The following is a 129,724-nucleotide window of genomic DNA, read 5'->3' on the forward strand; positions in this document are numbered from 1 at the left end:
TTAAATATGAAGAAACTAAAATTTAGTTAAAAATGACTCACGTGTCCATGTCAGCTCTAGCCGGCCACTAGGCAAGGTCCTCAGAGCTCCATCCTCCGGATCATACCCGAAATTTCCCTAAAAATGCAGTGGTATATTGGTGTTAATTTCCAATCAGGGACGAAACTTGAATAGAGGGTAAAACACGGACTAATTTGATGATTAATCCAAATCTTTGATTATTAGATAAACTTGAGGATTGAAAGATGTTATAAGGCCATTACTGTATTGTGTGTTGTGTGATTGTTTCTGCTTAGTCCTGCTTATGTGAAATATGTCAGTAGATAGATTCACAGAACAGGTCAGACGTCAAAAAGGTCATTTTCATATGAGGACTATAAATTATATATATTTCCCCGTGGGAGGAGTGTTTTGACAACTTTACTCCTTTGAGGAATGAATATCAAAACTCGCCCATTAGACCAGGAACAAAAACTTATTTAACCTTTTAAATAGAAACAGAGCTTTTAGTTTAGAGGATTCAAATGGTACATAAAATAAAGTTAGTGATTCCTTTTTTTTTTTCATTGGTCAAAAGCTACTGATTTTTCTTGTAGAAGCATTGTTGTTTCAGCCTTTTGGAAGTAGAAAAAAGTTAATTTACGAAAACAATTTTCAAGCATTATTTGATAAATTAATTACCGCAAGATGTATTCATTATCTGCAGTAATATTTTTATCTCAGTTGATTATCTTCTTAATTCTAAAACATCCATAAAAATCATAGCTGGGAAATGGAGTATCTCCTACACTTGCCCACAGAACAACCAATCGCCAATTCAATATCCGAGGCAAGATTGCTACAAATCAACAATGAAGTGAAAAACATTAACCACATCAATATTTAGGCAGACATAAAAGTAGGATAATCTTGTACCCCAAAAAAAAAATGAAGGGCAATCATCCTTGCAAACAGTCATAATATCACCACATTGTCATATTATTAGGTTCTTCAAAACTCAAGCAATTTATACAATGTTCATCTAAGTTCTATAGAGGGAGAAATGCAATATTTTAATCTTTTAATAAAAGAAAAGAAAGAAAAAAGTGCAGATAGGAAAGTCATTCTAAAAATTAACTGCAATATTCTGACTCAAACAAACACAAGATGGTTTTCAATTTTATTCTCCCTTCTGGTCTTCTGTTGGAATATGAAAGAAAATTATCAGCCACAATTCACATGGTATCTCTCCTGAAACTCCCCCAAAACTGTTTTAAAGAAATATGGCCATGATACTCGATGATGTACAACCAACCAGCTTAAGACACTGGTTCAGTTTCCACTATTCCATTTATAACTTAATGCAGGTCAGCACCATCTTCACTAGCGCCATATGAGCAGAAATCTGATAAAAAGAGATATTCCACAAAATGTTGTAAGAGGGCAAATTTTCATATGAAGGATAAAGAAAATATTCAAAGAAAAATATGTACATGATTCCAAACTCATTTCTTCCCTGCAATCTTTTTTAATTCAAACCGACAAAATTGAACCATCTTTAAACAGTTTTTTGGACATCAGGATATAGTTTTCAATAGGACAATTGTGAAATGATTGTGAAATACAATTTTCAATACTAAATGCTTACAGATAATGTTCGAATGCCTCATTGATACTGAAAAAGAACAGACAAAAACAGTATTCTTTTGTGTAGATAGATGCACTCACTTTAAGAAATGGTGCGGTTCGCACCAACTTTCTCTCTCAACTCGTCATTGGTGGTGGTAGAACTGTCTCCTCTCAAACCTCCATCCACCTCTTCAGGTTTGCTGGAAACCTTAGACACCAGATTGTCATACTTCTCTTTTATGCTAGATGAGTCAATGGCCTCTACAAGGCCCTGCTTAATTTGTTGCATCAAAGAAGTAATTCTTTTCTTTGATTCTGGATCAGGTGTCTCTCCAGCCTTGGCAACCTCCAGTTTCAATTGCTCTATTTTGCTCTTAACATCAGATGAGCTTGCCGAAATTTCAATCTCCTTTTCTATATCCTTCTTTAGTTCTTCTATCTCTGGAACATACTCTGACACTTCAGACTCCTTGCTGTCTCGTCCCTCTGCTTTTACCAACTGAACATCTAAGCCTACTGACTTCAGAGCATTAACCAGCTGTGAGTCTACCTCTTTATTAAACTCAATGATTTTGTTCTTCAACTCATCATCCAAATCGCTTGATGAGGATGCGCCTACACGTTGAATTTCAGCAGTCAATGCTTCATAGTTTTCTTTTATTCTAGGATTACTGATGACCTCAACAAATTTCTTTCTCACTTCTTGTTTCTGCTTTTTTGTTTCTGACAGATGCTTTACTTTAGACAATTCTTTCAACATATCAAGCTTATTCTGCAGCCTGCCATGATTGGGAGCTGCTGACAAACCCTGTTCAAACTCCACCTTTAGTTTTTCTATCTTATCCTTCAGCAATGGGTCAGAAAGTTGATTATCTGAATTTGCTGCTGAAACTTCCTCCTGTAATTTCGAGAACCTGTCTGTTAAGCCCAAGGCTTTAACTGCCTCAGAGTATTCTTGATCAACCTCCCTTTCTAGTTTCATTATCATCTCATCCAGATCTAGTTTTGGAGGCTTGGAAGAAGATTCATTAGCATTCAAAATTTGTTGCTTAAGTTTCTCAACTTCAACCTCTAACTCAGCATCGGGAATCTTTACAGCAACAGGTACATCCTTCTTCTTCATGTTGACTTTCCTCTTAGGATCTACAGGAATTCCTTCCTGGAACCCACCTATCTTTCGGAACTTAAGCATGCGATCTTTTAATAGATCTTCTGTGTTCAACTTGGTGAGCTCCTACACAATGAAAAAGCCGAATTCCAAATCAGCATATGCTTTAACAAAATTGATTTCAGTAGAACAGTTCCCGCCTGTAAAACTTACGCTCATGGCTTCATTGATTGCAATTTTTATCTGTTGAGAGGTCCAATTTGGATCTGCATGTGCTCCACCAATAGGTTCCTGTTCCAAAGACAAAATGAACTTCGATAAGAACATTTGGGAGAACCACACCACAAAAGGCATTATAGTTGGAGTTCCTAAGGCCTTAAAAACCCAATACCACAATTTATACCTTGGAATTAGATCCTAACAAAGTTCTACTTAGATTTGACTTCAAATATAGTTATCAATCTATGTAACTGAAGCTATCTATAATGTACAGAGGAAAAACAGGTGTTGCAAGGTGACAAAATTGCTTCAATACTAAAATACTTATTAACAATAGTTTTACATTTAAACCATTAAGATGGTATAAAAGTATTAAGAGAAGAATAATAGTATAAGATTATTACAGGTATAACACCATCAGCAATTTGCAATCTGCACAATTCATTCGCTGTAATCTTCAGTTTCTCAGCAGCCTGCAAAGGAGTAAATAAATAAATACATATAATACAAAATGAACGATTCAAGTACATGTAATATATATACCTTTGGAGAAGCTTTAGCAGTCTTCCATAAGATTGCTGCACATGCCTCTGGACTAAATCATGTAATGAATAAAGACCAAACCAGCAGAACAGATTAGAACTGACTTTTTCAATAGTAAAAACAAAATAACACAAGTAGTAACTAGCCAACCCTACGTATGCAAGTGTAGCTGCTTCCAAGATGCAGCTTGTATGATGGATTAAAGTTAACCAAATTTAAGTACAACTATAGAAAGGGGAAACCATTTTTAATGATTTCACCACTTCAGGTAAGAGGTTAATTCAAACAAAGTTATATGCAAGTAATTTTGCTACCTACTTCTAGACTTCTAGTGTATTTTTTTCTTTCTATTACCTACATATACATAGATAAAGGGGGGGGGGGGGAGGCATATTGTTGAGAACATTGATTATTACCAAAACCAAATTAAATCTAACAAATTTTCTTTTCGGTAGAAGAAAAGTATAAAAGAGGACAAGAAGGGGCACCGAGAGGAAAACAAAAGAAAAAAGTGATGAACCAACTATCCCAAAAGCTTGTGTTGTTGGGTTAAGACACATGAATGGTTTTATATTCTATTTCTAATACGCCCTCTCACACAATAATTTATTGGGTTTGAAGCATGGAGAATGCACGGACTCATCCTATCTTGTGCTGAAATTCAACTTGTTATCAGAATAATGGGTCTAACAAAGATCGAACTCTAGACCAAAAAAACCTTCAGCTACAAATAATTTGCAATGTAATATTATTACAAAGAAGCTCTGCATGATTCATCTAACATGCAGGAGGGGGAGGAGGTGGGGGAAAGGGGGGGTGGGGGGACACATAATTTAAATAATTATTGTAATATTATAAAATTTGCAATTAGTTGGGTTAAGAATTAAAGTTACCTGGCAACATAGAAAACTGCATTTTCAAGCATGAGTAATTTATTACCACATCCAATGGCTAGGGCACCACCAGAACCGCCTTCACCAATAACTATAGAGACAATTGGCACCTTCAAACCGAACATGGATCTCAAATTATGAGCAATTGCTTCACCCTGCATGCATAAATATTAGTCAAATGGATTAACCCTGTAACATAAGAGAGCCAAAGAATCTTAATACATAACTAGCAACATACTTGGCCTAGTTCCTCTGATTTAAGGTCAGCATATGCCCCAGGTGTGTCAATGAAAGTAACGATTGGGAACCCATGATGATCTGCATATTCCATTAAGCGAAGAGCCTTCCTGTAGCTGTATGATTTGAAAATTGACCATCAGTATTCAGTATCAAATGCAGTGAAAATTGATGGTTTGTAAACTTGCATACAAGTTAAATGAGTCTTAGTTCTGAGTTCATATACTATCATAAAATGTAGTGTTTTTTTTTCAAAATCAATTATAGTTATAGTGGACATACCCATGTGGGGTTGGCATCCCAAAGTTACGCTGAATGTTCTCTTTCGTATTTCTACCCTTTTGGTGACCAATGAACATGTATCTTCTACCATCTATAGTACCAATACCAGTCACAATAGCAGGATCATCATAACCAGCCCGGTCACCATGGAGCTCCACAAACTGCAACATGAGGAAACATAAGAACTTCGTTGAAGGCAGTGGTTCGACAGCAATAAAACAATTAAATTACTACTAAGATAATGCAATAAATAATATATAGAAGTGAAAAACAACAAAACAACAATAATATTTAGTATACCTTTTCAGTTATGTTAAAGATGTGATCAAGAAAAGTGGGCCTGTTAGGATGCCGCGCAATGCTGACCCGCTGTATAGGAGTCAGATGTGTATATAGATCCTTTAAAGCCTGAAATGCCAATAGGAGCAGTGAAAACATGTGACTTTTAACCAATTTTACCGGTAACGTTATAAGCCAACTAAAACTAATAATATAGATCAAGTACACATGCAGCACATACAAACCCAAGTCAATAACACTCAACATACCAACACAATATAAACACAATAATATTTCTTTAGCATAAGACATCTTCATATTCTAGTAGTTACTCAAATGTAAAGAGAAATGTCATCCAGCCAGATACAAGCAAAAGACATATCATATTGCTTAAACCGTTAAAACTGCATTTCAGAAACATAGATATATAAGAAACTAAGAAGCCAAAAAGGAAATATAGGATTTGTCACGTGGGAATTGCCAACATAAATACAGTCAAGCTTAAGTGCTTAACTAATTCCTTTATGACATAACTAGACCAGCGTGCGTTAAATTATTCTGTACATCATTCTTGCAGGCCGCAACTAGAGAGCAGCATGAAGACAGATTTCTCATAAGAACTCTTGAATGTATAGAGATTGAGCACATAATTCAATCTAGTAATCATCATCAGTTCAGTCATTCAAGTAGCCCAATTTTAAGAATAACACTTATTTTTATGAAAGCCGAACCTGCTGGTACTTGGCCTCCAATGAGAGAATCTGATCGCTGAAGTCCAGACCCGTTTCATTTGCCATCTTTCGCACCTTTTCTCAACCATGGAAAGCAATACTATTAGCATAGCCTCAAAAATTCAGACTCTTACAACCAAGTCATTCTCGCTTATGTGAAAAAAAGAACACAGCCACACACACACACACAGATATAGAGTGAAAGAGAGTAAATTAGAAGTTACATCGATGATCTTCTTTTGCAGATCAACAAGAGGCTTTTCGAAATCCAAAGTGACAGGCTTTGGCTTCACTTTTAATGGCTTAAAAGGGGACAGATGACTTAGCACCCCACCCTTCACATTGGGATCAGGGTTATCAGGCCAGGGATATTCATGCTTTTTAACCTTCCTGAGCTTAGCAACAACTGAAAAATCCCTTGTTTTTATGGCCAACCTTGACCTTCCCAAGGTTCTCAAAGGGACACCACTGAAACCACTAGTTGAACTCCTTAGAAGATCCGAAGCCGAAGCACCGGTAAGAGCTGCAGAAGAAGCCATATTTCCTCACCAGAGGCCTTCCCCAAAATTTGCAAATCTAAAAACAGAACAAAACCAAACCAAAAGAACACACAGAATAAGATCACCACTAACAGTGTTTAAATATATACATCATAATAAAGGAGACAAATTTAATAAAACCCAGAAAGCGAATCCAAAAAAGACAGAAACTTTATATCGATCCAACCCCAAAACAAATAAAAATGAATAATTCAATAAGCTCATCAGCTTCACTAAGCTCCATTTTCATAAAAACCCAACAACAACATTAAACAAGATATTCAAATTTCAAGACAAAACAGGAACCAATCACTAAGAGAAAACTACAAAAAGCAGGAAACATGGTCCGAAAATTAAGGAAATGAAACCCCATTTTGTGAATTACCAGGGCCAACGAAGTTGAAGATCCAGGTTAGGAGGAGAAGGGTGATTGAAGAGAAGGAGAATGGGGGTGATGGAGTGAGAATTTGAAGGAATGAATGAGAGAGAGAAAAAGAAGAAGAAGAGCTTCGTGGAGATCGTCAATGAAAGAGGGGGAGTTGTTGTTTGTTGTTGGGAGTAGTAAGGGAGATGAAGAATAGGTAGATTGGGGCTGACTGTGTTATGTTCAAAGAAAGAAAAGGCCAAATGAGGGGCGATACTTCTTATGTTCCAGCTTATGCGTGTGTGACAATAATAATGAATCAGCCAGCATTTTTCGGTTTGGCCGTTAAGGAAGACAGACACATATACACTACCATTCTAGACAGGGTTAAACATCATATTAGTCCCTGTCTTTGTGTCGTCGTCTGATCTAGGTCCCTCGCCGGAAAAATTATTGTGAATGGTCCTCATGTTTGAAATATTTTTGGAGCGGATCCTCGCCGGATGTCAGAGCTCCGGCGAGTGCTTAAATAGCATGCTGACTGGGTTTAATGAGGTGACGTGGATTATAAAAAAAATTAAAAAAAAAATTACATGTCAGTTTTATTAATCTAATTAACTAAAATTAAACATAATTAATTAACAAATTCATTTCCTTCCCAGATTAATTTCAATTCCACAAATTAACCCCAAATTCTCAATTATCCCTACCAATTTAGGGTTCATATCTAAGTTCTTCTCCATCCCCTAATTCAGAATCATTTTCCAGAATATCATCATCATCTTCTACCATCCACCTGCAACCTCACTCACGGCCTCACCCACCCTCACCCTCACCCTCACCCTCACCCACCTGCAACCTCACCCTCACCCTCACCCTCACCCTCACCCTCACCCTCAAACCTCACCCGCACCCACACCCCCTCAACCCCAACCCCCACCCACCTGCAATCGGAACCACCCCAACCCCACCTGCAATCGGAACCAAACCAAAACCCCAACCCCCAACCGAAATCCCCCCAATCTAAGTTTGGATCTGAGTTTATGAGAGAAGGAGAAGATGAAAAGCATGGAAGCAAAACCCAGAAGAACCCAGACCAAACAACCGCTTGGTGTTGCTGTGAAATGTGAATCGAAGGCCGAGAAAGAGGTTGAGGGCTCTGTCGTGCGAAGTGGAAGAGGAGAGGTTGAGGGCTCTCTCATTTTGATTCGTTTGGACTCACCAAGGTACCCGTTCGCACCCATGGTTTGCGATTTTCCCCATCTGCACAGGTTCTGCATATCTTGTTTGGATGCTGGGAAAGTGCAGAAGACAAATTTGATGGCTTTGATTGTGTCAGTGCAGGGAATTGCTATAACTGAATTAGATTCACCAAGGACCATGAAATAGATGAATCAATAACAAGTTTTAATTTGGGATTTCATTCACCAGCACAAATTGAATGGGGTTTAGCCTATCGGCAATTAGAAAGAATTTTTTTGTCCTTTTGTTCCATGTTTCACAATAGCAAGTATGAAGAAGAATGAAAGATGATGTTTTGACAGAATTAAAATAGGTATTAGGAGAATTGGGGTTTTTAATTTTTTACTTAATAAGTTTAATTTTAATTAATTAATTTGGGGTAATTTGGGTTTTTTAAATTTTTTAAATTTTATGATGTGTAATTTATTTTTTATTTTTTTTGTTTAAAAATCCACATAAGCATTTTGATCCCAGTCAGCATGTCATTTAAGCATTCACCGGAGCTCCGACCTCCGGCGAGGATCCGCTCCAAAAATATTTCAAACATGAGGACCATTTACAATAATTTTTCCGGCGAGGGACCTAGATCAGACGGCGACACAAAGACAGGGACTAATATGATGTTTAACCCTTCTAGACAACACTAGTACACAAACACTATTCTTATTCTTTGCATCCTTACCGGAAGGATAACATAAGTGGTAAGAGTTACGGACATAAGAGTTGAGTGAGATGAAGTGTGAAGGGTCCAAGTTTCGAACCTTGATGAAGACGAATTTACTAACAACTAACATTTGTCTACCAAAAAAAAATTATTCTTATTCTTTGCAAAAATGTTTTCTTTACCCCTCTTTTTGAGGTAAAGGAGGTGGAGGATGCAGAGATAGGAAAAAAATATATAAGATAGAAACAAATTGTGTGGAAATAAAGTGGAAAAGTTTTGGAGTGTGAATGTATCAAGACTTGTAACCCATAAAAATATAAACGAAAAATGATATACACACTCGTTTTCCACCTTACACCTAAAAAAGCTATATGAATAGAAGTGAGAAGTGAGAGATATGATAGTTGATGTGATAGAAAAAGAAGAGACATATAAGAAGAAAAGGCAGTGGAAAACCGATATAAGAAACATGACTCAACAAGTTACGCAACACTTACACATATTACATGGAGATATCTAATCTATAGTTACTAGCTTTCAAGTGACCCCCTTTTAGATCAATAAGTCTTATTCTCATTCTTTGTTCTTAGTTTTGATGATGACAAGAGACAAAGTTATAAGGGCTAATGATCTTACGTGTTCAAAGTTTAAATAGATAGAGGTACAAAGATCAAACAACAACAAAAATGAAAAAGCTCAACTTCAACACAAGTCTTGGAGACCATAAACAAACCTCTGCGCAAGCTCTAACGTCTGTTCAATATGCGCAAAGGTCTATCGTATGTTAAATGCGCAAAAAGTCAAAGCATCCATTGAAAACATCAAGAAGCAAAATTTAAAAAGCTACTTCGTCTAAAAGACATCAAACAAATGATGTCACTACATCACAAGTACATACAAGCTTGAAATGTCCATCAAACTATGGACAACATAAAATGTTCATCGTTTGAGAAAATCTAGAGCATAGTGTAGTGAAGATGTGCCACGCCAAATGTCTAGTACGTTGAATTTATAGTTCATTCAAGACACACTCCATTGAAAGCTTGGTTCACCATACGAGCAATACAATCAAAGACATAGTTGGACACACTCTACAATGTTCGAATGCAAAAGCATGCAAAAGAAAATCAACACATCACGTTGGAAGTCTTGTCAACATAGCTCTCTCCATCAAAGAAGAAACATAGACGGCAAACATCCCCTAGCCTACTGTTGACATCCTTTTATTGGAAATGCCCCATACCATAAGCTGTCAAACGTCAAATTCAATTAATGCACAGCATGAAGACAACGAAGAAAGATCCATTGAAGAAGCTCTTTTTCCCACTCAAGCCAAGTACTGCTCAAAATCTACAAAGTAAATTCTTGAAAAAAAAAGATTTGGAACTTAATGAGGAAGGTTGAAGCAAGACTAAACATCGAGTCCGTTGAAGATCTATGACACACCTCTTGAAAAGAAAGAGAGAAAAAGCTCAAAAGAAATGTTAAATTATGGAGCATTTCAGAGAAAATGAGTAAGTGGTTGAGATCAATTAATTGAGCTACAATGTTTATCTAGATTGATCAAAATCAGAAGTTAGGATGAGAGAGAATTGAATGTTGCAATCTAGTAAAATCAAATGCACCTTACTCAAGAGTATAAACTGAGCACCCATTCAATTATTGAAAGGAGAAGTCTCGCCAATACTTGTAAAGCCTAAAGAAGCCTAGAAAAGAATAGTTGTTGGGAGGAGTCATTGATAATACTCAACATCTTGAAGAAGTTGGATCAAAGAACTCTTAGGATGAGTCTTGGAAAATACTCAACAACTTGGAGAGGCTGGAGAAAATAGCTCTTGGGAGGAGTCCCTATAAAACTCGTTAAGCCTAGAGAGGCTTGTACAAGAATACTCATTAAGCCTAGAGATGCATGTACAATAATACTCGTTAGAAAGAGTCATGGATAATGCTCAATAGCTTTGAGATGCTAAATTACTCAACAACTTGGAGAGGTTGGACTAAAGAACACTTGGGTGAAGTCCCTTGAATACTTGTTAAATGAGGAGTCATGCTAACACTCTTTATAGTGGAAATCTTGGTGGAAAGCTAAGGACTGGATATAGCCCATGTTGGGTGAACCAGGATAAAATTTTGTGCTTCCACTCGATGTTTACTTTCTTTCAACTTGCTCATCAATCATCCGCTGCCATCAAACTCAAACAAATGCAAGAAGAATTTTTGCAAACAGAATTTTTAAGTTGTCAAACCATTAAGGTTTGCACATTCACAATTCAAAGTTCAAACTTCTTCTTGTGTCCTTGAAATTACCTCAATTAGTATTAGAGCTAGGCTCTAGGTTGACATCTTAAAAAATGTAGAGACGGTCCAATGACTAACAACTACTCTGTAAAGTTCAAACGTTATATACCTAATTCTTTAATCTCATATTTTGAGTAGTAACAACATTCTTAATTGTATTCCTATGAGATACAAAATTTCTCTAAAGATTTATGTCTCATCATTCCAAGGAAATCATTGTCCATCTTCTCCAACGTCCTTAGAGCATAAGCCTTGTCTGAAGGAAATATCGTCCACTGCTTTTTATCAGTAAACGAAAGGGCCAATGTCCATACCTTTTCTGCTGAAGAAGCTTTAGTTCAAAGCTGAAGAGGAAATAGCTAGAAGACCTAAAGTTCATCACGTGAGCTACAAATGACCATTTGAACAAAGTGAAAGTACAACGTTATCATACATGTCACATTAGATAACTATCTACCAACTCCAACTTTCACTCAAAGAGGAAAGATCCACTACACAAGTTTCTACCTACATTCTATATCACCCTTTTGGAAATCTTCTCTGAACCAAAGTACATCAACAAGCAAAATCATTAAATGCAAAGTAGATAGTCGTTTGTACTATGGATGCATTGGATGGTCAATTAACGGAAGACAATAGACGATGCAACGTCTCTTGACCTAAAGTGAGAAGTATAAAAGGAAGACTTGAAGAACTGAAGAACTAGCGAACACACTCAGATTTAAAAAGAAAAAAAAAAGCTCAAAGCCTTAAGAAATCTCTCGTTCAACAACTTTTGAGCCTTTACACGTTTAATCCTTCTCTGAAATACTCTTGATATTCATAAGTGCCAAATCTTGTACCCACACTTGAAAAGAGTAGTTAGATTTTGAACTTTTTACATCCCTCTTTGTGAAGAAATTTAAGTAGAAGAAAAATAATCTCTTGGATTTAGGAGACGTCTTGTATAATACTTGGTTAAGTAGAAGTCCTTGAGAATACTTGTGAGGAGAAGTTATGAAGAATATTTGTGAAGAAGATTCCTTAATACTTGCTTGACTTAGTGGAAAATCATGGTGGATGCCAAGACTTGGACATTGCAAACACAGGCATGACCACTCTATCATCCTGCAATACAAGCATGACCACTCTGTCGTCTTGCAAAATGCATGTATTCATGATATGAATTCATATTTCTAGAAGGAAAAAAAATATGAATAAAAAAATTTTAATCCAAAACATTTTAGGCTTAATACATCAGAAGGCCCCTGTAATTGTAAAGGGAATCAGTTCCAGGGCCTGAAAAATTTTCGCATCAAATTGGGTCCCTAAGAAATTTTTTTTAATTCAATTAAGGCCAAATCTCAATTTTGTCCTAGTCATCAGTGACACCTGGCTTTTATAAATTTTTTTAAATTAAAAAATATTAAAAAAATAATTTTTAATACCAAGTCATCAAAATAATCAGAAAAAAAATTAAAAATCTTAATAAAAACCTAATCTAATAATATAATCTAAACATAATCTAATTATTACCAAACCCAAATCTTTCCCCAAATTGAATTGACCTTGTGCAATTTTGTTTCATTACATGAAAAAGAAAACAGGGGAAAAGCAGGGGAAGAAAACTGCACAAAATTGCCCTCACCACCGTTGAAGAGCAGACCTTCACCACTCAAATCTGAGTAATCAACTCTTATTTGCTTCCAATCCTACCAAACCCCATCATCTTCATCACCATAACCTTCTTCACACATTGAAACATATACAAATTTACCAACAAATCAAAGATCACGACGAACCAGAACCCTAAAATTAAAAAATTTCCACCAGAACCACCATTTTTAATTTCCAAAACCTAGGTTTAGAACCTAAAATTTTCTCTTCAAAATCTTCATCCCCAACATCACCAACATCCAGGAACACTCAATCACCACCTTGATGATCGCCGTCGCAAGGAGAAGGAGATCCAGTGGCCCTTGCTGTCGCCGCCGCTACTCCGCCACTGACCGCCGTCTCCGGTCGTCATCTCCGGCGACCTCCTTTTTCATAAAGGAAGGTACTTTCTTGAAGATCTTCCTCTCCTCTCTTTGAATCCGAGATCAGAACAAAGAAAGGAGCCTGAGAGAAGCTTGATTCTAACTTGAGTTTGAGGTTTCTGTATTGAGATTTCTTAGTTTGGGTTTTGGGTTGGAGATCCTGATTATGGGATTATTGGGTTAAGATTTCTGGGTTTGGGTTAAGAAGAAGAAGGTTGAGGAGGAAAAGATGAGAAAAAGAAGGAGGAGGAAGAGATGAGAAAAAAAAACGATGGATGAAAGAAGATGAGAATATCAGTCAGAATTATATTATTGGATTAGTTTAGGGTTGGAGATCCTGATTCTGGGATTATTAGGTTAAGATTAGAGAGTATTAGTGATTAGTTTAAGGTTTGTATTAAGTTTTTATTTTAAATTTATGATTTGGAATTAAAAAATTAAGTTTTGGAAATTTTTAATTAAAAAATAAATTAAAATGCCATGTGGAAAAGCTAAGTAGGCTAAAATTGAAGTCACATCACCGTCTGACACACTTTGTCCTTAATTGAATTAAAAAGAGTAAAATACACTCACCCCCTCAAGGTTTGCAAGAATGACACTCCACCCCATTCCTTTTTAAAATCTACACTCTACCCCATTTTTTATAAAGGCAAAATTTAGTGACGAAAACAGATTCGTCACTAATAAAAAATAATTACTAATTAGTGAAAATTTAAATAAATTTAATGCATATACACTATCATACATTAATTTATGAAAATAATTTTACTGAATTAAATTTAAAAAAACCATCAACTCTGTCTGTTAAGTCCACGTCTCATCTATCTCCAAATCATATTTCTCACCACAAACGGTCACCACCAAGCCTTTGCTCTCTTTAACACGGCGACCACCGTCCCAGAATGTGAAACCCCATGGCACCACCATGCCTCAAAGTTTTGTTGCGACTTGAACCCCAGAACGTGAATCGCACATCCTCAATGCCACTTGTTCAACTACTTCTTGTGAACTTCACCCCTTTAAGTTGTGAGTGAACGCTCTGTTGGTTTAAGATGTTGTTGGATTTTGTTAAAAACGGTGCTCCACCGCATCGTTGGGTTCTAATAACCTCCGATCCACTTCATATTTCTTAATTTTGTTTCTCTATTTTCTTCACCTATTTGTGTTACTTTTTGGGTCTACAATCCAATTTTGAAAATTGGAGGTATAAATAGATTATTTTGATTAAAATTGAATTATTATCAAATATGAAAACACAAGCATGTTTCATTATGTTCGAGATATGGGTTGTAAACCGGTCAAGTGTGCTATTGTAAAATTTGCATTGTGAATTTAAGGAGGAAGAACGCGATTGAGAGAATGGGGAGGACTGTGATGTTTTCCATTTTAAATTTATTGGAATATATTGAAAATATTTTTTGAAATTATTGATTAACAATTTAAATAATAACTAATTATTAATGAATAATATTTTTCGTCACTAAATTTGCCTCTATATAAAATGGGGTGGAGTGTAGATTTAAGATAAGAATGGGGTGGAGTGTAATTCTAACAAACCTTGAGGGGGGTGAGTATACTTTACTCAATTAAAAAAAAATTCTTAGGGACCCAATTTGATGCGAAAATTTTTCAGGCCCTGAAACTGATTCCCTTTACAATTTTAGGGGCCGTATTAAGCCAAAATTTTATAATAGATAAAATCAGATCATATATTTATATTCAGTATGGATTAAATAAAGTCATTCAACAAAAATATAAATACAAAAGATGCATCTGATTTTTTTATCTTTAATCTAATTCAATTCGCAAACACCATAACTTCTCCCAAAAGAAAAAAAAGAAAAATATACACAAACTATGCTTACATCGAGTGGATTTGATAACATCAGATATTTTAAAGTTAACATGAGAGGCAGAAATTCCTGCTCAACCTAAAAGAACTCGGCTCATTCACATAAGAATTTCTTTAGAAGTTGTTGAAAGATAAATGAGAAGTTAGAAAAAAATGTCTGTTATTATGATGAATATTATCTTAATCCGTGTTACATTGGTGTGAAATTGAAGATATACGACGCAACAAATTCAAACAGTACCACACCAAATGGGGAAAAAATGCCTCAACACTTTTCCAGATAAAAAAAAGACTCTTATATCCATATACCCGCAGGGCTGCAGTGTTGGAGGAAAAAATATGGCCACTGAAGTCAACCTATTACAAAAAATTCCTTGCAATGAATAAAAGCACGAATGAAAATCAATTGATATCTCACTAGTTTCAGACAAGAACTACAGCTACTACAACTTCCACATAGTCCCTACATCTAAATTCTAAGGTAATGAGGTTTTGCTCAATAGATTTCAGATTAAGGCCTGTCAGCAAGTAGGTATCAGTATATCCCACAAGTTAGCACCATGTTTGTTTAACTATTATGTCCATCTATAGTCACCTTCAGAAGAGGAATGTACAAATGGCAAGCGGAGAACTTGCTGGTTATCTCTTGAATTCAAACTAAATTTGCTGGTTCTCTGTGTCTTCTACCCTTCGAGTTGTGCAATCTTTCGCTATGCCTGTATTCAGGGGGGAAATAGTATCGTCAGAGGAACCCATTGATCCAATTCATATAACAAGAAAATTGCTCAAAACTCAATACTTTATTACAAAACTATTAGAATTCTAGTATAAATAGGAAACTCATTGTAATATTTTACTATCAATTTTAATAATGAATGAATATTGGAATCAATTTTCCTATTCTCCCTTTTGCTATGTTTGGGATCCCATTGAAGAAATCCATGTGATTTCTAACAAACAAGACAGTGCTACAACCATTGTGGTTATTGACAATTTTCACTTCCGGTAAAATTTCTAACTGCATTATAGTTAATTAACATCATATAGTTCACTACCAGTGTAAAACTTTTTAGGCTGTGAGTAGATTAAAAAATTAAATCCTAATTTTTTGGGACAGAAAATGTAACTAATTTAAATGTATGTTTAGCTCATCTCAAGAAAATGGATAGGTTCCTTACAGGAAAATTTACTCCATATTTTCAAGTTCTTAGCAATGCATAGGTTCATGAAATATCAGAGAGAGATCCATCCGATGTTAATATCTCTTTCCAGCATAGGGTAAAATAAATATACAGCTGTAATTATAATCATATGTCACCACTGATACTTTCATGCTTGCTTTTAAGGTTTAACCGAAACAATGAAACAAAACAAAGAACTAATGATTTCAAGATACTCAAGATGATGATTTCGAATGCAAACATGACTTCTACTCAGCAAGAGGCAGTTATCAAGGAAGAACACCATGACGATATCTCCCTATATCACTTGAAAATCCAAGTCACTTATCCCCAAAGCTTACAAGTCTATTTTCTTTTTCTTGTTTGTAGGGGAAATGGATTTCTCAACAATTTTTCTATAATAACATAAGGCAGCTTATCACTTCACTGACTAGAAATCCCAGCTGGAAATAATTTTTCTCTTTGCCAGTTTGAGTCTTTGACCACTTGGAGCGGGATAAACTATCTTTATATTGCAATAAGTGAAATGAAAACAAAATGCCATTTTATGAAAAGACAAGACTTAGCGAATTTCTTTCAAGCCAAAGAAGCTTCACTAAACCTTGATAAGAGGAACACATACCACCCTCAGCTGCTGCAGCATCACTCTTCTGATCATGTCTTTCAAGTCTTGGAGCTTCATTGTTGGAAATTGGCACATTTGTTTGATCATCAGTTCGAACTTCTACTTCGGATCTTGTCATGTTGTCATTTGCTCCATCATTTTTTGATTTGTCATTTCTCTCATTATCATTTCGATTCAAAGAAGCAGCTGCTGGTTCGGGGTCAGCAGAAGCCTGCAGGATAGTCATAGATACATTAAATAGAAACCATACAAAACAGAAACCCAGCAATCTCTTATAAGGTAGTCACCCATGATTTTGGAGATATCAGAAACAAAATAGGACTCAATAACTCAAACTTGGGATGAAGTTCATGCATTTTCACAATGGACGGTATCTTTTATCCACATACACAAAAATACAGCCAAACAAATAATATGGGGAAGCATACAATTACCCATCTTCCAAACTTGCTACATACAAATCCGAGTCTAAGCTATCATATCAGCTTAGGCAGAAAGAAGGTGGCTCACTAATAGACGCTACAACCAGCAAGTCTGATTGGCAAATTTAGAAGCTCATGAGGAGGGTTTTAAAAGCCTTTGGGACACAGAATTACCAGAGAAAATCAACAAGGGGTTGCCTTTTAAGTTTTATCAATGACAAGAAATATTCCATGTCATATACGCAAGAACAAGCAATTCCATCTAACATTGATGGAAGAATATTCAGGGCAAGGAGGGGGGCGGCATCGGAACCCTTGTGACCTACCTTTCTGGAATCATGCTGCTGGGAGAGCGTCGTCTGAATCAAAGCCAAAAGGGAGGGACTCTTCGTGAGACACAAGCCCAGCAGGCCTGGTGGAAGACCAAGGGAATCATCGCTTGAATCACACTGTTTCAAAACAAACCAAGACAACAAGCAGATAAAATGAGAAAAAAAAATCTAATACTGATCAAGGCATTTAAAACCTACTTCGTTTCAATAACTTGCTCAACTGAACCCTTCTGCCAATTAAAATTTTACTGTAAAACAAAAATAAAAAAAGTACTTAACCTTTAAAGTCTCAGAAGCGCTAACATCTCCTTGTACTTCCCACCTATCTCCTGTTCCACTCTGCTTAAGCACTTTAGACATTGTTAAGTTGTCTCGATGCATATCATTTGAGAAAACACTAACAGTCTCATCAAAAGTCCTTTTCCTCCTGTTTAGAGGAAAATTTTACAAAAAAGGAGGGTGATTAAGTTTTATGGTAGTATAAATTGTAAAGAGAAACGAGAATCTGGGGTGAGGGTGTGGTACACGGCTGGTGGAGGAAGGCATACCTACTAGAAGTATTAGTTGCTGGGTTAAGAGGGTTTGGCTTGTCTCGAAACAGAATTCCATGAAAACGCTTTCCATCAATAATAGTTTCAATAGTATATCCATATGAGTTGCTTCCAGTAACTTTGACTTGACATGCTCTTTTTCCTGGATCGATATTTAGTCTACCTGTAGTCATCACTCATCACACAGGAAGTTTAGAAAATTGAAGAATACAATGGAAAATAGAACGGACAAGAAAGAATCTATTAATATTACATAAATATGAATAGAAAAGGAGAGAAATCTCTCCTTCTACAAAAAGCCACTACTCTGTTTACAATCTAAGTGTCTCTTTCTCTTATACTTTTACTATTATGTAATCTAAACCACCTCTGTCCTTCCAATTTCTCTAACTACTTAATCAACTATTCTAACTAGATATTGAATATTGATACTCCACTTAACTAACTAACTATTGATGTTTGAGGATCTCTAAAATGAATGGACTTCTTTTCCATAAAGGACATCATAACTTCAGTCAAGAGTTGAGACCAACACTTCTCACCACTACCATACAACTCAGTATTAAAACTAACTAAAGTAAAAGAACACCAGTTCTAACTGCCTCAAATGGCCAAATATTTAGGGAATCAAGAAAATGCATTTTCACAAGAGAACATGTAAATGCTACAATATACATTTGAAGAATTTTTCTAGATCCAATATACCGAGAATGACAGGAAAAAGTAATACCACTTCAAGGAAAAACTTGAGATTTTATTATATTCCTGAATATATGAGAAAGTGAGAAGTTCTCACTTGGTTGGCTACTATATCAACACCAACTCCATATCCAAACAGAACTTGGTTTTGGACAGGATAAGGAATTCGGAACTAAAAAACATGACTTTTGTAGTTTCTAAGGAAAAGGACTAAAAATGAATGATACAATTCTGATAAAACTTAAATAAAAGTTTAGCAATTTTACCGGGACAATTTTTTACACTCTAGAGATATACTAGAATCAAAATGTTCCTCAGTAAGTTCAGTAATAGGAAAAATAAAGACTCTTTGCTGAACCTGTATATAGGTAATACATATCATCCAGGGCATCTTTATTACATCCGCCAAAGAACACAAGAATACCACCCATGAAATCTAAACGGTCACCAGCTGCAGAATATCTAGCAGAAGGACCAATACATGTAGTTGCCACCTCCGTCCAAATACCAGTATCTGCTCTCAATTAGAAATAAAAGATGATAATGAAGGACATAAACTCAATGGATATTAATAAACATATCATGCCACATTGCCACTACTTAAAGAAGAACAAATAACAAATTATTTATTGTATTCAGTTCATCACTCTATGTACAGAAAGCTTGTAAAAAAAACTCTATGTACAGAAATAAAACATAACGAAACTTGCACACTAATGTATTGAAATCTATATTAGATTAAATTACCAATGTCGAGCATATACAGGTCATTGTATAGACTTTGGGCCGACGTAACCCCCCCGAAAACAAACAAGTTCTTGCCAAAAGAAACTGTAGAATGACCCGCTCGAGGTGGCAACACTTTGCCTGATGTATGCAGTTCTCTCCAAATTAAAGTATCTACATTTACAGAAATTCCAAAGCAACTTATTATATTCTGATAAATTGTACCATAAATATAATATTTCTGAACAAAGATAAAACAGATTAATACCAGTGTCCAGGATATGGACATCAGAGACATATTTATCAAGTTCATCTACACCACCACCTATTACAACAATATTTTTTTCCCAAGATGAGCAAGTATGGCCATGGCGAGGACATGGTGGAGTGCCCAATGTTGTAGGACGCGTCCAAACAAACGTCTCTGCAAGTGAAAAGGAATGATAAGCATCTTTCGTATCTGATCCATGAATCAAAAGCTGCAAATACAGTTCTAATGCAAATGAAAATATATGGAAGAGGAAATAGAAAACCAACTAAATAGCCCAAATTTTTATCACTCAGAACCCAACACCATTACTTCTGAGTATGAGATCAATATGTCTCTCATTTGATTCACAACTGAAATCATAATAAGCATCTACAATCAAGCCAGCTAGTGTGACACATTCCAAGATCTAACATGTGGTGGAATTGGAAAAATATAAGAAACCTAAGAACTTCTCATGTTGTTTACCACCCAGACCAAGTGATTTTTCTTATAGATATAAAGTGAACAAGCTTGATTAATAACTTTCAACAGGATAAAAGAAATCACCTGTATCCAATATGTAAAGATCATTGTAGCAGAAATCATTGATATTTTCAGGAGATTTTCCAAAACCACCAAATATGAATAGCCTTTTGCCAACAAATGCCGCACCATGGTCCTCGCGTCCCTGCGGCATTTCTCCACTTGCAATTGGATGAATCCACAAACGTGTAGCTACAAATATTTGAACAGCAGTGAGGACATTGTAGTGGTTAAACAATCAGTGAAGTGATGAATAAGGCATAAGTAGAATAGCATTGTGGTGGTACAGGGTTCCCTATACATTACATTTCATCAATCAAATTATGTTTCAGGTTTCAGGTTTCTGGGATATAATTGTGTATAAAAATTAGGCTAACATGACACAGTCCCATATCAGAATGATGGCTTACAAGTGTTTAGTATAAACAAATCGTTCCGCAGTAGTTTGGTCCTATCTAAACCCCCAAAGAAGTAAAGATTATCATCACCCTTAGCAGTGCAGCTATGGCCGTCCCTAGCAGTGGGTCGGACGCCATGGGTCGCCGGTTGGCTCCAAGTCCGCTCCCCTGCAAATCAACAATTAGGAATGATTTGAAAATAGCTCAAACTAACTTTGCCGGAAACTGATTGCATGTATTAATCAAACAGCATAACTCCCTATCACACATTACATGAATTTAATTCAAACAGTTTATCTTCAAATCTGATTTGAACTAATACTTCCGTTCTCTTACTCTAACTATTGATTGATTGTAGTTAAAAATAGCATAAATCATAATCTAATAAGACAGTAGCATTTTCATCATATAATCAAATTGCAACCAACCATAACATCAACACATTGCATCTTGCAAAGTAAAGAAAGTGAAAGCAAAACGGAGAACGAACGGGTGTCGAAGACGTGAAGTTGGTTGGTTGGGCGTTTGCGGTCGCGGTCGTAACCGCCGAAGAGGTAAAGAAACCTGCCATCTTTGACGGCGTTGCAAGTGTGGCCATACCTCTTCCCTGGTCGTTCTCCTACAGTCTCCACCTTTTCCCACTGCATTTTTCTTCGGAGAGAAAGAAAGTGAAGAAACAACTTGCAATCTTGGAGCGCAAGTAAGAAAATGAGAATTATTTTCAGCTTTCTTTCTTTATAGAAGCTCGCGCAGTGTGTATGAAATGAAAGAGCGAGGAGAGAAAGTGAATGTGTAATCGCTATTTCCGTTCATGCAAGCAAAATAAAATAGCAATAGTAAGAAGAGAATGGCATGAATGAGTGAACACATGCAGAAAACGAACCGTCAACTGGGAACACTGGAATGAGTGAGTCCTTTTGATTCTGGAATCAATCTGTTGAGTGTTGAGGAACGGGGCGGAGAGGAATCAATTGGGTTTGGGTTTGGGCCCCTATGGGCTCCGCGCCCCACTTAAAATGGGGAAATTACTGGAAAGCCCCCTTTAATAGAATACGGAAATTTATCTTCCGTATTTAATATGGAATTTAATTTTCCGTATTCTATTAGTATGTAAACGACAGAGTGTTTTTTCAAACCCATTTCAGCACTATCTTCCAACCTTCTCCTTTTTCCTTTTCAATCTTCGATCTCCGACGCTCTCCTCGCTTCAATCATCATCTGGAAAGGGTTCCATCATCTCCATCAAAGCTATTCATCAAACTCATTCTCTCCATTCATTGCATTGAAACCTAGAGGTAAGTAAGTTTGGATTTTCACCATTTAACTTGAAATTATGTGAATCTTTCAACCCTAGGGTAGTCGATTGATACTTGCGTAGAGGTTATGTTGGCTGAAATGATATAAATTGGCTTTGGGGCGAGTTCCGATTCAGCAATGCCGTTAATGGAGGTTCTGGTTCAATGCGGAAAATCCGTATTCGATATGGAACATCATTTTCCGTATTCGATATGGAATTTCATTTTCCGTATTTTGGGTCTGTTTAGTCTTTAAGCAAAAATCTAATTAGCTTGATTAATTTAGAAAATGTTTTTAAATTGATAATTAAGATAGTGAATTTATAGATAATTTATTTAGTGGATTTATTTAGAGATTTAATTGAGAGATTTAATAGTTGAGAGACTATAATTTATTTAGTGAATTTATTTAGAGATTTAATTGAGAGATTTAATAATTGAGAGACTATAGTTTATTTAGTGAATTTATTTAGAGATTTAATTGAGAGATCTAATAATTGAGAGACTATAAAATTAATTGATGTTAATGCTATTAAATTTGTTTGCTCTGAATATATAGTGAGAATGAAGAACAGAAAGAGGTATCGAGCTAGTGAGGATGTTGGGGATACTGAGGATAGACACCGGCGCTTACATGCTTCTAGCCGGCGCGGCGATCATGTTGCAACCACTCAGGCGGTGGAGGCTTCAGCTCCAGTTGATACTATGCAGTCGCTCATGGTAGAGTTTTCGGCTCCAGTTGCCACTGTGCAGTCTACCAGAGGAGAGTCTTCAGCTCCAACTATGGATGCGACTGTGTTGGATCCCGTGGTTGACCCTACTGATCCAGTTCCTACTCCGCCGTCTCCCATGGTTGAGTTATCTCCCCATGAGTCATCAGGCGAGGAGTCATCCGGCGAGGAGTCATCCGACGAGGATAGTATTTCTCCTCCTGATGTTATACGACCAGCTTGGTCGAGCGTCCAGGAGGGGGACGACACAGATTGGAGGTTTCAGCTCGCTCCTGCTATGATGGGCCTACGAGTACCTTTCTGACCACGACATTATCCGGAGGGCGGATCCGGACTACTCGTAGGACCAGCCTAGGGCGCGGCGGTGGGTTACGTCTCGGGTCGGGCATGCAGGCCTCGATGAGAGGCGAGTCATGCTCGATGAGCTGACGGTGGATGACATTATATGGACCCCATTTGAGGACCATCAGGCTCATCGACCACGGGATCCGAGGGCCATGTATTCTGGCTACATCCGGACGCCATTTGGTCGTGCTGTTCGACGACATCTACCAGAGAGGGTTCTGCGTCAGTTTGGCTACATACATGATGTCCCTCGACACCCCTCTGAGATCCAGACGATTGGGTCCCTTGCTGAGACCGCATATGCTGCCTATGCTGACTTTGTGCCGCACCTGCGCCCTCAGGGGATCCCTGCTACTTAATCGGGAGAGGCCGTGGAGGATTACATGAGGTGGTATAGCGGTGTGTCCCATCGGTTCATCATCCCTGATGTTAGGAGGGAGGAGCTCAGTGCTGTGGTAAGTTTGAATTTTATTTTTCCATTCAATTGTGATTTTTGTTCATGATATTTTATTTGTACCTAAACATGTATTGTACATTATTTTTGCAGACGGTTGTGCGTCAGGCCGTGGACTTGTTGGAGCAGTCACTGGAGGTGCCAGACGCTCTTGCAGTGGGCACGCATGCCCGATCCCTCACTGGAGGACTTCATTCTTATATGTTCAGCATCAATGAGTTGCAGGCATTTGTTTGACACAAATCTTCTAATATTTGTGTAAAATGGGCACATGAAAATGTGATCAATCTTGTGAATACTGCGCTCAAACGATGCTAATATTTCTGTATGTCGATTACAGGTCAAACTATGCGACGCATCCCAGGAAGTGGCCAGGTCACCCTTGCAGTCTCGCAGCATCTTCTTCAAACTGGCATGTGCACCCTCAGCCTGCAAACAACAGATAGATATCTTTTTAACTCTCCACCGTAAACAATCTATCAAATGAAAAACATATAACAAGGCATAAATTAAGCTCATATAATTTTTGTACCTGTTACTTGTTGTTGTTCCAAAGTGCATCACATGATTTGTCCAAGCCTTGGAAAATTTCTCCTTGTGGACCAACCATGTAGTAGAATAATAGGAGGTAAAGTTGCTGTATTTGTCCTTGCACATATTAAACAATTGCATCCATTTAACTTCAAATTCTTCAACTGTTGCAGCATCCACCACCTCTGCCCACTTCCCCATAACCAATTCAGCAAAATCATCTGTGCCAACATAGAGTTTGTACTTTGCCAAAACACACTTGTTGATGTGCCACAAGCATAATAAATGGGTAGTGTTGGGAAGGCTTTGCTTAACAGCACTCAATAAGGCAAGATCTCTGTCAGTAACAATCACCTTAGGTAACATGGCTTGATCAGCTAATAGAGACTTCATACATTCCAATTCCCAAACGTAGTCATATGTGCCCTCATTAACAATGTAGCAAAAGGCTATGGAGTATGTCTTATCTGTGGAAGTCAGTCCAACAATCTCAAGCAAGAGGATTTTATATTTTTTTGTCTTGTATGTGCAATCCATAATCACTACATACGGGAATGTGTTGAACAGTTTGATAGCATTTGGATGAGCCCAAAATATATCTCTAATGACTTCCGATCCAGGCTCATGTCTTTCAAAGTGGACGTACTTGTCACCGTCCAACTTCTTCAACAAGTGTTGCATTTCTGTCAATGACCCGCGGAGGGATTTTCTTAACCTCTAGCAAGCACCATAAATCTGAGATATGATAGTCAAGTTTAAAGGATTGTTTTCCTTCAAAGTCAACAACATCTTTCTCGGTGGAACCCAACTCTTTGTCATTTTTTCCACTTGCTCCTTCTCTTCGGAATTTAGACGACCAACAAAATTGTGGCCAAGTAGTGACCTAGCTGGTTCGTGGTTTTGTATATCTTCCATCACCCTTAGCCGCCAATCTCCATCTATGTCATTTTTCATAGGTCGTCCTTTTAGTCTAAAAGGACAACCTGTCTTTTGTGTTCCCGTTCCTTGAACAAGGTCAGGGTCTCTGTAGGGAACATACTTACCATGCTTCTCGCACCCCAACATGACATAAGCTTTTCTGCTTCCATTCCCACCTCTATCTGACTTTGTGATCAACGCGACATATCCATTTTCAATCGCAATTCCATGAACCCAATTGACAAGATCATCACGGGTAGGGAAAATCTGTTCAATGATGCATACCCAACACACAAACAAGGCATAAACAAGGGTGATCAAGACATAATAAGAATTGATATAGTACACTTTCAAAACAATGCAAAAATCTGTTCAAAGAATACCTGATCAGTTGCAAATAAATGTGAGACATCTATACTTATACACGGGGATACAAATGCTGGTGGTGGCACCTCTGTAGTGGCCTCTTCAGGTTGACCATTGTGCAATCCAACTTCAATCAATTGTGATTCACGAAAGAAAAATGATTCTGTCATCCCTGCAAGAGAATACAGAACTTTATTATCCATATTGAATACGGAACTTTATAATCCATATTGAATATGGAAATTGATAATCCGTATTGAATACGGAATATAAATGTCCGTATTCACTACAGAAATTTATATTCCGTATTTTATCGCGTCTCAGAACTTCAAAACATCATCCTTCTAACTAGTTAAACTACTTAACCTAACTACTTAAACTACTTAATCTAACCACTTCAACTACTTAAACTTACAACATAACAACAAACAACCAACAACACTTACCTCAAATGCTATCTTGTTGCATCCAATGGTGGAGAGCTTGGCCAATGAAGGAGTTGGTGGTGGTGGTAGGAAGAATGAAAGTGAGGTAGGAGAGGGTGAGAGAGAGGGTGGTCTGGAGGCATTGAGGGGGGTTAAGGGGCTGGTGAGGGGTTGGTGACGGAGGAGTAATGGTGAAAGGGTTGGTGGAGGGAGGAGTAATGGTGGAAAATGTGATGTCTGTCAGAGATAAAATACGGAATTTTAACTTCCATATTCTATTTTAGTGAATACGGAAATTAAAAATCCGTAGGGCAGTTTTGGGTTTAAAAAAAAAGGGTGGGACGGGGGCCCCAAACCCAATTCCCGGAGAAGAGCTTTATTATTATTTTTTATTTTAAAAAAAGAATTATTATTATTATTATCATCATTTAGTTTTTCTTTCTTCTTCTGATTAACGGTAATGCTTTTAACTTCCTAATTTAATTAAATTAAATTATAATATTCATATTTATATATTAAAATAATTATTAACTTAAAGTTAGTAATATTAATGCTTAAATTTATTTATTTTATTTGAACTAATTATTATATTTAAAAATAATGTAGTATACATTTTTTTAGACACTATTCAAATTTCAAAAGGTAAATTAGAGAGACAGAGGCTTTCTTCTTCTGTGTTGGAAGATAACAGAGTTACCTCCTTCCTTCGTTTCCTTTCTCTTTCGCTTTCTTCTCTGTATTTGACTGTTGCTCAAGAAAGCAACATGTTTCTGGTGAAACGCTTGCCGAGTATAGACGGTTCCGGATTGAGTTTTCCAGTGGGAATGCGTGTTCTTGCTGTTGACAACAACCAAACAAGTCTCAACCTACTGGAGGAAATGCTTCACGAATGCCATTACAAAGGTTAGTTTCTTTTCTTGTTTCAGTTCAGTCATTGATTCTTGCATGCATTTTATTGCTATACGCTTCCTCTGTGATGGAATTATTAACAGATAATGTGTAGAAGAATTCATGGTTTGATCGCTTTATTCAGTCAACAATTTTCTTGATTTTCAATTATAGTTTGTTTCTTTGCTACACTGGTGTGTGTTCTTTATTCTCTTCCTCTGTGATGGAAATCAACAGATGATTTGCAGAAACTTGATGTTTTAGACGCTTTATTCATATCATGGTTGCTTGGTTTGATCGGTTTCTTGATTTTCAATTGAGAGAAATTTGAGTTTTTTTTCTGTGGATTTTGTTTTAAATGGTTTTCTTGGGTTCCACGTTACAGTAAAGAGTAGAATTTAGTCCATTCTGATTATTGGGGTGCCTTATACTATTCTGTCCAAATCACTCATCTGGTTCATGTTTGTTGCAGTTACTACTACCACTCAGTCAACTCTGGCTCTAGAAATCTTGAGGAATCACAGAAATAACTTTGACCTTGTTATTTGTGAAGTAAATATGCCAGACATTGATGGATTTCAGCTCCTTCAGCAAGTGGTTGAGATGAATTTCCCTGTTGTCAGTAAGTTCCAACACTTATTTTTGCCTTATTCTGAGTTCATTGGTATTCAAGTGATAACAACATTCCAAATTCATTTTAAGTTAGTTTTTGTTCTGTTCTTCCTAAGCCAAAGAGAATCTAATGAGAAACTTGTGTTCTTACTATAATGTGACGAATTGACCGTTGTTTTTTGTTTTTATCGTGATATAGTGTTGTCAGAAAACAGTGATGAAGAGCTTGTGCGGAAGAGTATTGTCCATGGCGCATGTGCCTATCTATTGAAACCTGTTCGCATTGAAGAGTTGAGGAACATATGGCAACATGTAGTCCGGAGGAACATTAATTGCAGTGATCAGAATAAGACTATCAATAAGGAAAACATCTCTAATATGGCTGGGAAAGGAGCTCAAGTCACCATGGTACCAGAAAATTGGAAGAAAGTTGATTGCAATGATCGGAATAAGGCTCTAAATGATGAGGGGAAAATCTGTAATGTGGCTGGAGAAGTTACTAAAGGCATGGTACCAGAAAATAATGATGTTCAAAATAAAATTTTGGGTAAGAAAAGGAAAGAGCAAAGTGATAAGAATGAGGAACTTTCATCCGGAACCAAGCCTCGTCTAGTTTGGACTGCCGAGTTGCAAACACGTTTTCTTGCTGCAATTAGTCAATTGGGCCTTGACAGTGAGTTTATGTGACAATTATATTTACCTTTCCTACTTTATTTGACTTGAAAGCATGAAATTCAAATGTAAACACCTGATAACTCTATAATTCATATGACCTAATAGGAAGCTTTTTGAACTGTTTTTGCAGAGGCTAAACCTAAGAGAATACTTGAGTTGATGAATGTTGAAGGGCTTTTGATTACACATGTAACCAGTCATTTGCAGGTACAAATTCTAACATTTCTGTTTAATATGAATTAATGGGCTTGAGTTTGAGTTTGTTGTTGGACCAAGTAGTTAGGGGGATTGGGATTTTAATAAGTTGTTATTATGTTAACAGTTAGAAGGCCAGCTGCTAGTTTGTTAGGGAGTTTATAGCAGCTGAGAAGTTACTTCTCCTTATAAATAGGAGAGTTAATTAGGAGTGAGCTCATTCTGGAAAATAGAATCAGTGGAGTGCGAGAGTCCTAGCCTCTTGAATGATTGGGAGGTTGTAGAGTTTGTAACCAATTACAGTGTTCATCAATAATAAGAGTCAAATTTTATGTTTCATTCATCTTTACCTTCTACCTGATCCTTATCCTTATCCTGATCTTATCATTGCCCTGCATTCTTAATGACCACTAGTTGTGCAGGAGTAAGAATTTAAAACATTCAGGCAAATGCAGAACATAATAAAAACAGCAAAGTTGAAGGATTTGCTTCAGTCGTATCAAAGGATTACCCTTTATATAATAATGGGTCGATTACTCAATTGTATGGAAGTATTTGAATCTAAATTTCTTAAAATTACCTTTTCAGTCTGTGAGCTAATTCTAGTAGAAGTGGAAATACCAACTCCTGTTCTTCCCGGATAATTTGCATAGGCTGCATCAATGAAATGTTAAGCCTCTAAAACTTAACACTTAAATAATCAATTTTAATTCAATATATTAATTCGTTAGCAATAAACAAAACCTGGGTTAGGAAGATTAGACAATTTTCTATCCTTATGCAGTGCTTGGATTAATTCTTTCTTCTCTCCTTCTGAGAGTTTCTTTTCCTTCAGAGATATTTGCTAAATGGTTAATCCATGTTTATGATATTCACATCATATATGTGCTAGTTTTAAGTACCATTATCTCTACATTGTTTTTTTATAAGTGTGCATAATATGATGACCTCATCTTATATTGCAGAAGTACAAGCTCAATCTAGAAAAGGCAACAAAGCAAGCTAGAGCAAGTATGGCTCCTGCATCTGACTTGAGTGGTTCTTCTTCACTGGTTCAGCCTATTAAGTCTCTACAAAAACATGACAGTCCACCTTTCAAATGCGATGTGAATCAAACCACAGGTGAATCTCAATCATCCGAATTTCCAGCCATTTCTTCCACAAGTACTGTTGCTGGTCCCTTGCAGGATGCTGAGATGTAACACCAAGAGGACCTACTTTGGGAATCTATAGATTTTAACTTGGGAGAAGATATGGATCATTGGAGAATGATTTTTTTTCTATCAATATTAGATTGAAATGCTAACGTAGAAACTGTCCCAGAGAATGATTCTTTTGTTTCATTTTTTTTTTGTGAACATTTGTTTCATTATTAGTTTTTGAATGAAATCATTGTACAGTGCCGCTTTCCAAAAATTACTGGTTGCCATCCATATTTTATTTTGTTTCAGACCCTTAATCTAATTGTTGTTCGATCACATGAATTCATATTTTAATTTTAATCATTCATGATTAAATCTAATAGTTTGTCTCATATAAAACATTTTTATACATGTTTCTAGATATGAAATAAAAAATATAAAGTGACATACTAGGGAGACCATTAGAGGTCCACTCCTGGGTAGGAGCGTTGGGTTGGAAACGCGGGTGTGAGGAATGAGGATGGGTACTATAGTACCCTACCAGACTCTACTCATTGTCATCCTAGATCCTAGATGGTGGTGATGGGGTGGATGAAGTTTTGTACTAGGTGATGAAGATGGTAAATGAACATTCGAGATAAGCTATGATAGGGAGAAGGAGATAAGCTATGATAGGGAGAAGGTGGTGGCGGGGTTGAGTTAGATGATGGTGTCAAACCACAATATGGTGTGTTTGAGTTGGGGTAAGTGATCAAGGTGGATGCGGAGATGGGGGGGGGGGGGGGGGGAGGTGGGTGGGAAGTGACGAGGAGGAGGGTGGAGAGAGTGAGGACACGTGTAAACTGACATGTCAGCCTAGGTGTACAAAATTACCCAATGAAAAGAAAAATAAATGCCACGATGCAATACTTACATGCACTTCCATCTTTCTTAGGTGGAAAAAATAACGTCAAGGTTTAAACACAAAAATCAAAATTTTGGAGGGCTGAATTTTTTTTACAAGAACCAAATTGAAAAACGAGGTATTACAAAGACAAAAACTTATTTACACCTTAATTTTATTAAAAAAAATTACTCTTATGTAGTTTCAATCTATTAAAATTTTAACCACTTTTTAGTCTTGCAATAGTCACGAGGAAGTAAAACCATAATGCTTTTGTATTCAGTAATAATTTTGTTTAACTCTAGGAATTAAACAATTTTATAGGAATAAAAACATATTGAAACAAAACGATTATGCCATAAGTATTTCTTAATTAAATTCAAAGAGAAAACATTCAATAGTTTGAACCTTAGAAACTAGAAGTTTTTAGTATGCTTTGTTTTCATTATTAATCCTTCATTTTGTCCTAAAAAATGTTGATACATTCCAAATGAGAAAATGAAAAAGAGGAATTTATTTTGTTCATGCTTTTGGTTGCAACTCTGGTTGAATGCATTCTCCTCATGAAATTCCATTGGTGATGGTGAGCTCAGGCTGATTCTAAACTTTTGACAAACTTCTTGGTCTGCCACGAGGGTAAAAAAAAAATACAAATGAGCATTATAAATAGCTTATAAATAAGGCTTAAATACTCTAGGGGTCCCTGAAATTGTACCCCGTATCAAAATAAGTCCCTGAAATTTTTTTTTCCGATTCCGGATCCCTGGAATTGTTTTTTTAATCAGAATAAGTCCCTACACATGTTTTTAGCCTATCTGGCAGATTTTTTGCTGACTCAACATTTACACATGGCTTTTTCATTTATTTTAAATACACATGGAATAAAAATAAAAAAAATTAATTAAATTTAAATCTAATTAACCTATCTACCTAAATCTAATTAAACCTAATTCCCAAAATCCCTAAATTAAAACCACTAACCAAAATTCCCAAACCAAACCAAAATCCCTAAAATCAATCTTTTCACACAAAAATACTCTGGCCACCTGCACAGAGCAACAACCTCACCACGAAACTACCATAAAAGAGCATCTTTGCCAAGAGAAACACAGAATGTGAGATCGAGAGAGAAGAATGAAACAGAGATTGCGTGAGACACACAGTATGAGATCGAGAGAGAGTGAACAAAGACAAGCAGCGGCGGTGCGATTGGTCGCGTGGCTAAGACTGTAACAGCAAGGAGCGACGACACTCATAGATTCTCTCTCGCTCTCAATGGCTGAAAGTTGGTTGCCGCTCTCTCTTGCTCTCCCTCGTTCTCTCTCAGTCTCCCAATTCAAAGCCAAATCTCAACCATCCAAACAAATCTCTGTTTTGCCTCAACAGATCTGATAGGAATTGATTCGATTTCAGATTTCGTTCATGTTGAAGATTTAGGGTTTCAGAAATTGGGGAAGTGGGAAAGAAGAAGATGAAGGAGGAGGAAGAAGTTGTGTTGTGTTTGTAGTGGGAGGTGCGGTGGAAGATGAAAACTAGAAAAGAGAGGGGTTTGAGAAGAGAGTGGTGGGGGTGATGGGCATCTGGAGATGGAGATGGAGATGAAGAGTGGAGAGAGAATCAGAGAACCCAACGCTAGTTTGTTTGTCTTCTGGTTTTTCATTCTCAATTCAACTATACTTGTGCTTGCATATGTTTGGTCCTAGGATTGTGTGTGAAAAGATTGACTTTGTTTGAGAATTAATGATTTCTGGGATTTTTTCAGAATTCATGAAGAAGATGAAGTTCATAAGAGGAGGTGATGAACATGATTAATTTTTGGGGATTCTGGGAATTAGGTTAATTAGATTTAGGTAGATAGCTTAATTAGATTTAAATTTAATTTTTTTTTATTCCATGTGTATTTAAAATAAATGAAAAAGCCACGTGTAAATGTTGAGTCAGCAAAAAATCTGCCAGATAGGCTAAAAACATGTGTAGGGACTTATTCTGATTAAAAAAACAATTCCAGGGATCCGGAATCGGAATTTTTTTTTTCAGGGACTTATTTTGATACGGGGTACAATTTCAGGGACCCCTAGAGTATTTAAGCCTATAAATAAATACAAAATTAAGGCCCTAAACACAGCCCATTATAAAAAATCTAAAAAACTAATTTCAATAAAAACATTTTAGCTTGAGATAAAAATTAGATTGCTTATAAAGAAGATTTCACTTTTTTTAATGAATGTTTAAAGTATATTTTGAGTGTTCATATTAAACACTTACTTTTGCAGATTTTGGATTCTTAGACCCACCACAGCAAACAAGTACATTATAAAAGTATCTACAACTCCATGATATGGAACGTGACAAAAAGTAAAGGATGAATGGAAAGCTAGCACAAAGTTCTCAACTTATACCTGTTCTAGAGTTAAAAACATGATCACATTCCAAGATCCTAGCCGTCCAAAATTTGGTATGAACCCTTTATAAAAGGCAGAAGGTCCCTGCAAAGCAACCAGTTGTGACATGTGATAAACAATACCCATTGAAAACTTAGTTACTTCTCTAATGAAATTCAGAATAGACAAAGACAAGCTATGTGAACATGGGACCAAATCACCTGTCTCCATTTTAGGTCCCATTCCCTATTTCTCCAATCAAAACATAACACCTCACAGGAAAAACAGTAAAATACTAACAAATAAGAGAAATGATGTTATTATTTTAAGAGAGACAGAACCCGTTTGGATGCAAACCAAAAAGAATCTATTGGAGCTTATCTAGTGCTTTTACTAGTAGATAATCCAAGCGGGTTCTTAGTCTTTTAGTGATGTGTTGCTTTTCCATTAGAGAGACAAGGAAGAAGATAAAACAATAGGGACAGGGGATTTTAATCTATGTGAACACCTATATCGACAAGTACATTTTCAACAATATTGAGAGATTTTCTTGGATGATACCTGCTTCCTCCCCTCTCTCATTCCACAACACAGAAAGACAAATAAAGAAAACAGGCATATTATGCAACACTATAATGAAATTGATTAATTTTGCTTTGGCATATAAGAAAGGGTGAGAAATGAGAACGTATAAAGATGTCGTGAAAACTGAAATTCCACAAGGGAGTTTGTTCAGCTCGCTATGCTTGCAGATTATACACCGGTCAGTGTCACCCACCACTTACCATCAGATATGATCAAATTCCGTGAAGCATTTTATTCACACATAACAAAAGCTATATTCACATAAAGTTAATGCTGATTGGTAAAGAAATATGAGGAGGAAAGAAAAATAATAAGAGCAGAAAACAACCATACATCATTTTTCAATGTTTTGACGAAACAGTCAAGTGTGCTTTTGTAACTAGAATCTCCCATCATTCTTGACTTAACCTGCATATACACAAGAAGGAAGACAGGGAACAATTGAATAGGGGAATGGTAAAGACTACATATTTGAGAAGCTCACATAAACCGAATTGAAGATTGAAAAAGAAAAAATGTCAAACACACCCACCCTGATGGACCCTTAAAAGATAAGCTGCCAACAAGAATTTCTCATTAAGCATTAGATGCATTTATTATTGATCCTACTATTTTCTAATTATCCCTGGGTGAACAGAGAAGAAAGAGAGTGCAAAACTTATAGCAAATTGTAGAATATCGATACACAATATAAAATCACAAGACATTAAAATACGGCAAATCAAGTATGGATATTCAGAAGTAAAAACCAATGAAGTTACCACATCCACTGGGGAGCCAATACAGACTGCAAAAAAACCTGCCCCAAGACCAGCAAGTAGATGTGTTACGATATTATCAGTGAACCCTGGAATTTTCAAAATAGTCTGCAATATAAAAAACCAAAAATTAGGTGATAAATAAAGAGAAGAGGAAGAATAGAAAAAATTACTCCAAAATGCAGTCCAGTATCTTTTAAATAACCTGTTTCACTTGATCATAGCTGGCTAGTTCAGCAGCATTGATGATAGCATTTCTTGCGATATTGGGGCCTATCCCAGTCCAAAGAGCTGTAACTCCTTCCTGTGTGTTGGATGCAGGTTAAACAACAAAAGTTATGAGCTAAAAACGCTTAATACATCTTTCACCGTATCAAGTCACTACTACAGAAAAGGCATTTCACGACAGTTCTGCGTCACCAATTACCACGGTGTAGCACACATGTAGTAATAGAACAATTACTACGGCTGGGACACGGAACCGTGGTAATATGGCTCGCTTAGTCACCACAGCTGCAAAGGGAACTGTGGTAATACATGATGCCTAAATACTTTGGTTAGTCAACTAGTTAAATGCAAAGACCTGTTTCACAATTGTTGAATAAGCATTTAATGATCCAGAGTAGCGCCTGGGCACACCAGGAGGTAATTTTCCTTCAGCTTGAAGCCTAACTTTCACAAGATCAGTTGGATTTGCCACTGCTATTGCCACGGCACCTGTTGATAATCTCAACATTAGATTTTTGCATTATTTGTCAATTTTTTTAGAGCAGACAGAAATAACATATGCTTCTTTCAGCAAGTTCATAATACAAAGAGATTGGAAACATTTTCATATATTAGGATAACAGAAAAAAAAAAAAAAAAACATCCCAACAATTTCAGGCATTGGACTTTACCAGTTGTAAGTGCAGCAAGAATTTTCTTTGACAATGGAACATCTCCAACATGGTCACGCCCGACATACAAAGTCTTAACCTGTTGAAAACCCGGTGTTATTAGATCATCAGATTACATAAACAAACAGTAGATATGAACTGAAATAAATGCTCAATTTTGAGATAAGATCAAAACTCACAGGCTCATATAACCCAACTCTTAAGCCTCCATACACGCACTGACGATGAAGCCCTGGCACAATTCCCTTCCAGAGTGATGCAAGACCTTCTTCCCTGGCAATGGTTGCAACTGTTCCCAACATGCCCTTATATTTAGGTAAAGCCACTCCATCACCAGTTAGAGCTTGTTTTTGAAGCTGAAGCCTAACTTTGGCGGTGTCCAGAGGAATAGTACATACCTAATATCAAAGATAAACTTGATGCTATAATTTTAATCTATAACAAGATGAGTTCTTGTAAATGCACTATGACATGAAATCTAACAAGTGAACTGAACAAGCAAAACAGCACAACTAGTATTTATATATAATAAGCTGACCAATTTCCACAAGAGCAATCCAGGACAATAATCCACATATAAGGAAAATTTCCGAGTGCATGTTTGGATACACGGCAGAAAAACACAGTAAAACCAAAATCAGGATGACCAGAAGCAACTTTCCTTAGCTTTTGCGATTGCCCACGGTGATTTTGGTTTCACTGTGTTTTTCCATCGAAAAATAAAAAACATGCAATGAATAAATCTATGGATATTTCATATAGGAGATCATGTGAAAAATTATTCGATATCTTCTATGGAAGAGGTAATTATGACGCTCAAGAAGACAATCAATGTATCCCACCAATTTAACGCAAGATCTACGATTATGAATTATGAAACCATGGAAGAACCGTAATCAAAGTTTGAGAAATGCAACAAGCGAAAGGGCATTAATCAAAGTGACAGGGATAACAACATGTCATACCTCGGCGAGACATGCAGAGAAAGCACTGCTGGCGAAAATACCAGCAAATGAGATATCGGAATTGCCACCACCTGCCACCATGGCTCCAAAACAATGCTGCTACGGTTAGTGAGACAAATGAGTGAAGAGAGAAGCAGCGAAGTGGCAAAGAAACCGAAAGCTTTATATCATATCATCGTAGGTCACCAGGGTGACACATTTTTTTTTCGTTAGGGCGACACTTGATATTAGGTAGATTTTTTTTTTCTTCTAAACATGATCCATATGGGCTACTAACTCACAATTTGATGGGCCATTAGAATTTTTTATAAATAAATTAATAAATAGAATATATAAATTTTAACTCACTTATCTTTAATATGATTGGACGATGAGTCATTTAATATAAACTTTCTCATGGGTCATTTAAACAACCATTTTTTTACGTTAGGTCAGGGTAGGTTATTTATAGGGTTCAATAAGCTATTAGTTCGGCCTAATTTTAGTGTTTCATCGGAGTAATGTTTGGAAAGCGATTCTCTATTTTAAGAAATGCACCATGTTTAGTCCTTGTTGGATGAATGTTTTCCATACTTTATTCTGACGACGACAGCGAGAGACTAATATTAGGCTGAATTAATTTTATAGAGAACAAAAACTTAGTTAGTCCATATTTTATTTATAGGAATAAATAACTACTCTTTTTTTCCAATTAGTTTAGATCTTATATGGAGGCTTGTCTTATTAAAGTAGAATCAGTATTGATGCTATAGTCAACTTGCTTTATTCAAGGGAGCACACCTAACACACACATTTTAAAAAGCCTAAATACACTTACCAAGTGGATGATGAGTTCTTTATCTACAAAACTTGATGTCATTACTAAACAGTTGGAAACACAAGTTAATATGATGCATGAAACACCAACACCGGTGGCTGAGCTTACAATGAACAAGAGGAGGCCACTGCCCTTCCATTGTTTTTTTAAAAAGGTGTCCATTAGGGTGGACCATTTAGATTTTGGTCCACCGGTGCACCAAATGTTATTTTGGACAATTTAGATACCCTCCATCTCCATCTCTCTCAGTACCCCCCAATGTCATCCCAACCACCACCACCACTTCTCTTCCTCCTTCTCCTCTAGCAATGTCCTAGCTTCTGTGCTCGTCGTCATTGTCCATGATGCGCAAAGACGGTGGCCTGAGAAGCCCCAATTGGCGCTTTTACGATGACGCACCTTGCATTTGCGATTCTCGACCCTTGAAGCTCTGACTAATCTTCTTCCCTCCATGAACAATAAGGGATTGGACGAAGAATCTGGAAATTTTGCAGGAAATCGAAGAGGTGTGGGTTTAGGTCAGGTGGGAATTTGATGGTGATGATGGCATTGTTGTGGTTCGAGAAAGTAAAAAGGGAGAAAGTGAGAGTGGGGAATGGAAAAGGAGCAAATGGTGATGGTGGTGGGAGAGAAAGTGAAGAAGAGAAATCGATGTTGTGTTGCAAGTGTTGTTGCATGGCGATGGTCACGACCCTGTGATGGTTGTATGGCGAGGGTGGTTCTAGATCTATTGAGGGAAAGAGAAATTGGTCATGGTGGTATTAAAATCATACCCTTCTAACACTAATTCAATCATAGCCACTAAATTTAAGAATATTCTTAGATTCCTTCATCCAACGGTTCTAAGCAAGGGATCACTGCTGGACCAAAATATAAATGGTCCACCCTAGTGGACACCTAACTTATTAGTCTTCAAAAAGGTTTCTATTGTTATTCGTACTTTAAAATAAAGTAAGTGATTATTTTTCGGGGAAAAAAAGTATCAGGCATATTAAACTAGAAATATTATTACTTGTACTATAAAAAAATTTCTTGATTATTATTTGTAATATAAAAATATTACGCATTTTAGACTTTAAGAATTTAAATTCGATAACATATTAGATGAAAAAATACTTATTATCTACATAAAAGTGTATAAAAATTAAGGAATACTAGAGGTAATATATCAAGTACTACAATTATTTTAATATGATTTTTTTTTTTGGTCGAAATTATTTTAATATGATACATATAGACTTTGTTTCTGTTTCTCGTAAGATATTTGTTGTTGGTTGGTGGGAGTGTTTTTGCTCTATGCCTCTTAATTCAAAGTTTGGCTTTGGATCAAAGCAAGTGGCATTGCTTGTGGAGTCTCCGTCTCTGATTGGATTGGAAATTCACAAGGAGCTGATTTTTGTGGACTTTATTTTGTAGTGAAAATATTTAATCTAGGCTTGTGCCATGCCATATGTTTGTATCATTGTGTTTTGCAGGGTCTGATATGGCAATTGGAGGGGGGCTGTAATTGCTGATGATGGATCTCTTTTGGTTCTTAAATCAAACTTGATTTATTTGGTGGCATGCCACTCATAAAAATTCTCATGATGGAGGAATAATTAGTCATCAGAGTTAATGAGGAAGAACTTTTATGCTACTCATTATCTTTGAGAAGGAATTTGAAGGAATTATTTTCTGCTTACTTCATTGTCTTGAAGGCTATTGTCTGGACTGCAAGAGTTGTGCTGTATTAGTCCTATGATATTCTTTATTAGAAGGAGGATCTTTACTTTGATGTTAACTGTAATGCTACTACTATTAATTTTCTTTCCTCCTCTTACCTTATTTGTATTGAGTTGAAGTACTCATTGTACTTCATTCAATATTATTCATATTGCTTATAAAAAAACCATATAAACTATATATAGTATATAATAGAAAAATTGCATTAAACAAAATAAAAAGAAAAGAATGCGAGGGGGTCATAGTCAGTGACGGATCCAGAAATTTTATGTCGTGGGGGCAATGTGCGCATAAAAATTTCAAGCAGTAAAAATATAACATATAACTATTAAAAAGTTTGAAGGTTGTCAAAAAAAAAACTATTAAAAAGTTTGATAGAATAAAAGATAAACGCCCCAATAACATTTTAAATATTCACTATTCAATTAGTTTCAGAATATTATAAATATAAATATGTGAATATTATTAATTTATCTTATTATATGTTTACAAACCTTCTTCGCATGAGGTAATTTTTAAGCACGTATCACTTTAACTAACCACCTATTGATATTATCAATTTATAAAACACTATAGCACCTAAGAAAATCACAAAAAGACAATAAAAAACAAACTAGAAACCAGTACCCATTTTTAAAGTGTAACCAAACAAAAAAACTCAGGACCCATTGACCATTGTCACGGTTTATTCACATTATTAATTGGCAATCTCTGCCTCTTCTATACAGTGGACACAGTGGCGGACCTACCACAGGGCTTGGTAGGTCCAATGCCCTGGCTCAAAGAAAAAAAATAAAAATCTCTTTGGACTAGGTAGGTTTTTTGGCCAAAAAAATAATTAGAGAAAAGGCAAAATTTAAAGGAAGGCAAAGTTTAGGGACTTAATAAAAAATTTTGCCTAGGCTTCCTAAAATTTCTAGTTCCGCCACTGAGTGGACAAGTAAAATGTAGTGGATCAACACAACAAAAGTTGATCTTTCAATGGCACTAGAGGTAAAATTGACAAAGTATGGGGGCATTCATTAAATATGTGGGGGCATTGTAATGTTTTATTCCTATTTTATGATATAGTATGAAGTACCAGTAAAAAAGACGTGGGGTCATTTGCCCCATATGCTAGCAACGTGGGTTCGTCCCTGGTCATAGTAACATAGTAGTTCAAGAATTTAATGTGAGTAATTAATACAAATATTAGTATAGTGATATTAAAAAGAAAAATGTAAAAATACTTTTTTTAAATATAATCCAAAATTCAAGCGATTAATTTGTTTTTCATCGTCCCTCGAATGATAGCTCAAGCAGTAAGAGTTAGTCAATTAGATGACATATGAGTTAGGTTGGGAGGTTCAGAGATCAAATCTTGATGGTGCAATTTATGTTTTCGATATACAATTTTTTTTCTTTTATCCCATTAGCTAAAAGACAAAACAATAATTTTCCAAATCCGTACACTGCCCTTTTAATCATGCTTATTCTTCACGCAACACTCCTAGATCAAAACCCACAAATCTCTCTCTATGCAACTCTTCACTCCCACAATGCCCATTTTCTTATCGGAACCACACTACGACCCCAATGTGACGGTGGTAGACTACAGAATAACCAACGACAACTACAACATCTACGACATCTACTTCCACCACCACCGTATCCACACCGACGTCACCTTCGAACCTTCCTATGTCGACTCATGGATCTCCAAAACCCTCCGCGACCACCCCCACCGCCCCCTCACCATCGGCCTCGACGTCGAGTGGCGCGCCACCTTCGGACGTCCCATCGACAACCGCATCGCCACCCTCCAGCTCAGCGTCAGCGACACCTGTCTCGTGTTCCAGATTCTCCACGTGCCTTCCATCCCCAACTCCCTCACCTCCTTCCTCGCAAATCCTAACCACACCTTCGTCGGCGCAGGAATCGGCGACGACAGAGACGGACCCACGTTGCTAGCATATGGGGCAAATGACCCCACGTCTTTTTTACTGGTACTACATACTATATCATAAAATAGGAATAAAACATTACAATGCCCCCACATATTTAATGAATGCCCCCATACTTTGTCAATTTTACCTCTAGTGCCATTGAAAGATCAACTTTTATTGTGTTGATCCACTACATTTTACTTGTCCACTGTATAGAAGAGGCAGAGATTGCCAATTAATAATGTCAATAAACCATGACAATGGTCAATGGGTCCTGAGTTTTTTTGTTTGGTTACACTTTAAAAATGGGTACTGGTTTCTAGTTTGTTTTTTATTGTCTTTTTGTGATTTTCTTAGGTGCTATAGTGTTTTATAAATTGATAATATCAATAGGTGGTTAGTTAAAGTGATACGTGCTTAAAAATTACCTCATGCGAAGAAGGTTTGTAAACATATAATAAGATAAATTAATAATATTCACATATTTATATTTATAATATTCTGAAACTAATTGAATAGTGAATATTTAAAATGTTATTGGAGCGTTTATCTTTTATTCTATCAAACTTTTTAATAGTTTTTTTTTTGACAACCTTCAAACTTTTTAATAGTTATATGTTATATTTTTACTGCTTGAAATTTTTATGCGCATATTGCCTCCACGACATAAAATTTCTGGATCCGTCACTGAGCGGCGACGTCGACAAGCTTCGCGACCACTATTCCCTCCACGTGGCCAGCTTCGTCGACCTCCGTGACCTCGCCGCCGACGTGATGGGCGACAGGGAGATGAGGAGTGCGAGCCTGAAGACGCTGGCCATGCGCGTGATGGGGAAGGAGCTTGTGAAGCCGCGGCGGATCACGCTTGGCGCGTGGGATAGACGCTGGCTTGACGTTGAGCAGGTTCAATACGCCGCCGTTGATGCCTACGTCTCCTTCGAGATTGGACGCCGTCTCTACTCTGATGACCTTTGATTGGTTTCTCGTGTGTCGTTTTGCTTAGTTGGGTGTCGTTTCGAAGGTTCATATTTTAGGTTGATCATTTTTGTTTGTTTGTTTTAATTGCTTTTGTAAATAATGCGTAGATGACGGTTAATCTGCATTGAAGTATGATGATTATGGTTTCTTTGAAATGGCACTGGAAATGTAACAAAAATTTCAAAATCAAGTTTTAAAGTCAATTTAGCTTTTGGTTAGCATTATGGTGAATTGGTGATGTATACACCAGCTGTTGGGTTATTCTAATCTGTGGTTGATGGGGTTACTTTAATTTGTTTCTTGAAAATGTGATGCAATTAGAGGGCATGGACTATTTGGTTTTACAAAGTTTACACTGACTGTATACATGCACTCATTTAATGTTAGGAATAATGCAAATCTATTAGGGATTAGTAGCTATAAATAGCTATTAGTGTATTCAATGTATTCTATTGACAATTAATAAGAAATTCATTCCCTCACTTTCTTTCTCTCTCTGTGTGTTAATGTTCTCTCTCTCAGTTCCTGTGTTCATGCTCTAACAAACTGGTATCAAGAGCATTTTTTTTTCCTTGCCTGTGGAGAGTTCCCTTCGTCTGTTTCGTTTCCTCATCTCCGCTGCGGTGGTGGCTGTGCCTTCGTCGGTGGCCGTTGTCCCTGATTTTGCAATTCTATTTTTGACCCGTTTCCGATTTGGTTCTTGAATCCGACTCAGTTCTTGTTTTCTACTCAGACCCACTCCGACCCGGTTCCCTTCTCCTCCTGACTTAGTTCGAACTCGTTCGTTTCCCTTTCTGCCATGGGTTCTACTGGTGCGAGTGTGAGTGCGACTGTACCAGCGAATCTCCCTGTTCTCAATGGCAAAAATTGGAATCGGTGGAGTGTGCAGATCAAGGCAATCATGGGGTTTCAAGAAGTTCTTGACATCGTTGAAGCCGATTTTCCTGCCATTGATGCAACATCCTCATAAGAAGCTCGAGCTACCCACAAGGAAAACAAGAAGAAGGATTTCAAGGCAATTTGCATCTTGCATCAATGTGTTGATGATGCCCATTTTGAGAAGATTTCATCTGCAAAATCGGCACATCAAGCATGGCAAATTCTTGAGACTTGCAATGAAGGTGCAGAACAGGTCAAGAAGGTACGATTGAACACTCTGAAACGATAATTTGAGCTGTTGCAAATGGAGACCAATGAGAGGATTGCTACATATTTCAATCGCTTTGTGGTACTCACAAACTCCATGAAGGCTAATGGAGAAACCTTGACAGATCAGTCAATCTGTGAGAAGGTATTACGCACTCTTACTCCTAGTTTTGATTATGTTGTGGCTGCCATTGAGGAAGCCAGGAAGCTAGACACCTTGAAAGTGGAGGACCTACAAGGTTCCCTCGAAGCACATGAACAAAGAATCATGGAGAGGTCCACACAAAGACCTGCAGATCAGGCCTTGAAAGCTGAAACCTTCAAGAGAGGAGGTTCGTCATCAAGAGGTGGATACAAGGGTTCTGGCAAGAATAAGGAGTACAAGGGTGGTAATTCAAAAGGTTCTCAGGAAAATGCACAAGATAAATCAGATCATGAACAATCAGAGGGTTCCTGGAAGAGAAGAGGAAACAAGAATTGGCGCGGTGGGAAGAGAAAGTTTGACAGAAAGAAGCTTAAGTGCTTCAATTGTGGAAAGATTGGTCATTTCTCTACTGAGTGCAAGGCTCCACCAAACCAGAATGATGATCGAGGGAAACAACAGGATGAAGTCAACCTGGCTAATACAGACAAAAAGGTATATTCTGAGATTCCACTCTCTCTAATGATGCTCACTAACCTAGACTCACATGCTAAGGATAAATGGTATATGGATTCTGGCTGCTCCAATCACATGACTGGACACAGAAATTGGTTAGTCAATTTTGATCCCAACAAAAAGAGTAGTGTCAAATTTGCTGATGATAGAATTCTGAAAGCTGAAGGAACTGGTGATGTGATAGTTAGGGGTAAACAAGGTCAGCAGAGTAGAATTTCTGAGGTTCTTTATGTTCCCAGCTTGACCACTAATCTGATTAGCTTAGGTCAATTGATAGAAAAGAAATTTTCGATAGTCATGGAAGATGGTTATATGGATGTCTTTGATCCATTAAAAAGAAAGCTGCCCAGAACTCCTCTTACAAAGAATAGAACCTTCCGAGTTGATCTTGAAGCTGTAGAATCCCAGTGTTTTAGTGCTAAAACTCTAACTGATGATTCATGGCTTTGGCATTGGAGATTAGGCCATCTGAATTTTAGAGATTTAAGCATGTTAAGAACTCAAGGACTTGTCACTGGTTTACCTCAAATTCAAGTTCCACTTAAACTTTGTGATAGTTGCTTGATCAGCAAGCAGCCGAGGAAGTCATTTAGCAAATTCACACCATCAAAATCTAAGAATCAGCTGCATGTGGTCTACTCTGATGTATGTGGTCCATTTGAGGTTCCATCCTTGGGAGGCAACAAGTACTTTGTTACTTTTGTTGATGACTTCACAAGAAAGATTTGGCTGTACCTGATCAAACTCAAGAGTGAAGTCTTTGGCATCTTCAAGGAGTTCAAAAGTCTGGTGGAAAAGCAATCAGGCAAGCACATTAGAGTGTTAAGGACTGATGGGGGAGGAGAATTTACCTCTAGAGAGTTTGATAACTTCTGCAAAGATCAAGGTATATTGCATGAAGTTACTGCTCCATACACCCCTCAGCATAATGGAATCGCTGAGAGAAGGAATAGAACTCTCTTGAACATGATTAGAAGTATGTTGAGAAGTAAGGAACTTCCACATAGCTTTTGGGGAGAGGCAGCAGCTACTGCAACTTACTTGTTAAACAGATGTCCTACAAAAAGCCTACAAGGTCAAGTTCCAGAAGAAGCTTGGTCTGGAATTAAACCTTCTGTGAAGCATTTCAGGATCTTTGGCTCTTTGTGTTTTAGACACATTCCTGATCAAAGAAGACATAAGCTAGATGACAAAGGTGAAGCCATGATCTTTGTTGGGTATGACTCCACTGGATCATATAAATTGTATAATCCTTTGACAAAACAGATGATGTTTAGTAGGGATGTACATTTTGATGAATCAAGCTCCTGGAAAGAGTACAAAGCTACTGCTCCTTCCTCATTAACTCAGGTCTTGCTTGACTGGGAAACTAGTGAGTTTCCAACTGCTGTAACTGATGTTGCACCTCAACAACCTCCAGCACCTCAAAATAACATGCCTAGGACACCTCCATCTCTGAACAACAGACCTTCCAGATTGAAGAACTTACCTACTCATCTCAGAGATTTTCAGATATTCTCCGATGATGCAATTAATGAAGCTGGAGACATTGTTCAACATATGGTCCTACTGGCAGAATCTGAACCAGTTAGTTTTGAGGAGGCTATTTCAAGTAAAACTTGGAGAGATGCAATGACTGAAGAATTGCATTCCATTGAGAAGAATGACACTTGGCAATTGGTGTCATTGCCGTTGAATAAAGCTTCAATTGTTGTCAAATGGGTCTTTAAGACTAAGCTTAAACCTGATGGTACTATCTCTAAGTACAAAGCCAGGTTAGTGGCTAAGGGGTTCATGCAGAGAGAGGGTCTTGATTACTCTGAAGTTTTTGCCCCAGTAGCCAGGTTGGAGACAGTTAGACTTCTTATTGCTTTAGCTAGCTGGAATCATTGGACATTGAGTCAACTTGATGTCAAATCAGCTTTCCTCAATGGTCCATTGGAAGAAGAGGTATTTGTTGATCAACCTCCTGGTTTTGTCATCAAAGGCAGTGAGGAGAAGGTATACAAACTGAATAAGGCTCTCTATGGCCTGAAACAAGCTCCCCGAGCTTGGAACAAGAGGATTGATTCCTTTCTCACTCACTCAGGTTTCCAGAAGTGTTCAGTGGAACATGGTCTTTATGTGAAGTGTTTAAGTACCACTGAAGTTCTATACATTTGCCTCTATGTTGATGATCTTCTAATTACTGGAAGCAGTTTGCAAGGCATTGAAGATTTGAAGAAATTACTCAAGAGTGAGTTTGAGATGTCTGATTTGGGTTTGCTGGCCTATTTCCTTGGTTTGGAGTTTCAACAAACTAAGAAAGATGTCTTTATGAATCAAAGGAAATATGTTTCTGAGGTATTGAAGAAGTTCAATATGTGGAACTGCAATGAGTCTGAAGTTCCAGCTGAAGCTAATCTGAAGTTAGATAAATGTGAGCAAGAGTCTTCAGTAGATGCCACTGAATTTAGACAGCTGGTAGGAAGTCTGAGATTCATTTGTCACTCTAGGCCTGAAATCTCATGGATAGTTGGATTAATTAGCAGATTCATGAATGCACCTAAGCATTCACATCTGATTTCTGCCAAAAGAGTGTTAAGGTATCTCAAGGGTACACTTGATTTTGGTATTCTATTTCCACATCATGAAGAGAGATCCAAACTACAGCTTGTGGCTTATTCAGATTCTTATTGGTGTGGTGACTTAGTAGACAGGAAGAGCACCATGGGATATGTGTTCACTTTTGCAGGAGCACCAATATCATGGTCCTCTAAGAAGCAATCAGTAGTTGCTCTATCCACTTGTGAGGCTGAATATATTTCAGCTTGTGCTGCTGCTTGTCAAGCACTTTGGTTGCATTCTCTGCTTCAGGAATTGCATGTTGATGTTGGAAATGCAATTGAGTTGTTTGTGGATAATAGATCAGCTATTGATCTTTCTAAGAATCCAGTAGCACACGGGCGCAGTAAACACATAGAAACTAAGTTTCACTTCCTAAGAGATCAAGTTTCAAAGGGGAAAATCCTGATAAAGCATTGTAGTACTGAGCTGCAGCTTGCGGATATTTTGACTAAACCACTGAAAGCTGTGAGATTTAAGGAGTTAAGGAAGTTGGTTGGAGTGTTATCTGCTGCTGAGCTAGTTTGAAGCTACTTAAGAAATGATACAAGGAAGTTGAAGATGCAAAGAACTGAGACAGTAGTAGACAAGTTGTTTTTCTGCACTGTATAATGTTGTTTAGGCTAAGTATAGTGCTGTTTTTTTCTTGATTGAATCTGTGAACAGTGTTTGCATTATGGGGGAGTGTTAGGAATAATGCAAATCTGTTAGGGATTAGTAGCTATAAATAGCTATTAGTGTATTCAATGTATTCTATTGACAATTAATAAGAAATTCATTCCCTCACTTTCTTTCTCTCTCTGTGTGTTAATGTTCTCTCTCAGTTCCTGTGTTCATACTCTAACATTTAATTCCTTTGAAATTTGTTTGTTTGTTGCTATTCAAGCCCACTTCTACCTATGATCTTCGTTGGAGTATGAACCATCTCAAGGCAATACTGGAGGCTGGATGCCAAGAGCAAGAGTGTTCGGTGGAGGACTAGCATGCTTTGGATGATTTGTCATTAAGGACCTCGCACACATTATTTCTAGAAAAATTGTGTTAAAGTGAATGATTAAAATCTCTCAAATGAATGAGATACTTTTTTTTCGATGAGTTGGGCGGGCTTAGCAGCCCGAACTACAAGCCTGTAAAACAGACCGTTAAGGCATTATCAGACAAAAAAGAAATTGAACAAAAACTAGGAAGAGAATCAAAACTACTGAATGATGGTGTCAATTGAAACATTATTTCTATCTTTCCTTAAAGTGAATGATGATGTTAGCTTATAAACATCACGCATTGCTGCTATGTTGTGTGTGTATATATATATATATATATATGAGAAAGGTAATCTTATGTGAGAAAATGAGAATAAATCACGACCGTTAGATCTAACCATCAACGGTTAAGATTAAAAGAATTTAATGGTCATGTGATTGTCACATGATCACTTAAAAATGCCATGTGATTTTTTAAAAAAGTCACATGACTTAATGTTTTAATCTTGACCTTTGATGATTAGATCTAACGGTCGTGATTTATTCTCATTTTCTCACATAAGAAAACCTTTCTCATAAGATACATCCTCTATATATATATATATATATATATATATGTGGAACTTTCAAGCTTTATACTTACTGCGGAAAGAAAATGAATTTGAAAAAGACAAAAAGGATTGAGTCTAATTTTGATGCACCGTTGTTGTTATAAAAGAATAGTTCAATGTTTCGACACACTAGTGAAATCCAAGATCATGAATCCCCTTTAGTCTAAGGAGCATGCGCAAAATAGAATCCAATGCTGGTAAATTATACCTTGAGAGATCGATCTAAAAGCACACCTCGCATCACAACAACGCTAAACATGAAATTCATAACTCGCAAAGTTCTAAAAAATGGTGAAAACACATGTCTGGCAACCGGGACGGAGGGAGTATTGTTTTAAAAATACTCCTCTGAAAATATTAAAAACAACAATAATCCTCTATAAGAAGCAACAAATTTTGTTATCATTACAATGAAAAACTGGCACATCATTATTGTTGTTGACTTGTTGTGCAAGCAAAATAGACACCATTATAGACTTACAAGGTAACATGTCACGTATTTCCTCTATTTGATAACTTGCGCAAATTGTCCTCAATAAAGTAGTAGCTATTCGTGCTAACCAATTCTACATAGTAAAACCAAGCTCCCCTCCAATAAGGATTAATGTATAAAATCGCCCCAATCACCAACAATACTAATGTGTATGACACACCAAAGCTCACAAAGAAATCATACATGTCCATCAAACCACCACTGTCCCTATCAGAGTATGAACCATTTGGTAAAATTACTGGCGTTGTTCTTTCAGGATGGCAACTTTTTGATAGTGGTGGTCCACAAAGAAAAGGATTGCCCTCATAGCTGCTTTCATCAAAAGTTATAAACTGGCCTTTCCTTTCAGGTGTTTCACCTGATAAGTTGTTGTGTGCCACACTGAACACAGCAAGGGAATTTAACTCATTGAGTTGAGAAGGGATTTTGGAACTCAACTTGTTAAATGAGAGATCCAAACTCTCCACCTGTACCAAACCAGAGAACGTAGCTGGGATTTTCCCTGTCAAAGAGTTGTGAGATAAGTTCAATGCTCGAATTTTCGTCAAGTTTCCTAGCTCTGATGGGATATTACCAGTTAATTTGTTGTGGGACAAGTCAATTCCAGACATATAAGCAAGGATGTTCCCTGTGTAAGTGTAGGATCTTTTCTTTGTAGTGAAGTTAGCTTTTTCTTGTACATATGGTAATGAATCTTTGCTTCTGCTGTAGAAGCCACCATATATCATTTGTGATTGCAAAGGATAATCATTCTTAAAAGGTATTGTGCCCAAGCAGGTTGGTATTGAACCAGAAAAATTGTTATGAGAAAGATCTAAGATTGTTAAACCCACTAGTTGGCATATTTGCTTTGGAATCTGCCCTGAAAAGTGATTACCTTTCAAAAGAAGAAAGTTTAACACTGTAAAACTGAGGTCTTGTACCAAGCTATGAATATTGGATGTTATTTGATTGTATCTAAGGTCTAGGATCCATATGGAAGAACTTTCTGAGAACATTCTTTTTGACAAGCCACTTAACCTGTTGTTGCTCAAATGGATGGATCTCACAGAAGAATTGACAAAAGACGGTACTAAACCAGTGAAATCATTTTGTGAAATGTCGAGATAAACTAGAGATTCAAGTTCCACAAGTCCTGCAGGCATAGAACCTTCAAGATGATTGTTGGACATAGAAAGTGCCACCAAGTTTGTTAAATTTCCTACCACATTTGGTAGCTTCCCCACGAAATGATTATTGCTTATGTCCAAAGCCAACAATGATGTGTTAGAAAAACCACTCGGGATGCTACCGGAAAAGCTATTTCCATCCAAATACAACTGCTCCAAGTGTTTCAAAGCTGACAATGTAGGGAACACTGGTCCATTTAATTTATTGTTTGAAAGTCTCAAGAATCTGAGCGAAGACCTATCCCAAGATATGTTCTTTGGTATTTCTCCAGATAAATAATTGTCAGAGAGATCCAATGTATCCAACAACTTCATTTGGCCAAACTCATGAGAAATTGAACCTTGGATTTCATTTATAGACATGTTCAGAAATCGCAGATTTGGAAAGATTGAACTGATATTTTTGCTAGGGATCTGACCAGTGATGACGTTATCAGATACATCAATTCTCCTCATGCTGGGAAGAGGATGCAATGGTGGCTTGAAAGTACCAGTGAAAGAGCAATTTCTAACAATAAATTCAGACATTTTTGTGTTGTTTTTGAACAACCAATTTGGAAACTCTCCGTCCAACTTGCAACTGGTGAAGTCCAGAGTAGTCAAATTGTATTGATAAAGAAGAAACTTTGGAAGTGGAAGAGAATCAGTGATGGTTGTTGATGACAAACTAAGCACTTGTAACTGAAATTTTGGAATCCAAGTTTGGAAAGTAGGTTTTGAGTCAAGTATAACTCTGTTTCCCTCACCATAGATGAATTTGAGGTTGGAATGATTGGCAAATGGTGTGAATGAAATAGGAACTTCAAACTGGTTTTCTGTAAAACCAAAATATTCAAGTGAAGTAAGACTTGCAAGGTTAGAACTGAAATTTCCAGTGAAGTGATTATGAGAAAGGTCCAACTTCAGAAGAGAGGTCATATTAAAGAAAGATAAGGGAAGCGGCCCCACGAATTTATTGAAGGTTATATCTAACTCTTCCAACTTCTTAAGCTTAGACCAATCTGGAAATGAAATATTGAAAAAATTTCATTCTTAAAAGGGATACAATGAAAAGGATATAAGCATTTCAACAAAATGAAAGGAAAATACCTGCAGCCGGAAGAGTGCCATTTATCCCACATTCCGAAAGAGACAAAACTTTCAAAGAAGTCAATTCCCCAACACTTTTGAAAAACTCATTTTCCAGGTTAGAACTATGGTCCAATGCCAAGTGTTCTAGCTTACTTAAATCACTAAAGTCTGCATATTAAAAAAGATTATATGGACCTTAACTAAAGGAAATAGAATTACCAAAAGTAAGTTAAGGAGTCTAATTATTACCTTCAGCAACCATTGTTCCTTCAAATTCATTGTTTGTCAAAGAAAGCACCCTAATAGATGAGAAAGCCCATAATGACTTCCGCAACATGCTTCCATTTATCATATTGTTATCTAAAGCAAGAACATCCAATCTGCTCAGACTTTTTGAGCCTGAAAGTGTAAGGTCGGTTAACTAAGAACTTCAGCAAAGTTTTAATTTGACAGAGTCCCAATAAAATGTTTCTGAAAATAAGAAGATCTAGTTACAAATGAAAATACATGAACATTCAGTTTAATATTGGGACTGAGAAGCAAGTATCATAAACAATTGTAACATGTTACATTTATACAGTAAAGTTGGCTAAGTACCTTGATGAACAACGAAATGGCTGATTTGATTACCACTTAGATCGAGAATTTGCAAGTTGATTAATGCTGATAATCCTGCCAGAGTTAAATAGAGGAATGGTTATTATATTGTCATCCGTGTAGTCTCTAATAAATTTGAGCCATCATTCTTGAATTTCACATGAAACCGTTATCTCTCATTAAGCCATGAGTCATAATAGAATAACAGCTCATAATTGTGATAAAATATAGAAAACTACTCACAAGAAACTTTTTGAATATTATAACTTGTTTTAAAAAAATTGTCAATGTTCAAACATAATCCACAGCAGTACTAACCACTAATATTTAGAGATCCTTCCAAGTTGTTGCTGCTTAAATCAAGAGATTCGAGACTTCCAATCCCCCATAATGATGAAAGAAAATTGTTACTGAAACTGTTTGAACTCAACCCCAGGACTTTTAAACCGGTTGGCCATGCAAATCCATCATTCTCTGATAATAGTTTTAAAAACATCCAATTACGAACTAAGAATAGGGAGCATGTTCTCAGAGTATTTCTCTAATATAACAAATTATCAGATGAAGACAACGAACCTAGAGACCATAGAATACTCTCATCCAGCTCATTCAGACCCAAGTCAAGGACCTCCAAAGACCTCAATTTTGATATATCTAGGCATAAACTGATTAGAGTTATATATGTTAATTTGTCAAAGAAAAACAGAAAACATATTACAATATGTAAAGTAGGGCATTACTAAGAATTGATCTTGGAGTCATTTGACTATATTTTAGATTTACTGAACTGAGGGATAAAAATCCACTAAGAGCAGTTCCAATATCAGAGTCATTGAAGTTGTTGTTGGACATGTCAAGAACCTCAAGATTCATCAACTTGGACCACAAACCTGCATGGTAAGTACCTTGGAAGTAGTCAAGGTTATTACAATAAAAAACCCTGCATATTAATAAAATGAAATTAAGTTTTAGCCTACCTTGAATATGAAGATCTGAGTTCAATCCAATTTGAGACAAATCCAATTTTTTCAACGATGTGAATCCCCCGAGAGATGGCAGGATTTCATTGGTCAGATAGTTGGCACTTATGTCAAGAACCTCCAGGTTTAGCAACTTTGATGACAATGTCTCAAAAACTGTATGTATGTATTAATTAGTGCATATTTGTGGAAAGAGACATTTAAAAAAAATAGTACCAAAAATATTATTATAATAAATGCTAGTACTTTTTATTTTCTTAATTAATAAATTTCTAAAAAGAAAGTCATATCCAGCCTCACCGTGGAATGAAGTTGCATTGAACCCGTTAAAACTTAAATATAGAGACTTGATCGATGAAAGCCCATCCAAACAAGATTGAACACTTGCAGCATTATTCAGAATATTATAACTCAAATCAAGGACTTGAAGATTTTCCAACCCTGCGCAAATGATGGTCATGTTATTACTCATTACAGATTCATTATATATTTTCACAAAGTAATTAAGAGATAATAATGATAAAGGATTACAGTAATTTGTATAAGAATAGTTAATTGTACCTTCACTTTTTGCACAACCAGCTGTGTTGGTGAATGACAAGTTGAGAGTCTTTAAGTCATTGAAGACTGTAAAATCCGAGTAATTAAGGTACCACTGTCCATGGGGATAATAATCCCTCCTGCCATTAAGATTGAGGCTCGCCACTCTCCTTGTTGTTTTGTTGCACTCAACTCCTTCCCAATGACAACAATCAGTGCCGTCAATCCAAAACAAAGGGTATCCTAGACGGGAATTTAGACCCAGAAGTGCTTCACTTTCTTGCTTCCAACACCCTTCACAACAAAGCACTTTGAATGAAAAGAAAATCAGCAAAACGCTCTTCACCTTCACCATCATATTTTCCTAAGAAATGGACAAGAAAGCAATAACTGGGCTCTGGGCTTTAATACTGAGTTATGGTTCACATATCCAATAGTGAGTGTGCAGTGAATCAATAGCACAAACACAAGTTTAAACACGGTGGCTGACGCGGTTTAATAATCTTATTATTGTTGTTCTGACACTTCCAAAAAGCAGCACCTGTGCTGTAATTTCCATTGAGAGTGAACTTGTCAAAGCTTTGCTATGCCGGCTTGCACTTGAATGCAATATGGTCCATTATATATGTACTTATTTGGCCACATCATAGTCTATATTACATTAAAAATGATAGAATCTAATACTATATAGCTTAAGACTCATAACAATCTTACGTGTCAGTCATACAGAGCTTCTGAAATAATTGACACGTGTCAATCAAATAAAATTCAACAAATAAATAATCAATATGAAACTTTGATTAAACATACACTAAAAATATTCTTTTTGAAAATTTGAAAAAGAAACTTAAAATTGAGAAATAAACTACGTAATAACCATCGAGAATGATGGTTTTAACTTAAAAACTTTGAATTTTGAATACAAAATCTGATAATATTGAAAAAGAAACTTAAAAGTGAAAAATAAACTACTTAACAACCATCGAGAATGATGGTTTTAACTTAAAAAATTTGAATTTTGAATACAAAATCTGAAAATATAATATCCTATACTTCCGTAGTCAAAAGAAAAGAAATTCAAAATAAACCTATATACTAACCTGAACAACAAAAACGTGCAAAACATCATCTCATTTTGATTTTAACTAACTCTTGAATTTATGGATTAGTTTTGATTTAGTCAAGTTGAAGTATTTGAGGTTTACAATAATGCACCTGATCTTATATTCATTCATCTTTAACTCATAAAAAAGGAGGTAAATTTAAAATACAAAATTTTAAATATTTTAAAAATAAAAAATTCATTATAAAAAAACCTGAATCACACATTTCAGAATTCACGTTCCCCATCTCAAAAATCCTCACACAACTCTCTCTCTCTACTTTTCCCTCCTTCCTCTCAACCATGACAGACCTCATATCAGATGTTTGTCTCTCAAAAGCATCAAGTTCCTTCGCTGCTAGGATATTACGTCTATAGACTCTGCCTTCCTTTGACAATCCATCAGACATCGGAAAGTATAAATCAACACGACACTCCTATCGTCTGAATTTCCAAGAAAAAACTACAGCTGTCGTGATCAAGGAAACAAACATCCCAATGTTTGGATTCTCATTCATTCCATATTCTGAATTAATCAACCTAAGTATTGATACATCTTTTCTGGCTGGTGAGTGCATCTTTTCTATTTGATATTTTCTTCTGTTTTGATTTTTTAATATTAATTTTTTAAATTGAAAACACTATTTTAAAATTTTAAAAAATTAACAAGATTTTATCTGGAAAAAAAAATGACTCTTTCATTTACGGTAAATTAATATTTTTTCATTTATATAATTATTTTTTCAAAATGTAAATTTAAAATTAACAAAAAATATGAAAAAAAAAATGACGCCTTTTTATAAAAATAGACATACAGTAAAAAAACTCTTTTATTAGCTATTTTCTTCTGTTTAGATATTTACTTATCTTTCTAAATTGAAAACACTATTTTTAAATTAAGAAAAAATTAATTGAAAAAAAAGAATCAACTCCTTATTTTACAGTAATTTAATATTATTTGCCCATTTACATAACCAATTTTTCAAATTTTGAATTAAAAAATCTATTTTTATAAAAAAAAAATGTACATACGGTTGTTAAGAAAAACAATTTTTTGAAGGCTAATAATTAGAAAAGTTAAAAATGAAATAAAACAAAGTTAATATTAACTACTTTATCTTTTCCATCTTTTACATATATAATTGGATTGTTATCTGGTCAACCTCGGCTCACTTATTATGGAAAGGGTAAGACGAAGATTCTCAATATAGATCTATTAATTGATGGGTAAGTATTTGATTTACCAATCAATAATTTATGTTTCTAATTCCATCATAATGACTTTAAATTAATGATATATTTATTTAATGCAGGCATAAAATGGAGTGTGCATTGTTTGGTGAATACACTGATGAGTTTAACACATTGCTTCATAATGACACTTCTCCCAGCCAAGTTGTCGTTATTAATATGACAAGAGTTAAATTTTATAAGGGTAATAACTCTAAATTTATTTAACATCTTAATTTTATGCAACACGTAAATAATGTGTTTTTTATGGTGATTTTATACAAAGGTAAAAACGTATTGCAAAACTCAATGTATGGAACAAAGATATTTTTCAACCCTGATATTCCTGAGGTCCTTGCTATCAAGCAAAGGTATGTACATTGCAATATTCTCTTCCTAATAGTACCCACCATGCCTATTCCTTTTATGCTAACTCAATTCATTCTTATTTTAAGCATAATGGTCAATCAAAGTCTCACACCATTCAACAATCAACTCAATGATCCTAGCCAATTGAAACCAAAAGATGACTTCTTACGCTTGACGCCGAGGATGGATATTGAGCAAATGAAGGAGTGTAGAACGGTAATAAAATTAAATGCGCATTGATTGCCTATGTTTAAATATTAAAATTTCATATTTTTTACCTTTGATTTCTTTGATATAACTGTGTTGGTAATAATAGTTTTACTTAAAGCTGTTAGATGATTTATATTATTGATTCTGATAATGTATTTGAAGTACACATTGCATTCATCTTATTTTGGAATAATCATATTAGTCAAATGTTATGATATTATATGTTCCTATGATGCTTAAGCTATTACATGCTGGGAATACAATTGTCTATCACTACATACTTGAAATTGAAAGCTACTTAAATATGCACTAATCTGTCATCTGACTACAAATATGTTATTATTTTAGTAATATATATTTTTTCTCTCTTGAATAAATAGTTTTAGTCCTAACCAGTTAGTGATGTAATTTTTATGGTGTCTCATTCTTTGCAGGTGGAGACTTGTGAAAAAGAAAAAGAAAAAATGTCACTTCATACGAAAATAAATCAAAGGCATTTTTACATTGCTATTATTTATTTTATAAAGAATTTTCCAGTTCAAGTGGTTTTCACATTTTAAGGATCTTTTTGAATCTATTTGTTATGTAATTTGGTTCATTGTACCTCTAAGTAAAATACTATTTAAGATGTGGGTTATTTCAGTTTTCTACATTACGTCAATTTGGATGAAATTTATCTTATATTTAATTACTTTGTTTTTAATGCATGGTGATCAACATATGCAAGATTATACCTATGAATATAATACACACATGATTCTGTGTATGATAGTGTCTTCTCTAAAACCAAAGTAAAAATTAAACATAACCAAAACATACCTAAATGTATCTCGACTCAGTTAAAACAAAAGGCCATATAAAAAACATTATTTATTGCTTTTAACTTCATTTTTATTTCTTTTACCATATTATTTCATCCGTGCGACGCACGGGCTCGAATACTAGTAATGCATGGTTGACACTCTAAACACACTTACCATGTGTGAGGTAAAGAGAGAAAAACAAGAGATATCATAGATGATGTGATAGTAATAGAAGAAAATGTGAGTGAAAATGAGATGAAAGATGCAATGAAGTGTAAGTTAATGAATACTCGTCATATCATGTTCACGCCTATTGCCGACCTCCGCCCCAATTCCACCAGGTCCATTTCAGCAAAAATCCTCACTCCACTATTATATTTATCAAAGTCAATTATCATACAAAATAACGCAAGGGAATAAGGCAATTGAATTGCAAGAAGAACAAGAAAAAAACATGGAATTTGGAAACAACAGCACCTGATGGTAGTGATGATGATATGCTGACGGTGAAGATTGAATGTGTCACGGTGGGTGAGGTAGTGATACACCACAGCTTGGGCAAGGTGCGACGCTGGAGGGGAGGTCTGTGGTGCGATGGCGCAGTGAGGGGTTGGCCTGATTAGAAAGAGAGAGGTTCGGTCGAAGTTGCACAGTGGCGGTGTACCGCGATGGTGGAAGCTGGTGGCGATGACAACACAACCCAGTGGTGGTTTTGCGATGAAATCCCTAATATCTTATTTGTTTTCACTTTTCAGTGTGAAAGTTGACTAGATTTCCTTCCATTTCCATTTTAGTTCTCTCTCAACGGCTCAACCAGTGTGAAAGTTGACTAGATTTTTGCTGACATAGTGACATGGAAAGGGTGAAATTGAAGTGGAGGCCAGCAACCGGTGTGAACATATCATTTTTTAAGTAGCTTTAAAATATGTATGAAAACATGTAAAATATTTGACATGATAGGTTCTGAAGCTGTTACGTTAGATGAAACAACAAGATGATACTCAGAGAGAAGAATGGAACAAACTGCAATTGTATTAACAGAAAAGGAATTGCAGAGATAACAGAGAATAGAAAAGTGTTGATAAAGGCTATTATCAAATGAAACAACAAGATGATACTCAGAGAGAAGAATGGAACAAACTGCAATTGTATTAACAGAAAAGGAATTGCAGAGATAACAGAGAATAGAAAAGTGTTGATAAAGGCTATTATCAACCCCAAAAAGCACTACGGCTTCCCTCTCACTAGTGAGTCTAGTTCTCTCTTTATAACAGAAAATAAAGATCAATCATGATAATTCCTCACTCTACTCTCTCCCCCTTATATCATAACTAACTTAATATTCTCTTCCTCAAATATCTGCCACCTCAGTCTCTTGTAGAACCTTCCCACGCTTCCTCTTGTAAACTCTCCAAACCTTGGGCTTCTTATTGTTCACATCAAGGCCCACATCCTTGCTATCATCAAGGCCTGCTTCATCACTTAGGTTTCTAACAATTCCACCCTCCTTAGTTACAGCCTTGTCCTCAAGGCTAAAATCTGGAAATTGGCCTCGAATAAAGGCATTATCTTCCCAAGTAACATCATCAGCAGACTTGTTTTTCCACTGAATTAGACTTTGGGGCACTGAGACCCCTCCTTGAGTGATAGTCCTGGTACCAATAACCTGCTCTGGGTAAACTTCATCCTCAGGGTTGAGCTCCAGCTCCTTGGGGAGTTCCCCTTGCACTGAATAGTTCCCAATAGCTTTCTTCAGCAAAGATACATGAAATACAAGATGTATCCTTGACTGAGCAGGTAGCTGAAGCTTGTAAGCAACCTCCCCTACTTGTTCGATGATCTGGAAAGGTCCATAAAAACGTGCAGCTAACTTAGGATTAATCCTCCTTGCCACTGAATGTTGCCTATGGGGTCGTAGCTTGAGAAAAACCCATTCTCCAACCTCAAAGTGAACCTCCCTTCTTTTCTTGCATGCATACTTTTTCATCTGCTGTTGTGCCCTCAACAAATGAGCCTTCAACTGATTTAGGGCCTCATCCCGGTCACACAACTCCATAGCCACAGCAGCAACCTTAGTCTCTGTTGGAAAATATATCAGTATTTATTGTTTTCCAGTCAATTCTAGAGATTCTATTATTGACTTTTGAGTAAAATACACTTACCCCCTTCAAGGTTTGCTAGAAAAACACTCCACCCCATTCTTATTCAAAATATACACTCCACCCCACTCATTTTATCATGTTAACTCCATCCAAAAGATGCTAACGGAATATTCCATTCAAATCAAAATTATTTAATGTAAACTTATTTTTCCATTTCTTTTTTTTTCTGGTTATTTTTTATTTTATTTTATTCAAAAAAAAAACTTCACTTTCAAATAAAAATCGTTTAGCGTCAGTTCCATTTAAAAAAAACGTTCGTTTCAACAAAAAATAATATAACATCACAATTACTAGTAATACCCAGTTTATAAAGGATTTTTATAAATAGTGAATTATATAAAAATATTTCGAAATTAATTTCATACTAATTAAAATTTCACCAAATAAATACTAATTAAATTTCTTTTTCCTAGATTTATAAAAAAAGTTGCTTATGAATTCATTGAGTAGTGTATGGATATTATTTAATAAAATTCTCTTATCATATATCAATAACATCCCTCATTTTCAATTACTAAAAGTAATATATACTTTAACATTTAACATGTTATAACCAACGCGATCATATTATCCAAATTAATTAATTAATTAAAATAATAATATAACTTTATATTCTTTTATGGAGTGGAAGTTTAACGTACTTTTACCATAAGTTTTAATTTAAAACTATTTCATACATATTTATTCTTGAATTATTTTATAAAATGGTTACTTTATATACCAGCTCCAACAGTATGTAAGCATTGAGAATATTTGTTTGGTCAAATATTAGAAAGTGACGTTTTTTTCTGAAAAAAAAATAACCAGAAAAAAAAAGGAAAAATAAGTTTACATTAAATAATTTTGATTTGAATGGAATATTCCGTTAGCATCTTTTTGAATGAGGTTAATTTGATAAAATGAATGGGGTGGAGTGTATATTTTGAATAAGAATGGGGTGGAGTGTTTTTCTAGCAAACCTTGAGGGGGGTAAGTGTATTTTACTCTTGACTTTTTTATAGGTAATAATTTTCTCCTTAATTCAAGGAGTAGTAATTCTCTCCTTAATTCAAGGAGTAATAATTGTATCCTCTCTATAAATACCAGCCTTTGGCTGAGGAATAAAACATAACAGCATTTACCTATTATTTTCCAATATGGTATCAAGAGCCCTAGGTTGGGACTTCTACTATAGAGCTTTCCACAGCTAGTCTGATCAACCTATTTCCTTCCCCGACCCGTTTCACATACCCATTTAGCCTCCTATGGCAGGTCACAATAGGTGGCCCTCCATAGCAGAGGCCTACACCGGATCCACAGCCAACCACGGCGAACAATCACTTGACTCGGGCGTCAACAGCGGTGATGGCGGTGACAAAGGAGACGACGGTGGCCGCGGTAATGGTGGTGGTCGTGGAGATGGCACACCAAAGTTCGTCGCAAACAGTGGCGGTAATGGCGGCAACAATGAAAACAGGAACAACAGTGTTTATGGTGACAGTAATGTCAATATAGGTTGCAATGACCAAGAGGGTTCCTCATACTCCCTCAAGGTCAATATTCCTAAGATGAATAGGAAGAACTATAATGAATGGGCCCAAACCGTTCGCTTGGTATTGGATAGCAAAGGGAAGCTTGGTTTTTTAACAGGAGCAGTAGCTGAACCAACAAGCGGAGACCCTCGTTACAAACAATGGAAATCTGAAAACTCCTTGATTATTGCTTGGTTGGTAAGCTCTATGGAAATTGGAATAGGTAAGCCTTACATGTTTTTGCCTTCTGCAAAGGATGTGTGGGAAGCTGTTAAGGAAACATACTTTGATATTCAAAACTCCTCCCAAATTTTTGGTTTAAAATCAAAGTTATGGCAGGCTAAACAAGGTGACAGGAGTGTAACTGCTTATTACAATGAGCTGTTGACCCTGTGGCAAGAATTAGATCTCTGTTATGATGACAATTGGAGGTGTACAGAAGATAGTGTTATGTTTCTCAAGAGGCAAGAAAATGATCGTGTCTTCATGTTTCTTGCTGGGCTAAATACAGACCTTGATGAGGTAAGGGGTCGAGTTTTAGGAAAAATACCATTGCCAACTCTTCGTGAAACTTTTGCAGAAATCAGAAGGGAGGAGGCACGACAAGGAATTATGATGGGCAAGACACCACGAAGTTCTGAATTTGAAGGCTCTGATCTGGCTACTAGGAACCTCGGCGAGGGAAAAAGGTCAGACAAAGTTCCTTGGTGCGATCACAGCAAGCGCGAATGGCACACGCGTGAAAATTGTTGGAAGCTCATAGGAAAACCTCCTAACTGGAAGAAGAAAGGTGGCCGTGCATTTCAAGCAAGTAATTCTGATCAAGGGCAGCAATCCTCTTCGACTCAGCTTCCACTCACTACGGAACAACTAGACAAATTGCTCAAACTCCTCGAGTCTTCAACCCCTTCTTGCTCTATAGCAACAAAAGGTAATTCTGCATGTCTTAGTGTCAGTCCCAGTCATACTTGGATATTAGATTCAGGTGCCTCGGATCACATGACAGGTGAATCCACCTTGTTTTCTTCATATAGTCCATGTGCAGGTAATCAAAAAATAAAAATTGCAGATGGCTCTTTTTCAGCCATTGCAGGTAAAGGGTCAGTTGTGTTGTCTCCAGTGTTAACTCTTAACGATGTCCTTCATGTTCCAAACTTATCCTGTAATTTAATGTCTGTTAGTAAATTAACCCGAGATATAAATTGTCAAACCAATTTTTTCCGTTCTCACTGTGTCTTTCAGGATTTGAACTCGGGGAAGATGATTGGCAGTGCTAAGGAGAGTGGAGGACTCTACTACCTTGACATTGGATATGCATCACAACTACCTCCAAAAACAATAAATTCCTGCTTTGAATATTTTTTTGTTTTGAATAATAATGATGACAACGTTATGTTATGGCATTTACGATTAGGTCATCCTAGTTTTCATTACTTAAAACACTTGTTTCCTAAGTTATTTTATAATAAGAACCTTGCTTTGCTTAAATGTGAAGCATGTGAGTTTGCAAAGCATCATCGTTCCCAATTTCCAATACAACCATATAAACCATCAAAACCTTTTTCTATTGTTCACAGTGATGTTTGGGGCCCTAACCGTACAAGTACACTTTCTCTTAAAAAATGGTTCATCACATTTATAGATGACCATTCAAGAGTATGTTGGGTGTACTTGTTAAAGGGGAAATCAGATGTTTGTCAGGCTGTAAAGGATTTTTGTACAATGGTGCAGAACCAATATCAAACAAATATTCAAGTCTTTAGAAGTGATAATGGCAAAGAATATTTTAACACTATTTTGGATGATTTTTTCCTAAAAAATGGGATTGTACATCAAAGTTCATGTCCTAATACTCCTCAACAAAATGAAGTTGCTGAAAGAAAAAATAGACATTTATTGGAGGTTGCTAGAGCATTACTTTTCTCAAGTAAAGTACCAAACTATTTGTGGGGCGAAGCTGTTTTAACAGCGACATATTTAATTAATAGAATGCCCTCCAAAGTTCTCAATTTCCAAACTCCAATTAATACTTTCAAAGAATGTTTTCCTAGTACTCGTGTTTCACCTGATTTGACATTAAAAATCTTTGGTTGCATAGCCTTTGTTCATGAACATAAAAATGTTGGAAAACTTGAACCACGTGCTATAAAATGTGTTTTTGTTGGATACTCCCCAACCCAAAAGGGGTATAAATGTTTTGATCCAAAAAACAAGAAAATGTTTGTCACTATGGACGTTACATTTTTTGAAAATAAACCTTTTTTTAATGACACTCATCTTCAAGGGGGGGGGGGGATATAAAGGAAGACTCGTTTCAAATTGAGGACATGAGTTTTTTAAATAAATTATCTTTGCATGTACCACAAAGCTCTAAGACTTATAGTTCTGCACCAACAGAAAATGACCAAGATACTCTATCTGATCCTACTCCTGTTATGAGTAAGGAACTTGGGGAATCAGAGCCTACATTTTCTCATGAAGAAACCAATGAGAATCTTGACAATAGGGATGATGATGATCTAATTAAAATGCCACAAAATAATGAGCCACTTAAAGAGAACATATTTGAAGTAGGAAACAAGACTTGGAAAGGGAAGGTTTATGTGAAAAATCACCACAAAGAAAGGAATGAGTCCACATCTCAACACTGTCAGGAATCTGAACCGGGGAATGATCAACCTCCTAAGAAAATGAAAGGTAAGTCTATCTCTGTTTCTGAGAGTCGTATTTTGTATCTTGATATAGATGATCCTGTTGCCATTAGAAAACCTGTTAGATCTTGCACTAAACACCCTATTTCCAATTTTATATCATATTCAAATTTGTCTTCATCTCTGTCTGCCTTCACCTCAAAATTGTCTAGTGTAGAAATTCCAAAAAATGTCCAGGTTGCTCTAGAAATTCCAAAGTGGAGGGAAGCTGTACTCGAGGAGATGACAGCTCTTGAAAAGAACAAAACTTGGAGTGTTATGACACTACCAGATGGTAAGAAGACAGTTGGATGCAAATGGGTGTTTACTGTGAAGTATAATTTAGATGGGTCAATTGAAAGGTACAAGGCTCGCTTGGTGGCGAAGGGCTTTACTCAGACCTATGGTATAGACTACTCAGAGACATTTGCTCCTGTTGCAAAATTGAACACTGTCTGAATTCTCTTATCTCTTGCTGCCAACCTGGATTGGCCCCTACATCAATTGGATGTTAAGAATGCGTTTCTTAATGGTGATCTAGAAGAAGAAGTATATATGGAGATTCCTCCTGGCTTTGAAAGAAAATTTGGACCAAATGTATGCAAACTAAATAGGTCTTTGTATGGACTAAAGCAGTCCCCTAGAGCTTGGTTTGAAAAATTCACTCAGTCCATGAAGAAACAAGGGTACACTCAAGGACAGGCTGACCACACCTTATTCACAAAATTCTCCCACGATGGGAAAATTGCTGCCCTGATTGTTTATGTTAATGATATTGTTCTTACTAGAGATGATACAGTTGAAATGGCAAGAGTAAAAGAGAAATTAGCAGTAGACTTTGAAATCAAGGACTTAGGACCCATGAGATATTTTCTTGGAATGAAGTTTGCTCGATCAAAGAATGGTATTGTGGTTTCACAGCAGAAATACATTCTAGACTTATTGAAAGAAACATGAATGAGTGGATGTCGTCCAGCAGATACCCCTATGGATCCTAATGCTAAACTTTGGGAAGAAGGTAGTGTTCCCGTTGATACTGGAAGATACCAAAGATTGGTTGGGAAACTGATTTATTTGTCACACACTCGACCTGATATTGCTTTCTCAGTTAGTGTAGTGAGTCAGTTCATGCATTCTCCTTTTGAGGAACATCTTGAGGCAGTCTATAGGATACTGAGATATTTGAAGGGAAATCCCGGAAAAGGCTTATTTTTTAAGAAGACTAGTGAAAGAAATGTGTCTATCTTCACCGATGCTGATTGGGCAGGCTCAGTCAGTGATAGAAGATCAACCTCTGGATATTGTACCTATGTTTGGGGTAATCTTGTGACATGGAGGAGCAAGAAACAAGGAGTTGTGGCAAGAAGTAGTGCAGAAGCTGAGTTTAGAGCTATGACTCAAGGTATTTGTGAAGGATTATGGATTCATAGAGTCCTAGAAGAACTTAAGATGAAAATTGAGCTTCCATTGAAATTATTCTCCGATAGTAAAGCTGCTATTAGCATAGCTCATAACCCAGTTCAACATGACAGAACCAAGCATGTTGAGATTGATCGACATTTCATAAAGGAGAAGTTAGATGCTGGAATCATATGTCTACCTTTTGTGACTTCGAGTCAGCAAACTGCGAATATCCTGACCAAGAGCTTGGCAAGACCTACCTTTGAGCATTTGATAGGCAAGTTGGGCATGATAGATATCTATGCACCAACTTGAGAGGGGGTGTTGGAAAATATATCAGTATTTATTGTTTTCCAGTCAATTCTAGAGATTTTATTATTGACTTTTTTATATGTAATAATTTTCTCCTTAATTCAATGAGTAGTAATTCTCTCCTTAATTCAAGGAGTAATAATTGTATCATCTCTATAAATACCAGCCTTTGGCTGAGGAATAAAACAGAACAACATTTACCTATTATTTTCCAATAGTCTCATTGCTCAGAAAACGATGGATACTTGGTGGCTGCCTACCATAAACCACCTCAAAAGGGGTCTTCCCAATGGACACATGATAAGTAGTATTGTACCAGAATTCAGCCCATGGTATCCAATGAGACCATGTCTTAGGCTGTTCAGAAGCAAAACAACGCAAATAACTCTCTAAGCATCGGTTAGTGACTTCAGTTTGTCCATCCGTTTCTGGATGGTAGGCTGAGCTCATCCTCAATTGAGTAACCCTGCAGCTTGAACAGTTCCATCCAAAAGTGACTTACAAATAGAGGGTCCCTCTCACTAATGAGAGACAAAGGAACCCCATGCAGTCGGGCAACCTCTCGCACAAATAACTCAGCCACTGATTTGACAGTGTAAGGATGCTTCAGCAATAGAAAATGACTGTACTTGGATAGTCTGTCCACTACTACAAGCACTGCCTCAAACCCCTTAGACTTAGGTAATCCAGTGATAAAGTCTAATGACAGATCCTCCTAAATTGCATTTGGGATTGGCAAAGGTTGAAGGAGTCCTCCGTGAGAAGTGGCTGCATACTTCTGCCTTTGGCAGATGTCACAAGCTCTAACAAAATCTCTTACCCTTTTTTGCATTCCTGGCCAATATAGATTAGCCGCCAGCCTCTTGTAGGTTCTAAGAAACCCAGAATGCCCTCCCGTAGGTGTTTCATGAAATTCCTGCAGCAGTAAAGGTATGGACGGTGAATTAGAAGACAACACCAATCGTCCTTGGTAAAATAAGATGCCTTGTTGGATGGTGAACCCTGGCTTAGCTTCAGGATCCTTCGTGACTGCCTCCACTGTTTTCTGCAGATTAGTATCTTGTCTAACTTCCTGTAGCAGCCTCTCCCCATCCAACCAAGAGGGGTAAGATAACATAGTAGCCAATTCCACATCACCATGGCATCGTGACAAAGCATCAGCAGCCTTGTTCTCCATACTTGGTTTATATTTTACTTCAAATTGATAACCCAAAAGTTTGGCCAACCAACACTGTTGATCAGGAGAAGTCACCCTTTGCTGCAGAAAATGTTTCAAGCTCTTATGATCAGTATAGACCACAAAAGGTTTTCCTAAGAGGTAATGTCTCCAGTGTTGAATTGCAAGCACCAAAGCCATCAATTCTTTTTCATACACAAATTTGGACAGATTCCCATCAGATAAAGCTTTGCTGAAATAGGCTATTGGATGCCTCTTCTGCATCAGAACAACACCAATACCTCTCCCTGCAGCATCACATTCTACCTCAAAAGCCACAGCAAAATTAGGTAACACTAGCACAGGAGGAGTTGTCATAATCTGCTTGAGTAGATTAAATGCATCCAAGGCTTCTTTTCCCCATACAAAGTTGTTTTTCTTGGTCAATTCCGTAAGAGGTTTAGCAATCTTCCCATAATCCTTCACAAACTTACTATAATACCCTGTAAGCCCCAAGAAACCACGAACTCCTTTAACAGTCTTAGGCTCGGGCCACTCCAAAACACATTGGATTTTGCCAGGGTCTACTGCCACACCTTCCCCAGATATGATATGGCCAAGATAATCAATCTGATGACAGCCAAACTTGCATTTTGCCTTGTTAGCCACAAAGCAATGTTGTTCCAGAACTGATAACACTATCTTCAAATGCCCCAAATGCTCAGTTTCAGTTTTGCTGTAAATTAGAATATCGTCAAAGAATACCAACACAAAACTTCTGAGAAAAGGCATGAAAATGTCATTCATCGTGGCTTGGAAAGTGGTAGGTGCGTTCATTAATCCAAAAGGCATCACAAGATACTCATAATGTCCATTATGAGTTCTAAAAGCGGTTTTCTGGATATCATCTTCATGAACACGAATTTGATGGTAACCAGCCTTCAAGTCTAGTTTAGAAAAAACTGTAGCTCCATACAATTCATCCAACAATTCATCTACAATGGGAATTGGGTACTTATCTGGGATTGTAGCTTTATTCAGCGCCCTATAGTCCACACACATCCTCCATGAGCCATCTTTGTTTTTAACTAAGTCGACAGGGCTTGAGAAAGCACTCATGCTAGGCCTGATTATCCCTGCGGCTAACAACTCTGTCACTTGCCTTTCAATCTCTTCTTTTTGATGGTGAGGGTATCTATATGGCCTCACATTTACAGGACCATGTTCTGGAAGTAACTTGATCTGATGCACCTGGCTTCTTTCAGGAGGTAGAGAGATTGTTTCTTGAAACACTTGTGAAAACTGGCTGAGTAAATTTGCCAATTCCTCATGTCCTGTAGTTGCTTGGGCAGACTTCTCAATTCCATGATGAATCCACCTCCAGTCTTCATCTCCTATTCTATGCTTGTCCTCGAGGAAAGAGTGTAGACAACTTTGCATCACTTGGTTTCTACCCTGGCCCTGCAGATTGATCAATCTCCCTTCATACAAAAATTGCATCGAAAGGTCTTTCCAATCTGACAACACCTTCCCCAGAGTTTTCAACCAAGATACTCCCAACACAACATCTAACCCTCCTAAATCCAACACCAGAGCATCCACCACAAAGAGTTGAGGTCCCAAATCAATTCTGACCCCTTCACAAATTCCTTGAGAAAAGACCTTATGACCATCACCCAACTTGATTTTCTTCGCTGCACGAGCCACCGGCAGTCCTAGAGCTGTGGTGACCTCTGGCGAAATGAAGTTGTGGCTAGCCCCACTGTCGATTAGAACCACCACATCGATGCTGTCAATTTTCCCAGAAATCTTCATCGTGTGGCAATCTCCCATCGTTCCCAACACTCCCATCATAGTTAGCTTGCACTCAGTCTCAATCTTCACTTCATCCCCCTCAATTTCAGTGGCCTCGAGAGCTATGATTTCTCCCTCTTCGTTCAATCCCTCATCGTCACCCAAAATCAGAACCCGCATCGAGCGTTCGGGACACTTGTGGAGAGTGGGATGATACTTTCCTCCACACTTGAAGCACAACCCCTTTGCTCTCCGATCTGCGATTACATCGCTCTGGATGCTTCGAACCCCTTTCCAGCGATCAGGCGACGAGGTTTGGGTGGTGTTTTCTCCCTTTCTACCTGTAGAGCTCAGCGCTGGCGTCGAAATTGAGTTCGACCCAGTAGAACCCGAGAAACCCATTTTCTGGGTCGGGTTGCTCCAACTCGTGGTAGATCGGGTAAAAGGTTTGGGCTGCAACCCGCTGGACTCGACTCGGCCCATGCGATTCTTCCCATAGCTTCGAGTTCCGTCGTCCTCCTCCTCCTTCAACTCATCTTCAACATCCTTAGCCATCCTCATCAGCTGCATCCGATTCTGGGTATTCAAGGTTCTTACCCGCCGTCGGATTTTTTGCTTCAATCCACTCATGAAGTAACCTAAATACTGTTCCTCGGGTAAACGACCCACTTGGGATGAAAGCAGCTCAAATGTTTCCACAAAAGCCTCCACCGATCCGGTTTGACGGAGTGTAGATAACTCCTCAAACGGATTCTCCAGTCGCCTTCCTTCATACCTCGCAATCAAAGCCTTCTTCAATTTCTCCTAGGAAAGGTCATCCTCTGTTTCCAGCAACAAATTGAACCAGTGGATTGTGGAACCTTCCATGCTCAATCAAGACAGCTTCACTCGCATCTCATCAGGAGTGTTTTGCACGTCAAAATAGATTTCTGCGCGCGTAATCCACGCCACGGGGTCCTCACCTTCAAACACCGGAAGTTTTACCTTCTTACCAGCAAGACGAGACTCGCTCTGCGATGATTCATCAACAGAGGTCTCACCTTCCTGAGTCGCTCCCTTCTGGCTTATATGCTTGCTGAGTTCGGTTAAAACCAAACTCTGTTGTTTCATCTGCATAGCAAGTTCTTGCAACGTGGTGGTCACGTTCCCCATCTGTGTCTCCAATGCATCAATTCGATCTCCCATTCTGAGCCTCGTTAGCATCTACGTTCACTGGTTACCGCAACGTATTGATCCAGCAGGTCGGACCAATTATTAGGTTAGATGAAACAACAAGATGATACTCAGAGAGAAGAATGGAACAAACTGCAATTGTATTAACAGAAAAGGAATTGTAGAGATAACAGAGAATAGAAAAGTGTTGATAAAGGCTATTATCAACCCCAAAAAGCACTACGGCTTCCCTCTCACTAGTGAGTCTAGTTCTCTCTCTATAACAGAAAATAAAGATCAATCATGATAATTCCTCATTCTACTCTCTCCCCCTTATATCATAACTAACTTAATATTCTCTTCCTCAAATATCTGCCAGCTCAGTCTCTTGTAGAACCTTCCCACGCTTCCTCTTGTAAACTCTCCAAACCTTGGGCTTCTTATTGTGTTCATCAAGGCCCACATCCTTGCTATCATCAAGGCCTGCTTCATCACTTAGGTTTCTAACAGAAGCTTGAACACACTGCTGCTTAAACAAAGTTCTCAGTTCTGTAGCTTGAACACGCTGCTTAAACTCCATAATTGCATGTCCAAGGAAGAGTGGTAATACCAAAATTCGAACCCATGCCCATATAGTCTCTTGACAGAAACTCCATGTCTCCATCAGTTGTGCCAAAGCTCCTCCATCTAATCTGCATGTTCTTAAGTGATGCTTTGTTTTTTTGTTCTTTCACTTAAAAAGACAATATATTTATAAGATCGTTTAAAAATAGAAAAAACCTACCATACATCAAGACAATCTCAATTGAGTTATCATATTTTTCACACTATCTGCCTCTAGGGAGCATTATAGGTTTTGGGTCAATTGATTCAACATACACCAGATTGGCTGTTGTTGTGTCCACAGTAAATTCACCCCCAAAAACTACAACAATCTCTACTTTATCTCCAGGGTTTAGATCAGACATTATGAACTTCCATTCTTTGACTTTAGGGGAGGTTAATACCTCTCGTATGTGGAGCTGAATTGTAGCTTTTGTATGATTGATGATCAAGACATTCCTCAGATATTTATATGCCATGTTTGCATGGGAAGATGAGTAAACAATGCAGAGAGCAATTCCTTTAAATTTATGTCCAACATCTTCAGGCATTTGGAATAATACTGAGGATCCTTCACCCTTGAAGGTTCTCCAATTAGAATATTGACCACCAAAACACGCACTACTTTGTCTCTGTACACAATGAACACAAGGATATGTACCAAGTTAATATTTCTACATAACAGTATCTCATTTCCAATTTCATTATAACCAATGAGCAGTTCAGGATATTTTAGTGTTAATCAGTGATAATTAAATTTATATATATTTGAAAATTAAATATATTTTTTAATATTATAAAAAATATATCAGCTAATACACTAACATAAAATGTTAAGAAATTAAGTTAAGTCAAATTTGAAATCGAGAAAAAGTGATAATATTATATAAGATGCAAAACCAATACAATAAAATAATAATAATCCACATCTACGTGGAATTTTCTAAATTGCTATTTTTTTTTAATCGGCAAATGTTAGTGGTTAAATGTTAGTAAATTAGTTCCTTCGCCATGATTCAAACCTTGGCCCTTCCCCCAAATCCCTTCATTTCCCTTAGCTCACTTGGTGAGCTACCCTTCCCCCTTCTAACTTGCTATTTGACCTGTATTCAAAAGGAAAGGAGTTGTTTATTTTTAAATTTTTAATAAAATGAAATAAATTCAAATATGACCAATTCAAATCAGGTCAATAACATGGATTTTAACCCAGTTGACCAGTTTTGAGATCAACTATTGTTTCCACTGTATTCAATGGGATTATGCGAAATTCTCGTGACTAGTTTTGTACAAAATAGTTCCACAGGAGCTTCAAACTTTATTTTCAAGTGATATGATAATATGATTTTCATCCACAACTTAGAAACTTCTTGTACCCTAACTCAAAATTAATCTTTGTTAACAGCTACATTCTGTTTCTCGTTCTTCTGCATTACTAGATTTCCAACTAGTAACATACAATAGCATGATGTTGACATCATATTAGGATATATCTTGTTGAGGTAGATTTGTTAGGATATGGTTTTTAGGATTAGATCTTATATTGTTATGATGAGGTTGTCTAAATGACCCATGATAAAGTTTGGGTTAAATAACCCAACATCTAATTATATTGGAGATAAGTGAGTTGGAAATAAATTAATAAATAAAATATATAAATTCTAACTCACTTATCTTCAATGTGATTGGATGATGAGCTATTTAACCCAAACTTTATCATGAGTCATTTAGACAACCCCTGTTATGATAGATTAGGATAAGATAAGATTTTATTAGATTTTATTGTTTGAGTTAGTAGTTGACTAGGAAACCTCTAAAAATCTAGTCTTTAAGTATTGTACTTCTGAATCAAGTATTATCAATGAAGTATCAACTCAACAGATACTTAGAATCCTAATAGATATCTGAACATAATCCATAAGAAAACCAGGGGCAATAAGCAGCTGGTCCAGGGCCATGTAAGCCTTAAGGCAATTGAGGCAATTGCCTAAGGCCTCAATTGCCTAATTAGGCCCCAGGAAAAAAAATGGTATTTATATATAATATATATACTACGGAGATAGAGATGTAATAGAATAGTAAAAAATTAAATCATATTAACTGCAATGTTGGTAATGCAGTGTGGGAACTGAGAAATGCAACATAAAAAGTGCAATTTTATCCGTTATTAGTAGTGGTGTTTTGTCCCTGTAAATTTACATTTTTTACAAAATTAATAAATAAATATTCATTATTGTTAGATTTTCAAAATTGAAAAATTAATTTGCGTTTACTATTAATCATTATTTTTTTTATGATTTATATATGTATAGTATTGTAAAAGTGTGCTCTTTACTCCTTGTTTCTTCTCTAGAAAAAGAAAATACTCATTGTTTCTACCTTGAAGTGAATTATAAAATGAAATCGTTGATATCAAGGTGTTAGAAAATCTCTTATTGTTTCATTCATTGCGTTTTAGGTTCTATTGTTCATCATTTGTTTTATTGTTAAATTATATCTAAGTTGAATGTCAAAAAATAGGTCGAATGAGTTGACTATCTTATCTATTGAAAGTGAAATGTTAGAAATGTTTGATTATAAAACTATAATAAATGATTTCACAGCTCAAAAAACTAGAAGTTTAATATAAAAACTTGAAAATTTATCTCATATATTAAGTCTTTTTAAGATTTTTGTCAAAAGAAAATCATTTTAGCATTTCCGCCTTAGGCCCCAAAATTCCTATACACAAGCCTTGAGCAGGAGAAGATAAAGGAAATTGTCCAAATCCAAATGGTCCAAATTGCAATAGATTCCCAAAGGGGTACAAATTGAGAAGAACCAACCATGTGACCATTTGAATTTCTGTAATAACAGTTTGCAACGTCATATCCCCATGTGGCAACCACAACTCCCGAACCCACCATAACCTCCGCGAGGACAAAACTCACTTCCTCCACGATCAGTATTTCTCGAGGCGAAATTCACTGGAGCAGACAACCTGATTAGGATTCGCAGGAGCTTGAGCAAGAAGCACTGAAGCTGAAGCCTCTACATTCTGCCACTTCTTTGTGCGTTCAAGTCAGGCTTCATGAGCTATGATCATAGATTCAATTTCTGGAATAGAACAGAGAGAAGTTCGACGGTAAACAACCGTCATCAAGGAATTGAATTCCTTTGATAAACCATCAAACATTGTTAGAGACAGGGCTAAGCCTATCATTAGGAATGTGTATGTGAGAAGGAATAAACAATCAACTACAACTAAAGTTTGACTAAGAGTGGTAGTGGTTAGTAATTAGCTTTTGGGAATTAACTAGGGGAGAGATCTGAATTCATTGGGAATTCAATTGTAAATGATTCGAAGGATTCAGTTACAGGTTCCAGTTTCTGTTGGTTGCTCAGAAGCTTGTATTCATTCTTCTTGAATCAATAACAGTCTCATCCAGAATCTTTGGGTTCCAAGAGTGTTCTTCCCTGTTCTTGAGTTCTTACTCTGTTCTGAGATTCCAATTCTAACACTGGTATCAGAGCACTCGATCTGGTGCCCTGAGGAATCACGCTTCGAGTCTGGGTTCGGCGTATGGTAGCAACAAGAAGCATGGCCAGAAATTCTGATGACTGGGTTCGAGAAAGAGGGGAGGTGCAGAGAACCCGATTGGAGATGTATGAGGCTTGCACGAAAAGGTTGGAGGAATCACTAGTGGTTCTGATGGAGAGATCTAGCGCTCGTAATCTGAAGTTCTGAACGGAGATAGCAGCGAGGTGGAAGGAATTTGCGAATTCCAGGGGGAGCGAGGTCGCGAGCGCTGGCGGAAATTGGAAATCCAAATTTTCTCGGGAGATGATGCGTTTGGTTGGACTCATAGGCTTGAGCAGTAATTTCAATTGAAGGAAGTCACTGATGAAGAGAGGATGCAAGCTACCATGGTTGCCCTTAAGGGAAAAGCTCTGAGTTGGTATCAATGGTGGAAATGAAGTGTATAAAAAAAGAGGTGTGTATATATCATTACCCTAGTAGATCATCTCTACACAATCTTACTTATCTTCTCTCTCTTCCTTTTCCATCTCTACACCTCCATAAAATAATCGACCCCCATGTAACTCTAACCCAAAATGACATCTAACTTCGCAATCAATTGATAACAATTTGTAACTAACTCCAACTAATTTCAAGAGGTTATTATCCTCTGGATTTCTCCTATTCCTTCTATGGTAGACCCTAGTAATAAGGGTCTCGACCTGTCAAGCTAGCCCACGCTACTATTGGACACACTTACCCATGCTCCTGAATCAACATAAATGTGGGCATTCTTTTTTTCCTTTTGATACATTAAAGAAATAAGAGTTAAGGAATAAGTCTTGCAATAGTATACTGCTAGTGTATGTGTTACACCAACGTTTGACAAATTTCCAAATAGTAAGATTTTTAAATATTAGAAAACTGAATAAATATTAAGACCGGAAAAATAGAGAACTTTAAGTGGTTATAACGATTAAGAAATAAACTAGTATATAAGCATTTAGAAATGACAAAAGCCTTTTCTCATAAAATCAAATATGCTCAAAACCAAGCTAAGATTAGGATAAACTTACATAAACCAAGTTCAAACAATCTAACCTAGGTTTATTTTAAACTAATAAATGCTGAAAACCAGTACTAGACTAGAATTAATCAAATCAATTTGAAATATAAGCTAGTTGTTTGAACCAAGTTCCGCAAAACTACTGTACATTGAGATAGAGGTCGGGGAGTGGTAAGAAGAGAAAATTAGATGGCAGTAATGGATACATTAGTTAAATATGACAAAAACAAAGAAAATGGTCGAGAAAGAACCTGCAAAATGATATCTCTATGACTGTGCTCTCCCATATATATCCAAAGACTACCTGACGAAGTCTTTAACCCTGAAATGTGAACATGATTGTCTTGGTTTCTTAATATAGAAGTTCCCATTTCTAAAGTTCTCGATGCACTTGGAAATGTTTCCAATTCAGTACAATCTGCAACAGACAACGCATCCAAAACTCTTCTCTTCTCTTGTTGTATATGATTAATTGATTTGCATTGCAACTGAAGACTTCGAAGATTTGGATGGCTGCTAAGAATAGATAATATACCATGACATGTATTATCCATTATGTCTGAGGAAATAAAAGATGGCATGGCTCCAGATGCTTGGGTAAGGGACTGGAGATTGTTCACTGGTGACATCCATGACCAAATGAGATAGGGAAATACATCACATGGTAATCCTTCGTGGCCACATAGAGAAATGTATCCTATGTTTTTCAGTCTCAACAATGAGGAGGGGACTTGTGATATGGCCGTGTCAATTGCCATTAGAGTTGTCAATGATTCCATCTGCTCTATGTCCTCTTCCAACTTATCAATCATTGAACAGCCAGAAAGAATGAGGGTTTTCAAAGATTTCAACTTATAGATACTTCTTGGTAGACTGTTAAGTTTTTTACAATCCTTTAAATTAACCAAAAGAAGTTTGCCTAGACTTCCAATGGTTTCATGAATCATAGACAAACTTGGACAATCTTTGAGTATAAGCCTTTCAAGATTTGGAAGGTTTGAGAAGTCAGGAGTTTGTGTCAAGCATCGAGAATGACCAAGATTGAGGATTTTCAACTTCTCTAGCAGCTGCAGGAAAAAAAAACAGGGTATCAATCTTAAGATTCCAGGTCAAGACAGGTATTTCATCTATATTCTGGAAATATAAAGAAGCATTAGTATTAATAACAGTTCACAATGTTACTTCGAATGGGAGTTAGAGAGAAAATATGAACATAATAGCTAAAATCACTTTAATAATGAAGTAAAGCAAACATTCATATGGAAGAACAAAATATTAAGTACCCGGGTTTTCTGTATATAACCATGTGAAAGCATACAGATACTTTGGTATTGAGGAAAAATAAAATACAGAAGATTCACTACCGGTCATGCTCATGAATATTTGAATATAACATTTCAATTTTGTATGTGAGTTCTCCTTACTATAAAGTAAAAAGCGATGAAGTGTATCAAAAAAAAACTAATACTATTTTGGCTTAATTGCACTTTTGGTCCCCTAACTTTATCCTTTCTGCGAAAATCATCCCCCAACTAAGAAATTAGCAAAAAGCATCCCCGAAGTTACCCTCCGTTAACACATTTGGTCCCTTTAGTATTTTCCATCCAAAATCTAACGGTTTGAGGGATCAAAAGTGCAATTAAGTGGATGAAATGGAAAATTGGGGGCCCAAAAGTGCAGGTCACGATGGTGAGGAAGCTGACTTAATTGCACTTTTGGTCCCTCAAACGTTAGATTTTGGATGAAAAATACTAAAGGGACCAAATGTGTTAACGGAGGGTAACTTTGGGGATGCTTTTTGCTAATTTCTTAGTTGGGGGACGGTTTTCGCAGAAAGGGCAAAGTTGGGGGACCAAAAGTGCAATTAAGCCTACTATTTTTTATTTGACACTTGTTCTCCTAGTAATGTTTGTACGAACTTGTTGAGGACTCCCTTTAATTCTACTTATCTAGACAGCAGCAAATAATATAAAACTTGACCGAAGCATCTCTCAATTTACTAGTAAAATCATTGGTGCTAAAAGTCTTCAATGTAAAAAACATTACGATTAATCTGAATTGTAGAAAAAACCATAGCAAACCTGGGGCTTCTTCCAAACTTGTATGAGTTTGCTGTACTTTAAGTCAATAGCAACTAAATTTCTCTGTTCAAAGTCATCAGGTATGTCTCCTAAAGGAAACCCATGCCAACAAAGCCACTTTAGATCTTTCGGAAGATACTTATAATCTCCGTCGAGTTCCACATGATCAAGTTGAAGCAACCTGAGTCTCCTCATCTTCTCAAATGCTTCAGTGTTGATAGGAATTTTATTAGTATTTGGAAACTTCAAAGCGAGTCCCTCAATAGCTTTTGTTCCCTGTAAAATGGAGAGTAATGCACATTGCTAAAGAGCTGCCTTTGACAACATTTAGTACCAAAAAAAAGAAGAAAGAAAAAGGCCTGCACCCATTGGCCATGCAACCCATACATAATTCAAGGTGTGTTGAAGTTATAGGGTTTTACATAAGGAAGAAGGGAAGAGAAAGAATAAAGAATTTGAATAGTAATTATGGTTTAGACACAAAAGACTAAGCACTAACCCTTATTTATGCTGATACTAGACTAATTAAATAAGGAAGCTAATATTATAATTACTGAACTCGTAGGCAAAATTAAATAAGGAAACAAATAATGAAATATTAAGAGATATGAAAACCAATCCTAATTAAGAGATAATCTAAGATATTCTTAATAACTCTATGGTACAACCCAAATATTATGAGATATTTTCCATGTTATTCTAATACTCCCCACTAGCTAAAGCTTAATAAGCTTTAAGCTTATTTCAAATAACCCCTTAAAAAGAAAAAATATAATATAGGCTCCGGAAAAAATGGCTAGAAAGTCAACTCATGCATTTAGGAGACATCAAAGAGAATGAACATTGCTAGAAAGACAATATTCAGCAAGATTGTTGGCATGATCATCAACTTGAAGAGCTAGTTGGAATATTGCATAACCAAGGAAGAAGAGACTCTCAGGAATATCATATGTGAAACTTTCTTAGCAAGCAATTATAGACAATAAGAACTAAATTTTCTCTCGATACACCAAGAACATAAATGGGAAGTTTTAAACCTCAAGAAACTTATTACACCTAATGACTAATTAAATAAATAGAGAAAAGCTGAAATTGACACTAAGGCTAATGTGCACCACAACCGTGGATAAAGTCAGGACATGACTCATTAGTGAGATAGGAGAAAACACCACTTGTATGATTCACAATGGGAGGTGGGTGTGAACAAGCTTGTTAATAGCGCGCTATAGCAGCGCAACAGCCTATAGCGTAGCGCCCTAGGGGCTCACCGCTACTTCACTATTCACCGCTATAGCACCGCAATAGCGCTCGAAATAGCGTTTTTTGGGCTTTCCGCTACACTACGCTATCCGCCATTAACAACCCTGGGTGTGAATCACAACTACATTCATCAGTAACCTAGAATAGCAAGGGCCAAATTGCATAACTGAATCAGTGATAGCCGGTGTCAAAAAAATTCTATGCAGCCGGGGCTAAAATTCATTTGGAATAGCCGAGATTGCATCTGGGAGCTCAGGTCAAATTTTATCTGGGAAAATGTAGTTCCAGATTTTTGTGTTAGGTTTAATGTTTTTTAGATGTTTCATAGCATTCTTTTTTACACTCTTGTGTGGCTCTTTCCAAATGCTAACATGGCATTAGGGGAAGAAAGTTGGAAGGTATTTGGCACAACCTTTATCCAAAATATTAATGTAGCCTTGGTCCTAAATGAATTCTACTATTCTAGCCCTGATTTATCCAAGACATACTCTGGCCCCAACCCTTCTCCCGAACGTGGTCTGACTCCAAATTTATAGTCTCAGGCACTTGTAATCTACCTGTCTCAGTAATGCAACATCTTTTTACTAAATGCCGTTTAGTCCCATCTTTTGTCTCAAATGCAATCCACCCCTGACACTGTCCAAGATGCAATCTAGCCCTAGTTTATATCAGACATAGTCTTACGTGATTTTTCCCAAACACAATTTGGCCTCAATCCTTGTCCTAGACATAGTCTAACTTCACCATCTATAGGCCCAAACACTCTTGTCTATGTCCTAGATGCCTTTACCCGTTGCAAGCTCACACCATATTTTGTAACACATGAAATTTCTAGCCCCACTCTTACTTCTCGTTTTGTCCCAGACGCAGTATAAGTCTTGACGGTTTCTGCCCCAGATGTGATCTTACCTGCCAGTCCCCAATCCCAAATTTTTTTTGTTTGGTTATTTTTCTTTTTCTACTAGTGACAACCAAAAGCTTAATAAGCTTTAGCTTGAGGGAAAGGGTTAGAATATATGAAAAAGATCTTCAAAATCAAGATTGACTTATAATATCTGGGAGTATCTCAGGTCATCTCTTATAATTAGGTTTAAAATATTTTTACAATTATTGCTTTGTTTCCTTATTTAATTATAACTAAGATTCCAGTAAAACTTAAATAAGCATACTTATTTTATCTTTTTATCACATTTCACATCAATATAATTGTGCTATCATAAGTACTTTTCCTCCCAGCTTACCTAAAAGACTAAAACATAATTTAGCAAATATATAATAGATGGTTCAATAAACTAATAATTTTTTGATTTTCTAAACATGTGAATTTGTTAAACAAAATCAAGTATTGAGAAAGTTCTTACAATTTGCTTCCTTAGAAGATCCACCACATCCCCATGAAACCATAATCTACTACGTTTTTCAGGATATTTCGGTGATTCTTCACGAATGACTTCTCGTCCCATGTCTCGTATCAAGTTATGCATTTGAAGCTTGTTTTTGTTATCAACAGTAATGAGACTCCGTTCTATGAGGGTGCTTATTCCAATTTCTGCATCAAGTCCACAGCCATTTAATATTTCTGTAACATAGTGTCTGTCCTTCCCAATAAAGAAACAGCATATGTCAAGGAATATGTCCTTCTCCATATCATCATTCAAACCATCAAAGCATAGTTTAAGCTTCTTTTGTATTTGATCATTGGGAAGTTTTTGAAGTTTTCGTAATACACTTTTCCAATCAGACTTTGGCCTGTCAAACAAATAAGAACCCAGAACTTCAAGAGCTAATGGGAGTCCCCCAGAATAATAAACTAAATGGTCTGAGAGATCAGTGTACTCTTCTGGAGGAATTGCTTGCTTAAAAGCATGCCAACTGAACAACTCAAGAGATTCACTTTTACCCAATATTTTTATTCTATAAACAGCATCCACTTTAAGAACATTGAGTAGATGTTCATCTTGAGTTGTGATGATTATTGAACTCCCCGGACCAAACCATTCACTACTTCCACACAAAGCATGTAGCTGCTCCAACTTATTCACGTCATCAAGCACAACAAGTGTCTTTTTCTGGTGAAAGCTCTCCTTTATTACTGTTTTCCCCAGTTCAATACTATGCAGATTAAGCCTTCTTCTTTTCAAAACATCCGAAAGAAGCTGTTCTTGCAAATAGACCTGGCCATAGTTATGCTCCCAAACCTCCTTGATGTTTGCCAAAAAACTTTTACCCTCAAATTGGCAGCCAAGTTTATTGTAAATGGCTTTGGCTAAGGTTGTTTTACCAACTCCACTCATTCCCCAGATCCCTACTATGAGAGCATCATCTGAATTGCTTTTTAAGGATGAGAGCATGTCTATTACATCTTGAACACGAGACATTACCCCCACAGGATGGTTAGCAATGAATAAGTAAGTGTTGCCGTCTACTTTCTTGGCAATAGTCTCAATAATACAATCAATCAACTCAACTTCAGTTCTGGAAACACAGTTTACAGATACAAAAAAAAAAAAAAAAATCAATTAAGAAATCATATCAAGAAGCAATTAATCCTTAAATTACCGTTCAATTAACCAAAACAATGACGATGAATTTGATTGATCCACACCGAGAAGAAGTTAACAACTCAGAACTGACAAAACTTACCTAGTTATATATTTATGGAACATGAGGTTACAATTGTAGTTAAGATTCATTGTTTTAACACTTGACTGTATATGCAGAGTCAGATATAACATACTACTTTATAAACAGAACAGAGTAAATAGTTGCATGTACCCACGTGATTTGATGGGAACCAATGAAACAGAGAAAGGAGCAGGGAAAAATGGCAGATAATTGCTTAATGGAATTATGTGAAAAGAAGAAACCAACACAGTAGTATCACTACTACTCCAGAGCTAAGCTCCTATAGAGAAAGCATTTCTCTATTCACTCTTACAATAACAATACTCTCAGATACCTCTCCCCTACTAACAGAATTCCCTTTATCCACAAATTCCCCTAATTCCCGTAACTAACTCTTCCTAGCACCCTTTCTCACACTGCCAGCTCACTCTTCTTCTGGATGCTTCCTTCCTTTCCTCTCCTCACATACACGTGCCTTGGGCCTTGGATTAATGGTCTCAGCCCATTCTCTATTTGGGGTCCTATCATGATTCAACAGTTTTGATAGTGTTAAGTGTATTTATTAGAGTAATGTAAATTTTAACAGCTATCTTATTGAATAATGTATTGTCATTTATTAGAACTCAAAATATTAAATACTAACTTGAATTAAATCAATTGTTTATTTTCGTTACTTTTTAATCATGCATCTAAGTAATGGCCAAAAGAAAATTTAAACAAAAAATACATGAGTAAGAAACATTTAACTTCTGAATGTGTGAAGTGAGTAATTCTTGCAAACAATTAAAATTTTGATTACCCATAATTTCTCGAATCCCATCCAGAAAAATTTGCAGCTCTTGTGAGTGCTGTCCGCCAACTAGAAACCTTCTGTTTGCTAACTGAGATCCCGCTTATAAGTTTTCTGAATGCTTCTCCCACAGTTCCCCTTTGCTTGCGTATGTCGGATGGGTCCACATTATAGAATACTGGCATTACTTCTTGACCAATAGTTCTTTGGCACTCAATGATTTTCTCCAGTTCATCCAGACACCACTTAGAACCCGTGTAATTTGTTGAGAAAATAATAATAGCAATTCTAGAATCTTCAATTGCTTTTAATAGTGAGGATGAAATATCTTCTCCCCTTTGAAGCTCGTTGTCCATGAAAACCTTGATACCAGCATTTTTCAATGCTGTATAGAGATGAGAAGTGAAAGATCTACGAGATTCCTCTCCTCTGAAACTCAAGAATACATCATAGCTCCATTTGCTTTTTGGCTTTTTAACAATAATTCCTCTTCCCATTTCTTTCAACAAATCATGCATCTGAAGCTTGTTATTCTCATCGACAGTCACAAGTTTCCGCTCTATGAGGACATTTATTACAGTTTCAGCAAAAATGCCAGAGTCATTTAATGTTTGTGTAACGAAGTTTCTATCTTTACCAATAAAGAAACAAGAAATATCAAAGAACACATCTTTCTCCAATGCATCTAAATCATCATAGCTTATTTTGAGAAGTTCCAATGTAGTGATGTTAGGACCGGCTTGTTTCAATCTTGATACTACATTTTCCCATATTGGTTCTGCCCTTCTGTACAAATAAGAGCCAAGAACTTCAACAACAAGTGGCAACCCTTTTGACATATTGACAATACTTACTGGCAAATTTTCCATCTTTGATACAAATCTTACTTTTTTAAATGCATGCCATGAGAAAAGCCGATAGGCTTCAAGAATATCCAATGGCCTCACTTCATATATTCGGTCTGCTACTTTAGAAACTGGATGCCGGGCTCTGGTTGTAATCATTATTCTACTTCCTGGACCTAACCAGTTACCATTTCCACACAAAACATTTGTTTGATCCAAATCACTAACATCATCAAGGACAAGAAGTATCCTCCTATTCTTAAGCATTTCCTTCATTATGGATTCTCTCTCTTCAATGCTCTGCATTTTCAAATTTTTTGTCTCAAAGATGTCTGAAAGAAACTGTTCTTGTAAATAAACTTGACCAACATCTTGCTCCCAGACTTCCTTGATATTTGCAAGGAAACTTTTTCCCTCAAAAAGATCACCAATTTCCTTATAAACAGTTTTTGCTATAGTTGTTTTACCAATTCCACCCTCTCCGCAGATTTCAACAATGAGTGGACAATTTGACCCGTCATTTAACAATTTAATCACATCTTGCACAGATTTTTCTCTGACGAGATTGGCTGAAACATACCCATGCCCAAATGGGATTAAAACTTTGAAAATGTAGTCCTTGATATCCTCAATCACCTTTGCTTCACTTCTGGCAATTAGTAATAAAAAATGGTATGAGCATAGATCCAAGCAATCCAGTGTGCTTTTTATAGCACCAAATATAAAAATCAACATGAATTTCAAGTGAACCAACAAAATCTAAAACAACTTTGATAGTAAACTAGAATAATGATACTAATTATCCCTACATAATCATATACAACAAGCATGAGTACAATTATACATAACAATAGGATTTATGATATGAGATTTCTAAATTGATACTTTTGTGATGATTAAAAATTAATCCAATCACTCCTCTCTGACAATGTGTGAGATATTACTGAGATGACTATTGTATATCAAATTTAACATAAATCTAGTAACAGGCAGTGTTTTAAATTGCGGTCACAATGTAACAGGCTTTGGAGTCGCACACATCAACCTGCATTTGTCTGCAATGCAATTCCGTGAGGCAGCGGCAACCGCAATTTAAAACCCTGGTAACAGTCCTATGCATATTCTTAAAATGGAAAATTTAGATTACCGTGAAGTCAAAGCTGAGAAATTCCAGCCAAGAATTTGTGCAGCTTCAGCAAGGTTTCTACTCAATACTGAATCCTCAGGAATGACTTTAGGCAGTGGAGACACATATCCAAAACCTTCCCCATGCACATCAATATCATAGAACAGAGGCAGTATCTTACTTTGCGCAGTTTCCTGAATCAACAGCATGATCTTCTCCAGCATTTGGACACATCTTACACATTTTAGGTAGCTTTTTGTGAGAACAACGACACAGATCCTTGAGTTCTGGATTGCAAGCAAAGTTGAGGGTGTGAAGATTCCCTCCTGACCTAAACACCCGCCGTGCTCGAAAACTTCGAAGCCATCTCTGGTCAGAGAGACGCTGAGCGCGTCGACGAAAGAGGTGGCTTCATCATCAAATTCCAACTTGAAACTCAAGAACACATTAAACGATGGAGATTTGGAATATGATGAAGAACAAGCAGATGAAGAAGCCATGGAACTAGAAAGTAAAGTCAGTCAACACTCAAAAATCCATTTTACAATAGCTGTCATCTTTCTCTCTATTCACCCGTGGATTTGTACCGTATATATATATATATATATATATATATATATATATATATATATATATATATATTTTTGGTAACATGGTGGGGCCCAGCCCCACCATATATATATTTTTATACATCGGATTAATGGATTTGTACCATATTAGTCAAACTGGTTTATTTTCAAACTTGTTCGGTTCACTATAAAAAAGTAAAAGCATGTTTTTTTTTTCTTAATTTACGGGTTAGTGTATAGAAATTAAACTCAAACCAAAATCACTTTTAAGAATAAAATAATTAAAACTCGCAAATGGTCAAAAACATACTTAAAATCCGCGTTGAGAGAGTTAATTCCACCATGATATTGATGTTTCTGACTCGAGAATTGCCTCTAAAAGATGAGACATGTCTTAGACCATATACAATGGTTAAACAAAAAATGTTTTGTTTAACCTTTTTCTACCCCACTTTTTCTCTTCCCAACACTCCACATCATCTTTTCTCTCCAATTCAACAAACTCTCAACAATTACCCACTCCAATGGTTTTACTTAACTCTCAACACCCTATCCCACCACTCACCACTCACCCTACCCCACCACTTTTTTATTTCACATTTTTATTTAATTTTATATTTTTGTTTTTATAATTACATAAAATTACAATTATCGATTTAAATTAAATTAAAACAATAAACACTTAACAATTTATTTATTTTTTAAATATAGACTATAATTTTTTTTTCTTAACTTAAAATGCAAGACAACAAACTAAGCATACAAGAATTTATTTTATTTTCTTAAAATAAAATGCAAGACAACAAACTAAGCACACCATATCTTAAAATGCAAGACAAGGAAAAACTAAGCACACAACACACAAATAACGTAATTAGTACGATACAAATCATCTTCAATCCTGAGACATTCCAAACTTTGCCCAGATGTGCTTCACTAGATCTGCTTGCAGTTCATGATGAACATTTGAATCACGCAACTCGGATCTAGCACGCACATGATTTGCAAAAGCGGGTAAAACCTCGATCGAGTATGGCTGCTGTGTACTAGATCCACCTTCCCCAGATTGCTCAAAATCGGTCCAACGTTGAGCATATGAATCTCGTTCATCCTCGACAATCATATTATGTAATATGATGCATGACCTCATAATGATACTCAAGTCATCTATGTCCCACAAGCGAGCTGGTTCACGGATGATTTTAAAACGAGCTTGAAGAACTCCAAATGCACGTTCGATGTCCTTCCGACATCCCTCCTGAACTTTTGCAAATAACTTATCGGGTTCATTTTGAGGAAGTTTAATCGTTTTGACGAAAGTTGGATAAGAAGGATAGATACCATCGGCTAGATAGTATGCCATATTATAGGGACGACCATTCACAAAGAAATTCACAGCTGGAGCCTTTCCCTGTTCCACGTCATCAAACACCGGTGACCGATCTAGAACGTTTATGTCGTTCAACGTTCCAGGACATCCAAAAAAGGCATGCCAGATCCATAGGTAATAAGTTGCAACTGCTTCAAAAATAACTGTTGTGGTTCCCTTATCCCCTCTAATAAATTGACCTTCCCATGCTTTAGGAAAATTTTTCCACTCCCAGTGCATGCAGTCAATACTCCCGATCATGCCTGGGAACCCCCGCATGTCATTAGCATGTAGTATTCTTTGCAGGTCTTCTTGGGTTGGTGCTCTCAGGTACTGTTGCTCATACAATCGTATGATTCCTTTACAGAATCTACGTAAACACTCCAATGCTGTAGTACCTCCAATTTTGATGTACTCATCGACCGCATCTGCTGTCACACCATATGCTAACATTCGCATTACTGTGGTACATTTTGCTAAGGGTGATATACCTTTTTTATTGGCTGCATCAACGCGTTGGGTGAAGTAGTCATCACTACTTGAAAGGTCATCAACGATTCGAAGGAAAAGATGTTTTTGCATCCGGTACCGACGACGAAACATTGCATCGTCATATGTAGGCTCATTGGCAAAGTAGTCGCCAATTAGCCTCTGGTTTGCCACTGTATGATCTCTACCGAGATATTTTCTACTACGAGGTGTAGTATCTTCTCGAATTTTTCTTCGACGCTCTCTAAATCGGTTGAGTACATAAGCTTCTTCAATTTGACTATTTTGAATGTATGCTGCAAGATCAAAAGGACAATCAGATGGATCCATTTTTTGTGAAATTTGAAGTAGATTGGAAGAGATTTGGGATATTGGTACATCAATGGATCTATGAGTCCATATAAGTAGGTACATTGAATGGTGGTTGAGTGCCGGATCTGAAATAAGTTATCAACCAGAGTTAATTATCGGAAAAGGACAAGATTCGAATTGAGTGGTACATATTCAAACACAGTTACCCGAGAATTATTAAAGTCAAACACTACTGACTTGACACCACGGGCAAATTATTAAAGCAAACACTACAGACTTGACACCACTGGTGGATCTGAAATAAGTTATCAACCAGAGTTAATTATCGGAAAAGGACAAGATTCGAATTGAGTGGTACATATTCAAACACAGTTACCCGAGAATTATTAAAGCCAAACACTACTGACTTGACACCACGGACAAATTATTAAAGCAAACACTACAGACTTGACACCACTGGTGGATCTGAAATAAGTTATCAACCAGAGTTAATTATCGGAAAAGGACAAGATTCGAATTAAGTGGTACATATTCAAACACAGTTACCCGAGAATTATTAAAGCCAAACACTACTGACTTGACACCACGGGCAAATTATTAAAGCAAACACTACAGACTTGACACCACTGGTGGATTTGAAATAAGTTATCAACCAGAGTTAATTATCGGAAAAGGACAAGATTCGAATTGAGTGGTACATATTCAAACACAGTTACCCATACATTAAAGCAAACATTACATAGCTGTCACCACTTGAAAATTATTAAAGCGAACATTAAAGCAAACATTACATAGCTGTCACCACTTGAAAATTATTAAAGCGAACATTAAAGCAAACATTAAAGCAAACACTACAGACTTCACACCACTGACAAGTTTGACCGAATACAGACAAAGACTCGCTTGAAATTAATTTCCAAATAGCTCTTTGGACAACTGCTCTAACAACTCTTTCTTACGATCACTGAGATGCTCTTCCGAAGTTAGCTTTAGATACATACTAACTTTCTTAGCATTAGTCTTCTCTTTCATCGCATTAATCTTCTCTTTAATCAATTCGTTAGTCTCTGCTTGCACCGATGCTATCTTGTCCAATCGTTCAAGCTCTTTCTCCTTGAATTGGATATAAGAATCCCACTCTTTGTCCACCACCTCGTCGACATCTTCTCTAATTTTCTTTTTACTCTTTTTTTTAGCTGCCTCCCTACCCATTGGACGAGGAATTGATCCTATAGAGTTTGAGCTACTTGCATCACTGTCGTGTGATCTCTTAGATCCACTACTTCTCGAGCCACTATTTCCTCCTACCTGACTACAAAAACGTGGTTGATCACGGAGAACGCGCCATTCTTCCATCAAAGTAAATTGATCAATCTTCCCACTTGCGTATAATTCCTGCGCTCTTGCGATAACATCATCCTCCGACCAACCGCTTCGGTGCTCACGCTTAGCGCTATCATAAGCGCCAGTCCATTTACCCAGTCTTGTGTTCATATAATTCCAACGGTTTCGGCAGGCAACCCAATCGCGCGGAGGATCGAATGAGCAATGCTCATTACAATACTCAGCAATATCTCTCCAAAATGTTTCTCCTTTCTGGTTTCTTCCGACAACACTGTTTGTTCCACAATTAATCCACCCACTAATTAGCACTAGATTTTGTGCAGTGTTCCATGCGGGTGAATGGGCTTTTTTGCTCTTAGGAGTGATTTCATTGACTTCATTATCAGCTGACCCGCCACCAAGATTGACTTGTGTTGAAAATTCCGGAAATTCCGATACATCAACACTCGGAAAATTTTCAGGAACCACTGGCATATAACCACTAGACTGGGGTGTTTGAGATGAATATCTCATAGATCCATAAGATGGATGAGAGTTTGGAACAATTGATGACTGGTTAAAATTTTGTATGTTTTGAGGAGGTTGGTACGAATATTGATTTGGATCTGGATAATAGTTTGGATTTCGAGGACGTTGGTTGGAGATTTGATGTGGGACTTGATAATAGTTTGGATTTTGAGGACGTTGGTAAGAAATTTGATTTGGATCTTCATAGTTGTTGTGATTTTGGTTGTAAAATGGGTTGTTTGAAGAATTCTGGGTGTTGAAATGGTGATTGTTAGGATCCATTTCAATACAAATGCTAATAGATAGATAAATAAGATGGTGAGAGAGATAATAAGAGAGTGAAAAAATTTGGTTTTTTTTTTATGTGTCCAAATCAAACGAACCAAATCTCTATTTATAGAGAGAGAAAAAATCATGAATTTTGGTATAATTTTTTTTTTCAGAAAATATTTTTTTTGATGAAATAATTGAGTTCAAAAGATAAGGAAAAACGAAATCCGGACCAACCAACCAGAGGAAGCCACGTGGCAGGGGTTGAAAATTTTTTTTTATCTCTCCTGCAGACAGTGCGTGTAGCACACGCGCCTGCGGTGGCCACTGGCCTCGCGCCACGTGGCACACCGCAGGCTCTTTAAACTTGTTGAAAATTTTCAACAATTTCACACTCTCTCTCCCCTTTCAACCAATTTCAACAACCATTAAACCTCTTCAACAAAATTCAACAACATTAAACAACACATTCAACCATCCATTGTGGATGGTCTTACACAAAAAAAAGTCATACTTAAAATGTAATACAATCGATATCAAATTGTATTTAATTTTTTTTTTTACATAGAAGCTTAAAGAAGAAAAACACCAACTTTTTTTATAGGTATGTAAAAAGATGTGTGTAAGTAATATTTTCCAATCCAAAATTGAGGACCAGAGTAGAAGAGATGTGCATATCGTGTATCAAACAAAAGGTGACTAAAATATATAACAGGCACGGACAATAGCCAAATTAAATAATCCATAAAACTTAGTTAGCATTACATAAGCAAAATTCATAGACAAAAGTTTAATAAAATTAAAACATCAAAGAAATCTATAAACCCCAATGTTCCAGAATTGTTCAAATTGTATCAACTTAGAATTGTAACAAAGCTAGCTAGCTAGTGCGACCACTTCTCCTTCTTCACAATCATCGGGCCAAGAAATGGACCGAGACCATTTGTCAGTGCTGATGATGAGACCAAAGAAGCTCTAAGAAGGCTGAGACCCTGCACCACCACGATATATACAAAATAAAGAATTAGAAAATCATTTTATTGATTAATAAACAAATAATTGTTTTCGTTTTACCTCTTCTTTGCCTATGCTGATAACTCTTTCCTCCAAGTCAGAAGAAGGAATCCTCAGTTTGGAAAGAAAGGAAATGATGGAGGTCGATGAGCATGGTGTAACGGCCAATTCATCTGTAACCATGTACCGTGATAGCTTTTTGACAAGCCCTCTTCCGCCGTATCTGTCACTATATGCGCCACCAATTGATGACTGTGGCGCTAAATATCTCAAAGCAACACATGACTTTTGATTAATCGAAACATCATTTGAAGCAGTTAGATAGCCGCTTAATAATTTCCCATTGTGGTCATATTTACTGACAAAAGTGTAATCAAGAGCTGGAGCTTCATCAATAGGCAATATCTGGTTGCGGAGTTTAAATTGGTAGGCAAGTTGAGATTTCAGGAGCTGATCCCGTAGGTCAAAGGATCTTAAATATCTATATAAATCAAGAACGCTCATGTATAGATTGTCTATGCTTCCCAAGCAGCATTTACCATCTAACATGTACACCACTCCTCCCAAGGGGAAGGTCAAAAAACTAAGAAGGAAGTCCACAAAATCGTTCTCACATAATGCAAACAATATTGTGTTATCAGATTTTCTTAGCATTACCTTTATTTGAATTGGATTTTCTCGACCCAGTTTCAAATCAAAATCGAAAAGTATAAAGTCATAGTCGCTCTTCATGAACTCTTCCTGTTTTTTCAACACGAGTACGTCTTCTCTTTTTGCTTCTCTCGTGTTTGGCTTCTCTTTGCACCCTGTCAAGAATATGTCTGTGAAAGGAGTCGGGGAGAATAAGGAGCACTTAAGCAAGTCCAAAACCTGGAAAAATAAACAATTGAACACTGCATTAAAAAAATTGGGCAAATAATCATTTTGCTACCTGTAGATATGATAAATTATTATTTTCATTTTCCAGAAATAAAAAACATCAATTTAAAAATGAAAAAGGGTATCAGGTTGAATATCTAACCGGACACATAATTCTTCTATTTTTATTATCTATCGAAAACTTTTTCCATGCTAATATATATATATATCTCTTTGAAAGCAATTTAGTAGAAAATTTTCACTTTTCCAGATAACTTTTTCTTTCAAAGAATTTTTTATAAAAAAATATGATGGGCTTTACCAGGAAAGAAAGCCATAATTTTACACCAAGGTTGGACGTTGTGAGTATAGAAAATAACTTGTTTACATCAAACCAGAAAAAAATTGAGATGTAAACATGTGATAGGAAAAGAGAAAATACAGTTAATAAAAGAAAAAATAACCGAAAATGATGAAATAAAAGTGCAACAAGTGCAAAATTATTATTGTGGATATATAGATATAGATAAAGATTGATGTTTTTTTCACACTTCGTTGAAATGGAAAAGAGGTAGAAAGAGAGATAGGAAAGAGAGAAAAAAAGAGTAACAGAGAAAGTATAAAATATGATAAAGATCGAAAAAGATTAAGGAGAAAGATAGAAATAAAATGAATGGAAATGAAGTCGAAAAATAATGCAGTGTGAATGTATCAAATTCAGAGAAATACCTCTTTCTCAGTCACATGGACGGTTACCAGTTTCATTTCATTGAAGTCTTCACATCCAAGATCCGTGGGCAAGCTATTTGAAACAAGAAGACTATCCGGCATCACATTTAGGTCATCAGAAATAATAAAAACTGTATCCAAAACGAACCCCTTATCATCAACCACCTTTTTATGATCTGCATCTGCATTCTTTTCATCTTGAGGAAAAACCTCCTGTTTCATTAGTTTCCCGCACTTGCATCTTTGATTCTTAAACGTGCTCAACAAGCAACAACCATCCGGCCCGTTGCAGTCACGGTTCTCACATATGAAGTACTTTGTCTTCTCTGTATCATCATTAATGTTGAGCTTTAGATTTTTGCAATAGCGTTCCATTGAGTTCCTTGGCCGAAGCAGCATTTCTTTACAGGTTGCAGTCCAAAATTGCTTTTCGTCGAGTTTGGCCACACTTTCATATAATGAGCTTAGGCTCCCAACCGTAACATTCTTCACATTTGATTCATCATTACGAACAAGCCTAGCAATCGTGCCCAACGGCAAGGTTAAGAAGCTTAGAAGGACATCCACAAAGTCCTTCCCTGCTTCCACGAACAAAACTCTATTTTTCTTTTCATTTACCAATAATTTCAGGCTGACTTGTTCCATAGTTTCCGATGCAGCAATGGTGAAACAATCTGTATAGGCGCTTAACCTAACATATGCTGATAGCTATAGAATATGAAACAATTTAAGAGGGTGAATTGGACGGAATATATAGAACCTATGATAAGCCATATAAGCACCAAAAAAGAGGTAAGCTGATTGGTATAAAATTTATTTAGCAGTGTGATTTATTAATTACTACTCCCTCCGTTCCTAATCTTTTGTTGTTTTAACTTTTGGCCTAAATTCCAAAACTTTTGTTGTTTTAGAAATCCAATGCATTTTTTCTCAATTTATTTCATATATACCCTCATTTAATACTATACCTCTCACCTACCACCTCTTATTTTCACCAATCAAAATCATAACAAATTTCTTAACCAATAACTATTATTCTCTCTCTTCACTATAAGAGAACATATAGGGGTGTTTATGTCAACAAATATATCAATGATTGCACTCTTAAACAATGTGCATAACCTTAAACAACAAAAGATCAGGAACGGAGGGAGTACTATAATACTATCCTTGAATAATGAAAAATGTAATCAATGAGAGGGTGAATTGGAAGAGTCCCACCCTTCTTTAGTTCCCAAAAATTTCAATCTCCGAAAATAAAACGGTGCCCTGCTTTTTTGAATGACTCTTGGTTTCTCTGGCATTAATATAAAGTCACTCGCTTGCCTTTATTCCCAAAATGTTTACACGCTCAAACCTTTTACCATCCGGATTCAATTAGGTAAAAATTATGTTCTTTGTTGATGTGTTAACGGCTGGGTTGGTTCAGGTTGAGATAAATAGAATTTGAACTTATAAAATATAATTTTTCAGTAAATCCAAGCGAAACCGAATTTGTTCGGACCTGAGAGTCCAGTGTGAATCATTCACAATGTAAAGGTGTGTTAGTCATCGTAGAAGACACGGTAGCGCTCAGTTTCTACGACGAGGGCTACTTGTAGAAGAAACTCTAACACTCAAATAAGCGTGTTTGACGTTGTACCTTGACCTGTTGGTCTCGGCCTTTTGTGATCAAGAGGACACTCCTGGGTGGGATGTCGAGTCAATCAGCTCGATCTTATGGCAAATACTTCGGTGCAGGCCTATTGGTCGGCTAAGATGTCCTCAAGCCGTGGTTGAAAAGCCAGTCGGAACATAAGCTCCCAGCTTCGTGTGTCAAAAATTGACATTTCAAGCTTTGTTGATGTTGATGAGATGCTCTTTTCTCCTTTGATCCTTCTCGTCTCTTGATTCAAGACCTTCCAATTGTTGAATGACATTCCGCCAGATGACCGATTTGCTTACTGATGTTGATGTTGGTGATTTTAGTATCATCAATGGATTTTAGTAGTAATGAGATTTATTGTAGGCCGATGCGATTACGCGTTAAGCTCGGAAACGAGTTAGGGTAGTGCGGAGTGCACGCTTGTTGAGCCAACGCATAATTGACTGCGATTAGATTGCGGGGTTCCAAGGGGCGGAGAACAAACTCCTATATAAGAAGTCATTTGGCCTCAGATGTTTACACAGAAAACAGAAACCATTTTTTCTCTCTAAATTCCTGATCTGTTCTCTATTGCCAGAAGTAGATTGTTCTTCAAGAATTATCCCAACAAGGATTTCGTGAACCCAGGCAAAAATAGGGTCGAAATACTTTGTTCGGAAAGTGTACGAACACGATTCTTTGAAGTTATCCAGGATTATCATACCCAAATTTTCTAACAAACGAACAAAGTAATTCTGATAATCATGGCTGGAGGAAGCACTGTCAAGGAGATGACTACTAATTTCGGAAAATTGGACAAGTTTCAAGGACAAGACTTCAGGCATTGGCAGAAGAAGATGCATTTCATGTTGACAGCGTTGAAGGTGGTGTATGTCCTGTCTACACCAATTCCAGAACTTCTGGAGGATGACACGGTTGAAAATATAAGGCGCAGATCAAAGTGGGAGAACGACGACTACATATGCAGAGGGCACATTCTTAACAGTATGTCTGATCCCTTATTTGATGTTTATCAAAACGTGGAATCTGCAAAGGAATTGTGGGATTGTCTCGAATTCAAAAGTACATGGCAGAGGACTCATCTAGTAAAAAGTTTCTTGTAACTGATTTCAACAGTTACAAGATGGTTGAATCAAGGTCTGTCATGGAACAATTAAATGAACTCCGCTGAATCCTTGGACAGTTCACACAACACGGATTGAAGATGGATGAAACAATATATGTCTCAAGTAACATAGACAAGTTGCCTCCTTCGTGGAAGGATTTCAAACACAATTTGAAACATGGAAAAGACGACTTGTCTTTGATTCAACTTGGAAGCCACTTGCGCATAGAAGAATCTCTAAGGGTGCAGGAGGGTGACAAGGGAAAAGGAAAAGAAGTTGCTGGACCCTCGGTTAATATGATCGAAGAGGGTGGTAAGAACGATAACAATAGAAACAAAGCAAAGAAGCGTGCTTTCAAGAACAACAAAGGCAGTTTCGGTTCTAACAAGAAACCGAAACTAGAATGTTGGAAGTGTGAAAAAACAGGCCACTTCAAGAGGGATTGCCGTTCAGGCAAAAAGCACGACAACGCGAATGCAAGTGGTTCGGGAAAAGGGTCTAAGGACCAATCCCAAAACCAAGGTCAGAAATCAATTTGTGATTTGAATAGTTTTATTAAACATTCGGTTTCACTAATTTCTGAAGCATTTTATGTGCAGGATGATGCTATCGCGTGGTGGATTGATTCTGGCGCCACAACACATGTTTGCAAGGATCGTTTCTGGTTCAAGACTTTTGTTCCAGTGGAAGATGGATCTGTCCTCTACATGGGAGATCATCACTTTGATCCTGTTGAAGGCAAAGGAAGCGTGGTGTTAGAATTCAGTTCTGGAAAGACTATTACTTTGTTTAATGTTTTATATGTTCCTAAACTACGTAAGAACTTAATTTCTGGTCTTGTATTGAATAAGCTTGGATACAAGCAAGTGTATGAATCCGATAAATATGTTTTATCGAAATCTGGTGTGTTTGTAGGATTTGGATATTATAATAATGGTATGTTCATGATGAATTTGAATGAAGTTCCTAATGATTCTGTTTCTGTATTTATGTCCAATTCGAATGTTATTAAATCATCTTTATGGCATGCTCGTCTAGGACATGTACATTATAAAAGAATGCTTGAAATGTCTAAAGATGATTTAATTCCTGTTTTTGATGGAAATGTAGAAAAGTGTAAAACTTGCATGTTAACAAAGATCACTAGGCAACCTTTTAAAAGTATAACAAGGAAATCTGTCATACTTGAATTGATACATAGTGATTTATGTGATTTGCATGCTACTTCATCATTAGGGCATAAAAAGTATCTTGTCACTTTCATAGATGATGCATCCAGATTCTGCTATGTTTATTTGTTGCATGCTAAGGACGAAGCCTTAGCTAAATTCAGAATTTATAAAACTGAAGTTGAACTGCAACAGAATGTGTTGATTAAAACATTACGTACGGATAGAGGTGGTGAATATTATGATCCTGTATTTTTTCAATCAGTAGGAATCATTCATGAGACTACGACACCTTATACACCTCAACAAAATGGTGTGGCTGAAAGGAAAAATAGAGTTCTTAAAGAAATGGTGAATGCCTTGTTATCTTACTCTGGTTTGAGTGAAGGGTTTTGGGGAGAAGCCATGTTAACGGCTTGCTATTTGTTAAATAGGGTTCCTAATAAAAGGAACAAGACTACCCCATATGAACTTTGGTATAAGAAACGACCCAATTTAACATTTCTACGTGTTTGGGGTTGCAGGGCCGTGGTTAGACTCCCGGACCCTAAAAGGAAAACTTTGGGTGAAAAGGGTGTAGCTTGCATCTTTGTTGGATATGCTGAGCATTCCAAGGCTTATAGGTTTTATGTTATAGAACCTAATGACTCGATTTCTATTAACACTATTATAGAATCGAGAGATGTCATATTTTATGAGAATTGTTTCTCTTCTACGCCTAGAGCAAAGTACTCTATACCAAATTCGAATGAATATCTAAAGGATGATCATTCAAATGATGTACTAAGTGAGACATTCGAACCTCGTAAAAGCAAAAGAGCTAGAAAACCTAAATCTTATGGGTCTGATTTTCAATTATATCTAGTTGAAGGATCAAAGGATCAGATTGATAATCAATACTATTATTGCTATAGTATAGAGGAGGATCCAAGAACGTATGATGAAGCTGTGAAATCTCGAGATTCTGCTTTTTGGAAAGAAGCAATTGATAAAGAGATTGGTTCTATCATGGAAAATAATACTTGGGTATTATCTGTTTTACCACCAGGTTGCAAACCATTGGGTTGCAAATGGATCTTCAAAAGGAAGATGAAAGTCGATGGTACCATTGATAAGTTTAAAGCTAGATTGGTTATCCAAGGCTTTAGACAAAAGGAAGGGATTGATTACTTTGATACCTATGCTCCAGTTGCTCGTATCACCACTATTAGATTGTTGATTGCTTTAGCGGCTATTCACAATCTAGTGATTCATCAAATGGATGTCAAAACTGCATTCCTGAATGATGATTTGGAAGAAGAAGTGTATATGAAGCAACCTGAAGGATTTGTAATGCTTGGTAATGAGCATAAGGTGTGTAAGCTAGTTAAGTCGTTGTATGGGCTGAAACAAGCTCCGAAGCAATGGCATCAAAAGTTTGATGAGGTTGTTTTGTCTAGTGGTTTCATTCTAAACCAAGCTGACAAATGTGTATATAACAAATTTGATACATCTGGTAAAGGAGTTATCATTTGTCTATATGTTGATGACATGTTGATCTTTGGCACCGACCAAAATCAAGTTGATAAAACGAAGAATTTTTTGTCATCAAAGTTCTCCATGAAGGATATGGGAGAAACGGACGTTATTCTTGGTATTAAGATTAAACGGGAGAATAAGGGGATTGTAATTACGCAATCTCATTACATTGAGAAAATACTCAAGAAGTTTAATCATGAATGTTGTTCTCCGGTTAGTACTCCCATGGATCCGGGAGAAAAGCTTATGCCAAATACAGGTAAACCTGTGGAACAGCTCGAATATTCAAGAGCTATAGGCTCTTTGATGTATGCTATGATTAGCACTAGACCAGATATTTCTTATGCGGTTGGAAAGTTGAGCATATTTACTAGTAATCCTAGTAGACATCATTGGCATGCGATAACTAGGGTATTCAAGTACTTGAAGGGTACTATGAATTATGGATTGTCATATGTGGGATTTCCTTCGGTGTTAGAGGGTTATTCGGATGCTAGTTGGATAAATAATGTTGAAGATTCATCTTCTACAAGTGGTTGGGTGTTTTTGCTTGGGGGAGGTACCATCTCATGGGCTTCCAAGAAGCAAACATGTATAACTAGTTCTACAATGGAATCTGAATTTGTAGCATTAGCTGGTGCTGGTAAAGAAGCGGAATGGCTAAGAAACTTGGTATATGAGATTCCAATATGGCCTAAACCGATATCACCAATTACTATCCGTTGTGATAGTGCTGCCACATTGGCTAAAGCTTATAGTCAAATATACAATGGAAAGTCTAGACACTTGGGTGTTAGACATAGTATGATTAGGGATTTAATCATGAATGGGGTGATATCCATTGAGTTTGTTCGGTCGCAACAAAACTTAGCTGATCACTTGACGAAGGGGTTAGCTAGAGACTTAGTGAAAAAGTCGGTAATTGGGATGTGATTAAAGTCCATCTAAATCTACTAGCTATGGTATACCCAATTCCCTTCTAATACAACGTTAGAAGCAGAATTCAATGTGGAAAGATCATAGTTAGAGATTGGAGCAATTGTGTTTATCTTCCCAAGGTATGTGCTCAGACCTGCAAGTGATGGCTAGGTTGAAGTATATCTTCTTAATGGTTCTTTGAAAAATTGCAAATGCAGGTGCAAGATTAAAAGGATCACCTATGTGAGCATGAAGTTTTGCCGCTTCAAGAAGCTTGGACTTGGCTTCCTATATGCTTATTAATGGATAAGGACACATGGCTTGTAAAGTGTCAAGTATGAATAGTAGAGTGTTGTAGAAACATATGTGTATGATATCTTCAGATATTCAAATGGGTTGACGGGTTCAATCGTTATGACACCCCGATTCTCGAGTATTTGGAATGTGTATTTGTACTAAGATGAAAATTCAATCCCAACACATTTTCATTTATGCATTTGTTTGATTGTTATATCTGTGTGTTATACACTTGTATATATTATTATATATACTGAGTAGATCAAGGATTACAGTAAAATGGAGGGGATTTGTTGGTGATTTTAGTATCATCAATGGATTTTAGTAGTAATGTGATTTATTGTAGGCCGATGCGATTACGCGTTAAGCTCGGAAACGAGTTAGGGTAGTGCGGAGTGCACGCTTGTTGAGCCAACGCATAATTGACCGCGATTAGATTGTGGGGTTCCATCAGCGGGCGAGGTTCCCCGTTCGAAAATTTTCGAAAAGTAGTTTTGTTTTGTTAACCGTTTTTCGGTTTCTGGAACAAACTCCTATATAAGGAGTCATTTGGCCTCAGATGTTTACACAGAAAACAGAAACCATTTTTTCTCTCTATATTCCTGATCTGTTCTCTATTGCCAGAAGCAGATTGTTCTTCAAGAATTATCCCAACAAGGATTTCGTGAACCCAGGCAAAAATAGGGTCGAAATACTTTGTTCGGAAAGTGTACGAACACGATTCTTCGAAGTTATCCAGGATTATCATACCCAAATTTTCTAACAGTTGATGAAGGTATCCTATACCTAGAGTGTCTTTCTTCAATTCCTCCTTGCAAGTAGTTAATGCATAGTCATATTGATCATGCTCGTCTCTTCAATTCGTGTTAGTTTGTCGATTTGAGAAGTGATCCGCCCTTTATCTACTATTTTGGGACCCTCCCTCCGACGCAGCCTAAGCTTTCAAACTAAAATCCTTGCAAGTCTATAATCCTTGAGAAATGAATTAAATTATATAATTATTATGAACGAGCATGCGGATTTTTTCTTTAAGTAGGGATCAAGGAGAGATCCACAAATTTCTATAACCGCGCGTGCTTGTTCTTTCTTTTTCCCGCACGCTCCAAAATAAATCAAATACCTCTTCTTTCCCCATGTTTAACTCAAACCACTACAATTTTTAATATTACTCGAATTGGTTTTTTTTTCCTTTTAATTTCCATTTTCCATCTCCCTGGCCTTTCCATTATCAAAAGAGGAGTGCTCAAATAGATTATAAAATGTCAAGTTTGAGAAATTAAAATCACAACAACAAACTACACTAGCTGATCATCAATCAAAACCCATCATCAACATGCAGCAAAACTACAACCCCAATGGCTACATGGAGCACGCCGTCACCTTCAACACCCACACCATCCAAACCCTCTTCACCTCAGATCCCTCCCACGTCGACTCCTGGCTCTCCGAAACCACCCGCCACCGCAACAACAAACTCCCCTTCATCGTCGGTCTCGACATCGAGTGGCGCCCCAACACCCAAGCCTTCAAGAACAACCCCGTCGCCCTCCTCCAACTCTGCGTCGACCACCGCTGCCTCGTCTTCCAAATCATCCACGCACCCTCCATCCCTGACTCTCTGTCTTCCTTCCTCTCCAACCCCCAACACACGTTTGTAGGCGTTGGGATCCAGGGTGACGTCGATAAGCTTCTCAAGGACCGGTCCTTCACGGTGGCCAATGCCGTCGACCTCCGCACGCTCGCCGCTGAGGTGTACGGTGATCCGGAGATGATGAAGGCTGGGTTGAAGGCGTTGACGCAGCGTGTGCTTGGTATGAATGTTGAGAAGCCGAAGAAGATATCGACGAGCAAGTGGGATGATCGTTACCTGAGTGTGGAGCAGGTTCAGTATGCGGCTATTGATGCCTTTGTTTCCTTTGAGATTGGACGCTGCATCTATTCTATTAGGTCTTGATTCGTTGTTCTCTGTATCTGGTGTTGTCTTTGGGATTAATTAGTTTTGGTTTGTTTTCTTCCTTTTTCTTTGATTTCTTTCCTTTTTTTCTGAATTTTTTATATGATACTGCTGTGTTTATTAAGGGGAAACTATATATTGAAACTCATTTAATTTATGTCCGATAGAGAGTAATAAGAATACAAAAAATTAAAATGAGAGATATAAAATCATATCATAATGCAAAAGAAAATAAGGGAGATACATTCATAAAACATAGAGAAAGTAAACAAAATTGAAATGAAAGTAAAAATAAGATGAATCGATTTATAAACACTTTCTATTTTGTGATGAAAATTCTCTGTTAAGTGAATGGTTGGGTGATAGATGATTCACCACATAATGTTTGTTTCTTCATTTCATTTCTTGTACGCATCAGATGGAGGTAGATGTAGCCGGCATCAAATAAAAGCAATACAATTAAGGGTTAATGGTCGAATTGGTCCCTGTGTTTGTAGTAAATTTTGATTTTAATCCTTCCCCGGAAAAAACTTGCCGATATCTCCCTGCAGTTGCAAGAATTTTGGTATTAGTCCTCGCCGGAGGGCGGAGCTCCGGCGATAGTGCCCAGTGGCAGCCCAGAGCTGACGTGGCTTTATCCACATCATTTTTAATTAAATTTTAATTTTCAGATATTTATTTTCTAATTAAAATAACAAATAGAAACTGAAAAAAATTCAAAAATTGAAATTAGTTTCACTAGAAAGAAAGATAAAAAAGAACCTAGAAACCCCAAAAATCGATAAAAAAAATGATGTGGATAAAGCCACGTCAGCTCTGGCATGCTATTGGGCACTCTCGTCGGAGCTCCGTCCTCCAGCGAGGACTAATACCAAAATGCTTGCAACTGCAGGGAGATATCGGCAAGTTTTTTCCGAGAAGAGACTAAAATCAAAATTGACTACAAACACAGGGACCAATTTGACCATTAACCCTACAATTAAATTCAGAGAATGTTTCGAGCATGTATAGTTTTTTTTTTTCCCAACAGTAAAAGATATACATTAGTATTATGTAAGATTTCATGAGAACAATCCTCTCACGAAGATAACAAACCATAGTTTTACTGGGCTCGTTTGGTACACTATATTAGGCATGATAGTATAAGCTTATACAATACATTATGGGTTTATCCATTGTTTGGAGCTCACATTGTTTTGTATAAGCTTATTCATCAATCTCCTCTCCTCTTATACATCAAAATGATGGATTATTTAATCCACCCTATAGATGATGGATAAGGCTTGAAAAGAGTGCAATGTATAAACTACTTCAATATATTTAATCAACTGCCACCACAATCACCCTCCACCACCACCGCCTCCACCACTACCACCACCACCACGTCACTGCCGCCACGTTCATCGCCGACACCACCACAACCACTGTCGCTGCCACCACAACCATCCTCCACCACCACCACCGTCGCTGCATCCACCACCACCACAACACCCTCCACCACCACTACTGTCGCCACCACCGCCCCCACCACTACCACCACCAATGTTGCTGCCGCCACCACCACCACCGCGTTCTAGTCATCGTTATCGCCACTACCACCAACCTCCACCATCACCGCCGCCACTACTGCCACCACTACCACCACCATTGCCGCTATCGCCGTCGTCGCCCACCCTCCACCACCACCGCCACCGCCGCTACCAACACCACCATCCACCACGACTGTCACTGCCACTACCGTCGCCACCACCACCATCCACCACTACTGCCACCATCATCACCTTCCCATACTATAACTACCACACCACTAGTGTTGCCACGAAATTATACAGTGTATGACCAAACGTTGTATAGTATTAAAATTTTATCAGACCTTATCCTATCATGCATAATACAATCGGATTTTATGTTATCAGGTCTTATACTATACAGCATACTAAACGGGCCCTTAGTGTAATGAACATTTTTTTTTAAACCTCGTGTTTTGCCTATTGGTTTCCTTTTTGAATTTAAAAACCTTGGACTGCTTGAATTTTTTTTTTTTTGGTTACAGGACTGCTTGAATTTGAATATATATATATATATATATATATATATCATATTAAAGGAGATAGTAACTCCCCTCCAAAATAAATATGATTTCTAGAAAAAAGAATCATATCAATTCTTTACAAAAAGAAATAAAATATTATAAAATAGAGGAACAGCTCAAGAGATCTAATATTCAAAAGATTATTAAGGATTTTCAAGATCGGATAGAAAAGGATCTATGTGATTTAAATCCCATGGCCTTTCATCATAGAAAAATACATACCATAACATTACCATACATAGACGGGTTTAATGAGAAAGACATCCCTACCAAAGCCCGGCCCATTCAAATGAATGAACAATATTTAAAATATTGTAGAGAAGAAATAGGAGAATATCTCAAAAAGGGCCTGATTCGCCACTCCAAATCTCCTTGGAGTTGCACAGGGTTTTATGTCATGAATGCTTCTGAGTTAGAAAGAGGAGCCCCTAGATTAGTCATTAATTACAAACCCTTAAACAAAGTATTAAAATGGATAAGATATCCATTGCCTAATAAAACAGATCTCATTAAAAGATTACATAAAGCAACAATATTCTCAAAATTTGATATGAAGTCAGGATATTATCAAATTTCGGTCAAGGAGGAGGATCGATATAAAACCGCCTTCGTTGTCCCTTTTGGTCATTATGAATGGAATGTAATGCCACAAGGTTTGAAAAATGCACCTAGTGAATATCAAAACATCATGAATGATATATTCTATCCATACATGGACTTTACCATTGTATATCTAGATGATGTCTTAGTATTCTCAAAAGGCATAGATCAACATGTTCAACATTTAGAAAAATTTATAGAAATCATTAAGAAAAATGGATTAGTAGTTTCAGCAAAAAAGATGAAAATCTTTGAAACCAAAACCAGATTTTTAGGATATGAAATTCATCAGGGACAAATTACCCCAATACAAAGATCGTTAGAATTCGCCAAAAACTTTCCAAATGAATTAAAAGAGAAAACTCAATTACAGAGATTTCTAGGTTGTGTTAATTATGTAGCAGATTTTATCCCCAACATAAGGATAATTTGTGCCCCTTTGTTCAAAAGACTTAGGAAAAACTCTCCGCCATGGTCTGAAGAAATGAGCCATAGTGTTAGAGAAGTCAAAAGATTAGTTCAAAGTCTACCTTGTTTAGGAATACCAGATCCAGATGCTTCATTAATTATAGAAACTGATGCATCAGAATTAGGATATGGTGGGATACTTAAGCAGGTAAAACCTCAGTCTTCAAAAGAACAAATAGTTAGGTACCATTCAGGCATTTGGCACCCAGCTCAACAGAAATATTCCACAGTCAAAAAAGAAATTCTTTCAATAGTCCTATGTGTTCAAAAATTTCAAGATGATGTTTTTAATAAAAGATTTTTGATAAAAACTGATTGCAAAGCAGCACCTTCAGTTTTACAAAAGGATGTTCAAAACCTAGTTTCAAAACACATTTTTGCCAGATGGCAATCTTTACTTTCTTGCTTTGATTTTGAAATAACTCATATTAAAGGAGATAGTAACTCCCTTCCAGATTTTCTAACAAGAGAATTTTTACAGGGTAAACATGAGTGAAAAGCCCAAGTCAAAAGATCAATATGGACCCCCACTGGGTTCATCTTCAACATCCAAAGACAAAGCACTTGCAATAACTCCCCTCAAAAGTACTGGAACATCTGCACCAGCCACCCCTTCAAAATCCTCTCAAAGACTTACTACCTCACAAATTGTCAAAACACCTCCTCAAAATCAAAAAGCTCCATTAGTCCCACTGGCTAATAAGTATACCGTATTAACTCAACCTTCTTCAAAACCCTCTGTCAAACCTGAACCAACAGAATATGTGGAAAAGCCGGAAGGCTTGTCATCCCTCATCATAGAAAAAGAATATTTCTCCTTATATCCAAAAGAAATAACTGCCAAGTTATTGCCTCCCAACTTTCAATATGTTCCAGGACATCCCAAAAAGACCCGATTCTTTTATGAGTTCATCCTGGTGGATTCTGACTCAATAGAGGTTACTCATACCCCTGACAAACAAGGGGAGATAGCCTTTTCAAAAATTAAAATCATCAAAGTTCTTTCGGAAAAAGATTGGAATGCCCCTCTTCATTACTTCAAAAACTTTTTTAGACAGTTTGATCCACCTAGTTACAATTACTATGATTACACAGACGCTTGGTACAACGCCCTGTATCTTAGACCCTTTCAACACTCTTGGTTCATATGGTTTCATAAGGGGATTTCGCTGAACTTCCCACAATGGTTCAAAGTCTGGTTTTACCAAGTAGGTTTGGATGAATCCATTTTCCCTGAAGAAGTCAAGCCTCTATTCAAATACTTTGTCCAAAGGACCGACTTCCTCATGGAAGAAAAACTCCTCATGTTCACTGCCTCCCAAGCCATTTCATGGATATTAACTTGGGACTGGAGATCCGTTCAAGTTTTTGATGATACAGAATTATACCAGCTTTATCGAATCTTTAGGATAAAGTGGTGGGCAAAGTTCAATATTTCATTAATACAGCAAACAAAAATTGAAGCCTGGATAAAAACCTATCATCTTACTCAAAAGAGCAAGAAGCAGTTATCCGCTCCCCAGGCTCCAGGTCTCTCTCAAGAAGCCTCATTCCTTCAAGAGAAGTCAAAAATTATGGCCGAATTAGCTTCAGCTAGCTCACCCAAAGAATTTCAACAAAAAATAGACATGATAAGCCAAAAGTCAGGCTCAGATACATCATCAGTCAACAGTCGACACTACCTCCAAGATAATGAGGATGACTGTGAAGGCATCAATTATCATCCGTATGACTAAAGACAAAAGAGTCATCATCAACACTCTTCATCATGACAGACAAGGAATCTGCTTTTCATTATCAAAGTTTTCATTATTGTAACTAGGGCTACTTTAAATCAAGTCTAGTTACTTTATCATTAACTATAGTTACCTTTTGTAAACCAGAATTACTTTTCGAAAAGTAATCATGGTTAAGTCTTGTTTAAATAGGTAGCCAAGTTAGAGTAGAGGGCATCGGGTTTTTGACCTACCTCTCTCTCTCTCTCTCTCTCTCTATGTTTGTAATCCCTGCAGCTCATCTTTCCAGAAGGCGTTGTTGCCATCTTCTCTTAAGGTTACCTTTGAGAAGAAGGTGTCCTTATACCATCTGTAATCGGACATGGTAGGACAATAGAGATTAGCGAGCTGGCTTGAAGCTCTCTCTCTAAATATGCTAGGATCTCCTATGAAATGAAGTATAATAGTATATATTAATGTTGCTACAGCATCTTCTTCTCCATTTTCTTTTTTCTTTTCTAATATAGTTGATTTATCTTCAGGGGTCATGATGTTGTCCCACCAGCCTCGTAACTGACCGGTGAAGCCATGAGTAATCATTAATGCTGCATTTCTATCGGTGTTATTATGGACTTTATAGGCTGTGGCAGCCATAATCATTTGATGCGTAATATCTAATATATTTTGTTCACTAAAGCCATCGATATTCCATTCATCAAGGCTAGTTCCACTAAAGGTATTTTGAATAAATTCTTTTCTTTCCTCAAACCTCATATCAGAATAGGAAGGTCTTGGATAGTAGGCTCTTGTGTTGTTATCTGGCCCAAACTTTCTAATTTTATTGATATTTAAATCTTTATCCAAATGATTTATTGAAAGCTTGTTTAATTTTTCTTTTAATTTTTCTACACTTCCCGAGAGATTAAAGGAATTAAATTCTTCTTTAGTGTATTGAGGAATTTTGAAAATAGGAGTTTGCAAAGGGTTTCCTAAGGTAAATGATGAAGAAGCTTCTTTGGTTGTAATAGAGGGTTTTTGAACCTCTATTCTTTCTAGCTGCTTTGACATGACTGTTAACATAGTATTTGCAAAATTTAATTGTTGATGAACTTTGTTAGCTTCTGCCTTATAAGGAGATGCTTCGATTTCATGACCATCTTTTATGACTATTTTCACTCCAGTTTGTGGAGGGTATTCTGAAGTAATAGTGTTATTATCAGGAGTTTTCCAAGTGGTATTTATTTTTGTGATTGGATTGACGTTTGCCCCAGCCATCACCTTTTTCGATTAGTAACATGGACGGTTGATTTAATTTCTTTTTCATTTTCAATAATGCTTAATTTTTTTTCCAAAAAAAATTTTGCGGCTGAAAATAGCATTTTGATTGCGGTTTTAGTTTTCAGTAACAGTTTGGAGAATAATTTTTAAAAATAGTTTTCAGAAGAATAAAATAGTTTGAATAACATGTTTTCCAACATTTTGAAAACTGATATCTAAAAGCAAAAATTTCAGAAAAAGAAAACAATTTGAATTACATGTTTTCCAACATTTAGAAAACTGATATCTAAAACTAAAAACTGAAACTGAAAACATCTTTTAGCTATTTAGGTTTTTTAATGGGAACTGTTTTCAATAATAGTTTTTAAAAACAGGTCGTATAAAACATATTTCAGTTTTTAAAAATTGAAATTTTTTTTGAAAACGACATACATTAAAGCCCTAGATTACCAAGGCTTTGAATAATTAGTATATTTTATGTTTAATTATTTTTCCCAAAACAATTAACGCATCTTCTGATAAAACAAGTTTGTTAATATATTCATTATTGTTTATTTAAATGGAGGGACTAAACCAAAAAAAAATAAAGAAAACTATGCGAGGCCCAACTTATGCGCCATGGTAGCAAAACAATCTACCATCTAGTTTGTTTCCCAATAAATTAGAACACAATGAAACAACTAAGCTCTCTCCGTCCAAAGCTCTAATCTTGTTATGGAGGATGACACGACCCTCATTTATCAGTTGAACCACCACAATCGAGTAACTCCCCACCATGATCTTGGAAAATCCTTTATCCCACGTGAGCGGAAGAATCGTGAAAATTGACCAAAGCTCTTCCTAAAGCACATTAGACTTCCCTAAGTTGCGACTAAAGCTAAAAAGCCAGCCCATTGGTGTCCCGACAAACTCCTCCACACACTGCAAAAAGAGAAGGTCCTTTCATTGGTGTTGCACTTAACCTAATAAGGGGGTGGAGGAGACCATCCTAACTAAACCTGGTGGTAGCTGCGACGACCCTGCAAAGGCTGACTCTGAGGGCTTCCCGGAAGTGAGCATAGCCTTCCATTGAAAAAAAAAAGTTCGCTCGCATAACCAAAACAACCCAGTTTAGGAGGCCGAAATTTTGAGCTTTTCCACCACCAAAATAACCCCTTCAATCACCATCAATACTCTCCACCAACCGAACGAAGATTTTGTAGCGAAGAACCCCGGTTGAAGATGGCTAACCACCAGTTGCACCCAAAGGGGACACACGCACCTACCGCCTCTGAAAATTAAGATGTTGAATCGCCTCGTCATCCTCGCTACACAAGGGACATAACGAATCTTCAGTCTGACCTGTTCGTCGTCGATGAAAGTTCACCCACAATCCCCCACCTTATTGTTTAGAACACGCGCCACAAGAAGTTGTAAGTCTTAAAAGGACCGTCCCACCGCTATATGCATTGCCACGGGAGAACTGGACTCACCAACGAAGCCCTCGACCTAGCTTCATACACATATTTGGATGAAAAAGAGTCATTACTAGAGAGGCCCCAAATAACCTTGAGCTAGCATTGAAGAAAGAAAGGATAAGTAAAGAATTGTCTTTGCCAAGAAAAAATGTTTTACATTGTTATGATGAGGGGTAGAGAGAGATATTTCCGAGTTATGTTTCGGGTAATGATATATACACACCTCCTTTTGTATACACTTCATTTCCACCTATTTTTATTTCTATCTCTCTCATCTTATTATCTATCATATTTTATACTTTCTCTCTCTTACTTTTTCTTTTCTTCCTATCTCTCTCATCTTCCACCTCTTTCCACCTCATTTAAGAGGTGTGAACGTAACTTTACTCTTACGTTTCTCATCACTAAGAGACTCTGTTTCAAAATAACTATATCTATATTATACTCAAAATTCAAAGGATTTCTAACACATTAACATTATGATAATGATAACATCCAATGATAATTAAAATAAGGTATCAATAAATTTTTTGGACTTACACTCGTTGCTTCTACTTCCTCCTCAACCGAGGATGAAGACATTAACCCCAATTATAACACCTCCTCACCACTGTCGAAGGAGTCTGCACGCTCATGAAGATGCGCCACAAGCCCCTCATCCTTCCCCACTAACCCAGACATAGAGAAATAGAGATCAAGAAAGAGAGATTGAGAAGCTTGATACCAAAAATTGCACCAACAAACGAGGGAACTTGGGGTCTGAAATGACAAAAAACTGCACAATCCAAAAATCCAAAAATCTCAGCACCATTTATTGTTGAGTAAAAGGTGTGAACTTGGTGATTTGAAGCAAAAGATAGAAGGGATGATGGCGCGACAAAGTGGTGTGGTGGTTTCGGGCCGCGACGTAGAGAAAGGGGTGCGCCAAAGAGTTGATCGACGCTTAAGGATTTATCTGGTCTGAGGGTGGATTGACGCTTGAATCATGACAGAGGTAGAAGGGGGCTCAACTTAGATCTAATCCGGGTTGTCACTTCTTTGCCGCCGTGAACTCAATCGAGCTTGTGTTTATCTTGGAAGATGAAGAAATTTGAGTGAGAAAATGATGGTGGCGTGGAGAGGAGGTGGTGGTGGCGTGAAGAGTGGCGCATGAAGGAAAATAAATTATAATAAAAAGAATTTTTTTTTTTTGGCAAATTCTGGGGTACCCATAATATTTTTTTGGGTGTGATACTCACATTAAGTTATTTAATAGATTATTACTATGTTGTTCAATGTAAATTTTAGATTTTCAAATTTTATTTTACTTTTCAATTAACTCTATTTCACATAATTCATTTTTTATTTAGTGAAGACGAACGATGATGATGGCGATACCATATTTGACGGAAGAATAAAGGTTAAAAATCATAACAAACGAATTTCACATCTTTGTCAATGGAATACTACATTACTATGATATAATCAAATCAAACTTTTTAACGAGTATATAAGTTTTTACAACTAGTTTAACTCATTTGGGGTACCACGCCTTGAATTGACTCAAGGTACAACAACAATCACTTTTTTTTTTATTAGCAAAATTTGTATGAATATGGTCCCTTCTGTGGTGCCTCCTCCCAGTTGCAGGTGTGGTGCCTCCACCTAGTTGGACCAGTAGGATAGAACCACGTTTTAAATTAGGTGGCTTTTCTATTTTCGTGATAATGTTTTCCTAATATTTTTGTTTTTTAAATTAAAAGTTTTATTATTTGCTAAATGATCCCTTACTTTATTAGTTACCTTAGTAAAAGTGAGATTTATCCTAGTAATTCAAGTGTCGTTCCCCTGAGTTCTTCTTCTTCTTGAGAGAGAGCCATGGAGAGGTCAGCCACCGCCAGCCCATCCCTCGTGAATATCATTGTCGTTTCCTGCGTCGTGAAGAACGAGATCCACTGTTTGCCGACCAACAATCTTTAGATCTAACCATCTCGCTCTCGTTCTCGCATCCCATATTCTCTCTCTCTCTTCCGCCGTCAGATTCCGATGACGACAAGTTGCGGCCTCCTGCAAGGCCGGCGAAGAACCGTCTCGTAGTGGATCTTGCGGTGGTAGTGGAGTTGGAAAAATAGAGCTCCATGCTGGTGATTTGGACGACGGTGAGCTCGCGGATTGGAAAGATAAAGTGGTTGTTTGCCTCTGTTCGCTTGGGATTGGGATTTGTCTCGCCTGGGGTTGGTGGTTCACGGATGGTGGAGGATGCGGCACCGTTGAGCACCCCATTGCTCTTGACCTGTGGGGTTTGTTTGGATTCAAATCACCTTCCAATTTCGAACAAACCTTGTTCTGTGTCAAAGTTTTCACCGGTCATTGGGTGGGTTTTTGTGGCCATACTGGTTCTGTTCATTTTGCTTTGACAGGTTTGGCAGTCTTAAAATGCAGTCTTTTTCCTCTCTTTTTTTCTAATTATTGTTTGTTGCTTGTGATGAATATGTGTTGAGTTTATGCTGTCTTTGGTTAGTTGTGTTTTTCAGCTATACTCTAGTTGACAATTAAGTTCCATTTAGCTAAAACTTGCATCTTTCCGTTCAAATCTTGTTCTTATGCTTAGGATAGGAAGCATATGTTGCTACAAATATCATGGTTGATAATTTAGCTCCTTTTCTGTGAATTAGCTTGTATGTGGGAGTAACCCATCACTCATTGCTCTATTTAATCTGTGCATAATTTAAATAATTCCATTGGATGGATGCACCCTAAGTATAGAATAAAATGAAGCTTTGTGGATTTTTCTCATGATTGGCAAGTGTTGTGCCTAGAGATATAATTCTTAGTTTAATTCAGTGCTTATGTTTAGCTTGACTTGTACAATATTTTGAACTAAATAGTTTATTTAGCTCTCTGAATCCTCTTTGGGCCCAGGATGTGTTGGTGGTTTAATTCATAATGTTGGTTTTTATCTTTTCTGCAAATGAACTTTTTCTAGTCAAGATTTCTCAAAGTCTTGTTTCTTCTATCTTCTTTTGGCTGAAAATGAAGCCTAGACTTGCACAAGTTTTTACTGTCACTAATATGTTGCAGGAGGCTTCTTTTTTAAGGTTTTGTTTCAAATGACATCACTTGGATTAAATTTGCATGCACATCATATGGATGGACTATAATAGAAGAAGGCTACTAGTTTTTCCTTTTCACAATCTTGCTTTGGCCTTTATTTTGCTGGTGCTTCTCTGTTCCTTTTTCTTGAGGCTGGAGCATTAAGACTTGATTGTTTACAGATTGTTTTGAAGGAAGTGTGATCAGGGATTTTCTTCACTTCAGGTTCTACAAGTGCGTGATTATAGCAAATCCAAGGTGGTTGGGGGGGGGGGGGGGCTCAAGTGCAGGGTCATATCAGGAGATCTCTTTGGTTTAATTCTCTTTGTAATTTTTTATTATTCTCTGCATAGGAGCAGCCAAGTCTGCTAGTTTGTTTCCCTTCTTTCTTGTATTATTTTATTTTGAGACTATTTATTCTTCTTTTCTTTGTTCTCCCTTTTGTATTGGGTTGAAGTAGCCCTTTTACTTCTTATTCAATGCATTCTTTGGCCTTCCAAAAAAATATGGATGGACTAAATTTGGAGAGCATGTGCTATATTGTTATGTTTTCAGTGAACCCATGGTTTGCAATTTTGATTTTCCTTGATACACATATTTAGTTTCAGATAAATTGTCATGTTTAGTAACAAATTTTGAAACAAGTCTGTGTATGAGGAACAGGATTTTACTTATATATGTCAGATGTGGTCTCATGCTTGATGCACACAAGTTGTTTGATGATATTCCTGAAAGATGTGGTTTCCTGGATGATTGTGATGGTGAACTTGTGGGACTCTGGGAATTGCTTTGGAGCTTTTGGGATGGATGACTGTGATGGGTGAACTTGTGGGACTCTGGGAATTGCTTTGGAGCTTTTGGGATGTTTTCGTATGTGTGGGAAGAGTTTAATGATGGTAGACAAATTCAGGTGGGAGGAAAATTCATTCGTGTGCTTTGAAGAAAGGAGTGGGTGGAGATAGTTTTGTTGCTTGTGCACTGATTAAACAATTGTGGCGGTTAGTGTGGCTCAAAATTGTAAAACTATTTTTGCGCAATTAGTGGCGGTTGCAGGACGCTAGAAACTGAACCCTAACCGCCAATGTTGAATCATAATTTTGCCAAAATAATTTCAAATAAAAACTTTTTCCTACAAAAGGCAAATAAATAATTTAGTTAATTTTATTCATGTATATTATTATACGCATTACTAACATATTATTTATAGAATATTTTTTTTAAACTTATATTATATATAGAATATAATATTTATACATTTGTGTATTAAACTTATAATGTTTAATTTTTATTTAGATTTTATGATGAAATAATTTAAGTTTAAACATGAGTAAGCCAAATATTTTGCAATTACTAATATAGTGTTAATCTAGTGGTAAGCAAGCTAGATTCTTGTAACTGTGAGATTATAAGATCAAACTCTCTGAAAATCATTTGTCGAGAGAGACCATTATTGTATCCCTTAACCTGTGAATGATAAAAAATAATAATTTCCACTAATTATTGAAAAATAATGTTGACGTTATAAATAATTAAAAAATGGTAAAAATATGAGTCTCGATGATGGGAAAGTCGAATAAAAACCTTATTGGACTTTATTGGGCCTCATAAGGAAGAGAGTGGTGGCCCAACATGAGTCTCGATGATGGGGTAGTCGAAGAAAGACCATATTGGGCCTCATAAGGAAGAGTGACCCAACATGAGTCCCGATGATGGGAAAGTAGAAGAAAGACCTTATTGGACCTTATTGGGCCTCATAAGGAAGAGTGAGGTGCCAACATGAGTCCCATTGATGGGGAAGTCAAAGGAAAACTATATTGGACCTCATAAGGAAGAGTGGCCCAACATGAGTCACAGTGTTGGAAAAGTCGAAGAAAGACCTTATTGGGCCTCATAAGGAAGAGTAGTGGCCCAACATGAGTCTCGGTGATGGGGAAGTCAAAGGAAGACCATATTGAGCCTCATAAGGAAGAGTGGTCCAACATGAGTCACGGTGTTGAGAAAGTCAAAGAAACACCTTATTGGGCTTCATAAGGAAGCGTGGTGGTCCAACATGAGTCCCGGTGATGAGAAAGTCTAAGAAACACCTTATTGGGCCTCATAAGGAAGAGTGGCGGCCCAACATGAGTCTCGGTGATGTGGAAGTCAAAGGAAGATCATATTGAGCCTCATAAGAAAGAGTGGTGGCCCAACATGAGTCCCGGTGATGTGGAAGTCAAAGGAATATCATATTGGGCCTCATAAGAAAGAGTGGTGGCCCAACATGAGTCCCGGTGATGGGGAAGTCAAAGGAAGACCATATTGGGCCTCATAAGGAAGAGTGACCCAACATGAGTCACGATGTTGGAAAAGTCGAAGAAAGACCTTATTGGACCTTATTGGGCCTCATAAGGAAGAGTGAGGTGCCAACATGAGTCCCATTGATGGGGAAGTCAAAGGAAAACTATATTGGACCTCATAAGGAAGAGTGGCCCAACATGAGTCACAGTGTTGGAAAAGTCGAAGAAAGACCTTATTGGGCCTCATAAGGAAGAGTAGTGGCCCAACATGAGTCTCGGTGATGGGGAAGTCAAAGGAAGACCATATTGAGCCTCATAAGGAAGAGTGGTCCAACATGAGTCACGGTGTTGAGAAAGTCAAAGAAACACCTTATTGGGCTTCATAAGGAAGCGTGGTGGTCCAACATGAGTCCCGGTGATGAGAAAGTCTAAGAAACACCTTATTGGGCCTCATAAGGAAGAGTGGCGGCCCAACATGAGTCTCGGTGATGTGGAAGTCAAAGGAAGATCATATTGAGCCTCATATAAAAGAGTGGTGGCCCAACATGAGTCTCGGTGATGAGAAAGTCGAAGCATACCTTATTGGACCTTATTGGGCCTCATAAGGAAGAGTGGTGGCCCAACATGAGTCCTAGTTAGTCATGAACCCAATTAATTCTATTTGTTGACAATTAATTATTAAAATTGTTGCTAGCTTAGTGGTTGTTAGAATTGTATGTGTCTTAGGGGTCCCTGGTTCGATCCTTCCTGGCTAACTTTTTTAATATTAAGTGCCATCACCAAACTCCACAAGTTTCTGTTTAAATCATATTTGCAATTTTTGGCGGTTGCAACGGATGAAAGTGGGGGTTTAAAACCGCCACAAATACACAAAACTGATTTTCTACACAAAACAGATGCAAATAACTCAGCAACATAATCAATTGAAATTGATCAATAAAAAGCAAAGACTATCCACTCTGAACATATCCAAACTAACACTGCAATGGAAGAATTAAATTGCAAGACCAAAAAAACATATTTCAAACCATAAGTACCGGGGAATCTAAACTCATTTCTCTCATATTGGATCCAGTTCTGAATAGCTTTCTCAACTGTAAGACTCTTGTTGGGCGTGTTCGCATACAGAACATAATCACGACTCTTAAGCCATGGAAATGGAGTCACATACCCTTCGGGTGCTGGGATTAAACAGTGTAACTTCTCTTCCTCATGGGGACACTACCTCTCTCGGTAAACCATGTTTCCTCTAGGAAAGTTCATGCCACACCGTTGATCTGGGCCGGGAGTGTAATCAGTATAACGGGCAGTGCAAGGTTCAAATACCTTAGGTTTTGAATCAACCTCATCAATTTTGCTAACTTCACCAGCATGGTGAGAGTCAAAACTTCAATTCGGATTTATATTACAGCCTGCACTTTCTTGGTAATCTCCAAGGCTACACTATCTCCCTTTCCAAAACCACTTCTCTGCCATGTACCCAATATATAGAAGAAACAACATAAACCAACTACTATAAAGATCTGCACAGAGCTTCTAGTCCTACTATCAGCTGAACTTGGCTTTGCCATCAAAAACCTGAAAAGGGCCAATCTGATTCAGTATTTTCCAACCACTCAAGATCCATAACAAAAAAATTGAAGTCAAAACAAGAAAAATGCTTTCAGTGAATAAATTAACAACTTGCAAGTTCCAATAAACAAATTATACTCCAAGCAAATTTGATTAAGTGGACAATATACGTTTTTTTTTAAATAAATTGGGGAAGCTTGTAACATTGGTGTTATACTTTGCCAATCATAATACAATTAGCCTCCATACTGGAATCTGGATATTCACACAGGCATAATGAAGGCATATAGTCAAGTGGATCAACAAACCAATATCTTAAGCAGCTCAACTAAGTACTTATCTAATGGGATAAAAATTTCACATTGTTCATACATGATGATATTTCTACCACAGCATGTTCAACATGTTAATAGCATAAATAATGATTAAACTGAAACAGGGAAGAAAAATCTGCATTCTTGTTGGATATTTTCACTGTCCAAATGTGTTTATCATCACTTCCCCATGTTCATCATCAAAGTTATGTTGTCTCCTTTGAGAAGGATCCTCCCTAATGTCCTTCTGCTATTTTTCTTGACGTTTACTTCTTCAACATCATCCATAACCAAATTCATGTATACATCAAACCAATGATAAGGCCTTCGATCCTCAAATCTTACATTTCTATCTTATTTAAAAAGGTAATGGCAGCAACACAAGAGTGGGATAACCCATCAAATATCTAAATTATTTAAGCAAGGAGATTAGGAAGCATATCAAATAAAAGGGGATAAGGACTTGACGGCAGCTTTCAAATAAACAAGATCTGATATTCAATTCAACACGAGCAAAAAAACAATATAATTCAACTGAAACTCACTAACCAGAAAAAAGGAAAAATACTGAGTTTTGAGACTGCTAAACCTGTCAAAGCAAAATGCATCTGTAACACAACCTTCAGTTTATGTTTCCTACCTACTTCGAGATGTGTATAGAAAATGCCAAAGCTGCAAACTTTACCTGAGCAAGGTTTCTTCAAAATTGGAAGCTAATTGGGATAAAAAAGAAACACAAAAAAAGGAAATTATAAGAAGAGCCTCGAAGAGTAATGTTCAGATGACGGTGGGGTGCCCAACATTCGCCCCATCCTCCACCACCGTGAACCCCATATTCATATTTGAAAAAAATAACTCAAACGAACAAAAATTGATTCAGATTATAAAATCCTCAACCCAGATTCAGAAACACACGATATATAGATCCAAATTTGAAAACGAACGACAACAGTGAAGCACCAATTCGAATACACTAAAAAAACCCTAAACCCAAACCTAATAATACAACAGATACAGAGCAAACGCACCTTGCTACGAAAATGGTTCCCTCCTCTGCGAAATATAAAGATTGGAAGACGACGAATTGTGCATTTCAAGGTTCCTCCTTGTTCGGTAACATGGAATCAAATCTGATGAAGAATCGAATATGGAGTGTGGAAGGTGAAGAAGTTCTTATTAGTTAGGGTTGAGGGTGAAGATGAAGAGCAATAAGATGAACTCAGAATATGAATAAGCATTTTGATGGTAAAAATTCTCACTCATGGTTAAAAATCAGATGTAACTTTCAAACAATTGCTAAAAACCCCCTCCATTTAAAATAATAACTAATTTTTTATTTTCAAAAAAAAAATATGAAATTTGAAGGAAAAAGGAATATCTGGAAAAACTAATACACATGGCAGTTTCTTATTCGCTGTTAGGCTTGGAGGCACCACACATGCACCACAGAATTTGCCATAAATAAAAGGGGTACCCAACCCTTGTACAGGGAAAAGAATAAGAAAAGATACAGGATCAAACAAGGAAGAGAAATCTGAACTAAACATGCCGCAAGAGAGAAGCCCAGATTTAATAACAGATCCAAGCCTTCAAGACAAAAAGTATTCTGCACGCAGATAACACCACAACCAACTAGTAACCTTAGAGACTCCCTAGACAGATTAATGGATTTGAATCTCATTCATAAGGAGAAAAACAGAAACCTTTTACTTTGCCCTTAAGCCATAACCAAGATTTAAATTGGATGGTATCAAGAGCCAAGGAGAAATCAACAGTTTCATTTTGGAAGGTGATTCTGTTCCTGAGGTTCCATATAAACCACACAGTCGAGAGCCAAAGGATGCTCATTCCCCTTTTCCTGTCTCTTGCGCTACTACTTTCCTGAAAAGACATAAAATGCATCTTCCTTTCCCCTGGCAAAGTTGTATAAGTACCCAGCCATAGAAGCACTTGCTGCCACACTCTCCAAGAATGGATGCAATTAAATAAGAGATGCATAGTTGTTTCCTCAAATTGATCACAGAAGGGACAAAGCATTTGGGGCGGATTTAAAAGAATACCTCTTCTACTGAGGTTTACCTTTGATTGGATTCGGTCCAATAACATTTTCCATGCCAAAGCAAGCACGTTGGAGGGTGCCTTTACAGCCCAAAGTTTTTGAAAGCAATGGTTATCAGGTTTTGATACCTCCCCCTGTAACACTAGATAGGCAGATTTGACAGAAAAATAGCCCCTTTCCTCTTTTGTCCAAGTCAAATCATCTAAAACACCTTCAGCTAGAGAAATAAAAGCAATGGAGTTCAGAAGTTCAGTGACCATACTGTTCTCTCTATCCAGTAAATTCCTTCTCCACTTTAAATCCCAAAACCAAGTGCCATAAACCCAAGCTCCCATCTAACTTACACTCTGTTTGGTATGAGAGAGTTAGAGTAGAGAGAAATGGCATAGAGAGAGATAGGGTAGAGAAAACCAAATCACCCTCGTTTGGTTGGGTGTGAGAGGTGGAAAGAGAGAGGGAATTCCTGTGGGCCCCATCACTTTTAGCAGTCTCTTCCTTTTGCGAAGAGATCCGGAGAGAAAGCAAGCCCTTTTATCATTTTCCCCTTTCTGCCCTCATCTCACAGAGTTCTTCTTCGTTCGATCATTCTTCCCAGTTCTGGCTTCGTCCCACGCACCCATCCTCCAACCAACCAAAGTGACAACGCATTCTGCAATTGTTTTGTATTAATTTGTTGTAGGAGTTGAATCCATGGACGTTGTGCTGCAGCGAAGTTTCAATTTTGTGGGTGAAATCTTTTTATTTTTGACAGGGTAGAAATTATGTAAATGGAAATTAAAGGATTTGATTTATGTTTGTTCTTGATCAAGAGATTTTGTGTAAGTGAGATGCTTTTGTCGTTTTTTTTTAGATAAGAAACATTAATTGGAATTTCTTCTCTTCCGTTTTTTCCTCTCATGCTAAAGTCTCTATCTTTCTGCTTTTAAGTCAGTTTAATTTCATTCTTTTCACCTAATGCCTGAAGAACTTTGGGTTACACAGTGGGGATTGTGATTTTTTCATGCGGTGGTAGTGTGGCACATGCAGTTCTTGGAGCATTATGCCAGCTAGAAAAGGCATTTGTGGCGGTCTACCACATCCAGGTCGTCTATCTGAAGCTGGCAAGAAATACTCGTTGAGCATATGATGTTGCAGAGTGTGGGCAAAAATGTATTTTTAGCATAAAAGTAACTCTCTCTCTCTTTCCATTATCTATCCAACCAAACCAAGGGAGAGAGAACTCACACAACTCTCTCTTCTCTATTTCTCTCATATCAAACAACCTATAAAATCTACTCTATTTCTCACTTATTTTTCTCTACTCATCTTCTCTCTTCTCTACTCTCTCTTCTCTATCTCTCTCTTCTCTGCCAAACAGAGTGTTAATGTGTGATGCTGCTGAGTAGAAAGGCAAAAGAGTCTTCCAAACTTATCCTTCAAAGCAATGAGTAGGAAGAACAAGAAGAAGAAGAAATAATAATGGCCTTTCTTTCACTTTGGGATGAATTTCTGGGATTCATTCAATTTATGGGTTTAAGGTTAAATTTGTTGTTGGGCTGAACTTCTATTATTATGGGGTTTATTAAATTTGAGTATATGAAGGTTGGTGAAGATGAAGAACACCAAATGGTTGAGATAAAAATTGGATCCATTACACTTGAGCTCACTCAAATACAACAATGCACCAGCTCTACAAGGCTTCATCAAGCTCGTACTTCACCATTAGCTTGGCTGCCCCCTAGGTGACAATCAGATCTAGTTAGGGGACTATTGTTTCAGAAGTTCTGAACGACCTTCCTAACCCTGTACCTTGGTAAAAGGCTTCATCAAGGGAAAAATATAATGCTTTTGTAATATATAAAAGGCTTCATCAAGGGGAAAATATGATGCATTGGTAATATATACAAGAGAAAAATTATGATACGAGTGAGAAAACTACTCTGGTTTCTGATAAATATGTAGCGTGTCTAAGTTAACTGTTTAATGGGGAGATAAGTATATAACTTATCATAAAAGCCCAATAAACATATTCATCAAATTGTTAATTAAACACTATAATTTATATTAATTTCAAAATACTTCAAGGATTGCACATTCTAATGTTAATCCATAAAAGTCCAAGATTGTTAATATATATATAAATGGCATGATATATCTACACTAAAATTGAAGTACCATGTTAAGAGTTAGGCTAGGCTAAAAATCATTTTTTGCCCCTGATGTTTCAAGTTTGTGCAAATTCTTCCCCTACTCTATTTTTATCGACGTTTCTACCCCTTATGTTTTCAAACAGTGCACCCTCTACCCCTCCGTCAGTCAGGCTTTCTCATGAGAGGTTCCTGAGTGAATTTGAGAGATGAAGAGGAGTATATGAAGTTGATGATGATCAAGGCAATGATATAATTTAAATTTGCTTGATGTATATATCAATTATGTATGTAACTGAACTGTTTAAATGCATGTTTTGCTACTTACAGGTCTTGAGTTTGAATCTCTCATGTCCCCTTTTTCCAATTTTACTTGTGATTTCCACGTGGCAGGTCAAAAAAATATTAAAAAAAAAAAACCAAATCAGCTCATTCCGTTAGTTTTTTAACGTCTGACTGACGGAGAGGTAGACGGTGCACTGTTTGAAAACATGAGGGGTAGAAACATCGACAAAAATAGAGTAGGGACATAATTTGCACAAACTTAAAACATTATGAGCCAAAACTGTTTTTTAGCCTAAGAGTTATAAACTCAACTTGAGCTAATTAAGTAAGGCAATATAATCGGAATATGAGGGCACCCACCCGAACCCAACCTAATTTGATGGGTAAAACTCGATATGATTGGGTTTGAGTTTGGGTTTGGTATTGGTGAAACTCGCACCCGAACAATATATAAGAAACGACAAAACTACTCGTATATATACCATGTAAACAACTTGATTTGTTAACAATTCATTCATACTTGAAAAATAAGATACCATATTTTCTTGCAAAAAGATATAAAACGGTTTTTTCACAACAAAATAATATAAGTTCCATTTTGTTTTACAAAAAAGTTTGCGTCAAGTTAGGTTAGGATGTGGGTATGAGACTACAATGAGTTTAGGGAAACTCGAAACACGATGAGTTGGGGTAGAAGAGTTTGGGTTTGGGTTTAAGAAAAGGAAAACCCGAAATCGATCCGACCCGTTGTCATCCTTAACTTGAGGACTATAGATTCAAGAAGAGAAATGAGCACATCAAACAAAATATGGCTAAAATAATATATCGAGGCAAGGGAGCCAAATCATCCATAAAAATGTGGTGCATGCCACTTAATTAACATTGTATATGCGATTCATCACCAGAAGTTTACACAAAATATAAACATAAGCTGATCAATGTTCCAAAACTGTCTGATTGTAACAAAATAACATAGAACTGTAGCTAGTTTAATTTGGCAACTTCTCCTTCTTCACGGTCACAGGTTTAAGGAATGGACCGAGACCATTTGTGAGAGTAGATGATGACGTCAAAGAAGCTCTAAGAAGTCTGAGACCCTGCATCACCACCACCATATTAATTGCTTAGCAATTATTATTTTTTGTCTAAGGGAATGAGCTTAAACAATAGAAATTCAAGTTTCAATAAAACTCTTTACCTCTTTTTTTCCAATGCTGATAATTTTTTCCTCCAAATCAGAAGGAGGAACTCCCAATTTGGTGAGAAAGGTAATGGCGGAGAAGGATGAACATGGGGTGATCACCAAATCATCAAATACCATGTATTGCGTTGGCCTCTTCACGAATCCTCTTCGGCCGGAACTACTATGAGTTTGATCAGTCGATGAACTTGGATCCAGATAGCTCAAGGGAGCACTAACCTCAAAAGGGATAGATTTATTTTTAGAATAACTTTTTAAAGCAGTTAGATGCCCATAAGAATTACGTAAGTCGTATTCACTGCAACAAGAGAAATTAGGAGTAGGCACTTCATCGATGGGTAAAACCTGGTTGTGGAGTTGAAATTGGTGGCCAATTTGAGATTTAACGAGCTTACCCTTTAGATCTGGGTACCTGAAAAATCTATTAGGATCCAAATCAAGCACGCTCTTGTACAGATTATCTATGCTACCTAAGCAACACTTCCCATTTAACATGTTCTCCACTCCCCCAAAAGGAAAGGTCAGAAAACTAAAAATCAAGTCCACAAAATCCTCTTCACCAAGAGCAAACAGTACTGTGTTATTGGATTTTCTCAGCATAACCTTTACTTTCATCATCTGCTCGCCCACATTAGCTTCAAGGTCATTTTCAAAATCTGGTAGACTGGTGTGTGGAAAATTCTCAAGGAACTGTTTCTTCAGCAAGAATGCATCAGTTAAAGGTGTCGTGGACAACAAGGAGCACATAAGCAGGTTCACTATCTACAAAAGAAAACACTATTTAGAAAAAGAAGAAATTTGGATAATATTAAACTAAAAACATGATGAAATAAAATGTGCATGAGATCTAACTTACCTCCTTGTGAGTAATATTCACGGTTACTAGTTTGAGAGAATCAAAGTTCTCATATCCCAGATTCATGGGTAAGAAAACAGAGGTTTGAACATTATCTGGCATCACACTAAGGTCATCCGAAATAATAAAACTGGCCATTTCTGGAACGAACCCTTTATCGTCAATGACACTATATGCAGTTCCACTATGATGGTTTATCTCTCTGTTCATGAGATTCCCGCACTTGCATCTTTGATTCTTAAACGTGCTCAACAAGCCACCACTAGGATTTCGACTGCAACCCCAGTTCTCACATATGAAGTACTTCGTCTTCTCTGTATCATCGATGTTGAGCTTTAGATTTTTGCAATAGCGTTCCATTGAGTTCCTTGGCCGAAGCAGCATTTCTTTACAGGTTGCAGTCCAAAATTGCTTTTCGTCGAGTTTGGCCACACTTTCATACAATGAGCTTAGGCTCCCTACACCAACTTGTTCAGATTTGATTCATCATTACCAACAAGCCTAGCAATCGTGCCCAACGGCAAGGTTAAGAAACTTAGCAGAACATCCACAAAGTCCTTCCCTGCTTCTGCAAACAAAACTTTATTTTTCTTCTCATCCACCAATATTCTCAGGCTAACTTCATTGGTTGTTGTTGCAGCCATGGTAAAAGAAATACTCACTCGACCTCACCCCAGTCCTCATGTATGAAAAACTATGTCTTTTCTGTCAACATATATAAAGAAATTTCTACATTGAGTGGGCTGAAAACCGTTGGGATGCTTGGATATGAGAATTAAACATGGAAATTAATACCCCCATAGTGGAACTTATCCTTGAGTAATGAAAAGTCTCTAATCAACGAGGGAGCACCTTGGACGGTGGATTTTCTTCTTCATTCTCAATCACGTTCCTCCACTATCCCTAAATTCTAACTCTTTAGATTCCCAATTCATTTAGAGAAATTATAACCCTTAAAACGATTTGAAAACTGGTGTACATCAAACAGTTTTAATTCGGAAGTGGATCAATTAGTAGCAAAGATCCTAACACCTTACAATATCTGATATAAATTGCAAAATTATTAACATCAAAAATATCAATTTACTAGTATTGTGAGCCGTGCAAGATGTTCATTTTTATTTATAGACTGAAAATTTCAAAATCTTAGTTATTTTTTGTGAGTTTATTGGGTAAATGGTCACTTTGGTACTCGAAAGTGTCCACCGACTTCACATTCGTCCCTAAATGAATTTTATTCATCTCGCGGTCATTGAATGTGGCAAACGTCATTCATATTAGTCCTTCCGTTAAAAAAACTTAACAGACGCTACCTATTTCTTTTTTTAAAGCTGAAAAATTATTAAATCAAATTAAAATAACAAATTTACTAAAAGTTTAATTAAATAAAACACAAAAAATCCTAACCACCAGCCATCACCATTGTTCTTCATCTTCTTCATCATCTTCACCAATATCCTTCCATCACAACACAATACCCCACTGCAAAGTCCATCCCCCACCCCTACCGAAACCCATTTCTTTCTACCCTAATGAGATTTTCAAACTCACATATTTGAGTAGAGATTTCCAAACCAATTGAAAAGCTTCAATCTTTTCCTCTTTTGGTTTGAAGTTTCAATCAAACCTTTTTCTTCACCTAAAACTGAACTTCCTCTCAAAGCTTTTGAGAACTGGATGCTCGAAAATTGGGGTTTTTGAGGAATGTGTTGTTGAAATTGGGGTTTTGAGGAATGTGTTGTTGAAAGTTTGGGTTTTGAGGAGTGTGTGGCAGTGGTGGTGATGGTTGTTGTTGATTTCGCGCCTGCTCTGATCATTGTAAGTTGCTGCGTGTGGATATTTTTGTTTCATGTTGAACCCTTCCATGTGAATCAAGCAAGCAATTAAAGGATGCTACCATGTTTATAGATCTATGTCTATTTAGTTACTTGAGAGCCAATTAAAATTAGCTTTTATTTCCAGGTAGGATGGAGCGACATGGATTTGGTGGAGGGCCAGCATCCCATGGTGCATCAAAATCACATCAAAGGCTTGGTTCTAAAGGTCAAAGGGATTGTATGGTTAATTGGGACTAGCGTCCCTTGTAAACATGGAGAATATTAAGTTGTGATGGGGTTTGATGGTGATGGAAGAATTGATGAAGAAGATGAAGAAAAAAGAAGAAGTAAGAAGAAGAAGACGAGAAGAGGAGATTATGATTTTGTGTTTTTAATTTTTAATTGAGTTTTTTTATTTAATCAAATTTTTAGTTAATTTTTTTAAATTTAAATGATTTCCACGTAGGTAAAAAAAATAAAAAAAAATGAATTTGTTAATGTCCGTTATACTTTGTTTAACGGAAGGATTAAAGTGGCGGACGTTTGACACTTTGGGGGACTGCGAGATGGATAAAATTCATTCAGGGACGAATGTGAAGTCGGTGGACACTTTTGAGGACCAAAGTGACCATTTACCCGAGTTTATTAAAAGAATTTATGAATTAAAAGAATACAATTAGTTTTAGATATAATAAAACATAAATTTATGTTTGTGGTACCGTTTTGAGCTGCAACGTGGAGGCCTCCTCCGAAAAACCAGGTCATGCTCAATGTGGATGGGAGCTACAGTGATGATAATAGTCCCTGCATGGGTTTTGGGTGTGTGCTGTGTGATGAACCTAGCTCTTAGGTGGTGGGGCTGGTTGGCCATGAGTTTGGGGGTAATTCTTTCATCGTTGAGGCTCTAGAGCTGTTCCATGCAAGGCCTCTCCATGGCTTGGATCTAACGCTGCCGAAAAGTGGTGTGCGAGACTAACTATAAAGACCTAATTGATGCAGTGGAGGAAGCGAATTTTTAGTGTTTCTTAGACACTTTGGGGGACACCAAAGGCATTCTCAGGAGGGATTGGTTGGTCCCCATTCAATGTATTCCAATAGAGGTGCAATAAAGCTACTGACTGGTTGGCTAAATCAGGTGTTGGTTTTGATAATTCTTGTCGGTTGGACATTGTTGTTTTGGACCATGAGCCTCAAATTCTTTTATTGAGAGATTATGCGTTAGCTTCTTAATTTTGCCTTCCTTATTTTATTTTTCGATGTATATGCGGGTCAGATTAGGATCTTGGGGCTCAAAGTTTCTATCTCTTAGTGGTCGTCTTGTCCTTTTGAAGACAGTGATTAATGCGATCCCCATTTATCATATGTCACTATTCTTGGCCCCTTTGGGGGTGGTTAGAGATATGGAAAAATTAATGGGATCATTCCTATGGGGTATAGCGGAGAGGGGTCGCGAATTCTCTTGGATAGCGTGGGAACAAGTTTGTAAAAGCTCGAACGTTGGAGGGTTGGGGGTTGGGTTTCTTGAGTTGGAAAAATAAGATGCTTCTCCTCAAATGGGCCTGGAGGTTCGGAAAGGAAAGGAATGCTCTATGGAGGCGGGTCTTATGTGCGAAATACAATTGGGATGATCAAAGAATCCTCCTTCATTTGACAGCAACAAACTTCAATAAATGTTCCATCCAAATCTGTGACATTCTCAAGGTCTTACTTAGTGATTCGGTTTTGGCAAAAGTGTATAGAGAAGGTTGTTGCTGTGTTGTTGGTCAAGGGTCGACGACTCGCTTTGGGCATGACCCGTGGGTGAACCCGATGGCTCTACATTTTTGGTTCCCTAGGATCTTTGCGCCTGCCTCAAATAAAAATGCAACAGTAGTGGGTGAGTTGGGATCTTTTCTCAATGGTAGATGGCAATGGGACCTGGGTCTCTGTCATCGTCTCTTCGATTGGGAACGCCCGAGGTATAATGAATTGCTTGTTGTAATTAATTCAATGGTCCCTAGCAAAGGGTCAGGTTCGATTATATGGAGGAGAACAACCGACAATATCTTCTCTGTTAAAAATGGATACTCAGCAGCTGAAATTAGAGTCTTTGGAGCTGCATCTTGGCTGTTGTCCAAGCATTGCAGAAAATTAATCCCTCCCAAAGTGGGTTTATTTTTGTGGCAATTAAAGGAGAACCGTGTGGCTGTCAAAGAGAACCTGATGAAAATAGGCGTGGCAATTGAAAATGGTGGGAATTGTAACACCCCGATTTCGGTGGCATCACTTTAGTAACCAAAAAGAAACTTAATGCGGAAAAACGTGAATATTTTTTTTTGATAATATAATTAAAACTGGAAGAAATAAAACTCGACAACAAAAGATAACATAACTAATGTACAATAATAATTGCAGCCCCCGCTGTAGTACTAAACCTCGTCACGAGTAACCTCCAGTGACGGAAAGTAAAAATGTGTAACGCCCGTAGGCAATATGTACAAACCAACAGGAAAGGTTGAGTGTCCGCAACACAAACCTTCAAAAATGAGAATAAGTCAGCCTAGATGGCCTAAAACAAGACCTCCTAACCCAACCAACTCTCTGTGATTCCCGTAGAGAAACCACACAAAAAGCTATAGGCGGGAAACTACCATTTCCCCAAAGAAACAAATGAACGTCAGAGCTAAGACTCTACTCCTACACTAATCCTATCTCGAGGAGCTCACACCAGCACTCAAACTATGTGCAAGCATGATCGTCGTCCGAATCTGAATCCAGAACGACCAAGTCTACAAACACTATCTGTCCTCCCCTCGCAACCGCGATGCGCTCCGGTGCTGGACTCACGGGCTTAGGGCCCGAACCATGATCATCAATGATAGCAACGGTGGGTGAACTGGACACCGCAGAAGTCCCTCCCACAGGCTCCTCCTCTGAGGGGTCCTCATCATCCGAAGATGACGGTGGTGGTGGTGCTCCTAATCCTGGTCCGCAGTGCACTCCGGGCGGCAAGTTGAAACTGACAGTGCACCTCTTCAACACTCCCTCCATCAAGTGTCCTACTCTGTCTACTCGATCCTCCATGATACTTCCCGAGTACGTCGCACGGTGGCTAGCGGGGTCAACCACCCACGAATCGGGGTCATCCTGATCTATCATCTCGTACCTAATCCCCCCCCCCCCCGAAGGGTGGACCATTGTGAACCAGTCCGCCAAAGACATCTGACAAAGGCGTAGTCCGCCAAAACACACACAGAAGACGCGAGGGTCAACTCCAAAGAATTATGTAAGTAATATCACCAATAGATACAGATAAGAGAATAGCCACTTAGGCTTATAGCTAGAGATAGCATCCTAGGGTTGCATATTCCACAATGAATATAAACGACAGTAATGACAAATAGCATGCATCAATTAGGATTAACAAGTATCAAACACACTCAGCAACTAAGTCAGTATGCATGTTGCATGAATGCAAATGGTGGTTAACCCAGTTAACCAATATGCATTCCGGAAAGGATGGACATCAACGGATCAGCCCTAGCACCAGCCACGGTGGGACCATTTCGGCCCGCGTGCCTCTTATACCAACAACAACGGTAGTCAGATCAGCATAAAACCCGAAGGCCTGCCATTTCGGTCTGCTACTAAGAGTCGCCTAATAGCGCTCTTACGCGGAAATCCGGGTCTTATGACCATTTTGGAATCCACCGAGGTCCGAAGTCCGTCTCGTGTTAATACCTCATTAATGGTTCATGAATGCGAAATGATTAGCCAAACAACGTCTCCGACCTCACTCGACACGTCGCCACGTGTTCTAGCTAAATTAATGTCTCTAAAAGCTTACCCTAAGGTAAAGTCGATTCTGCGACAAAAGACACTCCTTAACAACAACACATTTTCTCATGATGATCTCCAAATCATCCGACTCATCTCCATCCGATGGTCAAAACTGCTCAACGAGCAAAGAGTATCAACATACTCGGAAACTACCTGTTTCCCGGCTTATCTCTCAGATAGCCCAACAACACAACTGCTCCCAGAGCACAAGAGTATCAACATACTCAAAACTTATTAATTTTCTCAACACTTGGATCCGACGACACTTCTCGTTTTTCCAAAACTAAGATTTGACTCCTAGGCTTTCCTTCGAGATTATTATCATTATTCAAAGATTTAGAGGTTGTTTAATGTCTTATGAGTTTTCCTTATAAAATAGTTCCCATTTAGTCTTATTGCAAATCTTATAAGTTCTCGGGATCTCCTAATCCCAAATGACTCCAGAGAATGTCTCGATCCATTAAAACAATACAAGGCCCGAATCCTCGTTCGTCCTATCAAACTTCCTCAAAACTCTCATAAAAATCGGCATGACTTGCCCGCTATTCTCACTCCTCAGAACCACAGATATATAAGAAAAGACATAGCTAAATCAGCACAATCATCCAATATGTCATATATATCAACACATCCTAACATAACCACTTAGCACTTAGCATATAAGCAAGTATCACACATCCTAGATTAACCATTTAGCACGTACCATGTAATTCACTCTCAAAAACAGTCAGTAGATGAATCATCTACATTGTCAACCGAAGCCTCAGAAAACATTTTTTCCAGTCAAACACAAACAAGTGCATAAACAGTAAATCAAGTCGAAAGTATCGACACCTAAGCATTAACTAAGGATTCAGTAAGTAGCCCTCACCTGTAGATTCTCCAGGGTTATCTTCGAAAGCTCCTTCACAATCAGCTCCTAGTTCTTCAGGAAATTCTTCCAAAGAACCTTTAGAGTAAAACCACATAATTCCATCAAAAACTATCAGAAACTCAGTAATCAATACTCACTAAGGTTACACGAAATAGTATATACTCCGAGGTACGATAATCTAGCGCGAAAGGACAAGTTTTTGAAAAAGAATTTTCTTCCTCCTCCTAGGGTAGTCTCGGCCACTTTTGGTAATTGTGTGGGTCGATTTTTCTTCGATCAAACTTGGTTCCTAGATTATCATTAGCCGTAACTAAGGTTATTCTAAACTCGGAAAAATTATCGGATCGAAAACTGTCGCAGGGGTATTTTGGTCAATATTTTTAGCTCAGAATTTCAAAACTGAAATTTCGAAAAGCAAATTGGATGGGGACGTCACCAACGACGTTTATGACGACTAATCCTACTAGCACTAAGCTAAGGCAATAGTTTTCAGCCCAAAGGACGAAACTTTGTCCCAAAATGGGTATTTGAAGCAGAATTGAAACTCGACGGTAGTTTTTCGAGAATCGGCGCAGTATTATTAGCTAAACATGCTCTTGGGCACGTAGGGAAGATGTTTAGATAGAAAAATGGAATTATCTGGATAGTTTTGCAAAAACCTCAAAACTAAGAGCACAGAAAGACATAGAGAAAAGCTATGGAAAAGACGATCAGAGGTAAGGATTAGCGACTATACCTCGATACCTTCAAGTAGCAACTGTTGAATCAACGATCAAGCAAGAAATGAAGAAAATCTCTTCTCCTCCTCCTCTTGTGAAACTCGCGGCCTTTGGGAGAGAAAATGGTGAAGTTTTGCCATTTTTTCTCATTTTCTTGCTATATATAGAGGATGGAAAAACGCGGGAAAATGAAAGTTTCGCGATTCTGATTTTTCCGGCTTCATTCTCCGTGAATTCTAAGATAGGTTTTGGCGACAGAATTCCAAAACTCAACAGAGGTTTCCTTGTATTTTAGGTGACTAATGCAAAGTCGGTGTAAAACTATTTTACCCGATAAGTTACTTTTTGCATTGGATGTCGGAAGAGAAAACTTCCTTCTGAAGAAAGATTGAAAACATCAAGAGAAATGGGTGTACGCGTGTGGAATCTTCATTTGAAGCTCCGAATAGAAAAAGTCTTCATCGTCGGTTGATTTTAGGTTTCTTGAACTATCAGGGTTTTAGTTTCGGCAAACTTCCGATGATTAGAATCGGACGTTCGTAGATCCTAGAGTTTTGCCTTGAAACGATTGTCGTATAAGGAATAAGAGAAGTTCTAACTTTTCTCTGAAGATTTTTGGAATTAGCTTCCATCGTGTCTTTAAGTGAAAACTAGCTATTTACTAGGGTTTCTGCCCTAGGTTTAAGCGTATAACGATCGTGTTATAACTTTTATCGATTTTGATACAATCCTTAGACTTTTCCTGAACTTTCTCCTTCATAAACTTATTTCATTTAGTAAACTCTCGTTCAGGTTTCCCTTCACAATACATCAACCCTAACCGTGAATAAGAATTTTATTCACTTGGCATAAACTTAAAAACTTGGGTCTTACAGGAATTGTGAAACTTGTGGATTAATGATAGAATCATCTTCCCATCTTGCCCTGTGGCGCAATCTTTCTTGGAAATTCTGGTACACTACGATGGCTAGAGAAGGCATTCTTTGGTGCATTTCGGGGTCGGTTGCTGCGTTGTTGGATGAGTGGCCTTTCCTTTGTGTTAAGTCTGATAAAATCTTATGGGAGCTGATACCGTGTTCAGTAGTTTGGTCCATTTGGTTGGCTCGCAATGACCAAGTGTTCGGGCAAAAGACTTTTAACTTTGAATCTGTATGGGATCTGCACCTCATGAGAATTATGCGGTGGCTTAAGGCTTGATGGAAGGAGTGCCCCTATACTCAGCCTTAGATTTCACTCTTCATTTTGAGAAGCTCAGATGCAAACAGTTGGTGAAGTTTCCGCGGAGTCAGGTTTGGTGCCCTCCCCCGGCTAACTCTCTCAAATTTAATGTGGGAGGCTCTGCAAGAGGCTCTCCTGGCACCAGGGTGATCAGGGGTGTTCTACGAGAATTCTTTGGGCTTACCAAGCTGAGGTCAAAGACATTCATAGGGCCCTATCTTTATGCAAGCAATTTTCCTTCTCTCATGTTTACATTGAGAGTGATTCATCTCTTGCTGTAGGGTGGTGAACAATAAAGATAACCGACCTTGGGCTCTTTTAAATGACCTCAACTCAATTGATTAGCTGCTGGGTGAGGTCAGGTGCTTGGGGATTTCCCACATTTACATAGAAGCCAGTTCCATGGCGAATTATCTCGTTAAATTGAGGTGTGACAGAGATGTGCCCTTATGGGAAAACTTTGCTTAGTTGGTGTTGTTGTTTCTGCCTTTATGTCTTTGCATTCATGCTAATTTGTTGCTGGCCATGGTGTTGTTATGTGCGGGCTCTCTCTTTGTCTATTGGCTGGTGGTGCTTTGGCCTCCCACGTGATCTGCTTGGCTGCTTGAGCTTAGCACTGGTTCCCTTGTTGCTCTTTATTTCCTTGTTCTGTTTTTCATTTTGCTGTTGAACTCTCGTTTTCTTTCTGCTTTGTTTTGCTTGCTTTCCTGTGCTTTTTTTCCTACTTGGGAGGGTTGTTCCCAAGCTATTTACCCTTTCATTTATATATATATATCCTTTTCCTCTCAAAAAAAAAAAAATTAGCGGACTAGTGTTATTACCTTTTTTTTGTCACAATTGAATAAGTTAACTTAATTTTTCTTTTATATAATAAAGATTATGAATTTAAAGAATAAAATTATTTAAAAAATAAGAATAAAATTAATGTGAGATATGCATGTGTGTAAGTAGTGTTGTAGTTTAGGGCTGTTCACTGGACGATTTGGCCGGTTTCGGGTCGTGAACCTTTGTTTTGTCGGGTGAAAATTACTAAACTACCAGGCCCACCACTGTCTACCCAGTAACATTAGATTTTTCGGGTAACGATTGGATCGGTCGGTTCGCACGGTTGTTGATATAGAAAAGAAAATCGCAAAAATTATATAGAGTGAGAGGAGGAAGAAGAGTGGAAGTTTGGAACGTAATATATTTTTGGCTTAATTCCAGTTTAGGTCTCTGATGTTTCACAAATGTGCGGTCTGCACCCTCCGTGTTTAAAACGTGCGATCAAGCTCCCTCATGATTCCAGAACGATTTATTGAGGCATTTCCGTTAAGTTCTGTCAGTTGACTAAACGGAAGTCGCTGACGGTGCATTTATTATTATTTTTTAATTTTTAAAACATAATTATTAAATTCATTAATTATGAAAAAGCAAATTAGTGACGGAAATAATCCGTCATGAACTTAATTATAAGCAAGCTTCAGTGTTTGATCTGAATGAAGAAGCACCAAAAATTTTGTTATAATTAAGTTGCATCTGGAAGGAGAAGAAGAAGTAAACCAAGAGAGGCTGAGAAGAAGTTGTGCTTCTTCATTTTATTCTCTTCTATTCTTCCTTCTAATCATCACGTATCAGAGCCATAATCGCTTCCCTCTCTAAGTGACCTGCAATTCTGGATTCAGGGTTCTCCTTTCTCCCCTTGTTTGTGACCTGCGATCCGAGTTCTTCTGCACGATCTGGATTCTTCGCCGCGACATTCGAACAGGGTTTTGGGTTCTTCTCTTCGATCTTCGAGTAGGGAGAAGAGATATTTGTGGAATTGTGGTCACAGATATAGGTTTGCTAGAACAAATCTCGCACCCCCACCCGCACCACAACCCCAATCCCCCAAGCTTGCGCCGTTGTTGCTCGTAGTGAAGATTGGGGTTTACGGTTTCATTCCCATCTTCAATAATTGAAACACTCAATGATTGGGGTTTTTGGGTTGGTGTTTGCATCTGGGTTGATTGCAGGTATATGCTTAGTGCATTTGGGTTCTTTACTTGAAGAAACACAAGATTGCAAGATAAGGATCCATCGATTGAAGAAGAAGATTCATGCATGGTGGATTTGAAAAAACTGTAGAAGAA

The 129,724-nt window shown here is 37.2% G+C and overlaps 9 protein-coding genes and 2 pseudogenes across 11 annotated transcripts; 3 read left to right on the forward strand and 8 right to left on the reverse strand.

Annotated features, from left to right (window-relative positions):
• Window positions 1-944: 944 nt before the first annotated feature.
• Window positions 945-7,113, reverse strand: LOC130729209 (acetyl-coenzyme A carboxylase carboxyl transferase subunit alpha, chloroplastic). The gene is made up of 12 exons (XM_057580872.1): window positions 6,825-7,113; window positions 6,125-6,476; window positions 5,901-5,975; window positions 5,191-5,298; window positions 4,891-5,051; window positions 4,610-4,724; window positions 4,372-4,526; window positions 3,479-3,530; window positions 3,340-3,408; window positions 2,930-3,007; window positions 1,708-2,842; window positions 945-1,384 (listed from the first exon to the last, which is right to left on the reverse strand). The coding sequence occupies exons 2-11, from the start codon at window positions 6,437-6,439 to the stop codon at window positions 1,709-1,711; spliced, it is 2,262 nt and encodes a 753-aa protein (XP_057436855.1). The 5' UTR covers window positions 6,440-6,476; window positions 6,825-7,113; the 3' UTR covers window positions 945-1,384; window position 1,708.
• Window positions 7,114-15,265: 8,152 nt separating this feature from the next.
• Window positions 15,266-21,606, reverse strand: LOC130729210 (nitrile-specifier protein 5-like). Of its 2 annotated transcripts, none has more exons than XM_057580874.1 (11): window positions 21,488-21,606; window positions 20,617-20,772; window positions 20,231-20,398; window positions 19,682-19,837; window positions 19,435-19,587; window positions 19,046-19,201; window positions 17,986-18,151; window positions 17,717-17,864; window positions 17,432-17,554; window positions 16,681-16,894; window positions 15,266-15,593 (listed from the first exon to the last, which is right to left on the reverse strand). In XM_057580874.1, exons 3-11 carry the CDS (start codon window positions 20,358-20,360, stop codon window positions 15,535-15,537), a joined length of 1,305 nt encoding a protein of 434 aa, XP_057436857.1. In that variant the 5' UTR covers window positions 20,361-20,398; window positions 20,617-20,772; window positions 21,488-21,606; the 3' UTR covers window positions 15,266-15,534. The 2 variants fall into 2 exon arrangements, with proteins under 2 accessions (XP_057436857.1, XP_057436856.1); XM_057580873.1 differs by lacking the exon at window positions 21,488-21,606 and adding an exon at window positions 21,095-21,481.
• A 4,745-nt stretch (window positions 21,607-26,351) lies between these two features.
• On the forward strand, window positions 26,352-29,385 carry LOC130732431 (two-component response regulator ORR24-like). Its single transcript, XM_057584481.1, has 5 exons — window positions 26,352-26,572; window positions 27,030-27,179; window positions 27,369-27,842; window positions 27,975-28,051; window positions 29,005-29,385. Exons 1-5 carry the CDS (start codon window positions 26,434-26,436, stop codon window positions 29,239-29,241), a joined length of 1,077 nt encoding a protein of 358 aa, XP_057440464.1. The 5' UTR covers window positions 26,352-26,433; the 3' UTR covers window positions 29,242-29,385.
• A 1,030-nt stretch (window positions 29,386-30,415) lies between these two features.
• Window positions 30,416-35,889, reverse strand: LOC130729211 (mitochondrial uncoupling protein 1-like). Its single transcript, XM_057580875.1, has 9 exons — window positions 35,653-35,889; window positions 34,867-35,085; window positions 34,688-34,766; window positions 34,372-34,505; window positions 33,994-34,092; window positions 33,792-33,896; window positions 33,364-33,438; window positions 32,464-32,550; window positions 30,416-30,689 (listed from the first exon to the last, which is right to left on the reverse strand). The coding sequence occupies exons 1-9, from the start codon at window positions 35,731-35,733 to the stop codon at window positions 30,654-30,656; spliced, it is 915 nt and encodes a 304-aa protein (XP_057436858.1). The 5' UTR covers window positions 35,734-35,889; the 3' UTR covers window positions 30,416-30,653.
• Window positions 35,890-39,729: 3,840 nt separating this feature from the next.
• Window positions 39,730-41,091, forward strand: LOC130719079 (3'-5' exonuclease-like). Its single transcript, XM_057569723.1, has 2 exons — window positions 39,730-40,163; window positions 40,728-41,091. Exons 1-2 carry the CDS (start codon window positions 39,730-39,732, stop codon window positions 41,089-41,091), a joined length of 798 nt encoding a protein of 265 aa, XP_057425706.1.
• Window positions 41,092-47,245: 6,154 nt separating this feature from the next.
• LOC130729212 (cuscuta receptor 1-like) lies at window positions 47,246-52,551 on the reverse strand. 2 transcript variants are annotated; one of them, XM_057580877.1, is made up of 10 exons: window positions 51,965-52,551; window positions 51,704-51,844; window positions 51,401-51,559; window positions 51,164-51,313; window positions 51,000-51,077; window positions 50,742-50,897; window positions 50,424-50,498; window positions 50,076-50,225; window positions 49,845-49,994; window positions 47,246-49,756 (listed from the first exon to the last, which is right to left on the reverse strand). In XM_057580877.1, the coding sequence occupies exons 1-10, from the start codon at window positions 52,299-52,301 to the stop codon at window positions 47,586-47,588; spliced, it is 3,567 nt and encodes a 1,188-aa protein (XP_057436860.1). In that variant the 5' UTR covers window positions 52,302-52,551; the 3' UTR covers window positions 47,246-47,585. The 2 variants fall into 2 exon arrangements, with proteins under 2 accessions (XP_057436860.1, XP_057436859.1); XM_057580876.1 differs by having other exon boundaries at window positions 51,164-51,559.
• A 15,428-nt stretch (window positions 52,552-67,979) lies between these two features.
• On the reverse strand, window positions 67,980-82,287 carry LOC130729213 (disease resistance protein RPV1-like). The gene is made up of 6 exons (XM_057580878.1): window positions 81,749-82,287; window positions 79,766-81,250; window positions 77,703-78,816; window positions 75,082-75,357; window positions 73,252-74,067; window positions 67,980-69,070 (listed from the first exon to the last, which is right to left on the reverse strand). Exons 1-6 carry the CDS (start codon window positions 82,225-82,227, stop codon window positions 68,663-68,665), a joined length of 4,578 nt encoding a protein of 1,525 aa, XP_057436861.1. The 5' UTR covers window positions 82,228-82,287; the 3' UTR covers window positions 67,980-68,662.
• Window positions 82,288-87,471: 5,184 nt separating this feature from the next.
• On the reverse strand, window positions 87,472-89,833 carry LOC130719160 (uncharacterized). Its single transcript, XM_057569804.1, has 3 exons — window positions 89,189-89,833; window positions 87,662-88,471; window positions 87,472-87,579 (listed from the first exon to the last, which is right to left on the reverse strand). The coding sequence occupies exons 1-3, from the start codon at window positions 89,831-89,833 to the stop codon at window positions 87,472-87,474; spliced, it is 1,563 nt and encodes a 520-aa protein (XP_057425787.1).
• A 7,157-nt stretch (window positions 89,834-96,990) lies between these two features.
• On the forward strand, window positions 96,991-97,853 carry LOC130732432 (3'-5' exonuclease-like). The gene has a single exon (XM_057584482.1). The coding sequence runs from the start codon at window positions 97,175-97,177 to the stop codon at window positions 97,793-97,795; it is 621 nt and encodes a 206-aa protein (XP_057440465.1). The 5' UTR covers window positions 96,991-97,174; the 3' UTR covers window positions 97,796-97,853.
• Window positions 97,854-111,640: 13,787 nt separating this feature from the next.
• Window positions 111,641-113,660, reverse strand: LOC130729215 (probable methyltransferase PMT2; annotated as a pseudogene).
• A 4,438-nt stretch (window positions 113,661-118,098) lies between these two features.
• LOC130719177 (uncharacterized) lies at window positions 118,099-119,810 on the reverse strand (annotated as a pseudogene).
• Between the last annotated feature and the right edge of the window lie 9,914 nt (window positions 119,811-129,724).

The sequence above is a fragment of the Lotus japonicus genome, chromosome 1 (assembly GCF_012489685.1).
Source record: "Lotus japonicus ecotype B-129 chromosome 1, LjGifu_v1.2".
NCBI lineage: Eukaryota > Viridiplantae > Streptophyta > Magnoliopsida > Fabales > Fabaceae > Lotus > Lotus japonicus.

Excerpts from the sequence above, each read along its gene's own strand:
- LOC130729213 (XM_057580878.1), bottom strand. The coding sequence starts at position 82,227 with ATGGCTTCTTCATCTGCTTGTTCTTCATCATATTCCAAATCTCCATCG. Across the intron at positions 81,251-81,748 it reads TTCTCAGCTTTGACTTCACG|AAGTGAAGCAAAGGTGATTG; the intron begins GTAATCTAAATT and ends ACTAATTGCCAG. Across the intron at positions 75,358-77,702 it reads ATCTTCTAAGGAAGCAAATT|GGAACAAAAGCTATTGAGGG; the intron begins GTAAGAACTTTC and ends TCCATTTTACAG.
- LOC130729212 (XM_057580876.1), bottom strand. The coding sequence starts at position 52,301 with ATGATGGTGAAGGTGAAGAGCGTTTTGCTGATTTTCTTTTCATTCAAA. Across the intron at positions 51,560-51,703 it reads CAATGCAACTTCATTCCACG|TTTTTGAGACATTGTCATCA; the intron begins GTGAGGCTGGAT and ends ACATACATACAG. Across the intron at positions 50,898-50,999 it reads GAGTATTCTATGGTCTCTAG|AGAATGATGGATTTGCATGG; the intron begins GTTCGTTGTCTT and ends AACTATTATCAG.
- LOC130729209 (XM_057580872.1), bottom strand. The coding sequence starts at position 6,439 with ATGGCTTCTTCTGCAGCTCTTACCGGTGCTTCGGCTTCGGATCTTCTA. Across the intron at positions 5,299-5,900 it reads TGGAGGCCAAGTACCAGCAG|GCTTTAAAGGATCTATATAC; the intron begins GTTCGGCTTTCA and ends TTGGCATTTCAG. Across the intron at positions 4,527-4,609 it reads AATCAGAGGAACTAGGCCAA|GGTGAAGCAATTGCTCATAA; the intron begins GTATGTTGCTAG and ends TTATGCATGCAG.
- LOC130729211 (XM_057580875.1), bottom strand. The coding sequence starts at position 35,733 with ATGGTGGCAGGTGGTGGCAATTCCGATATCTCATTTGCTGGTATTTTC. Across the intron at positions 33,439-33,791 it reads TTGGCTCCCCAGTGGATGTG|GTTAAGTCAAGAATGATGGG; the intron begins GTAACTTCATTG and ends GTGTATATGCAG. Across the intron at positions 30,690-32,463 it reads TGTTTTTAACTCTAGAACAG|ACCAAGAAGTTTGTCAAAAG; the intron begins GTATAAGTTGAG and ends CCCTCGTGGCAG.
- LOC130719079 (XM_057569723.1), top strand. The coding sequence starts at position 39,730 with ATGCCCATTTTCTTATCGGAACCACACTACGACCCCAATGTGACGGTG. Across the intron at positions 40,164-40,727 it reads TATGGGGCAAATGACCCCAC|TTATATGTTATATTTTTACT; the intron begins GTCTTTTTTACT and ends ACTTTTTAATAG.
- LOC130729210 (XM_057580873.1), bottom strand. The coding sequence starts at position 21,251 with ATGCAGTGGGAAAAGGTGGAGACTGTAGGAGAACGACCAGGGAAGAGG. Across the intron at positions 19,588-19,681 it reads TGTCCATATCCTGGACACTG|ATACTTTAATTTGGAGAGAA; the intron begins GTATTAATCTGT and ends CTGTAAATGTAG. Across the intron at positions 17,555-17,716 it reads GCGCTTCTGAGACTTTAAAG|TGTGATTCAAGCGATGATTC; the intron begins GTTAAGTACTTT and ends GTTTTGAAACAG.
- LOC130719160 (XM_057569804.1), bottom strand. The coding sequence starts at position 89,833 with ATGGAACAAGTCAGCCTGAAATTATTGGTAAATGAAAAGAAAAATAGA. Across the intron at positions 88,472-89,188 it reads TCCATGTGACTGAGAAAGAG|GTTTTGGACTTGCTTAAGTG; the intron begins GTATTTCTCTGA and ends TTATTTTTCCAG. Across the intron at positions 87,580-87,661 it reads TCAGCATAGGCAAAGAAGAG|GGTCTCAGCCTTCTTAGAGC; the intron begins GTAAAACGAAAA and ends GTGGTGGTGCAG.
- LOC130732432 (XM_057584482.1), top strand. The coding sequence starts at position 97,175 with ATGCAGCAAAACTACAACCCCAATGGCTACATGGAGCACGCCGTCACC.
- LOC130732431 (XM_057584481.1), top strand. The coding sequence starts at position 26,434 with ATGTTTCTGGTGAAACGCTTGCCGAGTATAGACGGTTCCGGATTGAGT. Across the intron at positions 27,180-27,368 it reads GATGAATTTCCCTGTTGTCA|TGTTGTCAGAAAACAGTGAT; the intron begins GTAAGTTCCAAC and ends ATCGTGATATAG. Across the intron at positions 27,843-27,974 it reads TAGTCAATTGGGCCTTGACA|AGGCTAAACCTAAGAGAATA; the intron begins GTGAGTTTATGT and ends CTGTTTTTGCAG.